This window comes from Oncorhynchus clarkii, chromosome 18 (genome assembly GCF_045791955.1).
Source record: "Oncorhynchus clarkii lewisi isolate Uvic-CL-2024 chromosome 18, UVic_Ocla_1.0, whole genome shotgun sequence".
In the NCBI taxonomy this organism is placed as follows: Eukaryota; Metazoa; Chordata; class Actinopteri; order Salmoniformes; family Salmonidae; genus Oncorhynchus; species Oncorhynchus clarkii.
Window position 1 is genome coordinate 56,209,129 of NC_092164.1, and position 121,806 is coordinate 56,330,934.

The window sequence follows — 121,806 nt, forward strand, 5'->3', positions numbered from 1 at the left end:
ACATTTCCTAAGCTATTTGTAAGTTTATGACAATAAACATTGGTGAACATCTTCACCAGCTATACTATGCTTCACTAATTGAAAAGATCACACTTACATTCACATAAAATAGGCCTAGATCCAGAGACTGGCAAAAAAGGGTATTGAACAACAATTTGAATGGATAGAATCCAAAGCAAAAATGTCTTCAACATAAAACGTTTGATAAAGAACTATATAAAGGGCACAAACAGTGTTCTGAACTTAAATGTTCATTTATTTCATTTTGTCATTCACTTAGAACCTTTCGTTATCAATAATATATATTGTTTTTAGAATGATCATTGAAGTAGACCTAGGCAGAACACCGCCATTTTCTGTGCAGAAGACATTAGTGAAAGTCTATAGGGTGACCTCACAGGGGAAAAGACCAAATCTATTTCGAAAAAACGTTAAAATGTAAGGCACATTTAATGCAATTTAAGTGTAATCTATGAATGCTGGTCGCAATAAGTTATTTATCCGTACCATATCGATTACATAAATCTTCGGAGAAAAGTTCTCACACACGTTTTTTCAATATTCAGTACAACATGGCGTTCACGACAAGAATGCACCATACATTCTAGCTTAAACAGTCAGCCAATGGAATGCATTGAGACTTACAAGAGATGATTCGAGATATTCGACTGAAGTATAAATAAATAGAAACGGTTCCCCTTTTTCACTAAAAGACGGGAACGAATGAGACATTTATTCTCCATATCACGACACAGAAATACATAGCCTATTGTTTAAACTTAAACATTGCGTAATTATGGAATTAAATATAATCGTATTTGGTCTTAAAATCTCACCGATGGTCCCCGTGTGCTTTCCATTCTTAAAAATCTAAAATCATTCCATGCAAGACGCAGTCTTTGGTATATGAATCTTTCTTTATTTAAGCCTGTTTAGCCCTAAGGAATAAAGTTTTCCTCAAAGAATGTGGGCGGGGTTTTTTTCTGTACATTCTTCACGGATATATTCACCACTTTGCAGTTTCTGAGCTCATTGTACAAGCCTGGAATGGTAGCGAAGAGAAGGAATGCGTACATTGGTTGGATGTAAACAAAGTATAGAATCTAAGTCACACTGATAGTCCAATATTTTATCTATATATATATGAACACATAGTATATTTCACATTTCCAGAAAAGTGTCTTAAATAAACATTGTGTTATTTCACAACAAACATAATTAGAGTTGGGCTCATTGAACAAATCGACTAAATTGTGCGGGTTTACTGAACGAATAGGCTAGACTATTGAACTAAACGAATTAATTACACGGTTGTTTATTGTTTGTTGAAAGGCAAGTATACTTTTATGGTGAGGAAAATATGACATCCTTATTTTTACCATGTAATACATTACACGTGAATTTGCGAAGCAGACGAACATGTAGGCCTAATAGAGGTGTTTGAAACCATCTAATTTACCTCTTTTACCTTTTTCTTTTATATAAAATAATTTCCATCTCCAACTTTCTCATTGACCAACACAAATAATGGAACTGTTCTTGTGGAGTAGCCTAACATGTATCTAGTCGCATCGTTAGATTAGGAACGTGCTATTACCTTTTTCCATAAACAGTGAAAAAAACGTTTTTTTCGCGCGCTGATTCATATAGAACAGCCGTACAGAAGAGCCAATGAATGAACACGCTGAGCTCGATCCAGCGAGAGTAGTAGAGAGCGAGAATGAGCTCTCTGATTGGTCAGTCTTTCCAACCAATAGGAGCGCACTCTATGTTTGGCCAGCATAGAGTATGTAAATTTAAGGTGCTGCCAGTGCCAAAGCAGAGGGCCTACCGTTTTAGGCTTTGGCAATTCCAGTTCGCTTCTTTTTGCCTGTCCATGAAACTCAATTGTTCTTATGTTGTCTAGAAACGAGTAAGTAACTTTTCCTGCAGTTATACATTTGAAGAAGGTATTTTAGCAGTATGCCATGACGTGTTGGCAATGCCTACACACGATTTAAAAGTTGAATAAACTATATGCATGCACAAATGGTATAGATATGGGATAAATGATGGGCTATCCTGCACTGGTATGTGTAAGACACTAACAGTGGCCATCCATGTGTTTCAAATGAAATTTAATGGATTACACTTTCATTCTATTATTATTCCATTCAAATTTCTTCATACCTTTTTTTATTTTCACCATAAAATGAAAGTCCATGCTTTTTATGAATGTTAACACTAATTGAATCTAGAACACAAATGGAGAATAAACTTGTTTCAGAACGTTTTTAGGAAGGAATGGAAGTCTATCCATTGTAGCACCATTCAGAGCACTGCATAGGCAGTGGTCGCACATTGTAGGCTTGTGTGTAACATGGATCACTTCGATTCAATTAACTTAACTAAATAACGTTGTATTGCTACTTTTGTTGGCGCCTTTGAACTTGCACGCCTTTGAACTCTCCGGGGACCAATGAAGTAACAAATTAACGAAGTATGGCTATCAGAATGGATAAGAGGCTGAGATCATCCCTAGGCTATGCTAAATGTAGCATTCTAATTTAGTAAAACCGCTTGGGAATGAGTCCATGTTTGAACTGTTGTGAATTTCATCTACCCGAAACTACAATAATTTTACACAATACATATTGACAAGTTTAATTGTCTGAAGACATGTGCTAGGCCCAGCCAGGCTGCACTTGAATGAAACTTGCTTGCTTGTTACATTTGTCGCCAGTTCGGTAGGGTCACTTCTCTATGAAGATACCCCTCCCTCGCTGCACGTTGCCTATATCAGAGAGGAAGAGGCGAAGCGAGAGGATTTACTCCTCCTAAAATCTGTCCACATGAGATAAGTCCCTTTTTGTTTGGAGGTCTATGAGAGTGAGTGTCGAATTACGTAAAGCTTATTTGATCAAATTGAAGTTTCGTAATGTTTAGGCTGTTACAAATGTACTGATATAAGTGGACGCACGTGGCATTCTGTCAACTTTAAGAAAAACAACTTAGTTGTGCCGTTTGTTCACACCTGTGTTTGCCCTCTCATTGGCTAGAATGGTCACACCTGATCTCGCCTGCTTTCAATCATTGAGCACGTGTTTCCATTGTTAGAGCGGTCACTCTACTATCTTGTCAATATATTGATTTTATTTTACCTTTATTTAACTAGGCAAGTCAGTTAAGAACAAATTCTTATTTTCAATGACGGCCTAGGAACATATAATGGTCATCGTTGCCTATATACCCACGCCAAAAATGTAATAACAGGTTCACCATATGCAGTAATAGCAGAGACGGAAGAGGAAGCGAGACACCCACTCGCTGTTTTTTTTCTGGTTCAATGAATGTCAATTAATTAACTAAGTAGACCAGACCCAGCTGCCATTGCATTGGTGTCTATGGGAGACACACCCGGTCAAGTAAACTGGAACGGACGGTTTCTTTTCTATGGTAAAAAGCTTGAGTGAACTATCTTCATTTATTCACCATCTTGGTAGTAGCAAGATTAATATTTCTAGTTCTTCTATAGGTTTCTTCTCCAGAGAAGTGTTTTCGAAAACAAGCAATCTTGCCCCAGACACCTTATTCCCCTCTCTGCCATTTCGTGTGGACATGGACAGATCAGGCATGTCACTGTATTATAGAGCAGTGAACCACTTCAATCTTCGTAGAGAAGATGGATGCCGTCATGTGGATGGTAGGAAACGTGTCATTCCCATGTTGACCGGGCCATGGGCCTAGTAGGGGTGGACGCATTCTAGACTTTCATTGATTCAATCCAATGTGTTTCACATGCATACATTGTAACAACATCGTACGATATAATTTATGAATGGCACCTCCCCCAAGATACTTGTTCCATACAGTAGGCCGACACCCACCACAGGCTCACATGCGTGCGCGCAAGCCCCCGCAACACTGCTGTTCGCCTGCTATGGGCGTGCGTGAGCCCACTGCCGTTTTACTATTTCGACCAGCGACCAATGGGAAGCGAGCGTTTACAGAGAAAGGCACACAAATGTGATTCTAGTAAAAGATACACTGGGTTCTCACGGAATCCCTTAACGCACGTAGCTCGCCAGGTTTTCCCCCAACACCAATCCACTCTTACCCTCTCCATGGTCCCCACCCCGGATTCCCGTGACATTTTTCCAATACAACACTTAATTGAGCAACTGAGATTCTTCACGTGCGTGGTTGATTTGTAGTTTGAACACGTGGCTCATTCAAATTAGCCGGAATATCCGTTTTTGTCTTACCTCTTCTCTTTCTTGGTTTTATTCAGAGGCGGGTGCGAACCTTAACGTGTGACATTCTCTAGGCCAAGGGGTTTTGATGAAGACAAAAAAGTAGTTTCTTCCTTTTCACCCAGCCATCGTTTTGGAGAGAAGGGATAAATAATTAAGAATTATTTTTTGTACGCAATAGAGGGGCGAGGAAGCGCAAACACCGACGAGGTAGCCCGTCAAATATATCTGTGGCTAGAACGACCGGGGGAAGCACGCCACCGCCACTCCGTTCAGTAGTAAGGCGATTTTGGCGACTCCAAACCCTGCACACCCGATATATTAAATAACGGTTAACCTTCTGCGTAAAGGTTGTCAATTTCAGCGCAGAACATGAACAAGCTGTACATTGGAAACGTGAGTGAAGAGGCGAGTGCGGAGGACTTGGAAACTATATTTGAGCAGTGGAAGATTCCGCACAGTGGTCCGTTTCTCGTCAAAACTGGTTATGCGTTCGTGGATTGCCCCGATGAAAAGATTGCAATGAAGGCCATCGACATTCTTTCAGGTGAGACATTTTAAAAAGCCGTTCGAGCGGTGCGTAAAGGGTGCTCTAATTGTGGAAATTGCTACGGGTTTGCTTTAACCTCTTTAGATGGATACACCTCCGTCCAATTGGGCTCCATGCATCCAGGCTGGTCTTGCCTCTCACTTGGCACCTGACACCGTATAAGGAAAGTCCATGTCTTTGATTAATTCAGAGTGTTACCACTAATTTAATCTAGTACAAAAACGGTGAAGAAACTTGTTTCTGAACGAAGGAAGAGAACGCCTATCCATTGTAGCGCCATTCAGAAATGGGGCGCACAGGCATTGGCCGCTCAATGTAGGCTTGTGTGTAACATGGATCACTTGGGTTAAATTAACTAAATATAACTGTTGTATTGCTACTTCTGTCGCCGCCTTTGAACTTGCACGTTCTCCGATGACGAACCAAGTAACAAAGTTGCAATGGAAGTATGGCCTAACTTGTTAAATTGTAGCACACAACACAGTGGATTTGCGTATACTGACACACCAGGTGGTTTCATTGTGTATTGGTAAAATGTAGGCCAACGAAATGTAAGACCATTGCCAAACTACGTTATATGTAACATTTTAGAAACTACAACTGTACGAAATGTGAGAGGAAACATTGGTATTCTGCAGGCCACATTCTAGAAATAAATTAACATTTTACGAAATGTAATCGTGTTTAGCTCAGGTGTCGTGGACTTGGTCACAGTTACCATATTTAACCTTTTTAAAATTGGCATTCACGTTGGCTGATATTAAGTTAGTGAACATTTGTCATTTTTATGGTCATACAATTGTGCCACCGATTTCATTTTAAAGAAATTACGTGCAAGGACTTTTTGGACATTAACTAGGCTAGTTGAGGCCTACTTTTGGCTGCCTGTGAGAACAGTTGAAGAGCAATAAAATAATTGTGAACTAAAATTGCTTTTATTCTCCTCACTATAGGTAAAGTTGACCTACATGGAAAACTCCTAGAGGTGGAGCACTCTGTCCCTAAACGTCAAAGGTAAATTCTGATTATAATCTCCTAATGTCCAAATTGTTAATTTATGCTGCTGCTGTCCTCAATTGTATTTATTTCCATGACCCTTTTATGGAAACTTGTTAACGTTATTTGATTGAGGTCGTCTGATTGTGTCTTGTGATTGTGTAGTCAGTGGGGTTTGGAGCGTCAGCAGGAAGTGAAGGGGCGGAATGTCTGTTCTTTTGTGGAAAAAGCAGAAATTAATAGGCTGAGTGTGTAGGGGTTGAGTTATAAGGGCATGAGGGATGTCACCTCGTCACGCCTATGGCAACCTAAAATGATGCCACTTAAAAAATATATATTTTACACATCATACCCATCTGTGGAAGAGGTTAGGTTGTTTAGTGCACATCTCCAGTGTTGTAGGGCTATTTATGCAGCAATGGCCTACTGGGCCTCCTTAGATGTGGATGTGTGTGCTGAGGGGTAGGCACTCAGGAGTCGTCCATTTGAGAAGGATCTGCCCGTCATTCTCTGCCTGCCCCACGCTTCCGCCCTCCTTCGCTCGAATATTGAGGTTGTGCACGAGATGGACTCCCAAACGCAATAAGAATGGGCGCTGGGTCCCAGTCACGGAAAAAAAACGGTCTGATAAAAAAAACACGTAGCTCCATGTACACAGTCGAACGGATTATACTGTGCTGAATTACGTGGAAGCAGGACACGAAATGCACCAATTCGGCGTGGCGTGTAGGATTTCCGCCACTTTACACATTTTGGCCATTTATTAAACTTCTTAGATTTTAATTGCTATCATTTGAAATTAGTAATTAAATTAGTGTAATTTGGAGGAAGAGGATTTGGCGCCAAATTGCACTTTGATGAGTTATAAATGAATATGCATTTTAATTAGTTAGTGGGCTATATGCAGTCCATAATGGCTACTGCTAGGTTGGTATGGAATTAGAATGAAGCATGTGATAACCACGTTTCAAAAATGAACAATGGAAGTGAGGTTTGAGTGAATTGATTTTTATAATTGCCGATGTGACCATTTAAGCCTGCTAAAATCAAAGAATAGGTTTTATTGACGTTCTGCACAAAATGGCTGAACATATTTGACATTCTATAATTTATTATAGTGGACATATTTATTTGCGTGGTTTGAAATCACCATGCATTGAATTGTCGAGGTTAGGCCTATTGATGTTGGACAAGGGCCTTCACCTGAATGCATTGAATGCCTTTAGCATGCTCGTTATTGGCATGGAATCATCATGGCGGTATTAAAAATAAAATTAAAATAAAATCACTCTAGTCAATTTGCTGACCTTTCTCTTCCCAAAGTGGTGCTAGTTATTTTTTGCTAAATTATTAGTCTTTGACATGTGTAGGTTTACACACACTGGCGATTTTATTTTTTTAGTAGTAGGTCTTACGTTTCACCATAAGCCTCCACCTACAAAAACGGTGAGTGGGGGGGGCATAAAGGTGATGTCCCCCTTTTGCCACAGGAAAGGTTATAGGCACAACTGGGAACAGTATCCTGTCCATTACACACACTGGGGTGTCCACTGGGGCCCGTCTTTACATTCCAGCCTGCTGAGTATCAGCTGGAGGCTCGGCCATCACCACGACTTAACCTTTGAACTGGCGGGGGAAGTGTGAGCAGGGAGGCAGAGGCTCCCAGAGTCCTCCACAGGGTTCCAGGGTGGGGTGCAGATGGTGGGAGAGGGCTAGGCTTTGGTGCAGGTGTGCCATTTGTATTATAGTACTACTTCTGCATTCATCTTTGGCCTACATATTGTAAAAACGGTAGCTTGATCATGACGAGTTGAAAAGGGAGTAATTATTGTCAGGCCTGCAACATGTAGGCTATAGGTATATTTTGGCTATTTATAATTGGCGCACTAATTGCTTATATTTACTGAGTCTTCATGTTTAACTCTTAGCTGCACTAGTGAGTGCCCCCCCCCCCCCAAATCTGTATAAAATATGGTTTGAGAGGGGGTCCAAGTGTGCCAATCGGTGTCATTTTGTATGTACGCACTCTAAAGGAGTGTGTGTGTGTGTGTAGCGGTCAAAGTTTGTGCTTGAACTCTGGTGTGTGGGGGATGGGGGGGAAATCAGGCAGGTCGAGGGCCGAGGAGGAAGCTGCTGGAAGTTTGCTTGATGCATCAGGGTTATTACATTTAAACTCAGTCTGGCTTTTGAGGATGATTCAACTTGAACCTAGTTTACTATTAGTCTTGGGACCTTTTTTATATATATTTTTTTATACCAGACAAAAAAATCTAAAGTTATTTGGCACAATCTTTTTTTACACGTTCTAAAATTGCAATATTCTCCTCACCAAATGGGGAGGGGGTAGGTCAAGAAATCCTAAACATTGTCATTTAAACTAAAGATACACCCAATGCTCTCTTCCTTTAACAGCCCCAAAAAACTTGTAGTTGTAAAAGCAAAGCTTGCTTCCGTGGCCATTCTAACCCATAACTGTGGCTTTGTGAAGAGTACCTCCCAGCTCTTATTAAATAATTTGGGGCCAGGGGGTCATTGTGGGGCCTAACCTGTAAAGAAGGGATTTTGGATGGAAGCACGGGGTTGCCTGAAATTCTCAATGTGGCCCCTTGTCCCATCTAGCTTGCGGTAATAGATGTCTCAACTCGCTCACTGGTAGTGTGGACTTATTTTGCTAGAGAACCGTTGGATAGCATGCTGTAGGGAGATTAAGCTGTTAGCTTTTTTTACGTGTGGAAGATTTCACAGATTAACATTTTTACGTGTCTTGAGTGAACCAATTTTGTGTGTTTTTTAAGCTATCAATTTATACATTAGAGCAATATTTGCTGCAAAATGGACTCTGCTATGTGAGGCTCTATATAAGAGTGCAGCGGAAAGTGAGTAGCTTTGAGTTCAGTCATTCAGAACCCCTGCATACTGAAGTCAATGTGTGTGGATGGATGGGTGTTGAACACAGCCCTGGGAGTGTGTGTGCTGACATGGATGGGTTTTTAGTCTGGATGTCAGTGTTTCTGTTGAGTATGGGTTCTGGGGGGGAGGGGGGTGTAGTGACGTGAATGAGCATGAATGTGGTGCAGTGTCATGTTGCTCGACATGGGATTACTCCTATGGGCTTTACACACACTACGGTGGTGCAGAGGCCCATAGATCTCAACTGGGATGTGATCATTCGGAGGGGGATGGAGCCGTTGAATGTGTAGAATGTTAGTTGAATTTAAAAGTAAATAAGGAACCTTGGCCGCCTCTGTCACATGACAAGCCAACCCAGCCCTCATGGTTCCCCTCCCCCCTACATATTTCTGTCAGTGGACTTTGTGTCCATGGCAACGGGAGCCCCACCCCCACAGGGCAGAGAAGGGCCCTTGTTACCCTTCCCTGTAACAGGGCTACTTCCCCTACAACCCCCCCCCTTCCTAAATCTAAGGCGGGACCGGGGAATGCACCCCACCCCCTCTCCTCCCTCTTCTCCATACCCTGGCCGACTTCCTCCATGTGTGGAGCTATAGGTTAATCCGTCTGGAAGTGCTTGGTGCATTTGCACATTTAGCACGGTGTTCCCGCTGCATTGCAGAGCGAAACACACAGGGAGAAAGGGGGCCGGATCAGCCAGGAATGGCACAGTAGACCGGAAAGGGCTGGAATTCCTCTCGGAAGCTCTTTGGGATTGTTTTTATTTTATTCACCATTTTAGAATGTATTCATATCATTATGGTCCAAATAAATGAATACAATTGATTTGAGGCCGGGATGTCGTGACCATGTCGAGAGGTCCTCCAGATCGAGTGTAGGTGTTAAAGAATGTGTAAATGTCATTGAACTTTCCCCTACTATGTGTTTTCACTGCAGCCTAGTGCTGAATGCATGGAAGCTCACACCTAACCTGCAGATGTGTGTTTGAGGTATTAGACATAAAAAAATAAAAAAAATATGCTCTAATGTTAAGCGTGCTTTCTCTCTGGGTCATGTGTATTGCTGGCCTTGGTGTGAGCTGGACCATGTCCGCGTGTGGGTGGTGGGCTGAGAAAAAATATATATTTAAGGATGCTCTTTGGCACCTGAGACCAACCAGCCTGTTCAAAATGCAGACACTTGTCTCACTGATTGGCCTTTCCTAATTTGGGAGAAAGTCTGTCCTCCTCCATGACCCGGAAACAAATAAGTGGTCAAGGAGAGTGTCAATTCGTTAGTAAGCAAACAAAAGACGGTCCTCCCCTCTCTAGCCTCCTTTTGGCTAGAAAGCAGAGTGTATCTTACCCGAGTCCTTCATGGAAGTTTTTTATCTACTACACCCTCTTTTTAATCAGATGTTTACTCAAAGGAGAAAAGCTATGAAACTTTAAAAACTATATGCTACTATCCTTTTATCTATCAAATGTCTTGCACAACTAGCAAATAATTTTTTATCACTTTCTACATTTATTTTGGGATTCCACCCTGTAAACGTCCTTTGCCTGACGAGGTGTGATTTGAAGGAGTACTTTTGCACAATTTATGCATTTTTGTCCACTTTCCTTCTCCTCAACAGGCCAGAGAGGACGCAGAAGTTGAGCGAATCTAATGGCGAAAAAGGCCATTGACTTGCACAGCATAAATGGCTGCCAGTTAATTTTCAGCTCTTGAAGTTGAAGAGCTTGTGCTCAATTTGAATGTAAAATCATTGTATTTCAAATGTATAGTCTATTTAACAGGAAGGTTGATGTGCCGCAATGCTTTAGTCCTGACCCCAAAAACACAATGTTTCCACTTCAACCGAAGTCTTCGTCAGGTCAAAAGGTTTCTAACGTCTCCTGTTAAATCATCCCACATCTTCATTTCCCGGTCAACATTATGCTTTAACCCACTGACTGCTCCTAGTGGAAGGGGTTAGTTGTGTTTTGTGGTGTAGATGTTTGTTGGGGAAGTTTCCAGAAAGGGTTAGGTTTATGTTCGGAGTGCGTTCGGTAGACGCTGTGTGTGTGTGTAGGGGTCATAGTTTGCACTGGATCTCCCAGCTGCATGTACATTGTGTGTGTAAATAGGCAGTGGACTTTGGAGCAGCCTGGCCACTTTTCCCACATTGATATAATCTCCCAGGTCTAAACCAACACCTTAATGGAACATGTCACAAGTACACCAAATTAGTCTTGAAGTGTGTATGTCCACAGACTAGTTAGTGTGTTACGATTCACAAGTCCAACCAAGCATCTGATTGAGTTCTTAAAATATTTGGGTCCTTGGTATTAATGTTTCATTGTGGATCCGAAAGTCTTCAAAATGTGAAAACAATTGGCTCTATGGAGTTTGAAACGCAGGGCATTCTGGATGCCAAGGCTTTGGCCAGACTGATCCCTGGAGAAGGGACACCAAATTAGAACGGATTAATTTTGGTCCGTGAGTGTGCTCCTCTTTTCCATCGGCCCATCAAAAGTTAAACTCGTCTGATCTTTTTGTGCGTGGATGGAAATTGTATGGATAGGGACCGTCAGCGTACGACTCCCATTCAGAAGGCATAGGAAATACGGATACATTCAACAGACCAGTTTGGCTGTGCCTTTAACCAGAGTTTTACAGTGCAGTAATTGGTAGCAGTGAGTCTGTGCTGCTGTTGCCTGATGTCAGCGCTCCTTCCACTCTGAATCCCCGTCATCTGTTCGCTCTGCTAAGGTACCACAAGTGGAGGTTCCCTCTTCCCTGGGCATGGCATCCCTCCCTTTTCTGCGCTCACTCTTTCTTTAGGCTCTCCTCTGCCTTTCACCTTTTCTCTCTTCTCGCTCTCGGTCCTTCTATCTCCTTTCCTTTCTGTTCCTCGCTCTTCCCCCCACTTCTCACATCTTTCCTGTCTCTTCCTTTACCTTCCTCCTCTTCCTCCCTACCTCTCCTTGCCATGCGCTCCCTCTGTCCCAATCCGTCTCATATTTTTTAATTTTCAAACAAGATCATACCATTTTCTCCACATTGAGCTACCCGTCCAACAATGGAACTGCATCCCTCCCTCTGGTGCACACCCGCTGGTTTTGGGAGTGGTATTAAACATTAGTCATGCCCATAGCTTGTACACCTCTCATCTCAGAGCACAGGGTGATGGAAGGAGGCACCTACTAGCCTGCTGGCTTTTTTCAATGGGACACCTTGTCCTTTAGCCCAACCAACTGATGCTAACCGTCTCGCTTTATCTCCCTCTTTCTCTCCCATCATGCAGGAGCTGTAAGCTGCAGATCAGGAACATCCCGCCTCATATGCAGTGGGAGGTAAGTGTTAATTGGTCCGTTGGTAAAGCTTTGGCTCTCTCACTATACTGGGTCCTGTTCAATAGGAACAAACATTTTTTTAAATGCCTTGAAACAGGAAGTGCAAGTAAGCCCTTTTACTAAGTCCACTGAACAGGTTCTTTGCCACCTTTGGGTCCTTTTTTAGTTTTGTATCCGCTAGTTAGTTCTTAAGAACAGAGGCTGAAATTACAGGTCTCCGTTTTCTCCTGGCCGTCTCATTGTGGTCGTTAGTTAGGCTGCGCCCCAAATGGCCCTTTTATAGTGCACTACTTTTGAAGAGTTCCATAGGGTGCCATTTAGGACACATATTTATACTGAACAAAAATATAATCGTAACACGTAAAAGTGTTGGTTTCATGAGTTGAAATAAAAGATCCCAGAAATGTTCCATATGCACAAAGCTTATTTCTCTGAAATTGTGAGAAATCCCTGTTAGGGAGCATATATTTTTTGCCAAGATGATATGCCACACCTGTCAGGTGAATAAATTAAGAAGCTATTTAAACAGCATGATCATTACAGAGATGCACCTTGTGCTGGGGACAATAGAAGGCCACTCTAAAATGTGCAGTTTTGTCACAACACAATGCCACAGATGTCTGAAGTTTTGAGGGAGCGTGCAATTGACATGCTGACTGCAGGAATGTCCAACAGAGCTGTTAACGGATTTTAATGTTCATCGCTCTACCATAAGTTGCCGCCAACATCGTTTTAGGGGATTTGGCAGTACGTCCAGCTGGCCTCACAACCGCAGACCACGCCAGCCCAGGACCTACACATCCGTCTTCACCTGCGGGATCGTCTGCTTGGCTGGGCCTGGTTTCACAGTGGGTGGGCCTATGCCCAGTCATGTGAAATACATAGATTAGAGCCTAATGAGTTTATTTCAATTGACTGATTTTCTTACATTAACTAACTCAGTAAAATCTTTGAAGTTGTTGCATTTTATATTTTTGTTCAATATAGTCTACCGTTAGTCATTTAGCAGTCGATTTTTAAGGGGACTATTTCGGTCAGAACAACTCATTAAGGGAGTGAGCGAGTACCTTCATTAAGCAAGCATAGGACAGGCTTTAAAGCTCAAATCTGTTTCATTGCTAGAGACATGTTGGTTGTCATGGTATGTATGTAATCAATGGAGCTGTGATAGTCAGTGTTACTCCAGAGGATTGCCTTTTAGGCCAGTGACCTACTAGTGAACTGCAGCCCATGACATACCTGATAATGTCAGGAGAAAGGTCCCTACAGATGCTGTGCTGCCCTTTATATGCCATCTTCTTCTGGAAGAGACATGAATAGCCATGCAAGCATGTACAGTATTCACAAATCAACAGATCGAATGTTGATAAATTACAAATGCATGAATATCCCAAACGTATTGGTGGGATACTATTATAAAAGCACTGTCAGTGAACATGAACTCATTGTTTTAACATATAGGATTGATTATGATTTTCATGGACAATTTTACAGTACCTCTGTCACATAGGTACACTAGACAGGGTAGAGGTACAGGGGATTTTTGAGGGGAATGCAAAGCAGATGGAAGGCTGCGACATTAAAGGGCACTTACAACAACAAAAGGAATGTACTCTGCCGGACATGGGAACAATACAGATTTGGGGTAATTGTATTACATGGCCACCACTTGCACCCCATTCATTTTCAATGTGTCGATTGGATAATATAAGATGACCTGCACTAGTGCCTTCAGAAGGGGATTTAAACTAGCCTTCAATTGTCTTGTTTGGAGAGCACACAAAAAAAACATCTGACAATTCATAGTGAGTCATATCAGTTATTGACCTCTGAATCCTTGATCCTTTCTGCTTGCAATCTAAATAAGAGCAAGGGAAAGGGCATACCTAGTCAGTTGAACAACTGAAATGTCTTTGGCATTTAACCTAACCCCTCTATGGAGTGGGCCTGTGTCACGGGCAAAATCTACTTTAGCGAAGGGCTGTTGATGTACGAAGGCTATTCTAACTTTCAAAACTCAGTGTATAGGCTAAAGTATGACTGATTTCAACAACAACAACAAAAAGACAACCTTTTGTGGTTGGTATATAGTGGCATGTATATAGCATGCTGGCTAGCTGATGGCTTTTGGACCAGAGGGGGTTAGGGTGCAGGTTAGATTTTTCTGTCACGAATCTTGTTCTGGAGGCAGCTCTGTATATAGTAGTCACTGGCTGAGACAGCCACAAACTCAATCCGATTTCCCAAATGCTATTCTAACCTTTAAATTAAGCCCAAAAAGCTAATTGTAGTTCACATATTTTTACAATCTAGCCAATTTTGACTTGGCAGCTCTGTTCTGCCTCCAGGACCAGAATCATGACAATGAACGTCAACCTACGGTTGTGGTAGGGTTGGAATGGAGGGGGGGACACCGAACAAAGTCTTTGATGGAAAGGAGACCTTGTATCTTATTAGGGAGATAACGTGTGCCTCAGCACGAAGCCATGCAGGCAGAGAACAATGGTAGCATGTTCGCTAGGCTAGCTCTAGCTTGCTTTGGGTGGGTGGGACTGCTCTGTTTCACCTACATGTGCCACGGACAGACACTCACAGAATGTGTAGCATTACTCCTGTTCCGCCCCTCCCCCAATCCAACCACCGCTTCCTGCAGGAATGCACTCCACCCTTTCCTGAATGGCCTGGATTCTCATTGGCTAGACCCTGGAGACAGACAGACGTGGCAGCCAGTGAGCATAGAGCTGCTACTCCCCACTGGGAATGTTGTATCAGTGCTGGGAACAGCCAATGGAAGGACTTTGAGATGGCTCAGGGGCGGGTGGGAAGGGGATATGTGGGTTGGGAGAAAAAGAGGACCAGGAGGGAAGCTGATTGGTCAGAAAGGGGGGTTGAGCTCTTGTGGGTGTGACTTCCAGTAAGCCTGGGCATTATTGGATGTCCTCAGTCTGTATGCTGCGTTTGGATGCCTCGCCCTCTCGTTCCCTCCCTCATGACTGCACTTGGAAGAGGAACATTTTATCTCGTTGTAAAATTAAAATCCTGTGCTTGACAGATTTGGGCAGGTTGCCAGATTTGGTTTGGCTCTGACATTGATTTTGGCCGTTTAATAAAAAGCAAATCAATCCCCCCCATCTTTCTCTATGTACTCACAAGTGAATAAAGATCAGTTGTTCAGCTTGATAATGTGGGGAAATCAAATATCATGAACACAATTTAAGATGTTCTTTCTCCTGTTTGAGAATGTAATTGAATGGCCTTGCATCTGAGGAAGTAGTGCTGATCTAGGATCAGGTACCTCTTGTCCATGTAATCGTATTCATTGTGATCTAAAGGTTACACTGATCCTAAATCAGCGCTCCTATTGAGATGCTTGATGCGTACAGCCCCAGGTCTCTGGTTGAGTGGTATTGATGGGCCAGTTAGTTGAATCACAGGACCAATGACACCAGGCGTTGAACAGTTTAGTTGCAAAGTTGACACCTACTGCCATTCTGTTAACTAACTTTGCATCTGCACTCTAAGTAAATGTTTTTGTAAAATGCTCTGTGGAATTTGTTAAAGGTAGTCCTTGGTTGTATGGTTTGTTTACCTTTGCAATTGTTTTTGTTTGACACTTTTTATTCTCTGCATCAATCTGTTACTGTGGAATTGCCCTTTGTGAGTTGCTTTAGGTAAAACCCTCTGGTAAATGATCATGGTGGACCCATGGGCTGTCCATTGGGATGTGGTGTGTTGGAGTGAGATTGTCCCTAGACACGGATATTGGGTCACTTTATTTCCCCCCACTAATGGTTAAGATTAGGATTGGGGAATCTGACCCTAGATCTGTACCTATGGAAAAGTTCACCCCAGGGTGTGTGTTGGTCAACACCCAGCAGGTGATCACTAACGGTGGTGATTCAACATGTAGTTAACTGAAATTGATGGCCGATGTTCTGGTCAGAGATGATAGGACGGCTGTCCGTTGCGTTGCTGTTTCTTGGCCACTTGTACATCAAGTTGCCTCACGCTACAGAAAACGGAGAGAGGCTCCTACCCTATTGGCTGTTCTGGCTCGGACAAGAGTGACAGATAGCCTGGCGTTTACAGCGTTGTCAGTAAGTGAAAGGTCGCTGGATCAAATACCCCTAGCCAACAAGGTGAAAAATCTGTGCCCTTGAGCAAGGCACTTACCCTAATTTGCTCCTTTGGCGCCGTACCATTGGCTGACACTATAAAACAACACACTTCACTGCACCTATCTGGTGTATGTAACCATCTCTTATTTACTTTCTGAACTGTACTCACCAGAAAGCCAGTTTGGGCCTCTGTGATGGTGTAAAAAAGACACTAACAAAACTCTGCTCTGGTTCTAATCACTCTTTCCTGTGGTTCTGGGTCAGGTTCTGGATGGCATGTTGGCCCAATATGGCACAGTGGAGAACTGTGAGCAAGGTACATGTAAACGCACACACAACACGTACGTGCGTACGCACACACACACTCCTTAGCATGTCTGTTTGTCTTCTGTCTCTGCAGTGTGTGTGAGCGCATGTGACTAGTCGGATTGTTTAGTGTATAAAGTTGTATCGCCTTGTGTGTTTTTGGGTGTTGAGTCTATGCTTTCTCTCCTTACAGTAAATACAGACACAGACACTGCAGTGGTCAACGTCAGATATGGTGCTAAGGACCAGGCTAGACAGTAAGCACACCTTTTCTTTGTCATTCTGCAAGTGCAGTCAAACTAAATGTGTATGAGTGGTTTACACTATTTCCCCACACTGCATTTGTATTGATTCCCTTTTTGTTAGTTCACCTGATTCCTCACCCTCTAAAGCAGTCACGCCTAATTAGTTGCTGGTATAGGAGTAACGTGCTGGCAGAGAGATGCTAGCTCACTGCTGCCCTCTGGTGTGTGTGGAACGCCGGCCTTTCCTGATAAAGTGGGCGTGGCCGGTGTATGAAAATGAATATGACCCTTCAGAGCAGTTCACAGAACAGTCAGTCCTGGCCTTGTAGAGCAAGTTTTGTTCCAGCCCTGCAATAATACACCTGATTCTTGTAATGCCTTAATCAAGATCTTGTTTCAGTAGTGGTATAGAGAGAAAATAAAATCTCAAACTTGCGTCAGTATCTACAGGGGTCAAGCAAGTTTCTCCTTTTCTGTGACGGAAAGCTTTCTATTAACAATGCTGTGACAGTGACTGACTGCTGTTTCTTTGTTTGATTGCCAGGGCGATGGAGAAGCTGAATGGCTTCCTGATGGAGAACTTTGCCCTGAAGGTGTCGTACATCCCCGACGAGATGGCCACCGCTGACGCCCCACCTCTGGGAGGGGGTAGGAGGGGCTTTGTCCCCCGTGGCCCTCCCCGCTCAGGTTCTCCGGGCATGGGGGCGCGCCCCAAACTGCAGTCGGAAGTTCCCTTGCGGATACTCGTCCCAACGCAGTTTGTAGGAGCCATCATCGGCAAGGAGGGAGCCACCATTCGCAACATCACCAAACAGACACACTCAAAGTAGGACTACGTCCCTGATCATGTACACAGTATACACCCAACAGTATGCTGGGGTGCGTTCCGCAGGACACAATGTTGTGCAATGTTCACATAGAAATACAGCATGTAGGTCAAACACCCTTCTTTTACATGTAGAATTAGGAATTACGTTGGCACTATTCAATACGTTTCTATCTGCAACTTTCCACAATATTTGGCTACTGAACTTGGCCCTGATTTATGACCATATGTAAATACATTTTATGATTCCCTTGGCTTGGCAATATAAAGCTCACTCTCACAGAAATAATCATACTCTATAAGATTTACCAATTGATGTGACCCTCTTAAGGCATCTCAAGTTGAAAAAGATGGACTTTAACAGTTCCACCCATCTTCAGTGATTCTGTGAGATTAAGCCAGTAGGAAGGGTGGACGCTGGGATTGAACCCCAATCTCAGGTAGGGAATAGTATGAGACCGGCTGCTATCGAGACGGGCTGTGCACACTAGCTGTTTAGAAGGTGACAAAAACAATGCGTTTCTTCCCTTCTAAACTTGGGCTCCCGAGTGACGCAGCAGTCTAAGGCACTGCATGTCAGTGCAACAGGCGTCACTGCAGTCCCTGGTTCGAATCCAGGCTGTATCACATCCGGCCGTGATTGGGAGTCCCATAGGGCGGTGTACATTTGGCCCAGCGTCATCTGGGTTTGGCTGAGGTAGGCCGTCATTGTAAATAAGAATCTGTTAACTGACTTGCCTAGTTCCTCATCTTTCTCTTGCACCTCACCAGGATCGACATCCACAGGAAGGAGAATGCGGGAGCGGCAGAGAAGCCCATCACGGTCCACTCCACCCCAGAGGGCTGCTCCAACGCCTGCAGAACCATCATGGAGATCATGCAAAAGGAGGCCCTCGACACCAAGTTGTGAGTTCACACATGCATAGACACGTGACAGCCTTTTAATTACTTTGGCAATATGAAACAATCACAATTCAGTGCATTCGGAAACTCCTTAACTTTATCCACATTTTGTTTCTTTAGTCTTATTCTAAAACAGATGTTTGTTTTTTTTTTTACAAAAAATTACTTATTATTCTACACGCACTACCCCATATTGACAAAGCGAAAATGGGTATTCAGACCCTTTTCTATGTGACTCAACATTTTTGCTATTTTATTAGGATCCCCATTAGCTGTAAAGGCAGCAGCTACTCCTGGGGTTCACACAAAACATGAAACATGCCATTATACAGAACATTAATAGACAAGAACAGCTGGAGGACAGAAGTGCATATGTGTTTTTAAAGGCACATGTAGCCTACATATCAATACGTACAAACTATCTAGGTCAAATAGGGGAGAGGTGGTGCTTTATCTGGGGTTAAAACATTTGTTTTGTTTATTTGAGCTATGAAATAGAACAGAGTTCCATGCAAAAATGGCTCTATATAATACTGTACTCTGTTGAAATAGTTCTGAAAAGACCCCTGGTGGCATATCTGGATGGGGTAAGTGTGTGTCAGAGCAAGATGACAATGCAAACAATTTGGGATTTCTAAAAAGAAGTGATTCAGTCAGGCTCTCCTCAACTCTTAGCCAAGAGAGACTGACATGCATTGTGTTTATCAGCCTTATTACAATGACGAGCAAGACGTGTCGCTCTGTTCTGGGCCAGCTGTAGTGTAACTAGATCTTTCCTTGCAGCACTCTACCACACGACTGGACAAGTATCAAGATGATACAAAACCAGAGCCTTCTGAGCTTTGTGGAGTGTGGTGTCAAAAAAGCAGAGCATGTCTTTATTACAGACAGACCTCTCTCCATCTTTACAACCATTGAATCTGGGTGTTTTGACAATGACCGTTTACAATCTAAGGTAACGGCAAGTAATTTAGTCTCCTCAACTTGTTCAACAGCCACACCATTCATTACCAGATTCAGCTGAGGTCTAGAACTTAAAGTATGATTTGTACCAAATCGAATGTCTTAGTTTTAGAGATGTTTAGGACCAGTTTATTACTGGCCACCCATTCCAAAACTGACCAACTCTTGTGGTTGCTGATGCGTATATGGTTGAAGCACACATGGACATGCAGGCTTTGTTTATTGCCAGTGGCAGGTCAATGGTGAAAAGAGTTGAGGGCCGAGAGAGCTGCCCGGCGGTACTGTTGCGGAATATTCTAATCAATATTATAAAATCTAACAGTACAGCTCCCACAATCTTCATATTATCAATTTCTTTCAACCAATCAGTCATTTGTCAGTGCAGTACATGTTGAGTTCCCTTCTTTATAAGCATGCTGAAAGTCTGTTCATTTGTTTCCAGAGAAATAGCATTGCGAACTCATAAGATTCAACATCTGAGACATGAACTGAACAAGTTCCACAGACGTTTGACTAGCAGAAATGGAACAATGTGTCCCTGAACAAAGGGAGGGTCAAAATCAAAAGTCAGTCAGTATCTGGTTTGGCCACCAGCTGCATTAAGTACTGCAATGCATCTCCTCCTCATGGACTGCACCAGATTTACCAGTTCTTGCTGTAGATGTTACCCCACTCTACCACCAAGGAACCTGCAAGTTCCTGGACATTTCTGGGGAGAATGGCCCTAGCCCTCACCCTCTGATCCAACAGGTCCCAAATGTGCTCAATGGGATTGAGATCCGGGCTCTTCGCTGGTCATGGCAGAACACTGACATTCCTGTCTTGCCGGAAATCACACACAGAACTAGCAGTATGGCTGGTGGCATTGTCATGCTGGCGGGTCATGTCAGGATGAGCCTGCAGGAAGGGTACCACATGAGGGAGGAGGATGTCTTCCCTGTAACGCACAGCGTTGAGATTGCCTGCAATGACGACAAGCTCAGTGCGATGATGCTGTGACACACCTCTCCAGACCATGATGACCATCCACCTCCAAATCGATCCTGCTCCAGAGTTCAGGCCTCAGTGTAACTCTCATTCCTTTGATAATAAACTCAAATCTGACCATCACCCCTGGTGAGACAAAACCGCAACTTGTCGGTGAAGAGCACTTTTTGCCAGTCCTGTCTGGTCCAACGACGGTGGGTTTGTGCCCATAGGTGATGTTGTTGCCAGTGATGTCTGGTGAGGACCTGCCTTACAACAGGCCTACAAGCCCTCAGTCCAGCCTCTCAGCCTATTGCGGACAGTCTGAGCACTGATGGAGGTATTGTACGTTTCTGGTGTAACTTGGGCAGTTGTTGCCATCCTGTACCTGTCCCGCAGGTGTGATGTTTGGATGTACCAATCCTGTGCAGTTGTTACACGTGGTCTGCCACTGCGAGGACGATCAGCTGTCCGTCCTGTCTCCCTGTAGTGCTGTTTTAGATGTCTCACAGGACGGACATTGCAATTTATTTCCCTGGCCATATCTGCAGTCCTCATGCCTCCTTGCAGCATGCCTAAGGCACATTCACGCAGATGAGCAGAGACCCTGGGCATCTTTCTTTTGTTGTTTTTCAGAGTCAGTAGAAAGGCCTCTTAGTGTAGTAAGTTTTCATAACTGTGACCTTAATTGTCTACCGTAAGCTATCTGTAAGCTGTTAGTGTCTTAATGACTGTTCCACAGGTGCATGTTCATTGTTTATGGTTAATTGAACAAGCATGGGAAACAGTGTTTAAACCTTACAACAAAGCTCTGTGAAGTTATTTTGATTTTCACTAATTCTTTGGAAGATGGGGTCCTGAAAAGGGGGCGTTTCTTTTTTTGCTGAGTTTATTTGGTCCAAAAACATTTTTTTCTAACAGTTTGCTAAGAGCTGGCAGGAGCTGGCAGCTTTATAGGTCTGCTGTTAGAACAAGTAAAGGCCGCTTTACCACTCTAGGATAACTGGATTTACTTTGGCTTCCCTCCAGGCCTGAGGACAAAGACTTTCCTATAGGCTCAGATTAAAGATATGACCGGAGTGGCTATAGTCAGTTACCATTTTCAGTAGCTTTCTGTCTCTGTCAATGCCAGGAGGTTTGTTATTATTGATAATTTTTCCAACTCTCCCACGCTAACTTTACAAAATTCAAACTTTCAATGATTTTCTTTCATTCTTTTTTTAATGCATGAATACGATGGCTCACTGTTCGTTGGCATTTCCTGCCTACATTTGCCCACTTTGCCAATGAAGTAATCATTAAAATAATAGGCAACATCAAATGGTGTTGTAATGAATAAGCCATCTGTTTTGATGAAAGAATGAGTTGAATTTGTCTTTTTGCACATTTAATTTAAAGTAGGCAAGTTTTTTTCCGTTATCATTGATCTTGGCTTCAAAATATTTTCTTATTTTTGTTTTGTTAGTTACATATCTCGATATGCAGCCAGACTTATTAGCCACTCCTTTTGCCCCTTCTCTTTCAACCATAGTTTTTCAATTCCTAGTCAATCCATGGAGCCTTATTGAGCTCTGGTGCATCCTGTTTCCATTGATCATCCCTGATGTTTCTACAACTTGGACTCCACCTGTGGTAAATTCAATTGATTGGACATGATTTGGAAAGACGCACACCTGTCTATATAAGGTCCCACTGTGTACATCAGAGCAAAAACCAAGCCATGATGTCGAAGGAATTGTTCGTAGATCTCCGATACAGGATTGTCGAAGCACAGATCTGAGAAAGGGTACCAAAAAATGTCTGCAGCTTTGAATGTCCCCAAGAGCATAGTGGCCTTCATCATTCTTAAATGGATTGTCCACCAATCAGGCCCTTATGGTAGTGTGGCCAGACGGAAGCCTCTCTTCAGTAAAAGGCACACGACAGCCTTCTAGGAGTTTGCCAAAAGGAACCTTTAGAGTCTCGCTGGTCTGATGAAACCAAGATTGAAGTCGTTGCCCTGAATGCCAAGCGTCACATCTGGAGGAAACCTGGCACCATCCCTACGGTGAAACGTGGTGGCAGCATCATGCTGTGGGGATGTTTTTCCAGTGGCAGGGACTGTGAGGCTTGTCAGGGGGAAAGATGAACAGTGCAAAGTTTAGAGAGCCTTGATGAAAATCTGCTCCAGAGCTCTCAGGACCTCAGACTGGGGGATAAGTTCACCTTCCAACAGGAAAGGACCCTAAGCACACAGCCAAGACAATGCAGGAGTGGCTTCGGGACAAGTCTCAATGTTCTTGAGTGGCCCAGCCAGAGCCCGGACTTGAACCCAATCGAACATCTCTGGAGAGACCTGAAAATAGCTGTGCAGCAACGCTCACATCCAACCCTACAGAGCATGAGGCTCTGCAGAGACGAATGGGAGAAACTCCCCAAATACAGGTGTGCCAAGAAAACTAATCGCTGCCAAAGGTGCTTCAATAATGTACTGAGTAAAGGGTCTGAATACTTATGTAAATGCAACCAGAGGGAAAATAACTCCCTTGGCCTCCATTTGGCAAATCTGACCATAATTCTATCCTCATTCCTGCTTACAAGCAAAAATTAAAGCAGGAAGCACCACTGACTGACTAGATCAATAAAAAAAAAGTGGTCAGATGAAGCAGATTCTAAGCTAAAGGCCTTTTTTTTTTTTTTTTTTTTTTTTTTTGCTAGCTCAGACATATGTTCCGGGGTTCCTCCAATGGCATTGAGGAGTACACCACATCAGTCATTGGCTTCATCAATAAGTGCATCGATGACGTCGTCCCCACAGTGACCGTACATACATACCCCAACAAGAAACCATGGATCACAGGCAGCGTCCGTGCTGAGCTAAAGGCTAGAGCTGCCGCTTTCAAGGTGTGGAACTTTAACCTTGGAATTTATAAGAAATGCTGCTATGCCCGCCGAACCATCAAACAGGCAAAGCGTGAATACTGGACTAAGATTGAGTCGTACTACACCGGCTCTGACGCTCGTTGGATGTGGCAGGGCCTGCAGACCATTAGACAACAAAGGGAAGCACAGCTGAGAGCTCCTCAGTGACATGAGCCTACTGGACGAGCTAAACTACTTATACTCGCTTCAAGGCAAATAACACAAACATGCATGTGAGCACAAGCCGTACCGGAAGACTGGGATCACGCTCTCCGCAGCCGATGGAAGACCTTTAAACAAGTCAACATTCGCAGGGCCCAGAGGGACGTGTACTGCGAGCATGTGCTGACCAACTAGCAAGTGTTCACTGACATGTTCAACCTCTCCCTGTCCGAGTCTGTAATACCAACCTATTTTAAGTAGACCACCGTAGTGCCCAAGAACACCAAGGTAACCTGCCTAAATGACTACCGACCCGTAGCACTCACGTCTGTAGCCATTAAGTGCTTTGAAAGTCTGGTCATGGCTCACATCAACACCATCATCCCAAAAACCCTAGACCCACCCCAATTTGCATACGGCCCCAACAGATCCACAGATGCGGTCCACACTGCCCTTTCCCACCTGGACAGAAGGAACACCTATGTGAGAATGCTATTCATTGACTACAGCGCAGCATTCAACACCATAGTGCCCTCAAAGCTCATCAATAAGCTAAGGGTCCTGGGACTACACACCTCCCTCTGCAACTGGATCCTGGACTTCCTGATGGGCCGCCCCCAGGTGGTAAGAGTAGGTAACACATCCGCCACGCTGATCCTCAACAGTCCATAACTAGGATAGCTGGAGTCTAGCAATTTTCAGGGCCTTCCTGATACCGCCTGGTATAGAGGTCCTGGATGGCAGGACCTCCTGTACTTACTCGTCACTCATGGCTGCACGACTCCAACACCATTAAATTGGCAGTTGAGACAGCAGTGGTAGGCCTGCTCACCGACAACAACCCCTCCCTCAACATGATCAAGACTAAGGAGATGATTGGGGACTACAGGAAAAAGAGGACCGAGCACGCCCCCATTCTCATCGACTGGGAGTGGAGTAGGTTGAGAGCTTCAAGTTCCTTGGTGTTCACATCACCAACAAACGTGGTCCAAACACACCAAGACAGTGGTGAAGCGGGCATGACAAAACATATTCCCCCTCAGGAGACTGAGAAGATTTGGCATGGGTCCTGAGATCCTTAAGTTCTACAGCTGCAACATCGAGAGCATACTGATTGGTTGCATCACTGCCTGGTATGGCAACTGCTCGGCCTCTGACCACAAGGCAATACAGAGGGTAGGGCGTACGGCCCAGTACATCACTGGGGCCAAGCTTCCTGCCATCCAGGACCTCTATACCAGGCGGTATCAGGAAGGCCCTGAAAATTGCTAGACTCCAGCTATCCTAGTTATGGACTGTTTTCTCTGCTACCACACGGCAAGCGGTCCCGAAGTGCCAAGTCTAGGTCCCAAGAGGCTTCTAAACAGCTTCTACCCCCAAGCCAGAAGACTCTAGAACATCTAGTAAAATTGCTACCCAAAACTATTCACACTGCCACTCTCTGCTGTCATCTATGCATAGTCACTTTAATTAACTCTACATACATGTACATACTACCTCGACTAACTGGTGCCCCCGCCCATTGGCTCTTTACCAGCACGAATCTACAATGTAGAATGTTTTTACTGCTTCTCTTTAATTGTTACTTATCTTATTCTTATCTGTATTTTTTGAAACTGCACTGTCGGTTAGGGGCTCATAAGTAAGCATTTAACTGTTGTATTTGGTGCATGTGACTAATAAAATTTGATTTGAATGTGATTGCTTTTTTAAATGTATCAACACCTGTTTTTAGCTATTTCATTGTGTGTGTAGATTGAGGGGATTTAAAATAATAAATACATACATTAGATTAAAGCTATAATCTAACAAAATGTGGAGAAAGTCAAAGGTTCTGACTACTTTCCCCACTATGTCAAAAATATCAAATTCCAGTTGATGCTTCAACTTACTTCATAAGTTTTTTTTTTTTTTATCAGGCATTCTTGGTAGAATAGATGGATGCAGTTCAATGCATGATTTAATATACAATACCAGTGACACGTTTAAACAACTACTCATTCAGGGCTTTTTCTTTCTTTCTTTTTACAAATTTCTACATTGTAGAATAATAGTGAAGACATCAAAACTATGAAATGGCAAACATTGATTCACGTAGTACCCAAAAAAGTGTTAAATGAAAATATTTTATATTTGAGATTCTTCAAAGAAGCCACCTCTTGCCCCAATGACAGCTGTGCACACTTGACATTCTCTTAACCAGCTTCACCTGGAATGCTTTTCCAACATTCTTGAAAGAGTTCACACATATGCTGAGCACTTGTTGGCTGATTTTCCTTCACTGCAGTCCAAACCATCTCAATTGGGTTGAGATCGGGTGAACTGATGCAGCACTCACTCTCCTCCTTGGTCAAATAGCCCTTACAGCCTGGAGGTCTGCTGGGTCATTGTCCTGTTTAAAAACAAATGATGGTCCCAGTAAGCACAAACCAGATAGGATGGCGTATCGCTTCAGAATGCTGTGGTAGCCATGCTGGTTAAGTGTGCCTTGAATATTTTTTTAGATCGGACTGTGTTACCAGCAAAGCACCATCACACACCACCACCTTCATGTTTCACCGAGGGAACCACACATGCAGAGATTATCCTTTCACCTACGCTGCATCTCACAAAGACACGGTGGTTGGAAAATCTAATTTGGACTCAGACCAAAGGACGGATTTCCACCGGTCTAATGTCCATTGCGTGTTACTTGGCCCAAGCAAGTCTCTTCTTATTGGTGTCCTTTAGTAGTGGTTTCATTGCAGCAATTTGACCATGTAGACCTGATTCATAGAGTTGAACTCATTTTCTGGGGCTTGTAACTAATGAACTTATCCTCTGCAGCAGAGGTAACTCTGGGTCTTCCTTTCCTGTGGCAGTCCTCCGGAGAACCAGTTTCATAGTGCGTGATGGTTTTTGCGACTTGAAACAACTTTAAAAGATCTTGAAGTTTTCCGCATTGACTGACCATGTCTTAAAGTAATCAAATCAATGTTTGTCACGTGCGCCGAATACAACAGTGAAGTGCTTACTTACAGGCTCTAACCAATAGTGCAAAAAAGGTATTAGGTGAACAATAGGTAAGTAAAGAAATAAAACAACAGTAAAAAGACAGTGAATAACAATAGCGAGGCTACAGACACCGGTTAGTCAGTCTGGCTGAGGTAGTATAACCATATCTACATGTACAAAGTGACTGCATATATTATGAACAGAGAGGAGGGGGTGGTGGGTGGCCGGACACAATGCAGATAGCCTGGTTAAACAATGTGTGGGGACACTGGTTGGTAGGGCCAATTAAGGTGCAAATAGTCCGGGTAGCCATTGAATGACCTGTTTAGGAGTCTTATGGCTTGGGGGTAAAAACTGTTGAAGCCTTTTTGTCCTAGACTTGGTACTCCGGTACAGCTTGCAATGCTGTAGTATAGTGAACAGTCTGGCTGGGGTGGCTGGGGTCTTTGACCATTTTTAGGGGCTTCTTCTGACACTGCCTGGGGTAGAGGTTCTGGATGGCAGGCAGCTTGGCCCCAGTGGGGCCTTATGCAATACCCTCTGTAGTGCCTTGCGGTCAGCGGCCGAGCAATTGCTGTACCAGGCAGTGCTGGAACCAATCAGGATGCTCTCGATGTTGCAGCTGTAGAGCCTTTTGAGGATCTCAGGATCCATGCCAAATCCTTTTAGTTTCCTGAGGGGGAATAGGCTTTGTCGTGCCCTCTTCACGACTGTCTTGGTGTGTTTGGTTCATTCTAGTTTGATGTGGACACCAAGGAACTTGAAGCTCTCAAACTGCTCTACTACAGCCCCGTCGATGAGAATGGGGGTGTGCTCGGCCCTTTTCCTGTAGTCCACAATCATCTCCTTAGTCTTGGTTACGTTGAGGGAGATGTTTTTCTGGCACAACCCAGCCAAGGCTCTGACCACCTCCCTATAGGCTGTCTCGTCGTTGTCAGGTGATCGGGCCTACCACTGTTGTGTCGTCTGCAAACTTGATGGTGTTGGAGTTGTGCCTGGCCATGCAGTCGTGGGTGAACGTAGAGTGGAGGGGACTGAGCACGCACCCCTGGTGGGCTCCAGTGTTGAGGATCAGTGTGGCAGATGTGTTGCTACCTACCCTCACCACCTGGGGGTGGCCCGTCAGGAAGTCCAGGATCCAGTTGCAGAGGGAGGTGTTTCGTCCCAGGGTCCTTAGCTTAGTGATTAGCTTTGAGGGTACTATGGTGTTGAATGCTGAGCTGTAGTCAATGAATAGCATTCTCACATAGGTGTTCCTTTTGTCCAGGTGGGAAAGGGCAGTGTGGAGTGCAATAGCGATTGCATGATCTGTTTTGGCGGTATGCAAATTGGAAATGGGTCTAGGGTTTCTGTGATAATGGTGTTGATGTGAGCCATTACCAGCCTTTCAAAGCACTTCATGGCTACTGACGTGAGTGCTACCGGTCTGTAGTCATTTAGGCAGGTTGCCTTTGTGTTCTTGGGCACAGGGGCTATGGTGGTCTGCTTGAAACATGTTGGTATTACAGACTTAATCAGGGATCTGTTGAAAATGTCTGTAGACACCTGCCAGTTGGTCAGCACATGCCCGGAGCACACGTCCTAGTAATCCGTCTGGCTCCGCAGCCTTGTGTGTGTTGACCTGTTAAAAGGTCTTACGTCGGCTACGGAGAGCGTGATCACAGTTGTCCGCAACAGCTGATGCTCTTATGCATGCCTCAGTTTTGCTTACCTCAAAGCAAGCAGAGAAGTGATTTAGCTCGTCCGGTAGGCTCGTGTCACTGGGCAGCTCGCGGCTGTGCTTCCCTTTGTAGTCTGTAATTGTTTGCAAGCCCTGCCACATAAGACGAGCGTCGCAGACGGTGTAGTATGATTCAATCTTAGCCCTGTATTGACACTTTACCTGTTTGATGGTTCGTCGCATGGCATAGCGGGATTTCTTGTAAGCTGTGGGGATGACGTCCTCGATGCACTTATTGATAAAGCCAATGACTGATGTGGTGTATTCCTCAATGCCATCGGAAGAATCCCGGAAAATGTTTGTCTGTGATAGCAAAACAGTCCTGTAGCTTAGCATCTACTTCATCTGACCACTTTTTTATAGACTCGAGTCACTCGGTGGAATGCTGTTACTCTTTGCTTATTTGAGCTGTTCTTGCCATAATATGGATTTAGCCCTATCTGGTAAAGGACCATTTTCTGTATTCCACCCCTACCTTGTCACAACACCGCTGATTGCCTCAAGCACATTAAAATGGAAAGAAATTCCTTAAATGAACATTTAACAAGGCACACCTGTTCATTTAAATGCATTCCAGGTGACTACCTCATGAAGCTGGTTGAGAGAATGCCAAGAGTGTTCAATCTTGTCATCAAGGCAAAGAGTGGCTACTTTGAAGATTCACAAATATAAAATATATTTTGGTTTACACGTTTTAGTTACTACATGATTCCATATGTTATTTCATAGTTTTGACTTCACTATTCTAATACAATGAAAATCAACTGTGGAATAAGTGTAAACTTTTGACTGGTACTGTTATTCACCAATAAAGGTTTGGTAGTCCAAAATTTTTAGCTATCAGGTTGTAAATCAAAGCTGGCCTGGTACATTGTTTGCTTCCCCCATTCGGGATGCACTGTTTCAATGACTCAATATTTTGGACAAAATCTGACGTTGGTAACTAACACGGAACCCAAACCGGCTGCACGAGTGCACCATCGTGCATACATTTATTTTGTCCCCCTACACCAAAAGCGATCACGACACACAGGTTAAAATATCTAAACTAACTCTGAACCAATGACATTAATTTGGGGACAGGTCGAAAAGCATGTATGGAAATTTAGTTAGCTAGCAAGTGCAAACTAACTAACGTTAATTTGTCCTATTTAGATAGCTAATTTGTCCTGGGGTATAAACAGAGTTATTTTACCTGAGATGCACAAGGACCTCTACTCTTACAATTAATCCACACATAAAATGGCCAACCTAATCGTTTCTAGTCATCTCTCCTCCTTCCAGGCTTTTTCATCGTTTAATTTATATGGTGATCGCATCTAAACCACGACTACTGGCAAAACAGTTTCTTTCAATCACCCACGTGGGTATAACCAATGAGGAGATGGCACGTGGGTACCTGCTTCTATAAACCAATGAGTAGATGGGAGAGGCAGGACTTGTAGCGCGATCTGCATTCTATTTTATCCCTTAGCGTCAGACGCTCGCGAACAGTGTGGGTGCAATAATTGAATAACATGGATTTCTAAATGTATTTTGCGACTCTCGCTAACGCGATGTGTCCGGTCTGGTCAGCATGTAAGGCTGGGAATGTCAATACAATCAAACTAGCAAGGGCAACGATCACAAGTCAGTCATTACATGGGTAATAGGCTGGTGCACGTGTCAACCAAGGCGTGACACATTTCTATCCTGCCCGGTGTTGTCCAGAATCTCCCCCGTGACAGATTTGTCCCCCCTCTTTCACGTGAACGCGCACGCACTCAATTCTTTATTGCTGCGACTTGCTTGCTGGTTGAGATTTCAGATCACGTTAGGCTGCGTTTAATTACATTTTATGCCGGTTTGATCATGGTGTAAGGTCTGCAGTTTTCGGTTTGGCTATTTGTTTCAAGTGTCAGTCTAGAAAAATCTCTTTGCCAAAATTAATCTCATGTCTTATTCGACTAGTTCTGAGATGTTTGTTTGCCTACATTTTACTCCCTCTGTTTAATGGTACACACACATTGATTTTGGTTGCCTGCCCTGGCGTGAAGTTTGTTCTATAGAAAGTATTTCACTCTTTGTGCTACAAAGTATTTGACTCTAGCTAGGAAATTAGAGGGAGATATTTCGGCCAGGCCATTTTCTGCCTGACGAAATCCCCCCTCCCCCCCTTCTATGTTGGGACTGCAGGGCCTGGCACACTTCATAATAATTTTGGTAACTCATGTTGACCAGTACTGTGTGTGCCACAAAGTATTTGACTCTAGCCACAAAATGAAGGATATTAGAAGGTGGTGGAGGATTTCGGCGGGGGGGGGGGGGGGGGGGGGGTCGGGGGGTCTTCGGCACAACACCGGCAATGATTTTGGTTAGTTCATTTTGGCCCGCTACCATTGCGCTGCACTGCACTACAAGTCACAGCAAGCACTGCCAACCTGTTGCACACCAATGGGCATTGCGTTGCCACACACAACCCTCTTCCCAGACACACACGAGCCTGCCAGAGCACTAACTGACTCTTCTACCGGACCAAATGTTTACACGTGTTGTAGGCTAAATGTCCATGACGAGGTTCTGTGCCAAAGGGTCACTACTGTAGCATGCAGAAAATGCAGCCAGAACAATTTCATATTGGTTGCCGACACTTTGAAAGATTTAGGATTCACATGCGAGTTTAAATTACTACTAAAGGACAATGGGACACATAAGCGAGTATAAATTAGTCAACAGTTGAGTCATATACTTTATGAAATTACAGCCTGATTCGCTCGCATCGGCAACTTCAATTGCGCTGCTTTTGTGTGTCCGGTTTCTAGCATGCAGCGGAGGTAAGGTGTACAGATACATGCCACAGTCCTTGCTAGGCTATTAAAATGTTGCTGCCTGGCTTCAGTTTTTACAGCTTGAAGATGAATAAGTAAAGAACTAGACCTGCAACAAAACACCGCAAAGGAGAAACATGTTACATATTATAGCCTGGCTACTACAGTAGGCTGGCTACTACAGTAGGCTGGCTACTACAGTAGGCTGGCTACCCAACTACAAGATATTGATTGCACCATACAGCAATTTTGCATTCATTATTTATTTAGCAAGCTAAAAATACGTAGTCGGGGTGTGACCAACTTTTCCCCCCTCATTGTTTTTCGGTGGCTACAGGAAGGGATGCAGGTGTCAATTGGGTTGCTAGTAAGACATCTGAATCACTTTGCTATCTACAGTAGCTATGCTGACCCTGAACGACTTATCCAGAGTTAGCAGTGGTCGATCAAGTGGGAGAGCTGGCAAGTTCCCATTCAGTTGTCAAACCGTGGGACAATTTGCATGCATTGCCAGGGAAGCTGCAGTAGGACGGGGATGGTTAATGCCAGGACTACGTTTTTGGCTACAAGGTCCAAGCTGCTTGATAAGGACTCCATGAGAGTGCTAGCTACTGCCTTCATTCTATGCCCCTTTTGACTACGCAAGTACTTCCTGGTTTGGGGGTTTATCTAAGCTGAAGCTCCAGATACAGCTGCGTTCAGGAACTCAACTGGCTGCCTGAGGCCAGGGTGTCCCAGATTAGACTGGGTTTGGTTTACAGAATTATTTATGGTTCCGCGCCCAGATATCTGATTACTTCCCCATGTTAGGGATGCACACAATCACAGCACCAGATCAGGTGTTGCTGATATGTGCTTATACAGGTTCAGGAGTAATGCTGGGAAAGGTACTTTCTTGTATACTGGAACCTCAGAGTGGAATGAGTTGCCTCTGCCCATAAATGTCCTCTTTAGGCAGCTTTAAAAATAAAAACACCTGTTCTGAGGGAGAGAGACTACCTTTTCATTGTTTGATCAATAGGACTGTGAAGTTCCCAAATGTAAGAGGACTTGTGATATTGTGGTTTTTGGCGAATGTGTTCTAATCTAAAGTCAAAGTTGCTACTGCCTGTAAACACACAGTCCAGTTTAAAGTGAAGGATGGCAGGCCTGTGTGGCAAAAGCTTATTTGCTTATAGGCCTACTGGATTGGCTGTGGCCTACCAGTCTACATAGACTCCGGTCCTGGACAAGACGGATGGTTTTATTTACTGCAGTGTCTATTCATTGTCTAACCGCAGGGCTACTTTCCCTCTATATTGCTATGGAATTTTCACAAATGCCTTGCTCTGTCATTCCCAAACATTCGATGAATTTATGAAAATGTGAAAATGATTTGCTCACTTGTCAGAATGTTAACCAAGTATATGATCAGATTTGAATAAGATTTCATGTTGCTAAAACGTCAGTTCCACTTTTAATTATTCTTCGACTTGAACAATTGACTCCTGTTGTCTTTCTCTCGCTCTCCCTCTCCTCTCTATCAACAGTACTGAGGAGATTCCACTGAAGATTCTGGCTCACAACAACTTTGTGGGCCGACTGATCGGGAAGGAAGGACGTAACCTAAAAAAAATTGAAGTGGACACAGAGACCAAGATCACCATCTCCCCGTAAGAAGACCACACGTCCCAGAATCCGAATTTCTAATTTCTCGCACTACTGAAATAATAATGGCGGGTTTAGCATGTACTATAACATGACAAACGGTGCCCACAAACTGTTAGGGCCTACATAAAGCTGTCCCAACAGCAGAGCTTTCTTTTCAGCACCATGGAGGGAATCCTTACCACCGCTACACCTGGCTATCAGCGGAGCCTTGTCTGGCAGCGAAACAGTTCATTCAGCCTCATTTACTGCCATATATATATATATATATATATATATAAAACCATAGCTGATATGGCAGACTTGCTTAAATTATTATGGTGTCTGCTGACTCCTTGGAGATATGTAACGCCATAAAACTGCATTGTCCTTTAATAACGAATGCTGACATGAGTTGACTTTTGAACCATACACAAGCATTACATTTGTGTTCAGTAAATTATGATTATCATTAACACTTAGCTTTTAAGTAGGCTATAAGCAAGTGCAAGCAAACGAGCTGCGATGAGGGAGATCTTCCTTCGGCACTTTCAAAATGGACACAGACAGAAATTCAGGTGTCCGTTCAGATAAGGCCTCCATCTTGCTGAATTTAACTTTACCTAGCTTACTGTTAAGTATTTTATTAGGCCTATGTGGTCAGAAGGACAATACAATCACAAGGATCCACTTTTATAGACAGCGCATTGTACAAAACAAATAACCCTCGCAATATCAACTGGAATTACATGGGTCTATTACTGAACTCACTGGCAAACATGGTTACAGACCCAACAACATTATAGTATTCCCCCCTCGTTTAGAAAAGCACATGAGCTTTTTATAATACACAAAGAAATATATAATTCCAACATTGACAAATAAATGAGATATACTAATGAGACCTATAACAATTGTGATGGACAAAGTATGGCATTAGGGAACAATGAGTGGATGAGGCAAGTTGTAATTTTGATGACACTGAGCAAGCTAAGGACTACAATAAGCCTATGCCTATTTGTTCAGCACCTTTGAAATGGACAGCGACAATTAAGAACATGGTGTTCTTACAATATTCTCCCTGTACACAGTCAGAAAATAATAAATAATGGGGGTATGTAAGTAGACAAAGCTTTTACAATTGTAAACTAAGACATTTCTGTAAAACTGGCCAAGGCTACTTGCACCACCAAGTCAAAACCGTGTTGGCTAAGTTCTGAGGTGGAGAGGGTGAGACACATGGACTACTAACAGCTTACTACACACCATTCTTAGCGTTACTTTCTTAGCTACAGTATACGTATCTCCCTGGCATTACGTAATTTATGCGGCAACATACAAGAGCACTTTCTGGACTCAGCGTTGTGCAGTGCGCAGCAGTCCGTGTGTGTGGGGGGGGTTGAATCATGATTTCGGTGTTCTTCAGGTTGGAAAGTCGGACCTCTAGAACGAGACCCGAGTTCCCACTTTGAATTCTGTGTTCAATGACCGTTCAAAATGTATTTTCCCAGTCGGAGCTACCCCCCCCCCCCCCCCCAGGTTCCCAGTTTTGAACACGGCAGAAGTCATATATATATATATATATATATATATATATATATATATATATATATATATATATATATTCAAGCTTTTCTGGCCCATGGTGTTGCATGTGAACGTTTATCCTTTTAACCTTGGAGAAGAGACCATTTCGGACAGTTAAAATCCTTAGACATAGCAGGCAAGGGAAGCAAAATAGTGATTGCTTTGTTGGCAGTTAGCTGCTGATTCCTTCCAAACCATTCATTGTTGAATTTGTGATTTCTGACTTGCTGTGTAATGTTTATGGCCAATGAGCACCGATTTTTATAATTTCTCTTCATATGACAAGGATTCATGATGATGACTGCTTGGCTAGCTAAGGTTTTGAAAGTATGATGTTGACCTGATCAGTCTAATCAAAGCTATGGTAGATGACATGATTTGATGTAATTTTATCTGTGACCAATGCCTGGATATCTTGGATAGCCACTTCTAATGTAAGTCTAGGGCTGCACCCAAGGGGGCTTGAACTCCCGAGATTCTGTAGATTCTGCGGCGACGTAGTATCCCCATGAGTGACACAACACTGAGCCAATTACAGAGCAACGAGGGAACATTACCAAATCCAATGCACTGTATTTTCGGCAGCTGGCCCTCCACCACAGAAAGCATTAAGCTAGGCATTTTGGAGCTGCCTTAAGAGACCATGATTATATGCAGATTTATTAACTCAAGGATCTTTCTTTTTTAATTGTTTTTTTTACATAGTTTGCAAACAATGACACTGACCTACCTGCCCTGAATGACAGGTCGCCATTGTACACCCTTAACTGAAGCACACAAGCCATTGTCATCACGTTATCAAAATGACTGGATGCCACACGCGTACATTTTAGTCTTGTCAAATTCACCTCTAAAATAATCCCACTAACACACCAATTACAAAATCCTCATGTCTCTAAGGTATAACGAACACAAGGTCAGTCTCCCATCACAATACACACATCCACTAGAGATCAAGGTGGTAATGGCTGTCCTTCTCCTTCAGTCTCCAGGACCTGACCCTGTACAACCCTGAGAGGACCATCACAGTGAAGGGTTCTATTGAGGCCTGCTCCCGTGCCGAGGAGGAAGTCATGAAGAAGGTCAGGGAGTCGTATGAGAACGACGTGGCCGCTATGAATGTAGGTCCTTGTTCTCACGCTGGGCACGGCACGCTGTATTGGTGGAACCAAAGAATCCATAGTGTCCCTACAGTGGGTGCCGTTAGTGTCCCATATAGGGCGCCGTTTGGAACGCAACCTGGGAGATTTGTTTCTTATCACTGAAATGACAGTGAAGGTATAGAAACGTGATGTTTAGCTACGGACCTGCGTGTGCCGTCCCTCAGCCTTTAAATGTATTCGAGCGGTTTCCCTGAGATCGGTTTTTGTTCTAGTTCCTTTTGTCTGGTAGTAAATCTCTCTTCCTCTGTCCATCTCTCTCTGTCTATCCCCAGCTCCAGTCTAACCTGATTCCAGGACTCAACCTGAATGCCTTGGGTTTGTTCCCTGGTGGTGCTCCAGGTATGGGCCCCTCCATGGGACACAACGCCCCACCTCCCGGTGCCCAGGGTGGCTATTCATTCGGGGTGAGTGTCTGGACCTTTCCCCACCCTGCCTACCTCCCTGGGTCTACTCCACAGGGCCTCTTGGTGACGCTTAAAGATGGCCCCCTCCTTACTGGAACTTTCTGCAAGAAGAAACCTACAACAGACCAACCTCTGACTGAAGCCATTCCGGATCTTTCAGTGACCCTGTGTGTTCCTCTCTCCTTAGTGAAGCCATTTGGGGGCACGACAGTGACTTGGTTTCGTGTTATTCTCTCCTATAGAGCAGCTCCTTCGGGGGTGAAGGGCCATTTTGGGCGTCTGTGCTGTCGGGGAGCAGCCAGCCCGTCTCTGTAAGTCTCCCTTCCCACAGTGCTTTGCACGGCTTCTGGCTGCTCGCTGCCGGATAGGGTAACGAGGTAGGGCTCGCAGTAACATTTGACCTCTAGGGAGGGCACAACACGTTTAAGTTCATTACTCTGAAACCTGCTGGGAAGGGGGGCCCCAGTGTCTGCTGGGTTTAGTTGGGCCCTCAAGTCTTCAGCTGACAAAAGAGCAGTTATTGAACACCTTTGCGTGTTTAGAAGGTTACAAATGGGCGCAAATGTTTTCAAGCGGACACCTGTCTATTGAACAGTTTAATCTGGAACTGCCTCTTGAAAACGTTTGTTCCCATCTGGAGGCTTCTGAATGTGACCCATGATTTGGATGACTGAAGTGTAATGATTTGATGACATCCTCTAGATTAAAACCAGCAGCTCTGTCCCACATGTCACCTTATTCCCTATATAGTGCACTACTTTCAACCAGAGCCATGTGTGCACTAAATGTATAATATTAATACCTCCTGCCCCCTCATCTGAAAGATCTCACCCACTTTTCTCTAACACCAGCCATGTGAAGTGAGCGGACAGTTTGCTACAGCTTCTCTTCAATACAGTCTGTTCTACAGTGTCTTTTCGGAAGCGCTGAGGAGTGACTGAGCAGAGCCAAGCATTCACTCACTTCCATCTGAAAGGGATTATCAGTGGTACATCCATATACTGTGTGGATTAGTTAGATGTGCTCAGTTGCTGCAGAGAAATGGAGAACCCTCTGGGAATGCTGTGTTTACCTGAACTAGGCACTGGATGCTACAGATTTGTGCATCTTTCTAGAGTTGGGGTGGTTCTCTTATGCCCGGGGTGCGTCCCAATAATCTGTCATTCCTCCTGAAATGTGCACTCGATCACTACTTCCCACAAATTTAAAGGCATTGAATTGGTATTGTCATGGGCAGGATGGAATTTCCATATCAGTCTTTCTTTCGAATTCATAACAGGAAGTGAACAAGTTCTCACTTGGTGAGAAAGGAGAGATAATTGGGACACACTCCATTGGAAGTTGTGATTTGTTTAGTTGTGTTCAACTTCTTCATTACTGTATGTTCAGTTCTTTCATGGTTATGCAGTGCTATTGTGATTCTCTATGCTACTGAGGGGATTTGAATTGGCCTAGATTTGACTGGTAAATATGAGGTACAACTTTGTTAATAAAGCACTTAGGAAACTTCCCATCAGCTCTGCTTCTAGTCTTCATGACTGTGTCCCAAATGGCACCCCAATCCCTGTATAGTGCACTACTTTTGACCAGAGCTTATAGGGCTATAGTCAGAAGTAGTGCACTAAATAAGGAATAGGGTTCCATTTGGGATGCGAGCCACTGTGATCCTTCTTCCTGTGCCGCTGCATCTGTTGCTTGGTCACTATCTGGGCTGCTATCGCGGTTTGCCAGGCCTGATTGTGGTATCCCTGCGGTCAGAATTGCTCTGTTGTGGTCTGACTGGGATCTCATTACTGTCCTGTGGCCTCTACTGTTCCACAGGGCCAGGGGCAGCCGGAGTCGGAGACGGTCCATCTGTTCATCCCGGCGCTGGCAGTCGGAGCGATCATCGGAAAACAGGGTCAACACATCAAGCAGCTGTCGCGCTACGCCGGAGCCTCCATCAAGGTGAGGGACTTAACTCACAGGAGGGTTTGAGCTGCGTCTCAATAACTTAAAGTAGCTTCTTGTCTTATTTGTTCTCCTTCACCCATACCCACCCCCTCCATTTCAGATCAGTGCAGATGAAGTCAGTGTCGTAGATGCAAACCAGGTATCTTATTTTTGTTTCAAACATTCAGATGAGTTTGTCTTGTTGCTTATACCATCAATCATCTCAGAAGTGCAAATTGGGTTCAGAATTGTGATTGGGTGGCGCCTCCTTCAGGCTGTTGTGATGCGTCCCTGATGGGGTGAAGTGACGCAGTGGGCAGTAATTAGAGCAAGTAAAATGTGTGTGCAGATGTGTTAACACTTGTCATTTTCCTCCTGTCAGGTAGCCCCTCCAGAAGGTATGGACACCAAGCAGAGGATGGTGATCATTGCTGGACCACCAGAGGCCCAGTTCAAGGTAGGAGCCCTCAGGACTGTGCTCTCCAGCCATGCTATTTCTGTCCAATGCCCACCGCACCAGAGAAAAGTGTGGTCCTTTTTCCCAAAAACACAGTAGTCTATACAATTGAAAATTAGCTAGCTGGCTAATTCTGGTACAGTTACAGAAATGTTGATTGATGTCAAGTAAATAACCTCAAATAAAGCATATATTTACAGTTCGATAAAGATGCTTCTGCAGCTTCAATTAAGGGTTGTGTAATTTCCTCTGACTCCAGTGTGTGATGTTTGCCCTGTTCCAGGCTCAGGGTCGTATCTTTGGGAAGCTAAAGGAGGAGAACTTCTTTGGGCCGAAGGAGGAGGTGAAGCTAGAGGCTCACATCAAGGTGCCTTCTTTCGCCGCTGGACGTGTCATCGGCAAGGGAGGCAAAACGGTAGGCAGAGGCCGGTCTGTGTGTGTGATCAATTTGCTATTGCAAAATGTCTAAGTTCTGCTGCAGAATAATTGAAAACACCACTTATTACTTTGGCCATAATATAAAATACTTATTAATTTGTTAATTTCTCGCTCGCTCTCTCGCTTACTGTTTCTCGCTTTCCTTCCGTCTCTCCCCCCCCCCCCCCCCCCCCTCAGGTGAATGAGTTGCAGAACTTGACCAGTGCTGAGGTGGTGGTCCCCAGAGACCAGACACCTGACGAGAACGACCAGGTCATTGTCAAAATCACTGGACACTTCTATGCAAGCCAGGTATGTTACACTAATCAAACTTTAAAGTGCAATTCAATTGCAACTCACTTTACAGTAAAACAATAACAAATGAAGTAGATCAAAAACAAACATGAGGAAATTAAATAACGCAGCGTAAAACTAATTAAAATATCTGTGTGGAATAATTTCACTACAGTACTAATACTGTTGCCCAATTCCATATCTACCCCTCTGCACTTCATGTGGTTCTGAAGGGATCAGATGGGAGGAGCTATGATTACGGGATGTTCCTCCCCCTCTGCCACTGGGCAAGGCGGTGTCTTCTATCTGACGGGGAGAGAGAATGAGTTCATATCCATCCCAGTCAGCTCTGATTAGTGAGCCAAAAGGCTAGTTCATGCTATAGGCACAGTATGAATGAAGCTGAGTGTAAGGTTGTGGACTGTAGGGTAAATGGGGGGTGTAAAATGTATACAATGGCTGCTTGCTATGTAAGGATTGTCCACCATACTGCTTCACTTCTTTGTAGCATTAATCAATGGCTGCATCTGAAGGGGCACCCTATTCCTTATATAGGGCACTACTTTTGACCAGGACCCTGTGTATTTATAAGTAATAGGGTGCCATTCTGTAATAAAGGGAATGGGGTGCTATTTCAGTTGCAGCCGTTGTTAACCTTGCTGCTTGATGAATTCTTAATTCTACTCATCACCTTAGACGCAATGGATGTGTGCATGTCATTGTCAGATGACATGTCCTGACCTCTGCCCTCTTACCCCTCCCCAGCTGGCCCAGAGGAAGATCCAGGAGATCTTGTCCCAGGTGAGACGGCAACAGCAGCCCAAACCCTCACCCCGCGGGGAGGGACCACCTCTCCCCCGCCCCTCCCGGAAGTAGAGGGGGGCGTCCAGGTGACCCAGGGGGGGCCAGTGACAGAACCGCCCCCGAAGACAGACAGACCAGAGCAGAGACCGGAGGGGAAACACAGGCAGGGACAAGGCGCTCATCTCAGGGGATAAGGGTCATGGGTACCCAACTGTACACCTCCACTCTCGACGACCTCCTCAACCTTACACACCCACCCCCACTCTCAACGACCTCCTCGACCTTACACACCCACCCCCACTCTCGACGACCTTACACCCCCACCCCCCCTCTCGACAATCTCCTCGACCAACACTACCCCCCCCCCCCCCCCCCCCGGGCCGACACCACAGCGTGGATAAGAGACCTTACACCCCCCCAACTCATCGCCACACCTGTCTGCATCTCTGTGAGAATGTACTTGAGGGTTCCAACGTTGTCACTCACCCTCACCTCGGTCCTGATTGGTTCCTTATTTGTTTTAATGTTGTTTTTTTGGTACACTAGAAAACACAAAGAAGAAATAATAATGAACTCCCTCCTGTCACCTCCCTGGTGTGGTAACACACTCAACCACCTCACATGTTGATGACGGCTGTTAATTTAGACTTTTGTTTTTACCTTTTTATTTTAACTTTTTTTTTGTTGCCCTGGATGAAGTGTTTGTTTAGTTGGTTGAAACTTTCTCTCCTGAGTTTTCTTTGGAAAGAAAAAGGCATTGCTCTGAGTCCTTGTAGGATGGAGAAAGGTTAGGGGGAGGGGTTTAGATGGAGGGGCGGGGCTCGGGGTAATACTCTGGTGTTTGATTGGACAGGGGCCCCGGTGGTGGTCTAACAGGGCACCCCTGTCCTGCTATTGATAGTGGCATTTTATAAATTCGGATGCATTTTATAGATATATAAAATATATTTAGAGGCGAGGATAACACTGTCATTAACACTTAAGGGACGTGTTGAATGGTGTTGGCCAGGAAAACCAATTTAATATGCATTGTACTGAACTACCTCAGGATCTCTAGTACCTCAAGAAGATGAAGAGAAAAAGAAAATAATTATATATATGAAAAAAATGTTCCTTTCTTTTTTATTTTGCTTTGTGGTATTTTGTATACTTTATAAAGCTAATAGTTATTGAACATTTTTATTTTTTTAAGAAAATTTAAAATTTGGTCAGCTGCCAACTGACCTTGCCTTCAACTCTAGCGCTCTCCGGCGGCGGCGGCGGCAACGTGTACAAGGTGTCTGTCGACGGTGGCCCTGTTCATAAAGTCTCTGTACATAGAGCCCAGGGCAGAGTTGGCACCAAACTGTTGGCTGCTGACGGGAGTATCGAGAAGAAATTGCCTCAGTTTTCCTGAGGTGTATCCACCATCTAATGAGAACTACAAACAACGAATATATTAGAGTAATGCTGAATAATGCCAACCTTACATATTGCAGCAATGCCGTTTAGTTTTGGGATTCTGACATTCTTATTGTTGACGGTACGTTACATTTTTCACACAATGATTTTTCCTTTTGCCTTCCTGGAAGTGCAATGGGTAGCACACAAATGGAGGGGCCTGAACACTGAGTTCTCTCTCTCTCTGTAGCCGCCATAGAAATGGACATGTTAGAGCAGCACTGTCTGTTCTGTTCTGTTTCTTTTACCTGCTTAGGCCTTACCTGCTTTATTACATCATCCTAGTCTCAAATGGTACCCCATTTCCCTTATAGTGCTCCAAGTTGTATACTACATGGGGAAATAGGGTGCCATTTGGAAGTCATCCCAGGTTTGTGACAGGCTGAAGTGCAGTCCACAGCCTGACTAGGGTTTTTTCATAGAGGAAGCGTGGCCATGTGCGGTGGCCCCAGTAGCCACAGTTGGTCTACGTTAGTGTCATTCACTGCATGGTGAAAGTAAGGGGAGTCACACTGATGGATGCTTATTTTGCTATAGAAGCTATGTTAACTAAAGGTTGAGTTTTGTTTAACCAGCAGCTGTAATCTTGATTGAAGTGAGTTTCAATTGTTATTCATCACAAAAATCCAAGATGCACACAAGAAAATGTACTAAATTTACCTTGATTGGGATGGGAAAGATAAGTAAAAAAAAAAAAAAAAAATAGTTACAAAAAACCGATAACAAAATACCCAAGTTTTTCCTTTTTTTTGATTTCATGCAGAATGTAAATATGTTTTGATTGTGGTAAAAGTGCTTGTGTGTATCCATGCTTCCACAGTAGAACGCTGTCTACCTCAGCTGAGGGGGGTTTGTGGTGGCACGCGCCCTCACCCCGCCTAGCGCCCACGCGCTCGCTGCGATACCTCAGTCCCCCCAGGAACACTTCTCTGCATGGACTCGTGCGTGCTCACGCGGTTCAACCTCGCGCTGATGTCCACGAGGGGCATAAGTGACGATTATTATTCCTCCTCCCTTTCTCCACCTGTTTTATTTTTTATCTACCTCTTTAGATACATTTGAATTAGAGGCAAACTTCTATTTGTTAGATTTAGGGTTATTCTCCCACTGTCCCCTTTCTGATTTCCAAGATATTAATGAAAATAAATAAATCATGTACTCTTTAGAATTTGAACGAATAATGGAAAAGTTATCAGATATTTCCTTTGCCTGTGTGTGTGTGTATATATATATATTACACACACACACACACACTCTTCTAGCTTAATTGATTGTAAATCCTCAATATTTTGCTCTTCTTTTCTTTTCGATGGTGTGGCTTCCATGTGTTGAACTTTCTTGCCTGGGTTTTTCGTGGAAAAAAAGGTCATTCACCGGTTTGAAGTTTTTGGATTCAATGACTGGACAATAAGTAACAAACAAATGTTTAAAAAAAGGACCTGCCTTTGTTTCTGGTTTGAGACTAAAAATAAATACTAAGCCAGTCTTCTTTCTTACCTTTTTATGTCTTTACGGATGCTACGTTGGCCTACTGATTTGATAACGATTTGTTCGGTTAGCATTTCCTGGATGTGTAATGTGGAAAATCATTTTTGTGTGGGAAAGAGGGACTGGGTTTGGGAGTCAGTTTTTGGAAAAGTGTTCTGGTTTAAGCATGATGCCCCACTCCCTGCGACCATGCTTCTGCCCCTTCACCCCCCTCACAGCTCAACTTGTCAAATGCCTCTGAATAAATCAAAAAAATGAAATTGGCTTCCACGTCTTTCACTCGTCTTTTTTTCCCTCATGGTTTTTCAATCTGTAAGGTGCCATAAAATGTAACTTAACATTTGTTAAAGGGGAAGTTCAGGATTCTACAACTTGATGCTAGTTGGTTCCTCAGCCTGAAAGAACACTATATACAAAAGTTAAATTAGTGGATTCGGCTATTTCTGCCACACCAAACTTGGCAGAATAGCCCATACTGAAGAGCATAGTGACTTCCAACATGGCACCTTCATAGGATGCCACCTTTTCAACAAGTCAGTTCTTCACACTTTTGCCCTGCTCGAGCTGACCCGGTCAGCTGTTATTGTAAAGTGGAAACCTCTAGGAGCAACAACGGCTCAGCTGCGACGTGGTAGTCCACACAAGCTCCCGTAATTCTGTCTTCTGTTGCAACACTCACTACAGCGTTCCAAACTGGCTCTGGAAGCAACATCAGCACAATAACTGTTCTTCGGGAGCTTCATGAAATGGGTTTTCATGGCCTAGCAGCCGCACACAAGTCTAAGATCCCCATGCGCAATGCAAAGCGTAGACTGAAGGGGTGTAAAGCTTGCCGCCATTGGACTGAAGCAGTAGAAAAGCCTTCTCTGGAGTGATGAATCACATTTCATTGTCTCAGGCTGACGGACGAATCTGGGTTTGGCGGATGCCAGGAGTAAGCAGCATGACAACGCCCCTGTGAACAAAGCGAGGTTCATACAAAAAAATGGTTGAGTTCGGAGTGGAAGAACTTGACTAGTCTGCACAGAGCCCTGACCTCAATCCAATCTAACACCTTTGGGATGAATTGGAATGCTGACTGAGCCAGGCCTAATCGCCCAACATCAGTCATCGACCTCACTAATGCGCTAAAAGTGTAAGTAGCGAAAAGGGTGCCATTAGGGAAGCAATCCGTTTGTCTCTTGTACATCAGCCGGTCCTTCCTCAGAGGGACACAAGAGAATGTAAAGCTTAACGGATGCATCATGTCTGAGTGTTTCTCATTAATCCTTACCAGTGGCTCTGCTCCACCTGTTTAACAAATAAATAGAAGTTAGCCTGTTTTGCGTGTTATTTTGCCATTAATACATATCACATCAGTTTGCAAACAATGTAAAAAAAAAAACTATCATTGAGTTAATAAAGCGGCATACATTTTTATTTTTTTTCTGGAGTAAGGCAGCTCCAAAATGCAAGCGTTTCAGCCTAGCTCAGTGCTTTCTGTGGTGGTGGGGCAGCCAGTGGAAAATACGGAGGGTAGGGGTTAATGTACTCTCCGACCTGAAGATCACTGACATCACGATTAGATCTTGTTTTTTTATGAGTTCCCAGTTGTCTTGAAAGCACCATAAATCCAGAGAATGCCAGACTTTGATAAAGTTTGATGACAACATTTGCCCATGAAGGATGGCCACACCACCTTCCTGTTCAAGTGAGCACAACAAAACAAGGTGAGTCCAAAAATGTCTTGTATTCTGCTGCATAAATTACGTAATATAACAGGAAGATATGTTTACTGTAGCTAAGAAAGTAATACTAAGTGTATGTTTTGTAGTAAGTTGTTAGTAGCCCATGTGCCTCACCCTAATAATTTGGTCCCATAACTAAGCCTATTGTTCTGACTTGGTGGTGCACATTTAGCCTATAAAGCCTGTTTTAGAGAAATGTCATTGAATATTGTAAGAGCTTTCAGTGTCTGCTTATATGCCCCCTTAATTTATCCTACGGTTCTGACTTGGTGTACAGGGAGAATACTGTAAGAACGACCCATGTTCTGAATTCTCTCACTGTACATTTCAGAAGTGCTGAAGAAATAGTTATATTTACTACGTCCATCCGAGCTCGCTCATTAATGTCTTAATCGAAATCACGGATTGCCTCTTACCCGCTCGTCGTCCCCTTTGCCATTAGTTTCTACATCTCAATTGTCAGTAGAAACCATATTTGTTTACGCTAGTCAGCCATATCAGCTGTTTTTTTTAAAGGCAGTAAATGAGGCTGAATGAACTGTTTCCCTGCCAGACAATGCTCCGCTGATAGCTAGCTGTAGCAGTGGTAAGGTGTTGGAACTGCAATTGGGACAGCTTTATGTAGGCCCTAACAGTTTGTGGGCACCGTTTGTCACCGTTACGGTGCAATGAATATACAGTGGGGCAAAAAAGTATTTAGTCAGCCACCAATTGTGCAAGTTCTCCCACTTAAAAAGATGAGAGGCCTGTAATTTTCATCATAGGTACACTTCAACTAATGACAGACAAAATTAGAGAAAAAAATCCAGAAAATCACATTGTAGGATTTTTAATGAATTTATTTGCAAATTATGGTGGAAAATAAGTATTTGGTCACCTACAAACAAGCAAGATTTCTGGCTCTCACAGACCTGTAACTTCTTCTTTAAGAAGCTCATTTGTCCTCCACTCGTTACCTGTATTAATGGCACCTGTTTGAACTTGTTATCAGTATAAAAGACACCTGTCCACAACCTCAAACAGTCACACTCCAAACTCCACTATGGCCAAGACCAAAGAGCTGTCAAAGGACACCAGAAACAAAATTGTAGACCTGCACCAGGCTGGGAAGACTGAATCTGCAATAGGTAGCAGCTTGGTTTGAAGAAATCAACTGTGGGAGCAATTATTAGGAAATGGAAGACATACAAGACCACTGATAATTTCCCTCGATCTGCGGCTCCACGCAAGATCTCACTCCGTGTAAAGGAAAGAATGAATGGGGCCATGTATCGTGAGATTTTGAGTAAAAACCTCCTTCCATCAGCAAGGGCATTGAAGATGAAACGTGGCTGGGTCTTTCAGCATGACAGTGATCCCAAACACACCTCCCGGGCAACGAAGGAGTGGCTTCGTAAGAAGCATTTCAAGGTCCTGGAGTGGCCTAGCCAGTCTCCAAATCTCAACCCCATAGAAAATCTTTGGAGGGAGTTGAAAGTCCGTGTTGCCAACAACAGCCCCAAAACATCACTGCTCTTGAGGAGATCTGCATGGAGGAATGGGCCAAAATACCAGCAACAGTGTGTGAAAACCTTGTGAAGACTTACAGAAAACGTTTGACCTCTGTCATTGCCAACAAAGGGTATATAACAAAGTATTGAGAAACTTTTGTTATTGACCAAATACTTATTTTCCACCATAATTTGCAAAAAAAATCATAAAAAATCCTACAATGTGATTTTCTGGATTTTTTTTTCTCATTGTGTCTGTCATAGTTGAAGTGTACCTATGATTACAATTACAGGCCTCTCTCATATTTTTAAGTGGGAGAACTTGCACAATTGGTGACTGACTAAATACTGTTTTGCCCCACTGTATTGTTTAGTGTAGTGGCTTTGCTGGCATGCATAAAAAATATTTTGGGAGTATGCCCCACCAAGAGTTCACATGCTAAAATCACCACGGACCCTTACCTCTTCACAGACAAGATCCCTTTGGCAGTGACTATTTCCCAGAAGGAAGCAGCCAACCTGTTGGAAAGTGTGTTTGTGCGTGGCGAGGACATGGTGTTCAGTGTCTGTTCACGACCCCAGTAAATACCTGGAGACTGCCAATGCTGTCGACTACATCTGGCACTCCAAGGAAGGCAACCAGCTGGTCACCCATAGCAACGTGGCCACGCATGCCTACAGCGCGGTCGGCAAAGTTAACGTGAAGCTGACGGTGGAGGTGGCGATCAAGATCCCGTGCCCCCCGCCAACACCGATGAGTGTTACTTCGCCACAAACTACAGGTGCACTCGAGTCACACACCTCACTTCAGAGGATACTACAGGCACACAAATCTAGAAGAAGGTATGTACATAGTACACACAATAATGAGCTTCACCTGCACCGTACTACTGCCACACATGCCTGGAATAAGGTATGCACCGTTGGGGGATGGAGCATGTTTATTTTGGACTGATTGAGCAGCAGCCTCATGTCCATCTTTGGAGTGTTGTATCATATTTGGTGTCCACATACTTTTGGTCATGTGTCTATGGAACATGATGAACTGTAATCTGTAGTTCGGTTCTCTAAAGCCAGTACAAACTTCAGCTAACTTTAGCCCCAGTGCAACTGTGTTCGGTGGTCAGTTACTGCAACAGTGTAGTAGTGTCAAAAATCCAACTTTAAATTATATTTAAATCCGGTTACTCGTTTCATCACTTGTTACCCCCCCCTACTCCCAAGACACATGCAGATCGGTAGGCTACAGATATTACCAGTATACTCACAAACAGTGGTTAGTTCACAATCTTCATTTGAATCTTTCCAGAACAAAATTACATTTTTAGATTGGTTTGAAATGATGGCTTTTATAGTAACTAAATGACTACAATTCAGTACATTCGTGCAACAAATGTAAATGATATGCACATTAGAGAATGGGCAGTGGGATGTACAGTTAAAGACTGATAAATCTAATATTTGAACATTTTCTAAAAGTAACACATTGTTAGGCTTGTAAAAGTCTGCAAAGATATTTACTAAATTTCATTTCCAAAACCATTAGACCCGTTTAACTTCAAAGCAGTTCCATTTGGCCCAGTTCCATTTGAGTTCCTAGCCCCATTTCTCTTTGGAGTTCACAGATCTGAAAAGACTAGGGGAAGAAGCTAGGGATTGAAATGGGAAAGGGCCTTACTATCACGCTCACACCAGGGGTGTATTCATTACAGAAACTGTTTACAGTTTAAGAACCAAATGGAAGCAAACAGAGCAAAACGAGTGTCTATTGGACAAATTCAGGTAGGTCCAGCCCCAGTTTAAGAAACGTTTTGCAACAGAATCGGTGGAATGAATACACTCCAGCACTGCCTTAAACACTGCCCCGCCCCAACTTCAAAACACTGAGCTTTATTGCAAACTTTTCTTAATTCTTGCTATTTGCCACATGCTTCAACTTCTCTTAATTCTTGCCATTTGCCACATACTTGTGCTTTTCTACTACAAAGTGAACTAAACAGAAAATATATTCATATTTTCATATTTTTCAGCACATCTTACCTATTAACAGTGTTACTTTGACAAAATTAAATGTAAAGAAGTTCTCTTGGTTATTGGTATATGTATAATCTTTGTGATGTATTTATAAATGTGCTAAATGTATAATTTGTTACTAAAGAACCTCTAAGTAAAAACGCTTGCGCCTGTTCAGGATTATATAATGTTACAGAACATTCAGATAGAAATGTATGGTGTAGAACAGATACTCAATATCCTAACTGACAGACGAGTGTAAGTTCTATTTGTTTTATTTCGTTCTGCTTCCCTTCTGTAGTACCGACGGTGGGTCTACACGGGGCGTCTGTCCGTCAGCAGGCGGCGACTCTCCTCGTTGGTGGGGAATATGATCTCCCTCAGGTCTGTAGACCTTATAGGTCTGTAGACCTTATAGCGCCTAGGGGAGAGAGGGAGGGAAAGAGGAGGACAGAGAAATGGCATAGAGAGGGAGGAGAGAGATCATGAGTAAGGGAAGCTTGGTGATAGACGTGTGTGTGGAACACTGTGGCTTGACTTACTTGTAGACTATGAAGGCGATGAAGGCAAAGATGGCTACCAGGATAGCACTGGAGGAGAGGACAACCTCTGCAGCATGAGGAGCTTTAGACACTACAAAAGGGAGGGTGGTAAGAAAAACAAAGGGAAATGGACAGTGATAGAGAGTTGGATCGAGGAGAGGAAGGGAAAGAAGTAGAAAGGAGTGCAAAGAAGAGATGTAGGTATGAGACCAGGAGAGAAGGAAAGTACTTTAGTATCAGGTGCAAACTTAGCACAAGCACTATTAAACAAAACCTAGACAGACTCCTTTGGGTCGAAATGCCCCAAAGGAGACTGTTTTACCTATTTTATCATGGAGAGGGAAATCCTGACAAAGGAGGAGGATATAGCCAACCCCATAAGGAGGAGGAGCTATACCACACTCTCATACAGGAAATTCATCCAAACCACTTGAGGTCAGTACAGGGAGTATGTGCACTCTGGCGTATATACAGTGGGGAGAACACGTATTTGATACACTGCCGATTTTGCAGGTTTTCCTACTTACAAAGCATGTAGAGGTCTGTCATTTTTATCATAGGTACACTTCAACTGTGAGAGACGGAATCTAAAAATCAAAAATCAAAAATCCAGAAAATCACATTGTATGATTTTTAAGTAATTCATTTGCATGACATAAGTATTTGATACATCAGAAAAGCAGAACTTAATATTCGGTACAGAAACCTTTGTTTGCAATTACAGAGATTAAACGTTTCCTGTAGTCCTTCACCAGGTTTGCACACACTGCAGCAGGGATTTTGGCCCACTCCTCCATACAGACCTTCTCCAGATCCTTCAGGTTTCGGGGCTGTCGCTGGGCAATACAGACTTTCAGCTCCCTCCAAAGATGTTCTATTGGGTTCAGGACTGGAGACTGGCTAGGCCACTCCAGGACCTTGAGATGCTTCTTACGGAGCCACTCCTTAGTAGGCCTGGCTGTGTGTTTCGGGTCGTTGTCATGCTGGAAGACCTAGCCATGACCCATCTTCAATGCTCTTACTGAGGGAAGGAGGTTGTTGGCCAAGATCTCGCGATACATGGCCCCATCCATCCTCCCCTCAATACGGTGCAGTCGTCCTGTCCCCTTTGCAGAAAAGCATCCCCAAAGAATGATGTTTCCACCTCCATGCTTCACGGTTGGGATTGTGTTCTTGGGGTTGTACTCATCCTTCTTCTTCCTCCAAACACTGGCGAGTGGAGTTTAGACCAAAAAGCTCTATTTTTGTCTCATCAGACCACATGACCTTCTCACATTCCTCCTCTGGATCATCCAGATGGTCATTGGCAAACTTCAGACGGGCCTGGACATGCGCTGGCTTGAGCAGGGGGACCTTGCGTGCGCTGCAGGATTTTAATCCATGGCGGCGTAGTGTGTTACTAAAGGTTTTCTTTGAGACTGTGGTCCCAGCTCTCTCCAGGTCATTGACCAGGTCCTGCCGTGTAGTTCTGGGCTGATCCCTCACCTTCCTCATGATCATTGATGCCCCACGAGGTGATATCTTGCATGGAGCCCCAGACCGAGGGTGATTGACCGTCATCTTGAACTTCTTCCATTTTCTAATAATTGCGCCAACAGTTGTTGCCTTCTCACCAAGCTGCTTGCCTATTGTCCTGTAGCCCATCCCAGCCTTGTGCAGGTCTATAATTTAACCCTGATGTCCTTACACAGCTCTTTGGTCTTGGCCATTGTGGAGAGGTTGGAGTCTGTTTGATTGAGTGTGTGGACAGGTGTCTTTTATACCGGTAACGTGTTCACAGGTGCATTTAATACAGGTAATGAGTGGAGAACAGGAGGAATTCTTAAAGAAAAACCAACAGGTCTGTGAGAGCCGGAATTTTTACTGGTTGGTCGGTGATCAAATACTTATGTCATGCAATAAAGTGCAAATGAATTACTTAAAAATCATACAATGTGATTTTCTGGATTTTTGTTTTAGGGTCCATCTCTCACAGTTGAAGTGTACGTATGATAAAAATTACAGACCTCGACATGCTTTGAAAGTAGGAAAACCTGCAAAATCGGCAGTGTATCAAATACTTGTTCTCCCCACTGTATATTCTCAGTAAGGAAGCAAGAGCAATGTTTTTGTTCAGAGGAATAACAGTCAAAGGAAAACATGTTGTGTTCAAAGAGAATAATCTGTTCAGTTTGAAGTCACACATGGCTGACCAGAACTCCATTCAAGTCAACATTAAAGAACTACCTGAATCAGCCGATGATCGTGTTATGACTGAGTTTCTGGCTAAAGCTGGATATAAGGTGATGTGGAGAGTGATGAGGCGCATGATAAGATACAAGGGTCAATTTACAAACTGCTCCAATGGAGATCGTTTTGTATATGTTGAAGCAGCACCCATCATTCCTATAACACAGTCTGTAAGGGTGGGCCCTCACTAAATATTTTATGATGAACAAGGTCCTGTGTGTAGACAGGACTGGCTGACACAATCCCACACTAGAGGGGGTCAGGAGATGGTAGAGTACAGTCCTACTACACTAGACAACATAAGGTGCATAGAGAACGTTTTCACACTATGTGCAGGAGAACAATCCTGTCCCCATGAGTAGGGCAGACATATCACATATCTCAGCTGAAATGACTGAACGTGAGACTGAGGTTGAAGACGGTAATTCTTCGGCTCCCAAGAACAAAGTGAAACATTGGAGTTGGTACCTGGTGAGCCAGAGTCTGCAACAGTGACCTCTCATTCCAAGAAAAAGAATAAGAGGAAAAATGCTCAAAATGAAGCTGGGAAGGCCTCCCGGGTGGCGCAGTGGTTAAGGGCGCTGTACTGCAGCGCCAGCTGTGCCATTAGAGACTCTGGGTTCGCGCCCAGGCTCTGTCGTAACCGGCCGCGACCGGGAGGTCCGTGGGGCGACGCACAATTGGCCTAGCGTCGTCCGGGTTAGGGAGGGTTTGGGCGGCAGGAATATCCTTGTCTCATTGCGCACTAGCGACTCCTGTGGCGGGCCGGGCAGGTCACTAGGTGTACGGTGTTTCCTCATTGGGGCGGCTGGCTTCCGGGTTGGATGTGCGTTGTGTCAAGAGGCAGGGCGGCTAAGTTGGGTTGTGTTTCGGAGGAAGCATGGCTCTCGACCTTCGCATCTCCCGAGTCCATACAGGAGTTGCAGCAATGAGATAAGACTCTACGTCTGGCCTTGCCTTCCTCCTGGCTACCCCAACCAACAGCTCTGCACCCCCCGCAGCTACTTGCCCAAGCCTCCTCAGCTTCCTCTTCACCCAAATCCAGATCGCAGATGTTCTGAAAGAGCTGCAAAACCTGGACCCGTACATATCAGTTGGGCTAGACAATCTGGACCCTCTCTTTTTAAAATTATTCGCCGGCATTTTTGCAACCCCTCTGTTCAACCTCTCTTTCGTATCGTCAGATCCCTAAAGATTGGAAAGCTGCCGCGGTCATCCCCCTCTTCAAAGGGGGTGACACTCTAGACCCAAACTGTTATATACCTATTTCCATCCTGCCCTACCTTTCTAAAGTCTTCGAAAGCCAAGTTAATAAACAGATCACTGACCATTTCGAATCCCACCGTACCATCTCCGCTGTGCAATCCGGTTTCCGAGCTGGTCACGGGTGCACCTCAGCCACGCTCAAGGTACTAAATGATGTCATAACCGCCATCGATAAAAGACAGTACTGTGCAGCTGTCTTCATCGACCTGGCCAAGGCTTTCGACTCTGTCAATCACCGTATTCTTATCGGCAGACTCAACAGCCTTGGATGCCTGCCTCGCCTGGTTCACCAACTACTTCTCAGGCAGAGTTCAGTGTGTCAAATCAGAGGGCCTGTTATTCGGACCTCTGGCAGGCTCTATGGGGGTACCATAGGGTTCAATTCTCGGGCCGACTCTTTTCTCTGTATATATCAACGATGTCGCTCTTGCTGTGGGTGATTCCCTGATCCACCTCTATACTCTACTTCCGGCGCCGACAGAGATGGCCGCCTCGCTTCGCGTTCCTAGGAAACTATGCAGTTTTTTGTTTTTTTACGTGTTATTTCTTACATTAGTACCCCAGGTCATCTTAGGTTTCATCACATACAGTCGAGAAGAACTACTGAATATAAGATCAGCGTCAACTCACCATCAGTACGACCAAGAATACGCTTTTCGCGACGCGGATCCTGTGCTCTGCCTTACAAACAGGACAACGGAGTGGATCCCATGCAGCGACCCAAAAAAACGACTCCGAAAAAGAGGGAAACGAGGCGGTCTTCTGGTCAGACTCCGGAGACGGGCACATCGTGCACCATTCCCTAGCATTCTTCTTGCCAATGTCCAGTCTCTTGACAACAAGGTTGATGAAATCCGAGCAAGGGTAGCATTCCAGAGGGACATCAGAGACTGTAACGTTCTTTGCTTCACGGAAACGTGGCTTACTGGAGAGACGCTATCCGAAGCGGTGCAGCCAACAGGTTTCTCCACGCATCGCGCAGACAGGAAAAAACATCTTTCTGGTAAAAAGAGGGGCGGGGGCGTATGCCTTATGACTAACGTGACATGGTGTGATGAAAGAAACATACAGGAACTCATATCCTTCTGTTCACCTGATTTAGAATTCCTCACAATCAAATGTAGACCGCATTATCTACCAAGAGAATTCTCTTCGATTATAATCACAGCCGTATATATCCCCCCCCAAGCAGACACATCGTTGGCTCTGAATGAACTTTATTTGACTCTTTGCAAACTGGAAACAATTTATCCGGAGGCTGCATTCATTGTAGCTGGGGATTTTAACAAGGCTAATCTGAAAACAAGATTCCCTAAATTTTATCAGCATATCGATTGCGCAACCAGGGGTGGAAAGACCTTGGATCATTGTTACTCTAACTTCCGCGACGCATATAAGGCCCTGCCCCGCCCCCCTTTCGGAAAAGCTGACCACGACTCCATTTTGTTGATCCCTGCCTACAGACAGAAACTAAAACAAGAGGCTCCCACGCTGAGGTCTGTCCAACGCTGGTCCGACCAAGCTGACTCCACACTCCAAGACTGCTTCCATCACGTGGACTGGGACATGTTTCGTATTGCGTCAGACAACAACATTGACGAATACGCTGATTCGGTGTGCGAGTTCATTAGAACGTGCGTTGAAGATGTCGTTCCCATAGCAACGATTAAAACATTCCCTAACCAGAAACCGTGGATTGATGGCAGCATTCGTGTGAAACTGAAAGCGCGAACCACTGCTTTTAATCAGGGCAAGGTGTCTGGTAACATGACCGAATACAAACAGTGCAGCTATTCCCTCCGCAAAGCTATCAAACAAGCTAAGCGTCAGTACAGAGACAAAGTAGAATCTCAATTCAACGGCTCAGACACAAGAGGCATGTGGCAGGGTCTACAGTCAATCACGGACTACAGGAAGAAATCCAGCCCAGTCACGGACCAGGATGTCCTGCTCCCAGGCAGACTAAATAACTTTTTTGCCCGCTTTGAGGACAATACAGTGCCACTGACACGGCCTGCAACGAAAACTTGCGGTCTCTCCTTCACTGAAGCCGAGGTGAGTAAGACATTTAAACGTGTTAACCCTCGCAAGGCTGCAGGCCCAGACGGCATCCCCAGCCGCGCCCTCAGAGCATGCGCAGACCAGCTGGCCGGTGTGTTTACGGACATATTCAATCAATCCCTACACCAGTCTGCTGTTCCCACATGCTTCAAGAGGGCCACCATTGTTCCTGTTCCCAAGAAAGCTAAGGTAACTGAGCTAAACGACTACCGTCATCATGAAGTGCTTTGAGAGACTAGTCAAGGACCATATCACCTCCACCCTACCTGACACCCTAGACCCACTCCAATTTGCTTACCGCCCAAATAGGTCCACAGACGATGCAATCTCAACCACACTGCACACTGCCCTAACTCATCTGGACAAGAGGAATACCTATGTGAGAATGCTGTTCATTGACTACAGCTCGGCATTCAACACCATAGTACCCTCCAAGCTCGTCATCAAGCTCGAGACCCTGGGTCTCGACCCCGCCCTGTGCAACTGGGTACTGGACTTCCTGACGGGCCGCCCCCAGGTGGTGAGGGTAGGCAACAACATCTCCTCCCCGCTGATCCTCAACACTGGGGCCCCACAAGGGTGCGTTCTGAGCCCTCTCCTGTACTCCCTGTTCACCCACGACTGCGTGGCCACGCACGCCTCCAACTCAATCATCAAGTTTGCGGACGACACAACAGTGGTAGGCTTGATTACCAACAACGACGAGACGGCCTACAGGGAGGAGGTGAGGGCCCTCGGAGTGTGGTGTCAGGAAAATAACCTCACACTCAACGTCAACAAAACTAAGGAGATGATTGTGGACTTCAGGAAACAGCAGAGGGAACACCCCCCTATCCACATCGATGGAACAGTAGTGGAGAGGGTAGCAAGTTTTAAGTTCCTCGGCATACACATCACAGACAAACTGAATTGGTCCACTCACACAGACAGCATTGTGAAGAAGGCGCAGCAGCGCCTCTTCAACCTCAGGAGGCTGAAGAAATTCGGCTTGTCACCAAAAGCACTCACAAACTTCTACAGATGCACAATCGAGAGCATCCTGGCGGGCTGTATCACCGCCTGGTACGGCAACTGCTCCGCCCTCAACCGTAAGGCTCTCCAGAGGGTAGTGAGGTCTGCACAACGCATCACCGGGGGCAAACTACCTGCCCTCCAGGACACCTACACCACCCGATGTCACAGGAAGGCCATAAAGATCATCAAGGACATCAACCACCCGAGCCACTGCCTGTTCACCCCGCTATCATCCAGAAGGCGAGGTCAGTACAGGTGCATCAAAGCTGGGACCGAGAGACTGAAAAACAGCTTCTATCTCAAGGCTATCAGACTGTTAAACAGCCACCACTAACATTGAGTGGCTGCTGCCAACACACTGACACTGACTCAACTCCAGCCACTTTAATAATGGGAATTGATGGGAAATGATGTAAATATATCACTAGCCACTTTAAACAATGCTACCTTATACAATGTTACTTACCCTACATTATTCATCTCATAGGCATACGTATATACTGTACTCTATATCATCGACTGTATCCTTATGTAATACATGTATCACTAGCCACTTTAACTATGCCACTTTGTTTACATACTCATCTCATATGTATATACTGTACTCGATACAATCTACTGTATCTGCCTATGCTGCTCTGTACCATCACTCATTCATATATCCTTATGTACATATTCTTTATCCCCTCACACTGTGTACAAGACAGTAGTTTTGGAATTGTTAGTTAGATTACTTGTTGGTTATTACTGCATTGTCGGAACTAGAAGCACAAGCATTTCGCTACACTCGCATTAACATCTGCTAACCATGTGTATGTGACAAATAAAATTTGATTTGATTTGATTTGATTTGCAGACGACACCATTCTGTATACATCTGGCCCTTCTTTGGACACTGTTAACTAACCTCCAAACGAGCTTCAATGCCATACAACACTCCAACGCTCATCTATCACTCCAGTGTTAATTTGCTAAACTGTAATTACTTCGCTACAATGGCCTATTTATTGCCTTCTCACGCCATTTGCACACACTGTATATAGACTCTTTTTCCCTCCTATTGTGTTATTGACTGTACGCTTGTTTGTTCCATGTGTAACTTTGTGTTGTTGTTTGTGTCGCACTGCTTTGCTTTATCTTGGCCAGGTCGCAGTTGTAAATGAGAACTTGTTCTCAACTGTATTACCTGGTTAAATAAAAGGTGAAATAAGAAATACATTTAAAAAATATTAACGTGCAACAGTAAGAGAACAAAAAAATCCAGAAAAGTGAGCAGAGTAACTACGATGCAGCTATAAATCAAATTGACTGGTCTGATCTGTTAAGCAATGAATGCCCAGAGTTTGGATACAGAACATTTCTGTCAGCTATTGACAAAGTGGATAACTCTTTTACTAGGAAATTTCAAAGTAAGCCAAGACGGAAAACCTCTCTACCATGGCTCAATGAGGACCTCTGGAGGCAGATGAGAGAATGGGATTGTTCCTTGAAAAAAGCCTTGACGTCTGGTAAGAATGATGACACATACATTTGCATCACTGAGAAATAAGGTGGTTAGGAATATAAAAAATGCAAAAGCAGAGTTCTTTCTTAGAGCGATCAATGAAGCAAAAGGTAATGGCAAAGTGATTTGGGAAAATCTCAACAAACTAACCGGGAGAGGAGCTGCAAAGTCCAAAAATCATCCTGAATTAAAGGTTAATGGGATTCAAATTCAAGACTCCAATTTCATATCCACCATCTTCAACAATTTTTTTTGTTAACTGTCAGGGAACTGGCTCAAAGATTCTCAACCAAGACCACAGTTCTCACTCCCATAGAAGATAATAAACCAATATTCAGAATTCCTGAAATCTCAGCATCAGCAGTGGACAGTATTATTAGCTTCTTCATGAGCTCTAGAACAAAATATGTATTTGGTCTAGACACTGTATTACTAAAGAGAACAAATATTCTCTGATTGCCCCTATTGTACACCTAGTTAATCTGTCCATCAAATGTGGGTTCTTCCCCAATGCTTGGAAGTCTGCTGCAGTGATACCTGTGTCATGACGTTGCTCTGTTGGTGAGGTTTATGACCTCCATAAATACCTTTCCCCCTTTTCTCTCTACAGATTGGACTATTGGAAAGCCCTTGGTTAACATAGAGAGAGTCTGGTAACATCAAACGGTTGGGGAATGGAACCATATTGCGGTAATCCAACCAGTTGACAATATATGTTGGTACTTAAAGAATATGATGTCAGATCAGTTGTAGTCTGAGACATTATTACTGATGATAGGATGACAAACTGTATCTTGGAAAGTCTACACATCCTCGTCATCAGATTCACCTGGAATTGTTGTGCAATTTAAATGTTTAAATATGAAACTATTTGTGAAAAGATTAAATGTAATTTTACCTTCTAAATGAGAGAATTGTTTTCATAAGTGAACTATGCTCACTCAGTGATGGGTGGGGCATCCAAGTGAACAGACATTGGTTGTGAACTATGAAACACGCCCTTCTGTCCACCACTACAAAAGCCCATTGGCGAAAGTCAACCTTGTGTTCCCGATGACGTCAGGACGGCTGTCCATACGCTTAAAAGGGCTGATTTCAACTACAGAACTAAGCCAACCTCAGCCTGAGCTCTGGTTGCGAATGGTTGACCGACTACATCCTAACAAAATTAACATTGTATTCCCGGTGACGTGAGGACTGATGTCTATATGTTTAGAAGGGATAAAGTCAACGTGGAGGTGACGATCGACACGCCGGAAGGATGGATTTCGACTATACCAGCCAGAATATAGCATGAGCTCATAGTATGGCAGCTTGGTATGAACTTTGAACTCTTATTCACTAAAGAAGTGATACATCCTAGATGTCGAGTAAACAGCAGCAGCTGTAAACGTGGGCTAGGAAAGGACGGACAATCTCTTGAGAAAGACCGGGTACTACAACGTATACATTCTACCACATGACGACGGTACTACAACGTAACCGTTCTACCACAACATATTCCTCAAAGGACAAAAGAGATCTCTGCTGGGCAACCCAGCCTTCCATCTACAACCAATCTATCGAAGCGCAGCTCAGAGTAAATATTTATTGTATTTTCCTTTTACAAATGGGTGGTTATTTGGAATGCATAAGATTCTGTATTTAAGGTCCGATAAAGACCCAATCCTTTTGTTACTCAGTCTTCCCGCGCTTTCATTCAAACCCAACCCCCTTTCTTTGCGTAACCAGCCGTCATATCGGTTCCGTCCACTGGGGACGTTTTCTTGTATGACATAATTAGTAATCAATGTATAATCCATCCTGTGTATATGTAATTCTGTGATTATTTAGGTATTTAGTCATGAAAAATAAACCAAGTTTTGTATTGCTGATTCCACTTGTTAGCCAGGGTTTGTGAAGATAATCAAGAATTTTACGATGTTCAGATGAGACTGAATAAGGTGACGATTAATAATTGACTGCTATTGATATAAAAGATTACCAGGTCCTTAAGAGTTTTTTCGGAAGACAACACCTCTATAAACATTCTTCCGTGGTGCCCCGACTTCCTAATTAATTACATTTACATGATTAGTTTAATCAGGTAATATTAATTACAGAGAAATTATTTTATAAAATAGCATGTCATATCACTTAATCCGGCATAGCAAAGACAAGACACCTGTTTTAAAATCTGGTGACCCAACACTGGTGGAAAATTACCGACCTATAAGCATGCTTCCAGTGCTATCAAAAGTAGCTGAAAGATGGATGGCTGATCATCTGACTGATCACCTCATTCAGGGCAACTCCATACATCAAATGCAATTTGGATTCAGAACTAACGCTTCTACCGAAACAGCCAATTGCTATTTTCTGGAGTGAATCAAATCTAAACTGGACATAGGTGGTGATGTCAGTCTTTTTGGATCTTAAAAAGGCCTTTGATACTGTGAATCATGAGGTCCTCCTATCCAAACTATCCTTCCTTAATGTGTCCACTGAAGTCATTAGTTGGATGTATTCCTATCTGGCAAACAGAAGTCAAAGGGTTCGTCTGGGGGACACTCAGTCGGACTCTCTTTACTATAACACTGGGGCCCCACAAGGGTCAATATTAGGCCTCCTTCTGTTTACCATCTATATAAAGGATCTCCCACCTGTTTGCCTACAAGTTAACACGCAGGTGTTCACCTTAGCAATCTCACTAGGATAAAGACCTCCATTCCTGTCATTATTGAAAGAGATCGTGATACCGCACATCTCAAAATAGGGCTACTTAATGTTAGATCTCTTACTTCAAAGGCAATTATAGTCAATGAACTAATCACTGATCATAATCTTGATGTGATTGGCCTGACTGAAACATGGCTTAAGCCTGATGAATTTACTGTGTTAAATGAGGCCTCACCTCCTGGCTACAATAGTGACCATATCCCCCGTGCATCCTGCAAAGGCGGAGGTGTTGCTAACATTTACGATAGCAAATTTACAACAAAAAAATGAAGTTTTCGTCTTTTGAGCTTCTAGTCATAAAATCTATGCAGCCTACTCAATCACTTTATTTAGCTACTGTTTACAGGCCTCCTGGCTCCTCACTGAGTTCCCTGAATTCCTATCGGACCCTGTAGTCATAGCAGAAAATATTCAAATTTTTGGTGACTTTAATATTCACATGGAAAAGTCCACAGACCCACTCCAAAAGGCTTTGGGAGCCATCATCGACTCAGTGGGTTTTGTCCAACATGTTTCTGGACCTACTCACTGTCACAGTCATACTCTGGACCTAGTTTTGTCCCATGGAATAAATGTTGTGGATCTTAATGTTTTTCCTCATAATCCTGGACTATCGGACCACCATTTTATTACGTTTGCAATTGCAATAAATAATCTGCTCAGACCCCAACCAAAGAACCTCAAAAGTCGTGCTATAAATTCATAGACAACACAAAGATTCCTTGATGTCCTTCCAGACTCCCTCTGTCTACCCTAGGACGTCAGAGGACAAAAATCAGTTAACCACCCAACTGAGGAACTCAATTTAACCTTGCGCAATACCCTAGATGCAGTTGCACCCCTAAAAACTAAAAACATTTCTCATAAGAAACTAGCTCCCTGGTATACAGAAAATACCCGAGCTCTGAAGCAAGCTTCCAGAAAATTGGAAAGGAAATGGCGCCACACCAAACTGGAAGCCTTCCGACTAGCTTGGAAAGACAGTACCGTGCAGTATTGAAGAGCCCTTACTGCTGCTCGATCATCGTATTTTTCCAATTTAATTGAGGAAAATAAGGAACAATCCGAAATTCCTTTTTGATACTGTCGCAAAGCTAACTAAAAAGCAGCATTCCCCAAGAGAGGATGGCTTTCACTTCAGCAGTAATAAATTCATGAACTTTTTTGAGGAAAAGATCATGATTATTAGAAAGCAAATTACGGACTTGTCTTTAAATCTGCGTATTCCTTCAAAGCTCAGTTGTCCTGAGTCTGCACAACTCTGCCAGGACCTAGGATCAAGAGAGACACTTAGAGTACTAAAACACTTATCTCTTGACACAATGATGAAAATAATCATGGCCTCTAAACCTTCAAGCTGCATACTGGACCCTATTCCAACTAAACTACTGAAAGAGCTGCTTCCTGTGCTTGGCCCTCCTATGTTGAACATAATAAACGCCTCACATCCACCAGATGTGTACCAAACTCACTAAAAGTGGCAGTAATAAAGCCTCTCTTGAAAAAGCCAAACCTTGACCCAGAAAATATTTTTAAAAACTATCGGCCTATATTGAATCTTCCATTCTTCTCAATTTTTTTTAGAAAAGGCTGTTGCGCAGCAACTCACTGCCTTCCTGAAGACATACGAAATGCTTCATTCTGGTTTTAGACCCCATCATAGCAGAGACTGCACTTGTGAAGGTGGTAAATTACCTTTTAATGGCATCAGACCGAGGCTCTGCATCTGTCCTCGTGCTCCTAGACCTTAGTGCTGCTTTTGATACCATCGATCACCACATTATTTTGGAGAGATTGGAAACCCAAATTGGTCTACAAGGACATTTTAGATCTTAACTGTCGGAAAGATATCAGTTTGTCTCTGTGAATGGTTTGTCCTCTGACAAATCAACTGTACATTTCGGTGTTCCTCAAGGTTCCGTTTTAGGACCACTATCGTTTTCACTATATATTTTACCTCTTGGGGATGTCATTTGAAAACATAATGTTTACTTCCACTGCTATGCAGATGACACACAGCTGTACATTTCAATGAAACATGGTGAAGCCCCCAAATTGCCCTCGCTAGAAGCCTGTGTTTCAGACATAAGGAAGTGGATGGCTGCAAACGTTCTACTTTTAAACTCGGACAAAACAGAGATGCTTGTTCTAGGTCCCAAGAAACAAAGAGATCTTCTGTTGAATCTGACAATTCAGGGCCTCCCGGGCGCAGTGGTTAAGGGCGATCAGAGTCCCTGGGTTCGCGCCCAGGCTCTGTCGTAACCGGCCGCGACCGGGAGGTCCGTGGGGCGACGCACAATTGGCCTAGCGTCGTCCGGGTTAGGGAGGGATTGGTCGGTAGGGATCTCCTTGTCTCATCGCGCAGCAGCGATTCCTGTGGCGGGCCGGGCGCAGTGCGCGCTAGCCAAGGTTGCCAGGTGCACGGTGTAGCCTCCGACACATTGGTGCGGCTGGCTTCCGGGTTGGATGCGTGCTGTGTTAAGAAGCAGTACGGCTGGTTGGGTTGTGTATCGGAGGACGCATGACATTCAGCCTTTGTCTCTCCCGAGCCCGTACGGGAGTTGTAGCAATGAGACAAGATAGTAGCTACTACAACAATTGGATACCACGAAATTGGGGAGAAAAAGGGGTAATAAATTCAACAAATAAAAAATATAAAAAATTAATAAATCGGACAATTCATCTTAATGGTTGTACAGTCGTCTCAAATAAAACTGTGAAGGGCCTCGACGTTACTCTGGACCCTGATCTCACTTTTGACAAACATATCAAGACTGTCTCAAGGACAGCTTTTTTCCCATCTACGTAACATTGCAAAAATCAGAAACTTCCTGTCCAAAAATGATGCAGAAAAATTAATCCATGCTTTTGTCACTTCTAGGTTAGACAATGCTCTACTTTCCGACTACCCGAATAAAGCACTAAATAAACTTCAGTTAGTGCTAAATACGGATGCTAGAATCCTGACTAGAACCAAAAAATGGATCATATTACTCCAGTAATAGTAGCCTCCCTACACTGGCTTCCTGTCAAGGCAAGGGCTGATTTCAAGGTTTTACTGCTAACCTACAAAGCATTACATGGGCTTGCTCCTACCTCTCTCTCTGATTTGGTCCTGCTGTACATACCTACACATACGCTACGGTCACAAGACGCAGGCCTCCTAATTGTCCCTAGAATTTCTAAGCAAACAGCAGGAGTTACGGCTTTCTCCTATAGAGCTATGGAATGGTTATGGAATGGTCTGCCTACCCATGTGAGACACGCAAACTCGGTCTCAACCTGTAAGTCTTTACTGAAGACTCATGTCTTAGAAAAGACTCATGTCTTCAGTGGGTCATATGATTGATTGTAGTCTGGCCCAGGAGTGTGAAGGTGAAGGGAAAGGCTCTGGAGCAAAGAACCGCCCTTGCTGTCTCTGAGGTTCCCCTCTTTCCATTGGGATTCTCTGCCTCTAACCCTATTACAGGGGCTGAGTCACTGACTTACTGGGGCTCTTTCATGCCGTCCCTAGGAGGAGGGGTGCATCACTTGAGTGGGTTAATTAAGTCACTGATGTGATCTTTCAGTCTGGGTTGGCGCCCCCCCTTGGGTTGTGCCGTGGCGGAGATCTTTGTGGGCTATACTAGGCCTTGTCTCAGGATGGTAAGTTGGTGGTTGAAGACATCCCTCTAGTGGTGTGGGGGCTGTGCTTTGGCAAAGTGGGTGGGGTTATATCCTTCCTGTTTGGCCCTGTCCGGGGGTATCATCGGATGGGGCCCACAGTGTCTCCTGACCCCTCCTGTGTCAGCCTCCAGTATTTATGCTGCAGTAGTTTGTGTCGGGGGTTTAGGGTCAGTTTGTTATATCTGGAGTACTTCTCCTGTCTTATCCGGTGTCCTGTGTGAATTTAAGTATGCTCTCTCTAATTCTCTCTTTCTCTCTTTCTTTCTCTCTCTCTCGGAGGACCTGAGCCCTAGGACCATGCCTCAGGACTACCTGGCATGATGACTCCTTGCTGTCCCCAGTCCACCTGGCCGTGCTGCTGCTCCAGTTTCAACTGTTCTGCCTGTGATTATTATTATTTGACCATACTGGTCATTTATGAACATTTGAACATCTTGGCCATGTTCTGTTATAATCTCTACCTGGCACCACCAGAAGAGGACTGGCCACCACTCATAGCCTGGTTCCTCTCTAGGATTCTTCCTAGGTTTTGGCCTTTCTAGGGAGTTTCCTAGCCACCGTGCTTCTACACCTGCATTGCTTGCTGTTTGGGGTTTTAGGCTGGGTTTCTGTAGAGAACTTTGAGATATCAGCTGATGTACGAAGGGTTTTATAAATACATTTGATTTTGATTAGATGTATGCAGACGATACAGTTCTGTATGTACACTCAAAACAATTGACAACTGGTTGTTAACAAGTTAACTTTAGCTATGGTACATGTTTCTAAATGGATGACTAATTCTTGCCTGCATTTAAATATTAAGACTGTTTGTATGTACTTCTCTAAGAAATCCATAGATTTTTCCCAACGAGCTGTTCTTGCTAATGGGAAGAATCTGAAAGTTGTGTCTAACTTCAGGTATCTTGGTGTCATTTTGGACATTTAAGAAACATGTGAAGAAGGTCAACACGGTCAAGTTTGGATTATCCAACTTTAGGTTTATAAGACCTTTCCTTCCTCTGGAGAATGCCAAACTATAAATGCATGCTGTGATCTTCTCACATCTGAGATATTGCCTCACATGCTGGTCACAAGCAGGAGCTACTAGTCTGAAACCAATTGAATCACTCTACAAACAAACACTTACGATTTTTTATAACAAACCAAACAGTTCCCACCATTGTCATTTACAAACATAATTTATTTAGTCTGAATAGCTTTAAGCAGCACTTAGATGCAAGCCTTGTCTTCAAGATGCTCCATGGTCTTGCCCCTCCACCCCTATGCTGGCATATCCTGCTCAAGGAAAGCACCTCCAGGATAACAAGGGTAGTAACTAGAGGGAATTTCCACACAGTAACATCTCTGTTAGAGCTACAATATGGACTTGAGAAGCTGCACTGATTATTGTACTTTTAAATTTGAATTGAAAACATGGCTAAAATCTATCCAAACCTGTGCGCATAAGTTATCTGTGCTACCTCATATGTGAGATGACAGTTGATAATAATGTTGTTGTTGTCGTTAGAATGATATATTATTGGATGTAATATACTTGTATTTTGTATTGTTTTAGTGAGTATTTGTATTGTGGCTGTATAATTGTCCTTAGCTGCCCTGAGACTACAGGTGCAAATGATCTTTTGGCTAACCCCAGCACATTGACATGGATGTTGCATTATTGTAATATTGATGTTGATTACTGTGCATTGTCCCCTATAAATGTATTTATTTATTTAAACCTCCAACTACGACTTGGACTTATCCACATGTTCACAACATTGCAGCAGACATTGTACAGTCTGGCATCAGAATGCTGTATCAGATGTGGTTAGCTAATTATGCTAAATACCTATCCAGACATTGTGAGATCTGACAGACGTGTGTAAAGTAGTCCGCCTGCAACACTGCCAATAGTACCTCAGGGTTTTTCCCTGTGACCTACCGGGTGTGTCAGGGTCAGTGTTGCTGATGGTGATGGTGGCGAGGGCCATACTGCTGGCATCCTCCAGGGTGATGTTGACACAGTAGATCCCCGGCTCCAGGAAGGTCCTCCGCAGGCGCACCTCGCACCCCAGAGACGGAGGCACGTCGTCACACACGATGTTCCTGACCTGTTGGCAGGAGGGGTCCGACACGATGGTGCAGGCTGAGGTGGGAGTGCTACGGGGGGAGAGGAGAAGTAGAGAGGTGGTTATGGTAGATGGATGGGGAAACTATGGAGTGGTTTGTGTGCTAATATTCACAAATTACATTTTTCACTAGTCCCCAAAACATTTCTGAGGGTTGCATAAGCAATGTGTAATTGTATTCCACTCACCTGCCCAGGCACTTGACCAGGAAGCTGATGTCAGTGTTGGTCACCTTGGCAGCAGACACGTCCACGATTCGATTGGCTGGCTGGCTGTTGATTAGGTGCTCTGTGATAGGGTAAAGCCCAAGTGATGTCATTTTCGAGTGCGCATGAACTCATCAGCCAAATCTGTAATGTACAAGCTTTATATATTTGTATAGACTGATAAGTGATTAACTGAGGGGCTAACTGACTGACTGACTATCTAACTTCACTGATTGTCATCAGTTTGACATCCCATTGTTATGCACCCACCGATGATGGTGATGTTGGTCTGGAAAGTTCCGTAGAGGTAGCGGAAGCAGTCGGTGGCCGCCAGGTGTCTGTGATGGAGCTGGGCCATTGGGGTGGGGACAGCTGGCAGCAGCGAGGTCGGGTTGAACCCCTGGGTCAAATCAGCCACCGTCGAGGGGAGGGGCTCTGTCGTCTGGAAGCCTGTTGTCCCGGGAACAGGTGTGTTGGGGCCCTTGGAAGTGGGTCTGGCAGTGGTGACTGGCACTGGAAACGAGACAGTTGAATTTGGACAGTTTATGTCAACTGAATAGAACTACACTCACGAGAAAACATTTCCTCATACACTCTGGCAGACACTTCTATTCAATACACATTGAACTCTTACCATAACCATGGGTTGTTTCCATTTTGCTAGTGATGGAGTGAGTGCCAGTGGGAGGTGTAGGAGCCGCTGAAGGAGAGAAAAAGAGATATGATACAACACTCCAAAGATGGACATGAGGCTGCTGCTCAATCAGTCCAAAATAAACATGCTCCATCCCCCAATACCTTATTCCAGGCATGTGTGGCAGTAGTACGGTGCAGGTGAAGCTCATTATTGTGTGTACTATGTACATACCTTCTTCTAGATTTGTGTGCCTGTAGTATCCTCTGAAGTGAGGTGTGTGACTCGAGTGTACCTGTAGTTTGTGGCGAAGTAACACTCATCGGTGTTGGCGGGGGGCACGGGATCTTGATCGCCACCTCCACCATCAGCTTCACGTTAACTTCGCCGACCGCGCTGTAGGCATGCGTGGCCACGTTGCTATGGGTGACCAGCTGGTTGCCGTTCTTGAAGTCCCAGATGTAGTCGACGGCATCGGCAGTCTTCAGGTAGTTACTGGGGTCGTGAACAGTCACACTGAACACCACGTCCTCGCCACGCACAAACACGCTCGCCGACAGGTTGGATGCTGCCTTCTGGGAAATATTCACCGCCACTGGGATCTTGTCTGTGAAGGGATAAGGGTTAATGAGAAACGCTCAGACATGACGCATCCGTTCAGCTATACATTCTCTTCTGTACTTCTGCGTCCCTCTGAGGAAGGACCATCTCATGTGTAAGAGACAGGCTATGGTTGCTTCCAAAATGGCACCCTTTTCGCTACGTACACTTTTAGGGGGAAAAAAAGGAGCTACACTACATGTATGTGGACACCTGCTCATCAAACATCTCATTCCAAAATCATGGGCCTTATTAGAGTTGGTCCCTCCTTTGCTGCTATAACAGCCTCCACTCTTCTGGGAAGGCTTTCCACTAGATGTTGGAACATTGCTGCAGGAATTTGCTTCCATCCAGCCACAAGAGTATTAGTGAGGTTGGGTACTGATGTTCGACGATTAGGCCTGGCTCGCAGTCAGCGGTATAATTAATCCCAAAGGTGTTCGATTGGGTTGAGATCAGGGCTCTGTGCAGGCCAGTCAAGTTCTTCCACACTAATCTCAACAAACCATTTCTGTATGTACCTCGCTTTGTGCATTGTCAGCATTGTCATGCTGAAACGGGAAAGGGCTTTCCCCAAACTGTTGCCACAAATTTGGAAGAACAGAATTGCCTAGAAAGTAATTGCATGCTGTAGAAGTGTTAAGATTTCCCTTCATTGGAAGTAAGGGGCCTAGCCCGAACCATGAAAAACATCCCCAAACCATTATTCCTCCTCCACCAAAATTTACAGTTGGCACTTTGCATTGGAGCAGGTAGCGTTCTCCTGGCATCTGCCAAACCCAGATTTGTTTGTTGGACTGCCATATGGTGAAGCGTGATTCATCACTCAAGAGAACGTGTTTCCACTGCTAGGGCTGTGGTGGTCGCAAAATTTTGTCAGCTGGTGATTGTCAAGCAAATAACTCTCGGTATCACTGTAATTGACCGTTAATTAACATAAACACATTTAGCATCTCCACTCATAGCTTGCAAGTCACTGATGCAGAACTTTGGAACATCTTCATTAAAAAGTCTAATAAAAGGGCCTCCCGGGTGGCCACTAGAGCCTGGGTTCTGGTTCGCGCCCAGGCTCTGTCGTAACCGGCCGCGACGCACAATTGGCCTAGCGTCGTCCGGGTTAGGGAGGGTTTGGCCGGTAGGGATATCCTTGTCTCATCGCGCACCAGCGACTCCTGTGGCGGGCTGGGCGCAGTGCGCGCTAACCAAGGTTGCCAGGTGCACAATGTTTCCTCCGACACACTGGTGCGGCTGGCTTCCGGGTTGGATGCGCGCTGTGTTAAGAAGCAGTGCGGCGTGGTTGGGTTGTGTATCGGAGGACGCATGACTTTCAACCTTCGTCTCTCCCGAGCCCGTACGGGAGTTGTAGCGATGAGACAAGATAGAAGCTACCAAAAACAATTGGATACAACGAAATTGGGGAGAAAAAAGGGGTAAAATACAAAAAAATAAAAAAAATAATAATAAATCCATGTAAATATAGCCTACAACTTTACAATAAATCCATGATTTATTTTTGACAGGTCTAAAGAATCATGATATGAAGAAAATGTTGTCTTTCAGAGTTGTCCTTATGTTGGAGAGTTGGACTAGTAACCGGAAGGTTGCAAGTTCAAACCCCCGAGCTTACAAGGTACAAATCTGTCATTCTGCCCCTGAACAGGAAGTTAACTCACTGTTCCTAGGCCATCATTGAAAATAAGAATTTGTTCTTAACTGACTTGCCTAGTTAAATAAAGGTAAAAAAAATACTAATAATTAAATGTTAGGCCCTGATCTGGCTATGCCATATGGCTGTGGGATACACTAGTTAATTTAGTAGACAAGAATAATGGCATTATTTTATAGTATGAATACAATTGAACAAAGCTGAATAAAATAGAAAGGACATTTTCTCCAAACGATTTGAGGGAGTGTGCACATTCTGTGTTGAGCGGTTAATTTATAGTTATTAATGTAACTTTAGGTGTTCTACAAACATTGGGCTATATATTTAGATTTTTAATACATTGTAAGGCTGCACGATGATTTGAAAAAAGTTGCTTGAAAGGCATGAGCTCCGCTTTGTTTTTTGTACACACTACATCAGTCACTCATTCACAACTTGACAAGGATTTGATAATGCCTCGAATTTCATGGCGTTATCACCTTTGTGTGGCCGTAATGCACCCTAAAAAAATCCTTGCCTTTTGCAGCCAGTTGACATTGTGCCCTTCTCCCTGAGTGCTGAGCGCTCTGAATCACCTCCCACTCATATGGCTCTCCATCACATGATCGGGTCTTTCTCACAGGCTACAAGTGAAGACAGACACATCGGGGATACAACTGTGCGCTTCCTTATCCAATTCCGAGGTGCAAATTGAAGATATTGGAAGAACTGTCAGCATTTACTTTTCTTCAGCCAACAAGATTAGTTGGCCTAACAAAAAGCAATAAACACTAGCCTATGTCAATCTACTATTCCCCCATAGTACAAAAGTCAACCTATTCTACTCTGTGCGAGAAATAAATATTCCAAACATAGTCTGGGACAGTTGAGGGATGCGATAGATCCCAAATTAATACAACTATTAGCTTCAAAATCATTTTTATGCAATGTGGCTGACGCAACAGATCAGAACGTTTTAGTTTAAAATGTTGATTAACTATTAGGCTATTCTTCACATTATAACGCAGCAATGCGCACATGGTAGTAGGCTATAAGGGCAGATGTACCATTAGCAGAAAACACCATTATCAAAGGTGACCACAAATGCAATTATGCATGTAATGCTTTCATTATAAAGGTGCATTTTTATGGTGAAAATGATCTTCCTCAAACTTGAAACTCACACGATGCTTATGCATGCCAGTTAGGCTCTACACCCCTTGTAAAGCGGATGAATGTGCTTCATTTTAAGAAGTTATTTGGCCACTTTAGTTGTGATACAAACCTTATCAAAACATGTAGGCTTATGGGCTAGGCTACACGAGGTGTGCCACTATGATTCGAAAAAGTTGCCCAAAAAAAGGCATTGTTTCTTAAACTGGGCATTGTTCACAAGTGATAATATTTAATTCCCAAGTGATAGGCTAATATTGTCACCCATCAGACTATTCTTGATTTAATCTAGTCTTTACATATATTAAATTATATATGTGTGAAATATATTTTGATTTACAATGGACCATTATCATGCACCTGTCTCGAAAAAAAAATACATGTAATCTATACACTTAAATAGCGAATGGAGGACGCTTTTCATATGGTTCATTTTTATGCCAGCCAGGTAGGCTATACTCCGGTTGTAAATATAAGCAATGTGCTTACTATTAGGAAAGTTGAGAAATAAATATAGTAGGTCTAGCGTGTAGAAAGCTGATGGGATCCTCCTATTTTTAGTCAAGGCCATCACTCATGCTCAACATGAGCTCATGGGCTCTCAGGAAGTGTTTGATTAGATTTTTGATTAGATTTGCTTTGATATCAGGGTAATTAGAGGGACAATAGAGTGCTGAGTACCAGGCAGTTATTAAGTTTGTTACTAACGACTAGCAGCAGCATCAGAGCTTGGAGAAGCCTAATTAATTACCATGACTAAACAGTCACTCGGAATTTGATTGCCTTCATGACACGTGACCGCCGGTGTGGTGGTAAAACGGTCACTGCAACAGCCCTATCCACTGCTGCAAAGTCCAATGGCGGCAGGCTTTACAGCACTCCAACCGACACTTGGTATTGCGCATGATGATCTTAGGTTTGTGTGCGGCTTCTCGGCCATGGAAACCCATTTCATGAGACAAAACAGTTATTGTGCTGATGTTGCTTGCAGACACAGTTTGGAACTCAAAATGAGTGTTGCTATGAGTGTTGCTAGTATAGAACCCTTCTCACAGAAGGATCCTACCTAGAACCGAAAAGGGTTTTAATTAGAAACAAAAAGGGTTCTCCTATGGGGACAGCCAAATAACCTTTTTAAGTTCTTTATACGCTTTATTCTTTTTAAAAATGTATTATTTTACCCCTCTGAAACCCTTTTTTCTAAGAGTGTAGTGCACTACATAGTACATTACAGCCATAGGGTTCTGGTCAAAATTAGTGCACTATATAGGGAATATGGTGCCTTTTGGGACACACATCGGCCTTTGTTCTTGACTGTCAATTTTTTTTTGAATAAGTGAAAGCAAAAAAACACTAAAGCTCCACCTGACTAAGGGCTTGGTGTCCTATAAGATGTACAAGGGGAAGAAACGATAGTAGATGGGAGGAAGAAAGGTTGTGGATTGAGACCTGTCCCATTGATGCTTTGGGAGTAGACATGAAGTGTATACAGGGGACTCACCTGTGACGAAGAAGACGGTCTTGTCTGTGGCCAGGGGGCTGTACTTCCTGCGCTCACGTTTCCTGTACACCATGACTTCTATCAGCTCTGGCCCCAGAGTGATGTCACTGGTGTTCACTGTCAGGGTGGAAGAGGAGCCATCGCACGTCTCAGAGTACTGACCTGAGAGAGAGAGGGAGTGAGGGAGAGAGAGAGATGGAGGGAGGGAGGTGGAGAGGGAGGGCAGAGAGAGTTACAGCAATAGCAGATCTCCATCTCTCAGCACCTGCCGCCTCACCTTTCCCCACCTTTAAAGCTGCAATATGAAACTTTTTACAACTGTGAGTTACAGATCTGTCATTCTTATTGAAAGCAAGTCTAAGAAGCAGATTTGTTCAACGTGCACTATTTATATGCTTTGTTTTTGCGTCTTTTACTTTTGGTTTTGTACACCAGCTTCAAACAGCTGAAATATACTATATTTTGGTTATGGAAAATATATTTCACCACGGTTTAGATGGTATAATGATTCTCTATGTTTGGTTATGGGAAATATATTTCACCGCGGTTTAGATGGTAGAATGATTCTCTATGTTTGGTTATGGAAAATATATTTCACCACGGTTTAGATGGTAGAATGATTCTCTATGTTTGGTTATGGGAAATATATTTCACCACGGTTTAGATGGTAGAATGATTCTCTATGTTTGGTTATGGGAAATATATTTCACCACGGTTTAGATGGTAGAATGATTCTCTGTTTGGTTATGGAAAATATATTTCACCACGGTTTAGATGGTAGAATGATTCTCTGTTTGGTTATGGAAAATATATTTCACCACGGTTTAGATGGTATAATGATTCTCTATGTTTGGTTATGGAAAATATATTTCACCACGGTTTAGATGGTATAATGATTCTCTATGTTTGGTTATGGAAAATATATTTCACCACGGTTTAGATGGTAGAATGATTCTCCACACTGTTGTTTTGTCACATGAATTGAAATAATTAATTTGTCACATTAATTGAAAGGGGGATACCTAGTCAGTTGTACAACTGAATGCCTTCAACTGAAACGTGTCTTCCGCATTTAACCCAACAGCTCTGAATCAGAGAGGTGCAGGGGGCTGCCTTAATCGACATCCACGTTTTCGGCGCCCAGGGAACAGTGGGTTAACTGCCTTGCATGAGGGGCAGAACGACAGATTTTTACCTTGTCAGCTCAGGGATTCGATCCAGCAATCTTTTGGATACTGGCCCAATGCTCTAACTTAGGCAGATTTCTGCATAGTGCATCTTTGATAGAGCACATATAATTGAAGACATTGTGCGTGCATGTGTGTGTTACTTTATGACTGTGTGCATGAGTATGTCCGTGACTGATTGTGTTTGAGTGAGACTTACCCATGGAGTGCCATACGTAGACGTAGCCCTTGTGTCTCCAGTCGTTGCTCTGAGGGAAGGGTTTCCCGTCTGGGAAGACGTTACATCTCTTCAGGTCAGTACACTTTCCAAAGCCGTAGTCATCCAGCCAGGAGGTCCAGTTAAACACATAGCCATGCTTCAGCTGACCGTTAGCTGACCAGGAGACGGGAGAGTTAGTCAATACAGAAGTTATCAGATATTGTCATTTTTGTGGCACGCAAATGTGTGTGCGTGCACGCAGAGTGGTTTGTGGGAAGCACCTGAGGCCTCCAGCTCCACACCATCCGGACAATGCTCATCCCACACCAGCTCCCCATTGGCATCCTCCTTCTGACAAGGTGGGTACTCTAGCTTGGCCGTAAATGACACCATAGAGCCAATGATCGCAGGACTGTCACTGGTCAGGCGAACTTTGATGGGCTGACCTGGATAGGTGTGTGAAAATAGTGGATAGCTAAATGTTTTAAAGGAGGAACGTTATAAACTTTCCCTGCATAATTTGACAAGGTCAGTGGTGGTGCTCACCTTTCCTCCGCGTTAGTTCCTTGGGACTGAAGGGTGGGTAAAGATAGTCATCCCATGGGTTACTGTCTGGGTTCCAACCAGGGATTGGTGGAAACTTCATCGATACTGAATGCTTATGAGGGAACATGTCTCGGTAAGCTGAGAGAGAAAGTAAATGTTTGTTTTGACATTTATAGACTCAAATTGTACTTTTAAAAACGTATATTGGAAAATGCTGCCTAATGTGAGCGCTCTAATGTAAGCTTATTGTATGAATTCGTTGAAACCAGCCTATTTCCATAACCATTAAAAACGGTCATATTCTAGACACAGACTACAATAGATAGTGTTCAAAAATGTTTTGTATACTGTTGGAAAACCTATCGAGGAAACCATATTCACAAGACGCATCTACTAGTGCACGCGCGTAAATGGCATAATTGGGCTCATGGGACTGAGACTGACAAGACAAGCGCGTGGATACTGGCAACGCAATAACAGCTCGCGCACCTCTCTGACATTCTTAGAGGATGACCAAGGTCAGATGAAAACAATTAGTCCGAAGCGTTCATTTTTACTTGAAAAACGTCATTTGTAAACGGAGAAAAATTACAATACATTTCAATTCCATGCATAGCCCATGTGAAATTATTTCGACCTATAGCCTAGTCATTTGAAAGAGTTGACTGATTGCATTATTAAACCTTTATAGGCTAAATGGAAAAAATATACAACGATCCGCATAACAATTATCAACAAGATTGTAGGCTTACAATCATCCCTATATTATTTAAATTCTTCATTTGACAACAAATTATGCTTAATCTGCATCCAAGCATCCTATACCACAAACCTGATTGATAGGTACAGCTGAGACCCCAAAAGCAAATAAAACTTTACTTACTTTTGAGTCCATTGGCTTGAGAAACGAAAAAAGTACAAGCCAGAACACAGACATAATGTAAACGTCCCATTTCTACCTGGAGAAAAAGCTGCAACTACACAACCCCAAAGATATTGCTGCTCACGCGGACCCTCCCAAACACATAACTGCTCCCACGCGCACCTATTCTCCCTTCCTTCCCCCGCGTGCCCGGAGTTCCATAATTTAATAGAGGGATGCATGCACGCGCAAACATATGACGTTAATAACAAGATGCATCTCATCCTTCATTAGGTCGCGCGCTTCATGTGAACCGTCTCAGTCCCCACCCCTCTGCTATGTCCTGTCCCGTTCAGTGGCGATTTTAGCATGTAAATCTTAGTAGTGCGAAAAAATTAACAACGTTGTAGATGCATGCCAAATGTATATATTTTTTGCACCACACCTGGCTATCAGCAGAGCCTTGTCTGGCAGGGAAACAATTAATTCAGCCTCATTTACTGCCTTTAAAAAAAACATAGCTGATATGGCTTACTTGCTTAAACAAATGTATTTTCTACTGACAATTGGGATGTACAAACTATGGCATAAGGGGACGACGAGCGGGTAAGAGGTAATTTCGATTAAGACATTAATGAGCAAGCTAGGACCGATGTAATCAGTATAACTATTTGTTCAGCACTTTTGAACTATACAGCGACAGAATTCAGAATATGGACCATTCTTACAGTATTCTCCCTGTACAACATGTCAGAACAGTATGGTAAATAAAGGGGGCATATAAGCAGGCAATGAAAGCTCTTACAATATTCAATCATTACATTTCTCTAAAACAGGCTATAGGCTACATGTGAACCACCAAGTCAGAACAGTAGGCTAAGTTATGAGGGAGAAAGGGACCAAATTATTTGGGTGAGGCACATAGGGTACTAACAACTTATTACACAACATACATTTAGTATTACTTTCTTAGCTACAGTATACATACAGTTGAAGTCACAAGTTTACATACGCCTTAGCCAAAAACATTTAAACTCAGTTTTTCACAATCCCTGACATTTAATCCTGTTTTAGGTCAGTTAGGATCACCACTTTATTTTAAGAATGTGAAATGTTAGAATAATAGTAGAGAGAATGATTTATTTCAGCTTTTATTTCTTTCATCACATTCCCAGTGGGTCAGAAGTTTACATGCCTTTAAATTGTTTTACTTGGGTCAAATGTTTCGGGTAGCCTTCCACAAGCTTCCCACAATAAGTTGGGTGAATTTTGGCCCATTCCTCCTGACAGAGCTGGTGTAACTGAGTCAGGTTTGTAGGCTTCCTTGCTCGCACATGCTTTTTCAGTTCTGCCTACACATTTTCTATAGGATTGAGGTCAGGGCTTTGTGATGGCCACTCCAATACCTTGCCTTTGTTGTCCTTAAGCCATTTTGCCACAGCTTTGGAAGTATGCTTGGGGTCATTGTCCATTTGGAAGACTCATTTGCGACCAAGCTTTAACTTCCTGACTGATGTCTTGAGATGTTGCTTCAATATATCCACATCATTTTCCACCCTCATGATGCCATCTATTTTGTGAAGTGCACCAGTGCAACAAAGCACCCCCACAACATGATGCTGCCACCTCTGTGCTTCACGGATGGGATTGTGTTTTTCGGCTTGCAAGCATCCCCCTTTTTCCTCCAAACATAACGATGGTCATTATGGCCAAACAGTTCTATTTTAGTTTCATCAGACCAGAGGACATTTCTCCAAAAGTACCATATTTGTCCCCATGTGCAGTTGCATACCGTAGTCTGGCTTTTTTTTATGGCGGTTTTGGAGCAGTGGCTTCTTCCTTGCTGAGCGGCCTTTCAGATTATGTCGATATAGGACTCGTTTTACTGTGGCTATAGATACTTTTGTACCTGTTTCCTCCAGCATCTTCACAAGGTCCTTTTGCTGTTGTTCTGGGATTGATTTGCACTTTTCGCACCAAAGTACGTTCATCTCTAGGAGACAGAGCGCATCTTCTTCTTGAGCGGTATGACGACTGCGTGGTCCCATGGTGTTTATACTTGCGTACTATTGTTTGTACAGATGAACGTGGTACCTTCAGGCATTTGGAAATTGCTCCCAAGGATGAACCAGACCTGTGGAGGTATAAAAAAAAAGGTCTTTGCTGATTTATTTTGATTTTCCCATGATGTCAAGCAAAGAGGCACTGAGTTTGAAGGTAGACCTTGAAAAACATCCACAGGTACACCTCCAATTGACTCAAATGATGTCAATTAGCCTATCAGAAGCTTCTAAAGCCATGACATAATTTTCTGGAATTTTCCAAGCTGTTTAAAGGCACAGTCAACTTAGTGTATGTAAACTTCTGACCCACTGCAATTGTGATACAGTGAATTATAAGTGAAATAATCTGTCTGTGAACATTTGTTGGAAAAATTACTTGTGTCATGCACAAAGTAAATGTCCTAACCGACTTGCCAAAACTATAGTTTGTTAACAAGAAATGTGTGGTGGTTGAAAAACTAGTTTTAATGACTCCAACCTAAGTGTATGTAAACTTCCGACTTCAACTGTATCTCCCTGGCATATTACATACTTTATGCAACAGCATTCAATACATGTTTGTACTTACCTTGTGCTGTGCTCACTATAACAGGAAGGTCTCGTGGCTATTCTTCTTGAGGACATATTTTGTCATCAAACTTTGACATCAACGTCTGGCATTCTCTTGATTTATGGTGCTTTCAATACAACTGGGAACTTTGAAAAAAACAAGGTTGAATCATGATGTCCGTGATCTTCAGGTCAGAGCTCTAGAAAGAGTCCTGAATTCCTGACAGTTTTGGAATAGAAATTGTCTATGATTGATTAATGATGATGGTGACGATGATTTGGTAGGCCAGTGAAGTTGAGTAGGCTACTTACTATGCGTGTTCTCGTCAATATAGTCAATTATTTGGGCAACAGTCCAGCCATCACGTGGTGGTGTCTGATGAACCTTTAAATTATACTTTACTAACATAGTTTTTGACAAGATAAGCCTCCAATCTAATCACCCTTCCTCTCAGTCAGACTCAATGTGTCATCCTTCATCAATCAAAATATGACCTGGGATCGTATAGGACCAAAAACAAATATTATTTGTATTATTCTCTGAGATTTAATGTAGGGGATCATTAAATAAATGTACCTACACTCTACACTCAATAGAAATAGTCAGGAGGTGTGCCTGAGAGAGCTAGAAGGAGAGAGAATGACAGAGATGGGTAGAGATGGGGGGGAGAGAGCACACTTAATGGTCTAAGGCCAAACCACATGACTAGCAAAATTGTACACTTTATGGAACTCAAAGCCTTCACTATGTCATCTGCGTTTGGTCGAAAAAGCAGGAACCTGGACTTCACCAAAAAATCAGGAATACAGACGTTGTCATCCTGGAAGAAACATGGTATAGAGGAGATGGACCCACTGGTTGCCCTCTAGGTTACATCGAGCTGGTAGTCCCATCCACCAAATGACCAGGTGTGAAACAGGGAAGGGACTCAGGGGGTGTGCTAATTTGGTATAGAGTAGATTTAACTCACTCTATTGAAAATCAAAACAGGAACATTGTACATTTGGCTAGAAATTCTAAAGGAAATTATCTCAACAGAGAACAATGTCCTCCTGTAGTGCTACCTATATCCCCTCACTAGAATCCCAATGCTTTAATGAAGACAGCTTCTCCATCCTGGAGGGGGAAATCAATCATTTCCAGGCCCAGGGACATGTACTAGTCTGTGCCAACCTAAATTCCAGAACTGGACAAGAACCTGACACCCTCAGCACACAGGAGGACAAACACCTACCTGGAGGTGACAGCATTCCCTCCCCCATATGCCCCCCTAGGCACAACTACGACAACATAATCAACAAAAACTGGTCACAATTCCTGCAGATCTGTCACACGCTGGGTATGTACATAGTCGGCTTCGAGGTGACTCCTATGGTAGGTACACCTATAGCTCGTCTCTTGGCAGTAGTAGTGTAGAATATTTCATCACTGACCTCAACCCAGGTTCTCTGAGCATTCAGTCAGCCCACTGACACCCTTATCAAATCACAGCAAAATCACAGTCTACTTGAACAGAGCAATATCAAATCAAATGTATTTATATAGTCCATCTTACATCAGCTGATATCTCAAAGTGCTGTACAGAAACCCAACCTAAAACCCCAAACAGCAAGCAATGCAGGTGTAGAAGCACGGTGGCTAGGAAAAATTCCCTAGAAAGGCCAAAACCTAGGAAGAAACCTAGAGGAACCAGGTTATGAGGGGTGGCCAGTCCTCTTCTGGCTTCAATACTCAATCATGAGGCATCAAAGCCAAGGGAACAGAATTATATTAAGACATTCTATTGTTGGAAGGAAAGTAGTGTGGAAACCTACCAAAAAACAATTAGGCAACAAAAAATTCAATCATTTTAGACAACTTCCTGGACAAAATGTTTCACTGTAATAGTGAAGGTGTAAACTTGGCAGTAGAAAATCTAAACAGTATATTTGACCTCTCAGCTTCCCTATCAAATCTAAACATTTCAAGCAGACAACCGAAGAAAATTAACAACAATGACAAATGGTGTGATGAAGAATGCAAAAACCTAAGAAAGAAATTGAGAAACCTATCCAAACAAAAACATAGAGACCCAGAAAACATGAGCCTACGCCTTCACTATGGTGAATCACTAAAACAATACAGAAATACACTACGGGAAAAGAAGGAACAGCATGTCAGAAATCAGCTCAATGTAATTGATGAATCCATAGAATCTAACCACTTCTGGGAAAATTGGAAAACACTAAACAAACAAAAACACAAAGAGTTATCTATCCAAAACGGAGATGTATTGATAAACCACTTCTCCAATATTTTTGTCTCTTTAACAAAGAACAAACAGCAAACACATATACATGATCAAATACAAACCTTAGAATCAACTATTAAAGACTACCAGAACCCACTGGATTATCCAATTAAATTGAATGAACTACCAGGACAAAATACAAACCCTCATACTCAAAAAGGCCTGTGGGTTTGATGGTATCCTAAATTAAATTATAAAATATACAGACAAATTCCAATTGGCTATACTTAAACTCTTTAACATCATCCTTAGCTCTGGCAGCTTCCCCAATATTTGGAACCAAGGACTGATCACCCCAATCCACAAAAGTGGAGACAAATTTTACCCCAATAACTACCGTGAGATATGTGTCAACAGCAGCAAAATCATCTGTATTATCAATAACAGCAGACGTGTACATTTCCTCAGTGAAAACAATGTACTTACCAAATTACGACAGACCACGTATTCACCCTGCACACCCTAATTGACAAACAAACAAGCCAAAACAAAGGCAAAGTCTTGTCATGCTTTGTTGATTTAAAAAAAGCTTCGGCATGAGGGTCTGCTATACAAATTGATAGAAAGTGGTGTTGGGGAAAAAACACGACATTATAAAATCAATGTACACAAACAACAAGTGTGTGGTTAAAATTGGCAAAAAAAACATTTATTTCCACAGGACTGTGGGCTGAGACAGGGACGCAGCTTAAGCCACACCCTCTTCAACATACAGTGCATTCAGAAAGTATTCCGACCCCTTCAGCCTTATTCTAAAATTGATTAAATGTTTTTTTCCCCTCATCAATCTACACCCTCTACCCCATAATGACAATGCAAAAACAGATTTTTAGACATTTTAGCAAATGAATTCAAACAAAAAAACTGAAATATCACATTTACATAAGTATTCAGACCCTTTACTCAATACTTTGTTGATGCACTTTTGGCAGTGATTATAGCCTCGAGTCTTCTTGGGTATGACGCTACAAGCTTGCCACACCTGTATTTGGGGAATTTCTCCCATTTTTCTCTGCAGATCCTCTCAAGCTCTGTCAGGTTGGATGGGGAGCATCGCTGCACAGCTATTTTCAGGTCTCTCCAGAGATGTTTGATCGGGTTCAAGTCCGGGCTCTGGCTGGGCCACTGTTACTGTAATTTAATTATACCAATGTGTTTTCATTAATTTAATTCCCTTAATCTATTTTATGAGAATTTGTAAGATTCTTGTTTGCATAAAATAGACGGAGACCAGTCTTATCAATTATAGGTAACAGAATTTATTCTCGGAGCGCGCTGCCACGTTACCACGAGCAACAGTTTATATACAATAACATGACGTCATTTCATTGCTTAACAGAATCCCCTTCTCTCGACCGGGACAAAGGGAACTTTAAAAGTTCATTCTGACCCCCCCTAGCACATACACAGGACACACAACACAACTGAATTAACTTTTGACCCCTCAACATTATCGATCACCACTTAGCTGACAGTTCTAATTAACAGAACCTAGGAATGCACTCACTGTCTTATCTAAAACACCCCAGAGCTAAGTTTTGTCGGTTCAACCATAGGTTAACTACCTTATCTGCTTACTTAATCCACAACCCATTCGTTTCTGCCTAGTTGGAATGGTGTTCATTAACTTTAATTATTCCTTGTCCGTGTCACACAATCCCTTCTTATGAACTCATATTGTTAATCAGATATGATAAAACAGAGTATAAGTTTACTTAGCTACAGTTCCATTTAAAATGATTTGTTCAGTCATTTAATCATAATTTTCCTAACAATCCACCCTAAAAATGACTTAACAACTCATACCATCATTAAACACTACATGGAAATATCAATGATATACTAGAAGAAGACAACCCCATACATGTATGTACACATAATCAACTTCAATGACGGTTCTAACCTACATCAGAATCTTAACTCTACTTATCAGGATTTTCCGTTACAATCTTCATGAAAAAACAGTCTATACATTGAAACAAGAACACATCTAAGTTCCCTAAACATCAAATATGGTCTCCTCGCGAGTGAAAGGATCCGGATTCTTCTATGACGTCCGGAGCCATGTATTTTGTATTCCACTGGTCAGAGTTTAGGATTGGTCCATATATCACCATCTGAAGTGTCATCGATTTCTCCAGAGTCCTGGAAATGACAACTTTCATACACGCAATCAAAACACATCCGCACAAAACTAACACAGTCACACAGGTGAAGGTAGCGCATAACACAGTAATCATAACATGTTTCCATCTTCCAAACACACTGTCAACTCAATTAGTCAGAGAAGTATCCACCCCTGAGCTCACTGCCAACTCGTGAGCTAGGGTGTGTAAACCAGCCAAGGCCTTGGTCACTGATCCATCCGGAGCTGTGTCATCGGAGTCCAAACTACCTCCATACACTCCCACCCTTTTCAGCCAGCAAACATATCCCAAGACTATTCTATTCTGCCAAGCCATTCATTAGATCTCTGATATAATTGGTGAAGCGCTGTGGATTTTTAATAGATATAATTGATCCAATCCACATTCTCATTGAGAGTGGACCACCAAAAAATACTTGACTCTAATCCTGCAAGGATCTAATTTATAGCTTTGATCTCATCTGCCCCCCCCCCTGGAACCACCATGTTATTAATACAAACCCTATCATCAAAAGACCCAGACGGAGTACTTCTTTTCTCCCGTTTAGTCAACATCCTGTCATGGTGTTGAATGAGTGTGAAAGGCATTCTCAAATGTACCAGTGCACATACCCCTGTCCAATTAGCCAGTAATACTCGGCCATAAAGTCATTCCCCCACACAACCAACCACCAGATGTGATCCCTGGGCCTCCTTATCTTACTGAAATGCCCAGATCTCAACCAGCCTGCCAAATCACTAATTTGTCTGTCCTATTGCAGGTACTGATTTCCCCAACATATTTCCCAGAAGTACTATACTGAATCAAACAGTAAACAGTCTCCCCTTGCCTCTGTGAAAGGAGGAAGCTTAGATTTCAGAGGAACATGTGGATATAAATAGTTGAAATCCATACAACTGTTATTATCTGGCTTTCCTGCTTCCATGAAAAGCTTTACCATACAGGCCATCCCCTTAGGTGAATTAATTCAATTTAATGGAAAAGGGATGGTTGTCAACTGAGGTTTGCTGTGGCACAAGCATAGCATTCTTCTTTAGCTATTGATCTGGCCGAATGGGGAATCCACTCTAACCAGAGGTTAGAATCCAACCAAGCAGGACCTAGATCTTCTGCACAGATTCTGTCAGACCTGGGCCCTGACAGTAAATCTCAGTAAGACAAAAATAATGGTGTTCCCAAAAAGGTCCAGTTGCCAGGACCACAAATACAAATTCCATCTAGACCCCGTTACCCTAGAGCACATAAAAAACTATACATACCTTGGCCTAAACAGCGCCACAGGTACCTTCCACAAAGCTGTGAACGATCTGAGAGACAAGAAGGGCCTTCTACACCATCAAAAGGAACATAAAATTCGACATACGAATTAGGATCTGGCTAAAAATACTTGAATCAGTCTTAGAGCCCATTGCCCTTTATGGTTGTGAGGTCTGGGGTCTGTTCACCAACCAAGAATTCACAAAATGGGACAAACCCCAAATTGAGACTCTGCATGCATAATTCTGCAAAAATCTCCTCCGTGTACAACGTAAAACACCAAATAATGCATGCAGAGCAGAATTAGGCCGATACCCGCTAATTATCAAAATCCAGAAAAGAGCCGTTAAATTCTACAACCACTTAAAAGGAAGCGATTCCCAAACTTTCCATAACAGAACCATCACCTACAGAGAGATGAACCTGGAGAAGTGTCACCTAAGCAAGCTGGTCCTGGTGCTCTGTTCACAAACACAGCCCCAGGACAGCAACACAATTAGACCCAACCAAATCACGAGAAAACAAAAAGATAATTACTTGACATATTGTGACTGACCCACTGTGACTGACCCAAATTTAAGGAAAGCTTTGACTATGTACAGACTCAGTGAGAATAGTCTTGCTATTGAGAAAGGCCACAGTAGGCAGAGCTGGCTCTCAAGAGAAGACAGGCTATGTGCATACTGCCCACAAAATGAGGTGGAAATTGAGCTGCACTTCCCAACCTCCGGCCAAATGTATGACCATATTAGAGACACATATTGACCTGAGATTACACAGACCCACAAAGAGTTCGAAAACAAATCCAATTTTGATAAACTCCCATGTCTGTTGGGTGAAATACCATATTTTTCCATCACAGCTGCAAAACACCACTGTAAATACAATCCACATTTATATTTATTTTCCCTTTTGTACTTTAACTATTTGCTCATCGTTACAACACTGTATATAGACGTAATGACATTTGAAATGTCTTTATTCTTTTGGAAATTTGTGAGTGTATTGTTTACCGTTCACTTTTGTTTATTATCTATTTCACTTGCCGTGGCAACGTAAACATATGTTTCCCATGCCAATAAAGCCCCTTGGAGAGCTAGACTGAAGTGCAGTACTTCTAAACCTCCAGCAGAGTGCATCACTATTCCGTCTCAGTGAGCCCCAGTCAATCCAGACATAACAAGAGTCCAGACTCTACACGTCACTGACTGCAAAAATAAAAGGAATGTTTTCAGACCAGCAATCCAGGCATGGTACCCTGAATATCCCCCAAAACCAACACCATGAATCACATCTGTACAAACAGAGGATACTAACATTGATTACTGTGAAGAGTACACAGAGTTGAGAAGAACAGGTCACACCCTTGTTGGGTGTAGTGGGGAAGGGAGTGTGTCTAGCCATGTCATGACCCTGGACCGTGAGTGTGTTTTCGGTGTGTGTGTGTGTGTGTGTGTGTGTACATGTTTAAGTGTGTATGGTGTAAAAACTTCTACAGCTGCACCATTGAGATCATCCTGACTGGTTGCATCACCACCTGGTATGGCAACTGCTTGGCATCCGACCATAAGGCACTACAGAGGGTAGTGTGTACAGCCCAGTACATCACTCGGGCCAAGCTTCCTGCAATCCAGGACCTATATAATAGGCGGTGTCAGAGAAAAGCCCATACAATTGTCAGAGACTCTGGTCACCCAGGTCATACACTGTTTCCTCTGCTACCGCACGGCAAGCGGTACCGGAGCGCCAAGTCTAGGACCAAAAGGCTCCTTAACAGCTTCTACCCCCAAGCCATAAGACTGCTGAACAATTAATCAAATGGCCACGGGACTGTTATAATGACCCCGCCACGACCCCCCACTCATTTGTATTGTACAATGCTGCTACTCGCTGTTTATTATCTATGCATAGTCACTTCACCCCTACCTACATGTACAAATTACCTCAACTAACCTGTACCCCTGCACACTGACTCGGTAACGGTACCCCCTATATATTATCTTGTTACTGTTATGTTATTGTGTTACTTTTTATTTTTTACTTTAGTTTTATTGGTCAATATTTTCTTAACTCTTCTTGAACTGCACTGTTGGTTAAGGGCTTGTAAGTAAGCATTTCACAGTAAGGTCTACACTGTTGGTTAAGGGCTTGTAAGTAAGCATTTCATGGTTAGGTCTACACTTGTTGTATTCTGGCGCATGTGACAAATAAAGTTAGATTTATATTAGATTTTTATTTGTACATGAGTTCACGTATGTGTGTTAGGGGCTGTTGGTTACAAGCACTTGCCCTCTTCCTACTTACAGCACTGCATGGCTTCTAGAGGGGGAAGGAATGCAGGAACATTCCTGAGGAGGATGCGTGGGTCGAGCTCTCTGTGTGTGTGCGCTAGCACGCGTTTGAGTGTGCAGAGTCTACATCCTTGTATGTCTGTTTGTGTGGTGGTCTGGGAATTTAGATGTTTCTCTTTTGGCAGGAGGGTGGATCATACGGAAATGTTCTTCTGTGTGCAGATGGAAATGTATGGTTTTTTAATTGGGTGAATGACTTGTGAGTTCCATTTAGATCCTATTAGATCAACTAAAGGTCAAGGGGTCAACAACCTGTTCTGTGCCATGTCAATTGGCAGTAGGGGGAGGGACTAAATACATGCTGTACATTCTGTACAACTTCTGTCCTGATTTTTAACAGTTGACTGAAAGGTCTCTCTTTCTCACATTCTCCTCTTTCATTTTCCTGGTAGATCCTCTTACCTCTCGCCCCCTCTTTGTCACTTAGTCTGTCTTTCTCTCTCCCTTACTCTACGCTCTCTTCACCTCTCCCCCCTTCCCTCTCTTTCCTTTTCATCCTCTCCTTCACTCTATCTCTTTCTCTGCTTCTCTCTCTCCAGGTATGTCCTCCTGTGTAATCAGGTGTAGGGTGACGTTTCTCTTAGGATTTGGGGAGGGAAAGCTGATCCTAGGGAAGACTTCACCCTTGAGCCACCAGAGCCCTGTGGACTCCATCATTACCCAGGGGCCTCGGGGAGACTGATGTCTCTGCCCTGTCATCCTGACCAGGGGGAGCCTTTAGAGGTGGACACGGTGCTTTCATCCTGAGGGGGACACACAGATCCTACCACCCAATGTAATTACAGAGAAAAATAATGCTAAAGACTGAACTAACTGCCAACAGTACCCAACCCAATGTCAACACTGCCCAACAGTAACAGACAGGCATGCCAAGACAGAACTAACTCTGTCAATACTACCCAACACCTACAGACACATGCAAAGACCGAACTAACTGCCAACAGTACCCAACACCTACAGACACATGCAAAGACCGAACTAACTGCCAACAGTACCCAACACCTACAGACACATGCAAAGACCGAACTAACTGCCAACAGTACCCAACACCTACAGACACATGCAAAGACCGAACTAATTATGTCAACAGTACCCAACACCTACAGACACATGCAAAGACCGAACTAATTATGTCAACAGTACCCAACACCTACAGACACATGCAAAGACCGAACTAATTATGTCAACAGTACCCAACACCTACAGACACATGCAAAGACCGAACTAATTATGTCAACAGTACCCAACACCTACAGACACATGCAAAGACTGAACTAACTGCCAACAGTACCCAACACCTACAGACACATGCAAAGACCGAACTAACTGCCAACAGTACCCAACACCTACAGACACATGCAAAGACCGAACTAACTGTCAACAGTACCCAACACCTACAGACACATGCAAAGACCGAACTAATTATGTCAACAGTACCCAACACCTACAGACACATGCAAAGACCGAACTAACTGCCAACAGTACCCAACACCTACAGACACATGCAAAGACCGAACTAATTATGTCAACAGTACCCAACACCTACAGACACATGCAAAGACCGAACTAACTGTCAACAGTACCCAACACCTACAGACACATGCAAAGACCGAACTAATTATGTCAACAGTACCCAACACCTACAGACACATGCAAAGACCGAACTAATTATGTCAACAGTACCCAACACCTACAGACACATGCAAAGACCGAACTAACTGTCAACAGTACCCAACACCTACAGACACATGCAAAGACCGAACTAATTATGTCAACAGTACCCAACACCTACAGACACATGCAAAGACCGAACTAACTGTCAACAGTACCCAACACCTACAGACACATGCAAAGACCGAACTAATTATGTCAACACTGCCCAACAGTAACAGACAGGCATGCCAAGACAGAACTAACTCTGTCAATACTACCCAACACTAACAGACAGGCATTCCAAGACAGAGAGATGACATAAGTAGTGACACACACAGAGAGTCAAGATAGAGGCAGACATGACTATGTAGACCCTTTTCTATTGTTGTCCTGTTATCAGCACACTGTGGCCCATTTCAACACTTCTCCAAATGCACCTTCACACTGTAGCATTACAGTAGGCTGCATGGTTCTTATATAAAATATGATGAAACTAAAAGTCTACAAAGGGAGGGAAGAGGAGACTTTGGGCGGTGTGGAGCCAGGCACCCTGTTTCCAACAGCGGGGAAGAAAACAGCCACAGTGGCTGCCAAGAATCAATGTGAAAACTGGAGAGATCGAGTCTGCAGCCGCTGGCATCACAGTCAAACAGCCAGTCATGGGACCGCGAGGCCGTTGGCCAGCTGGCCCGGGGAATAAATCTGATGTCTGACCGGGGAGTGATGCTGCCTCGAGCTCGCAGCGAGGAGGGGCGCAGTACTCGCATACACAAATAAACTATGGGCTCGATTCAATCCGTAGCGCTGGAAATCAGCTCCGTAGCGCTGGAAAACAGCTCCGTAGCGCGATATAGCAGACATATACAGCGTTATACTATGAATGTCGTCTCCGAACGCGGGAATACTTGACATTTCTATCACGCTGTAGCTCAGGTCATCAGAACTAAGGTTTGAATCGAGGCCTATGTTGATGACAGTCTGTTCTCCGTTTATATTGCCCCTTCTTTTAGAAGTTGACATCAGATATAATGATGGCAAAATATTTTCTTATGACAGATATATTGAATTTTAGCCATATTTGAATGATTTAATGTGTTTTTGTTCTTTGCCTATATTTTCTATTCACTTATAGGGCTATAGGCCTGGATATTGATTTCCTAAACTGTTATTGTCAGTTAGTCATTACGGTGATAGAGCAAGCAAGGAGTTTGAACAGGTGTGGCCTTCAAATCCGCTATTCTTGCAGGGGTTAAATCTCGCATTAGGACCACAGGGGCGCGGTGGAAGGACATATTTTACGCGCTTCACTCCAACAGCAATGAGTATCACGGAACAAGGGACATAACTGGAAACCACATTTGTCGGAGGTGAAACGAAGCGCTAACGTGTTCAGAGCTGCAGTTCTTTGGAAGGACACCGTGGAAAAATTATGGACAAAAACTAAAGAACAACATCTATGCGTAATTCCATTTGGTCATGATTACGGACTATCCATTGCAAGCCTAAAACGTTATGGTTAAAAAGTTGTAGCCAAAAGGTGCAGCATCTGACCATGTTGTCCCCAGTCAAATTTGATGAGGGAAATAAGATTCAGCGCTGACTTCTCTATGTGAACCCGTCCCTCTCCTCTCTCTCTCTCTCCCGCTCACAATGCGGCTTTGGAGCAGACCCAGACCATGCCGGCGGGTGATGCTCTGTCTCTGGTTACTTATCCTCGCTCTATCCGTGGCCACGCTGGCCCTCATGGACCTGGTCTTTCGGGATCAGACCCAGACACCGCCCAACTCGCCCCGCCGTCCCTTCCAGCGGCTCTCTGGTCCACCGGACCTGGAGGTGATCGTGGATTCCTGGGACCGTCTCAAACAGGAGCATAATCTCGGTCTCGCGCCGCTGAGCTCCCTGCAGGAGGACCAGCTTCTCTTCGTGCCCTCAACCCAGGTGAGGAACCCAGCTCCGCCGCCGAGGAAGGGGAGTTACCGGATGGTTATATCGAGCGCCAAGAAGGAATCAGCGGTCCCGGTGCTACCGACGCACGGGGATATGGGGAGACCGGTGCGGCTGAAGCTGGAGGGGCTAGAAAGGGACATGGAGAAGTCTGCTCTGCAGAAATACGGCTTCAACGAGCTGGTGAGCGAACGGATCTCACTGCATCGCAGATTGCCCGAGGCTCGCCATCCTTCGTAAGTGTCCTGCATGTTCCCAAGGAGCGCACCACGCCAAAAAAGGGCTCTTCAACAACGTATCCAAAATAACTAGATAGACTCGACAAGAGCTATCACTGACAATATGTAGTCTAATTTCAAGATCTCACTAACTACGAAATATGGTATATTGTTTAGTAAAGCTAATGGGTTCGTGCGTAATTACTCGTGCGTCTATACCCCTGTCAATCAATGGGAATGCTTTGACAGGTGCCTCGTTGAGCGTTACAGTGAGTCGCTGCCGTCCGCGAGCGTGGTGATATGTTTCCATGACGAGGCTTGGTCCACGCTCCTCCGCACCGTGCACAGCGTGCTCGACACAGCGCCCAAGGAGTACCTGCGCGAGGTCCTGCTCGTGGACGACCTCAGTCAGCATGGTGCGTGTAGAAGACAGTACTCAAACAATTGGCACGAGTTGTATCTAATTAGTCTAAAGTACCACCACAACATCACTGCATATCAGACGAAACTTGTTCACTCTATTCCCCCCATATTCAACTATTTTATAGTGCAGATTCTGAATAGACCCCTAGCCCCCAAGTGTCCCAAACCCGTTTGCACTTGTCTGGAAGGATAGGTCTTAGTAATATGACCAAACTTCCACCTATAACCCGAGTTGTGCTATGCCCATGTTATTACTGTACACATCCATCCCTGGGGTTCATTTGGAATCGGACATACAGTACCAGTCAAAAGTTTGGAAGCCACTACTCATTCAAGGGTTTTTCTTTATATTTACTATTTTCTACATTGTAGAATAATAGTGAAGACATCAAAACTATGAAACAACACATATGGAATCATGTAGTAACCAAAAAAGTGTTAAACAAATCCAAATATATTTTATATTTGAGATTCTTCAAAGTAGCCACCCTTTTCCTTGATGACAGCTTTGCACACTCTTGGCATTCTCTCAACCAGCTTCAGTCACCTGGAATGCATTTCAATTAACACGTGCCTTGTTAAATGTTAATTTGTGGAATTTCTTTCCTTAATGTATTTGAGCCAATCAGTTGTGTTGTGACAAGTTAGGGGTAGTATACAGAAGATAGCCCTATTTGGTAAAAGACCAAGTCCATATTATGGCAAGAACAGCTCAAATAAGCAAAGAGAAACAACAGTCTATCATTACTTTAAGACATGAAGGTCATTCAATCTGGAAAATGTCAAGAAAAAAAATGTCAAGAAGTGCAGTCACAAAAAACATCAAGCTCTATGATGAAACTGGTTCTCATGAGGACCGTCACAGGAAAGGAAGATCCAGAATGACCTCTGCTGCAGAGGATAAGTTCATTAGAGTTACCAACCTCAGAAATTGCAGCCCAAATAAATGCTTCACAGAGTTCAACAGACACATCTCAAAATCAACTGTTCAGAGGAGACTGCGTGAATCAGGCCTTCATGGTCGAATTGTTGCAAAGAAACCACTACTAAAGGACACCAATAATAAGAAGAGACTTGCTTGGGCCAAGAAACACGAGCAATAGACATTAGACCGGTGGAAATCTGTCCTTTGGTTTGATGAGTCCAAATTTGAGATTTTTGGTTCCAACTGCCGTGTCTTTGTGAGACGCAGAGTAGGTGAGCGGATGATTTCTGCATGTGTGGTTCCCACCATGAAGCATGGAGGAGGAGGTGTGATGGTGTGGGGGTGCTTTGCTGGTGACACTGTCAGTGATTTATTTAGAATTCAAGGCACACTTAATTAACCAGCATGGCTACCACAGCATTTTGCAGCAATACACCATCCCATCTGGTTTGCGTTAGTGGGACTATCATTTGTTTTTCAACAGGAAAATGGCTACTTTGAAGTATAAAGAAGGTTACAGAAATATTGTTTTGATTTGTTTAACACCTTTTTGGTTACTACATGATTCTATATGTGTTATTTCATAGTTTTGATGTCTTCGCTATTATTCTACAATGTAGATAATAGTAAGAATAAAGAAAAACCCTGGAATGAGTAGGTGTGTCCACACTTTTGACTGGTACTGTGTGTGTCTGACCCTGACCCTGTCTCACCTATCTGTAGGTCACCTGACCCTACCTCACCTATCTGTAGGTCACCTGACCGTGCCTCCCCTATCTGTAGGTCACCTGACTGTGCCTCCCCTATATGTAGGTCACCTGACCCTGCCTCCCCTATTTGTAGGTCACCTGAAGAGTGTGCTGAGTGAGTATGTGTTGCTGCTGGAAGGGGTGCGTCTAGTCCGCAGCACGTGGCGTCTGGGCGTGGCAGGGTGTCGCTCTCTGGGTGCAGCCAGAGCTGTGGGGGAGGTACTGGTCTTCATGGACTCACACTGCGAGTGCCACAGGGGCTGGTTGGAACCACTTTTGGAGCGAGTGGCACAGGACAGGTACACACATAAACACACACACACACACACAAAATGGCACAATGTATGTCTGTGTTTGTGTGAATCTGTCTCTGTGTATTATATCTAATTCTTAATTGCCTCCGGACCATGGTAGCTTACTTGCTGAGCTGTATCCAGCAGGGTAGCAGCCATTTAGACTAGTTGATTAAACAGGGTCCTTATATTGCTGCCTGGCACTACTCCATCTCTCTCTCCCTCAAACCTCTTAATTCCCTTCCTGAATCCCTGCTCTTCTTCTGTGATGTTTTATGAAATTATAGGTTATCATCAACCAATAATCTGTCTGCAGATTTACACCCATGTAATAAAATCTTAGGTTTTTAATCTTCATTGTGAGAAAATGTTTCTGATCTAGTTCTAGAAGTTATATGAGTTTCCTCTGTGCCCAGTGTCTATCTCCTCCCATCTCCAGGACCAGAGTGGTGTCCCCCATCATAGACGTGATAGACTGGCAGACGTTCCAGTACAACGCCACCCAGTGGCCACACAGGGGAGTGTTTGACTGGAGACTGGACTTCAACTGGGAAACTCTGTCCCAACAGGAAAACCAGGATTCACCAGTGGAGCCTGTCCAGTAAATATAGCCTGACCTCTGGAATACTACAGTCAAATACAGAGATTACAGACATGTCCAGCTCAAAATCGACCCCTAGTAGTACCTATCCCTGTCTAATCTTTTGATATTTCCTCTCCTTTCATTGTCCTATAGGAGTCCAGCGTTGGTGGGCGTGGTCTTAGCAATTGACAGACACTTCTTCCAGAGCGTGGGAGGTTATGATCCAGGCATGCTGTTCTGGGGGGCGGAGCAGATGGAGTTGTCCATCAGGGTAAAGATGGGAGGTTATTTATTTAATTTCACCTTTATTTAACCAGGTAGGCTAGTTGAGAACAAGTTCTCATTTACAACTGCGACCTGGCCAAGATAAAGCAAAGCAGTGCGACACAAACAACAACACAGAGTTACACATGAAATAAACAAACATACAGTCAATAACACAATAGAAAAAGGACCTCTACACCAGGTGGTGTCAGAGGAAGGCCCTAAAAATTGTCAAAGACCCCAGCCACCCCAGTCATAGACTGTTCTCTCTACTACTGCATGACAAGCGTTACCGGAGTGCCAAGTCTAGGACAAAAAAGCTTCAACAGTTTTTACCCCCAATCCATAAGACTCCTGAACAGGTAATCAAATGGCTACCTGGACTATTTGCATTGTGTGCCCCCCCAACCACTCTTTTTACTCTGCTGCTACTCTCTGTTTATCATATATGAATAGTCAATTTAACTATACATTCATGTACATACTGTGGGGCAAAAAAGTATTTAGTCAGCCACCAATTGTGTAAGTTCTCCCACTTAAAAAGACGAGAGAGGCCTGTAATTTTCATCATAGGTACACTTCAACTATGACAGACAAAATGAGAAGAAAAAAAATCCATAAAATCACATTGTAGGATTTTTAATGAATTTATTTGCAAATTATGGTGGAAAATAAGTATTTGGTCACCTAAAAAACAAGCAAGATTTCTGGCTCTCACAGACCTGTAACTTCTTCTTTAAGAGGCTCCTCTGTCCTCCACTCGTTACCTGTATTAATGGCACCTGTTTGAACTTGTTATCAGTATAAAAGACACCTGTCCACAACCTCAAACAGTCACACTCCAAACTCCACTATGGCCAAGACCAAAGCGCTGTCAAAGGACACCAGAAACAAAATTGTAGACCTGCACCAGGCTGGGAAGACTGAATCTGCAATAGGTAAGCAGCTTGGTTTGAAGACTGTGGGAGCAATTATTAGGAATTGGAAGACATACAAGACCACTGATCTGGGGCTCCACGCAAGATCTCACCCCGTGGGGTCAAAATGATCACAAGAACGGTGAGCAAAAATCCCAGAACCACACGGGGGGACCTAGTGAATGACCTGCAGAGAGCTGGGGCCAAAGTAACAAAGCCTACCATCAGTAACACACTACGCAGTGAGGGAGATATAAGTCTCCAGCTTCAGTGATTTGTGCAATTCGTTCCAGTCATTGGCAGCAGAGAACTGGAAAGAAAGGCTTTGGGGGTGACCAATGAAATATACCTGCTGGAGCGCGTGCTACAGTTTGGTGCTGCTATGGTGACCAGTGAGCTGAGATAAGGCGGGGCTTTACCTAGCAGAGACTTGTAGATGACCTGGAGCCAGTGGGTTTGGGGAAGAATATGAAGTGAGCGCCAGCCAACGAGAGCATACAGGTTGCAGTGGTGGGTAGTATATGGGGCTTTGGTGACAAAACGGACGGCACTGTCAGTTTTACGAGGGTATGTTTGGCAGCATGAGTGAAGGAGGCTTTGTAGCGAAATTGGAAGCCGATTCTAGATTTAATTTTGGATTGGAGATGCTTAATGTGAGTATGGAAGGAGAGTTTACAGTCTAATCAGACACCTAGGTATTTGTAGTTGTCCACATATTCTAAGTCAGAAGCGTCCAGAGTAGTGATGCTGGACGTGCGGGCAGGTGCGGGCAGCGATCGGTTGAATAGCATGCATTTAGTTTTACTTGCATTTAAGAGCAGTTGGAGGCCACGGAAGGAGAGTTGTATGGCATTGAAGCTCGTTTGGAGGTTAGTTAACACAGTGTACAAAGAAGGTCCAGAAGTATACAGAATGTTGTTGTCTGCGTAGAGGTGGATCAGAGAATCACCAGCAGCAAGAGCGACATCATTGATGTATACAGACACTGCCAGAGGTCAGGACAATAGGCCCTCAGATTTGACACACTGAACTCTGTCAGAGAAGTAGTTGGTGAACCAGGGTAGGCAGTCATTTGAGAAACCAAGGCTGTTGAGTCTGCCGATAAGAATGTGGTGATTGACAGAGTCGAAAGCCTTGGCTAGGTCAATGAATACATCTGCGCACTATTGTCTCTTATCGATGGCGGTTATGATATCGTTTAGGACCTTGAGTGTGGCTGAGATGCACCCATGACCAGCTCGGAAACCAGATTGCATAGTGGAGAAGGTATGGTGGGATTCGAAATGGTTGGTGATCTATTTGTTAACTTGGCTTTCGAAGACCTTAGAGAGGAAGGGTAGGATAGATATAGGTCTGTAGCAGTTTGGCTCTAGAGTGTCTCCCCCTTTGAAGAGGGGGTTGACCGCGGCAGGTTTCCAATCTTTGGGGATCTCAGACTATAGGAAAGAGAGGTTCAACAGGCTAGTAATAGGGGTTGCAACAATTTCGGCTGCTAATTTTAGAAAGAGAGGGTCCAGATTGTCTAGCCCCGCTGATTTGTACAGGTCCAGATTTTGCAGCTCTTTCAGAACATCAGCTATCTGGATTTTGGTGAAGGAGAAATGGGGAGGCTTGGGCAAGTTGCTGTGGTGGGGGGGTGCAGGGCTGTTGACCAGGGTAGGGGTGGCCAGGTGGAAAGCATGGCCAGCCGTAGAAAAATGCTTATTGAAATTCTCAATTATCGTGGATTTATCGGTGGTGACAGTGTTTCCTAGCCTCAGTGCTGTGGGTATCTGGGAGGAGGTGCTCTTATTCTGCATGGACTTTACAGTGTCCCAGAACTTTTTGGAGTTTGTGCTACAGGATGCAAATTTCTGTTAGGAAAGCAAAGGCTAGCTTTTTCAAACTGCCTGTGTATATTGGTTCCTAACTTCCCTGAAAACTTGCATATCGCGGGGGCTATTCGATGCTAATGCAGTACGGCACAGGATGTTTTTGTGCTGGTCAAGGGCAGTCAGGTCTGGAGTGAACCAAGGGCTATATCTGATCCTGATTGTAAATTTTTTGGAATGGGGCATGCTTATTTATGATGGTGAGGAAAGCACTTTTAAAGAATAACCAGGCATCCTCTACTGACGGAATGAGGTCAATATCCTTCCAGGATACCCGGGCCAGGTCGATTAGAAAGGCCTGCTCGCTGAAGTGTTTTAGGGAGCGTATGACAGTGATGAGGGGTGGTCGTTTGACCGCAGACCCATTACGGACGCAGGCAATGAGGCAGTGATCGCTGAGATCCTGGTTGAAGACAGCAGAGTTGTATTTGGAGGGCAGGTTGGTTAGGATGATATCTATGAGTGTGCCCGTGTTTACAGATTTGTGGTTGTACCTGGTAGGTTCATTGATAATTTATGTGAGATTGGAGGTATCGAGTTTAGATTGTAGGATGGCCGGGGTGTTAAGCATGTCCCAGATTAGGTCACCTAATAGCACGAGATCTGAAGATAGATGGGGTGCAATCAATTCAGATATGGTGTACAGGGCACAGCTGGGGGCAGAGGGTGGTCTATAGCAAGCGGCAACGGTGAGAGACATGTTTCTGGAAAGGTGGATTTTTAAAATCCACCTTGGTTATGGTTATGACCATAGAGGTATAAATAGAACTAGAGACTTCGTCCAAGATATTCAACCGTTGTTGTCAACGTAATCCACTAACATTTGCCGATTCACGGACCGTCTATATCCGGGTTGCATACGGACCAACATCATATTCGCACGAGCACTCAGTGCCCATGGAGAACAGCTCTATGCATCATCACGCCATCCAAAAACATGCCAGACATTGGATGAATATAAAATGTTAATATCTTTGGCTGTGAGTGATGGAGAAAAAAAATAGTGCTCAGCGAAAATTCGAATTACAATTCTAAGTATAATAATTCAATGGATGTTTAGTGAAGCATTACAGGTCCCGCGATAGAAATATAAGGTCATTTTCGATTGAGCCGACATATGCAGCATTTACCGAGAATACAGTCTCCACTATTGTGGGAAACATTGCCTTTAAATTTCAATCACGCTGTACAGCTGAACTTCTGCAATGGGGATTGAATAGGGTGGCGCACAATTGGCCCAGCGTCGTCCGGGGTAGGCCGTCATTGTAAATAAGAATTTGTACTTAACTGACTTGCCTAGTTAAAAAAAGGTTAAATAAAAACAATAAAAATAGAGCCCTAAAATGTCTAATTAGGAATTTTAAAATGTGACTTCTCTATGTGGGGGGTGTAAGGAGCTGTCCATCAGGGTAAAGGGGGGAGGTTATATATGGAATGCAAAGGGCTGATTGATGATGGAATGTCTCACTAGCAGGATTATGTAGCATGTTACATATGGGCCCTGGTCAAAAGTAGTGCACTAGTGAATAGGGTGCCGTTATGGAATTTTTCTATCCATCATGGAATGTTTAATTGGTTTGGTTTGGAATGATGAGCAAACGGAGACCTTGGGAAATAAAGAGGAATAGGATCGCAGTGGTTGATAGTGTGTATTTGCAGACAGGTGTCAGTGAATGTGAAGCTTTTGTGATCCTAGCAATTAACGATTCAAACATACATCTTCATTTGAAAGACACTTTGACAATGTAGTGAAAGTAATGGAGTCTGAGTGGAGACACACCTGTCTGTGTCTGTGGAGCTTAGATGTGCGGATGATTCTACAAGGTTTCTGTAGATTGGGCTGCTCATCTTGGTGAAGTCATATTCCAACAAAAAAGGTGATGGCATCTCCCTGTCTCTGTCTGTCTGTTTGTCCAGGTGTGGTTGTGTGGGGGCTCCATGGAGGTGGTCCCCTGCTCCAGAGTGGCTCACCTTGGGCGCCATCACCAGCCCTATACCCTCCCTGACCAGGACATCCTCCAGAGGAACAAGATACGCATCGCTGACACCTGGCTGGATGCCTTCAGGAAGATCTACTATAAGAGAGATACACTAGCTCACTTCATCAGGCAGGTAGGGTGTGTGTATGCGGTGTGTGCACGTGTGTGTGTGTGCGTGCATTTATATCTATAGGCGTGTATGTGTCCTGAGTGTGCAAATCATTAGGATCACCTTCTTAATATTGAGTTGCAACCCCTTTTGCTCTCAGGGCATGGACTACAGGGATGTTGGCTCATATTGACTTCAATACTTCCCATAGTTGTGTCAAGCTGTCTGGATGTCCTTTGGGTGGTGGACCATTCTTGACACACACGGGAAACTGTTGAGCGTGAAAAACCCATCAGCGTTGCAGTTCTTGACCCGATCAGGTGCACCTGGAACCTACTACCATACCCTGTTCAAAGACACTTAAATGTTGTCTTGCCTATTCACTCTCTGAATGACACACACACATCCAAGTCTCAAGGCTTAAAAATCCTTCTTTAACCTATTTCCTCCCCTTTATCTACACTGATTGAAGTGGATTTAACAGGTGACATCAATAAGGGATTATAGCTTTCACCTGGATTTACCTGGTCAGTCTGTCATAGAAAGAGCAGGTGTTCCTAATGTTTTGTACAATCAGTGTGTGTGTGTGTGTGTGTGTGTGTGTGTGTGTGTGTGTGTGTGTGTGTGTGTGTGTGTGTGTGTGTGTGTGTGTGTGTGTGTGTGTGTGTGTGTGTGTGTGTGTGTGTGTGTGTGTGTGTGTGTGTGTGTGTGTGTGTGTGTGTGTGTGTGTGTGTGTGTGCGCATGTCTGCTTCTGGCATTGATCTCAAATGAATGTGTGTGTCCTGTTCCCTGTGCAGTCTGAGAGTCCTAACATTACAGAGCTAGTCAGACTGAAGAAGATACTGGGCTGTCGTAACTTCCACTGGTTCCTGACTAATGTCTACCCAGACCTCTATATACCCCAGGACAGACCTTCACTCTCAGGGGAGGTAGAACTCACCCCCCCACACACACTTGTATAGCTATTATATCATTATCCTTATACTTTGACTAATATATTGTGTTATTCTTGTGCTGTATGTTGAACATGAATGTATCATATAACATATTGTGCCTGTATGTTTGAAGCTGTACAATGTTGGCACTGGCTATTGTGCGGATTACCCTGGAGGAAGGGGTGCACAGGGCGCCACTATGGACATAGCACCCTGCAGTGGCAATGGCTACCAGGTAACCATGACAATGATGATGACAATGGTGATGATGATTTTGGAGACAGTGAGAGCAGATCCTAAATCAGAAGATCATGATGATGCTGATGTAGTGATGAAGACTAAAGCTTTACTCCCCTGTCTGTTCTCTCTTCAGCACTGTGAGCTGAACTCCATGGGAGAGGTGCGCTGGGGGCCAGCGGGACGGCTGTGTTTCCACGCCCAAGGGGAGAGGGTGGTACTAACACCGTGCCCCGCCCATCAGCCACCACGCAACAAACCACAGTGGAGGGTCATCAAGGTCAGTGAAGGGGCAAAGGTCATGCATGACATGACAACTGCAAACTTTTATAAAATAAATAAGCAAAAAATAATAATAGAGCTGTATGAAGTGTTACTTATTTAGGTGTTTGTAATTTGACACAGATATAATAATAATACAGACAATTCATAATTTATAGATTTATTTTTTTCTTCAGCTGAGTGGCCAGGTGGTTCACTTGCAGACCCAGAGATGTCTGGAAGCTGTGAAGGAGGAGGGGGATAAGCAGCAGAGGGACACAGGAGGTCACCAGAGAGGGGGCAACACTACCCAGAAGGGTCTGTTCCTGCGCCCCTGTGCCCATCAGCCCCGGCAACAGTGGCACTTCGAACAGCTAGTTGTCCCTAAAGGGGCCTGAGACTGACTTGAAGTATAGTTACAGTACATTGCCTAAAGGCACATAATAAAAGCACATGTTGTAAGGAGCCAGTATCATAAGTGGGTCTCTATGGGCAAGAGGTCTAAGGCTAAATTCAATAGTAATGCTGATGTGGCTATACTGTATGTCTGTAAATTCTTTGCAATGGCTTGTGGAATCAGCATCTTGCCTGCATTTCGATTTGGTTTCTGTTTTAAGGACATTTAGTGCAAGTTCTATGGTGTGAACAAACCATAAATCACAGAGGAAATAAGCTGTATGATTTTGTACAATGCTGCACATAAAGGAATATTCTGTATTATGAAACTGCCAGATTTAGTTAGCGAATAGCCTATAATGTAGGCTTAAATGGTGACAGAATCCTTTAGAATAATTTAGAAGTGCAAACAATCAAGATTTTTCATCCTGAATAAAATATCTAACAAAAGTATCAATAGTATGGTGTGTGGATGTTTCAATGTATAAACGTCTCCAAGCTCAGAAGTAACCTAGGCCTACACAATTCTGACAATTCAGATGGCGGACTGATAGAACAGGCATTGCCACCTTTATTACCAGGAGAGTCAGCATACAATCATCTTCTGTACATATCAAGATGAGTTTGGCTCCTCATGTGACTGGTCAGAGAACCATAGTGGTTAAACCGGTTGGAGAATTCAAGGAATTCAAATGGCTTTTCCCCAGTGCAGAGGAACTTGTGTTGAGACAGATCCCCAGACTGAGTGAAGCTTTTACCACACTCACTACAGGTGTATGGTTTCTCACCTGTGGAAGTCAGATAATGTTTTTTTCCAAGTATGAGAGGTGAAGTGTCAGGTGAAGTGTGAGATGTGCCCTTCTTGCCTACTGATTGTCTCATTGGGAGCAGGAGAACTTCCTCTCACCAGTGTGAACAGACAGGTGAGTCCAGTGGAGCGACTTCTGTTTGAAAGCCTTTCCGTAGTACCGGTATTTCAACGGCTTTAGTCCCGAGTGTATTAACAAGTGACAACGGTAACTGCTGTTCTCTGAGAAGCACTTGCCACACTCCTTGCATTTATAAGGCTTCTCTCCAGTGTGGATGAATATGTGAATGTCTCATAGGAGTACTGATGATTTCCCCAGACTCCCAGACAGACCACAGGCTTAGTGTCCTTAGGTTTAGAGCCCTCTGGTTCATGACACCGATAAGGCCCCAGTCCCCAGCAATTCTCAAAGCTTTTCCCACAGTCGGAGAAACCGATGTGTCCATTGGTGCAAAAACTGCCATTTTGTGCAAATTCTTGCAGTGCTTCAGCAGGGTGCCCAGGTACAAAAATCTGCAGGTATAGGTGGACTTTCCCCGGAACGCTGGGGGGACGGGCAGGTTTCTGAGGAAGGGCAGAGGGGTGGGCCTGGCATGTGTGGATGTCTAGCTGTCATGGGGTGTGGAATATACAGCAACAGTGGGAACATCTGTTTGTGAGGGCGTGTACTGTTTTACTCTTTGAGACATGGCTTTTCAACATGGCCAGGTACTGCTTCTGGTGTTTGGTCTTGATGTGGTTGTCCAGGAAGTAACAGTCAGTGAAGGAGATGGTGCAGTGTGGACAAGGTAAGAACTTCAGAGAAGAGACTGAGGTAGAGGGATAGAGGTGGAAGGAGGGACAGAGAAAGAGAACATAATAAATAAATAATCCCTGTTGATATCAAATTAAAATCTTCAGTAATTCATCAACCATTTAGACTGCAATGTTGCGACTAGACTATGTATGAACAGTATGTCCTACCTAGATTGTTGTCTTCATCCCTTCTGGCAAGCGTCTCATCCTTCACCAAACATACTTTTCTCTCAGTCTGAGAAGAATCTTAACCACCACTTTATATATTAGAAAAATGAAGAAACCACAGTCAGCATAAACCAACAATCTAATTGCCCTTGTCTAGTTACGAACTGTCACATGTTGGGAACGATTACTAACTCCTCTTACATTAGATAATCTTGTTAGTATCACCACAGGACTCCTCTATATCTTGCTACACCTGGTCGGTTGGGTGGAATATGTTTGATGTTATTTCATGTACTTTTTCTTCTCCAGCCAGGAACGTTTGGAATGGTCGGTCACCCATTTCCTTCCTTTCAAGGTATGTTGGTTCTTTATTTATTTGGGTGGAGTTGAAAGTGTTACGGTTGTGTAAATTCAAATCTGGTATCAGGATAAATATAACAATGAGTTAATGTAAAACACAGAATCCAACAAAAGTAACCCAATTAATGTAGGACTGTTTAGTCCTCTTGGTTCTGTTACATTGCTTTTTCCCAGATGTGTTATTAATCTTGTAGACTTGAGTCCACACCTTCCTTTTCCTTTGAATTATGTGGAAAGACCAGTTGGGATAAGGAGACAATACAATTTCTCATCCCTGGATTGAGGTACAATTTCCAAACCATATCTTGCGCTGGCTCGTTAATATCTGAATCTAAACAGGAAGCCTGTCCGACCACAGTGCAGCTGTACGGAATCGTATGGTCGGAATCTATTCTCGCTAAGAACAAAGTTGAACGTGGCCTGCGCAGTCTGCGCAAATATGAACCCGCGAAAGAGCAGTCCGTCAATCCCTTCCGGGGTCAAGAAAGCTTTTACAGGAAGGTTATCTAACTAACTTGTACAATGAAGAAGATCACATGAAACATTCTCATCACATTGGTAAGACTGTTTTCAGAGAGACTAGCTAGCTATATTCCGTAGGGAATGCAGCCAGGACTAAGCAATGTTACTATAGCTGTTTGCTGTCATGTGAAAGGGCATAGGGTTGTGTAACAGGACTGACTGAGCTGCCATGCTATGGTTTTCTCTGTTTTAAAAACGCTGTGGTTGCACAGTTGGTTATCATGCTAGTTACATCAGACATACATGTTGAGATACCGGGTGACAAGAAAGAGACCGAGGGTGTTGTAATCGGTTTTTGTATCAATGAACTAGATTACGTGACTGTCAATCTGGTTTAGACCACCTACAACTGGCCATCACAACAGCACCAACCAACACCACATTTTTCTCTTCCTCTCTTGCAATAGGTTCCCTCTATAAAGTTAAGGTGAAGTGACATCCTATCGCAATGAGCGTCCCATGTCTACTGTCCAGGGCTGCTCGAAGCTTCACATTGCTGGGGGCGTCCGGTGTGCTGCTACACCGGTTCCGTGTATTGTGCCCTTGTTCGATCACAAGGTGAGTTGAGTTCCATCTCGAATATGTCGAGTATTGTTGCGGTCAGGTGGCCGTTCACCACAGTCATTGTTGTGGGTTAGGAGAGAGCAGTGACTGATTGTGCAGTTACTACACTTTTGCCACTTCTTTTCCAACACCAGAGCCTCCATACACCCAGAACTACTCGCCTGTTTTTAGATTATGATTTACTTAAAGTTTGTTGGACCCAGCTGACAATTGGTAAAAGTCAATTTGCCATTTGTGTTTTGACATCTGCACACAGGTAACACTGCAGTGTCTTTATAGGGTCCATTGATGTTATAGCCTTATGTAACCTTTGAGGTGATCAGCTTGGCTACATTATTTTCTACTAGATGGACATGTTTAAAGTAAAGTAGGCATTTTTGTTGCCTTTTCAGGAAAATGTCGTCCAGAAGACAAATGGACCATCTAGAGAGGACAGCCAGCAACTACAGACAAGATGTGAGTGACCGCCCAGCTGTGTTCGTACTATAGCAGCAAAACTGTGGCTTATGCAATTCAAAGCTAAAACAGTTTTGGGCTAGATTCTGTGTTTTATTATGAGACTGTCAATTGCTGAGACAGTTTTCCTTGTCTTTATGCTACAGGTTAGTAGTGTACAGAGTCTTAACTATTGCCACAGTTTACAATTGTTCAAATTCATGATCGACAGGTTATTACATTTGTAAAGTTTGTGTGTCTGTCTGTGTCAAGGGTGTATATCCGGCGCAGGTATGTGGCATCATGGACGAGTCTGAGACAGTGAAACGCCTCCGGCTAGCTGTCCATCCAGACTTCACTTTCAGAGCTGGCCAGTGGTGAGTAGGACAGTACTGTCGTTTTGTTTGGCTACATTCATAGCTCATTGTAAGGATTCTGAATACAGCATAATACCAATGGCTTTGGGGAGAGGCTGCTTCACCTATCCAATCCTTTCTGATCTGCACAAGCGCAAAGTTGTAGATATGGGTAGATACTAGGGTTGTAAAGGTATTCGTACTGAACTGTTCGGTCATGGAGACCTCGGTTCGACCGCACTGTGAACCCGCATGAATAAATATAAACATTAGGGCTTGGCTATGCCGACCCTGCGTTGTATGCCATTTCCTCGTGAATAAATCAGAGCTGAAAAAAGATTGTAGGCTATTCCGTTAATTCAAACAACTACAGCCTATGGGCACATTGTAATGAATGTATATTCTTAACTGGCGGATTTCAAACTATCCTTTTGTGAGGCACAGCCGGGAACTCTGTAGATGGTGAGATCAATAAACCAGAATGGGAGGATCTTCCATCGTTTAAATCTCCAGGTTCGGGAACATTTTGGCTTCACAGTTGATTACAACGGCGATTTGACAGAGTTGTGGATAAAACGTTTATAGTATGTTCTCCACTGCTCAATGAGAAACGACTATGTGGCCAATCACAAGTCATCAAAGTGCCACTACAGTCATAAGAGCCTCTGTGTGTGGCAAAGCAAGTTGGGAGATTATCTAATCAATGGAATTAAAATGATGGAGTTAAAAGAGAAGTATATGCTACAACGAACGAGAGCCAACTGGTAGGCTGCTATTTAATCATTTGAATGGAGGTGTTGTTATTTGTAACTGTAGGACAGGAAGAAAGCAAATGCAGACCCAACTAGCTTCTCTCCGTTTGATACAGTCAAGAGGGGTACTACGTAATCATATTGGATGATACAGTTGAAGTCGGAAGTTTACATACACCTTTGCCAAATACATTTAAGCTCAGTCTTTCACAATTCCTGACATTTAATCCTATTAAAAATTCCCTGTCTTAGGTCAGTTAGGATCACCACTTTATTTTAAGAATGTGAAATGTCAAAATGATAGTAGAGAGTGATTTATTTCAGCTTTTATTTCTTTCATTACATTCCCAGTGGGTCAGAAGTTAACATACACTCAATTAGTATTCGGTATAATTGCCTTTAAATTGTTTAACTTGAGTCAAATGTTTCGGGTAGCGTACCACAAGCTCCCCACAATAGGTTGAGTGAATTTTGGCCCATTCCACCTGACAGAGCTGGTGTAACTGAGTCAGGTTTGTAGGCTTCCTTGCTCACACACACTTTTTCAGTTCTACCCACACATTTTCTATAGGATTGAGGTCAGGGCTTTGTGATGGCCACTCCAATACCTTGACTTTGTCTTTAAGCCATTGCCACAACTTTGGAAGTATGCTTGGGGTCATTGTCCATTTGGAAGAACCATTTGCGACCAAGATTTAACTGATGTCTTGATGTTGCTTCAATATATCCACATAATTTCCAGCCTCATGATGCCATCTATTTTGTGAAGTGCACCAGTCCCTTCTGCAGCTAATCACCCCCACAACATGATGCTGCCACCCCGGTGCTTCACGGTTGGGATGGTGTTCTTCAGCTTGCAAGCCTCCCCCTTTTTCTTCCAAACATAATGATGGTCATTATGGCCAAACAGTTCTATTTTTGTTTCATCAGACCAAGGATATTTCTAAAAAAAAGTATGATTGTTGTCCCCATGTGCAGTTGTAAACCGTAGTCTGGCTTTTTTATGGCGGTTTTGGAGCAGTGGCTTCTTCCTTGCTGAGCGGCCTTTCAGGTTATGTCGATAATGTGGATATAGATACTTTTGTACCTGTTTCCTCCTCCAGCATCTTCACACGGTCCTTTGATGTTGTTCTGGGATTGATTTGCACTTTTCACACCAAAGTACATTAATCTCTAGGAGACAGAACGCATCTCTTTCCTGAGCGGTATTACAGCTGCGTGGTCCCATGGTGTTTATACTTGCGTACTATTGTTTGTACAGATGAACGTGGTACCTTCAGGCGTTTGGAAATTGTTCCCAAGGATGAACCAGACTTGTGGAGATCTATAAAAAAAAATTCTGAGGTCTTTGCTGATTTCTTTTGATTTTCCCATGATGTCAAGCAAAGAGGCACTGAAGGTAGGCCTTGTAATACATCCACAGGTACCTCTAATAATGTCAATTAGCCTATCAGAAGCGTCTAAAGCCATGACACAATTTTCTGGAATTTTCCAAGCTGTTCTGATCCACAGGAATTGTGATACAGTGAAATAATCTGTCTGTAAATAATTGTTGGAAAAAAATGACTTGTGTCAAGCAAAAGTAGATGTCCTAACTGACTTGCCAAAACTATAGTTTGTTAACAAGAAATGTGTGGACTGGTTGAAAAACGAGTTTTAATGACTCCAACCTAAGTGTATGTAAACTTCCGACATCAACTGTAAATAACCTAGCTATGACAAGCTAGAAGTTAGTCTACTAGCGCAAATCGGCTTGTTTGGTTACTGCCTGGCTTACAGTACACAAGGCGCCTCCTCCGCCTGCTCTCAGTGGCGCTGTGTCAGCTCTGGTTAATAAAATAGCTGTGGACTTGTCTGCTGCTTTCTTCACTCAAAATTGACCACGTCTATATGGAAGTGGTTGTCTTCGGGTCCGTATGGAACAGGTCTCTACATTAAAACATTTATTTATGCGTATTTGTCTTGCTGGGAAAGCCCCAGGTCCATTTCAAAACGCTGCCAACTTTTTAGACCTCTACTTTTGGACCAACAGAACAGTCCCTGTCACAACACAATTCCAGGAACATTATGAATGTCACAGAAACTGGACTTGGCCACAAATAGGGTGGTTTTTAATTTAGCGTATTTTGCCAAATAAACAAACATTAACTACAGTAACGGTTAGAATTTCATTTTTCCACTGTACTGTAACTGAACCGTGACCCCAAAACATGCATGAAATTAGTTGCAAAATGAATAGGAAATATAGTCAAGATGTTGACAAGGTTATAAATAATGAATTTTAATTGAAATAATAATAATAACTGTGCTTTCGTCAATGAATCTTCCATTTGCAGCAATTACAGCCTTGCAGACCTTTGGCATTCTAGTTGTCAATTTGTTGAGGTAATCTGAAGAGATTTCACCCCATGCTTCCTGAAGCACCTCTCACAAGTTGGATTGGCTTGATGGGCACTTCTTTTACGGTAAAGCTGCTCCCACAACAGCTCAATAGAGTTGAGATCCGGTGACTGTGCTGGCCACTCCATTATAGACAGAATACCAGCTGACTTCTTTTTCCCTAAATAGCTATTGCATAGTTTGGAGCTGTGCTTTGGTTCATTGTCCTGTTGTAGGAGGAAATTGGCTCTAATTAAGCGCCGTCCACAGGGTATGGCATGGCGTTGCAAAATGGAGTGATAGCCTTCCTTCAAGATCCCTTTTACCCTGTACAAATCTCCCACTTTACCACCACCAAAGCACTCCCAGACCATCACATTGCCTCCACCATACTTGACAGATGGCGTCAAGCACTCCTCCAGCATCTTTTACTTTTTTCTGCATCTCACAAATGTTCTTTGTGATCCGAACACCTCAATCTTAGATTTGTCTGTCCATAACACTTTTTTCCAATCTTCCTCTGTCCAGTGTCTTCTTTTGCTCATCTTAATCTTTTTTATTTTTCTTGGCCAGTCTGACATATGGCTTTTTCTTTGCAACTCTGCATAGAAGGCCAACATTTTTTTCATTTTTTGTCCATTTAAAATAACATCAAATTGATATGTATGTATTATACACACACTAGGTGACTAATGGGGGGCGCTTTGTTGAAGCCACCTTGCCTCCATCTTGGCACTCCCCCACCGTTGTAAAAAATGTTTTGGAAAATCCAGAAATCTATTTATTAATGTCTACCTTAGTTTTTTGCCACGTGTATTACAGAGACCTTTAATGCATACTTTTACATTATGCTACCTGAACATAAAAATGAAAAAAGATATACACTGAACAAAATATAAATGCAATATGCAACAATTTGAAAGATTTGACTGAGTTACTGTATAATCAGTAAGAGGAACAGTAAATCAAATCAAAGAGTATTTGTCACGTGCGCCGAATACAACAGTGAAATGCTTACTTACAGGCTCTAACCAATAGTGCAACAAAGGGTATTAGGTGAACAATAGGTAGGTAAAGAAATAAAACGACAGTAAAAAAACTAAACAGTAGCGAGGCTACAGACACCGGTTAGTCAGGCTGATTGAGGTAGTATGTACATGTAGATATGGTTAAAGGGACTATGTATATATGATGAACAGAGAGTAGCAGTAGCGTAAAAGAGGGGTTGGTGGGTGGGACACAATGCAGACCGTCCGGGTAGCCATTTGATTACCTGTTCAGGAGTCTTATGGCTTGGTGGTAAAAACTGTTGAGAAGCCTTTTTGTCCTTGACTTGGCACTCCGGTACCGCTTGCCATGCGGTAGTAGAGAGAACAGTCTATGACTGGGGTGGCTTGGGTCTTTGACAATTTTTAGGCCCTTCCTCTGACACCGCCTGGTGTAGAGATCCTGGATGGCCGGCAGCTTAGCCCCAGTGATGTACTGGGCCGTACCCACTACCCTCTGTAGTGCCTTGCGGTCGGAGGCCGAGCAATTGCCGTTCCAGGCAGTGATGCAACCAGTCAGGCAGGATGCTCTCGATGTTGCAGCTGTATAACCTTTTGAGAATCTGAGGACCCATGCCAAATCATTTTAGTTCCTTGAGGGGGAATAGGCTTTGTCGTACCCTCTTTACGACTGTCTTGGTGTGTTTGGACCATTCTAGTTTGTTGGTGATGTAGACACCAAGGAACTTGAAGCTCTCAGCCTGCTCCATTACAGCCCCGTCGATGAGAATGGTGGCATGCTCGGTCCTCCTTTTCCTGTAGTCCACAATCATCTCCTTAGTCTTGGTTACTTTGAGGGATAGGTTTTTATTCTGGCACCACCCGGCCAGGTCTCTGACCTCCTCCCTATAGGCTGTCTCGTTGTTGTCGGTGATCAGGCCTATCACTGTTGTGTCGTCTGTGAACTTAATGATGGTGTTGGAGTTGTGCCTGGCCATGCATTTGTGGGTGAACAGGGAGTACAGGAGGGGACTGAGCACGAACCCATGGGGAGCTCCAGTGTTGAGGATCAGTGTGGCAGATGTGTTGCTACCCACCCTCACCAACTGGGGGCGGCTTGTCGAAGTCCAGGATCCAGTTGCAGAGGGAGGTGTTTAGTCCCAGCGTCATTAGCTTAATGATGAGCACTATGGTGTTGGACGCTGAGCTGTAGTCAGTGAATAGCATTCTCACATAGGTGTTCCTTTTGTCCAGGTGGGAAAGGGCAGTGTAGAGTGCAATAGAGATTGCATCATCTGTGGATCTGTTTGGGCGGTATGCAAATTAGAGTGGGTCTAGGGTTTCTGGGATAATGGTGTTGATGTGAGCCATGACCAGCCTTTCAAAGCACTTCATGGCTACGGACGTGAGTGCTACGGGTCTGTAGTCATTTAGGCAGGTTGCCTTTGTTCTTGGGCACAGGGACTATGGTGGTCTGCTTGAAGCATGTTGGTATTACAGACTCAATCAGGGACATGTTGAAAATGTCAGTTAAGACACATGCCAACAGAACACTAAAAGGAAATCCATCAATTGAAATAAATTCATTAGGCTCTAGTCTATGGATTTCACATGACTGGTAATCCAGATATGCATCTGTTGGTTACAGAGACCAAAAAAGGAAGGAGCGTGGATCAGAAAACCAGTCAGTATCTGGTGTGACCACCATTGTCCTCATGCAGTGCGACACATCTCCTTCACATGGAGTTGATCAGGCTGTTGATTTTGGCCTCTTCAATGACTGTGCAAAGTTTCTGGATATTGGCAGGAACTGGAACACGCTGTCGTACACATCGATCCAGAGTATTCCAAACATGCTCAATGGGTGACATGTCTGGTATGCAGACAGTGGAAGAACTGCAACATTTTTAGCTTCCAGGAATTGTGTACAGATCCTTGAGACATGGGGCCGTGCATTATCATGCTGAAACGTGAGGTGATGGCGGCAGTGAATTGCGTGACAATGGACCTCAGGATCTCGTCATGGTATCTCTGTGCATTCAAATTGCTGTTGATGAAATGCAATTGTGTTCGTTGTCCGTAGCTTATACCAGCACATACCATAACCCCACCGCCACCATGGATCCCTCTGTCCCACAATAATGACATCAGCAAACCGCTCACCCACACAGCAGTTGAAACTGCAGTCAGCTCAAGATCCTGGTGAGGACGACGAGCAAACAGATGAGCTTCCCTTAGACACTTTCTGACAGTTTTGCAGAATTTCTTCAGTTGTGCAAACATAGGTTCATCAGCTGTCCAGGTGGCTGGTCTCAGACGATCTTACAGGTGAAGAAGCTGAATGTGGAGGTCCTGGGCTGGTGTTGTTTGGCCGGTTGGACGTACTGACAAATAATCTGAAATTACATTGGAGGCGGCTCATGGTAGAGAAATGAACATTCAATTCTCTGTCAACAGATCTGGTGGACATTCTAGAGCTGCCTTTTATTGTCTCCAGCACAAAGTGCACCTGTGTAATGATCATGCTGTTTCATCAGCTTCTTGATATGCCACACCTGTCAGGAGGCTGAGTTATTTTGGCAGAGGAGGAATGCTCACTAACAGGGATGTAAACAACATTTGAGAGAAGCTTTTTGTGCATGTGGAACATTTCTGGGATCTTTTATTTCAGCTCATGGAACATGGGACTAACACTTTACATGTTGCGTTTTATATTTCTGTTCAGTGTAAAAACATTTTCCGTACAGTATAATTTGTAGAGATTACTAATGTTACTGTCCCCACTACAACAACCAAAAATACTTAAATGAATGTAATTTTGTCCTTGAAACATTTAATTGAAATACTGTAGAATTCCATTCATTCCTATGGACGACTGCTTCTACTGGGGAGTACTAATATGGCTGACCGGTGGCTTCAAAGCCTCTCAATCGCCCGTACATAGCATCTGCAATCTAGGGTTTATATACATCATTGGTAGATACAGTATTGGGGGAGGGGATTGTCACATTTCACCACAAACCACAACAGAGGTACATTTTGTATTTTTTTTTTTGCATAAAAGGACCACGGGCATAGAGCTTATGAAGTTTATTATTTGACATAGGCTGCTGTCAGCCATCACGCACGGTGAGCTCTTCTGTCCAGCTCTTGAACAATTATTTTATAAGGACTGTAAATCCCTTTACCAGGCACAAGAGGGAAGTGTTGCACTGAAGCTCTGGTTATGTTTATGCTGTACATATACATGTAGTGTGTACATTTACTCTCCCCTGCCACTCTTTCCCAGGTCATTGTGGTAAATAAAGTGTTTTCTCAATCCCCCCCCCCCGGTTAAAATGCAGGTACATTCAGAAGTTGATCATTTTAGACCCACTAACAAGCATTAGTATTGTAGCTAAAAGCAAAGCACACATACATAAACATGTTTAATTTATGTTATGGAAAAGTACATTCAGTTCTCTAACTGTAAATATCAATTAATCATGTTTATTTTTAAAGCTATCTTTACATCAGCAGATGTCAGTTCTTATACAGAACCCAGCCTAAACCCCCAAACATCTCCTTCAACTGAGGTCCATACTGCAGGTGGGCGTTTGTGTTGTGTATAAACAGTAGGGGTCCGTGAGTTGGACGTCGGCGTTCTGTAATGAATGTAAAAAGATGTAAATGCATTTGTTACACCACCTCCAGTCCATATGGATGATGTTCCTATTCTGACAGCTGGGTAGGAGGAGTGGGAGAAACGTGTGTGTGTCTCAGTTCAGGTGTCGGAGGGAGAGGGAGATGATGGGGGGGGGGTAGATGGCGAGAGAGCAGTAGATGGTTACTAGTTAGTATTTCCTGCTTCTTGACGTTCTTCTTTTTTTTTTTTACTTGTGGGATTTTTTTCCTACAGCCATTTCCTTTTCTGTGGTGTGTGTGTGTGTGTGTATACAGTGGGGCAAAAAAGTATTTAGTCAGCCACCAATTGTGCAAGTTCTCCCACTTAAAAAGATGAGGCCTGTAATTTTCATCATAGGTACACTTCAACTATGACAGACAAAAGGAGAAAAAAAAATCCAGAAAATCACATTGTAGGATTTTTAATGAAGTTATTTGCATATTATGGTGGAAAATAAGTATTTGGTCACCTACAAACAAGCAAGATTTCTGGCTCTCTCAGACCTGTAACTTCTTCTTTAAGAGGCTCCTCTTTCCTCCACTCGTTACCTGTATTAATGGCACCTGTTTGAACTTGTTATCAGTATAAAAGACACCTGTCCACAACCTCAAACAGTCACACTCCAAACTCCACTATGGCCAAGACCAAAGCGCTGTCAAAGGACACCAGAAACAAAATTGTAGACCTGCACCAGGCTGGGAAGACTGAATCTGCAATAGGTAAGCAGCTTGGTTTGAAGAAATCAACTGTGGGAGCAATTATTAGGAAATGGAAGACATACAAGACCACTGATAATCTCCCTCGATATGGGGCTACACGCAAGATCTCACCCCATGGGGTCAAAATGATCACAAGAACGGTGAGCAAAAATCCCAGAACCACACGGGGGGACCTAGTGAATGACCTGCAGAGAGCTGGGACCAAAGTAATAAAGCCTACCATCAGTAACACACTACACCGCCAGGGACTCAAATCCTGCAGTGCCAGACGTGTCCCCCTGCTTAAGCCAGTACATGTCCAGGCCCGTCTGAAGTTTGCTAGAGAGCATTTGGATGATCCAGAAGAAGATTGGGAGAATGTCATATGGTCAGATGAAACCAAAATATAACTTTTTGGTAAAAACTCAACTCGTCGTGTTTGGAGGACAAAGAATGCTGAGTTGCATCCAAAGAACACCTACCTACTGTGAAGCATGGGAGTGGAAACATCATGCTTTGGGGCTGTTTTTCTGCAAAGGGACCAGGACGACTGATCCGTGTAAAGGAAAGAATGAATGGGGCCATGTATCGTGAGATTTTGAGTGAAAACCTCCTTCCATCAGCAAGGGCATTGAAGATGAAACGTGGCTGGGTCTTTCAGCATGACAATGATCCCAAACACACCGCCCGGGCAACGAAGGAGTAGCTTCGTAAGAAGCATTTCAAGGTCCTGGAGTGGCCTAGCCAGTCTCCAGATCTCAACCCCATAGAAAATCTTTGGAGGGAGTTGAAGGTCCGTGTTGCCCAGCAACAGCCCCAAAACATCACTGCTCTAGAGAAGCTCTGCATGGAGGAATGGGCCAAAATACCAGCAACAGTGTGTGAAAACCTTGTGAAGACTTACAGAAAATGTTTGACCTCTGTCATTGCCAACAAAAGGTATATAACAAAGTATTGAGAAACTTTTGTTATTGACCAAATACTTATTTTCCACCATAATTTACAAATTCATAAAAAAATCCTACAATGTGATTTTCTGGAATTTCTTTTCTCATTTTGTCTGTCATAGTTGAAGTGTACCTATGGCCTCATCTTTTTAAGTGGGAGAACGTGCACAATTGGTGGCTGACTAGATACTTTCTTGCCCCATTGTTTTATTTATATATATATATATATATATATATATATATATATATATATATATATATATATATATATATATATAAAAAACAATAACAAACGGATGTCATCGACACGTTCTGTACATTTAAGATTTAATTTGGATCAGTGCTAGACTATTGGACACTTGTTTTATTGATTACTGTCCGTTTGCGTGTGGGCTTTTTTTCCCTGCTGTGTGTCTGTGTAGGGTGGACTTCTTCATCCCTGGTATGGAGAAGGTAGGAGGATTCTCTGTGTGTTCCAGTCCAGGTCTGCTGCAGAAAGAGGGTGTCATCGAGCTGGCTGTCAAATACACACAACATCCCCCTGCACACTGGATACACACCAAGGTGTGTGTGCATTGAAATTAAAATGTTCACTTGTTGGTAGTGCCTCAAAATCAATCAATAGCTTTGTCAGTATTTCTGCTGGTCACTATATCTGTTAATTGCTCTCTCTCTCCCATTGTGTGTAAAAGCGTCTGTTCAGACGTAGCTAAACCGACGTTTTTTTTTTTAATCTCTGAAAAATACATTTTCTCCACTATAGGGAGCAGAAAGCAGATCATTCTAGAATGTGGACACATCTCATACCTGAGCTATTTATCAGTACAAAATAATCACTCTCTGCTCTCTCCCCCTCCCTCTGCTCTCTTTCCCCCCACCCCCTCTGCTCTCTCCCCCTCCCCCTCCCTCTGCTCTCTCCCTCCCCCTCCCTCTGCTCTCTCCCTCCCCCTCCCTCTGCTCTCTCCCTCCCCCTCCCTCTGCTCTCGCCCTCCCTCCCTCTGCTCCTTCTCTGCTCCCTCTCCCTCCCTCCCTCTGCTCCTTCTCTGCTCTCTCCCCCTCTCCCTCCCCTCTGCTCTTCCCCCCTCCCTCTGCTCTTGCTCCCACTCCTGAGCTCTCCCTCCCCTCCTTGCTCCTTCTTTCTCCTCCCTCTGCTCACTGCTCTCTTCCTTCCCTATCTCTTTCCTCTCTCTATCTGCCCCCCTCTCTTCCTCTTCTTCCTACAGTGCACCATGGACTCGCATGTAGCGATGCGTGTGGGTGGTAACTTTTTCTTTGACCCCCTGCCCTCTGACCCCTCTGTCGACCTGTTGTTGGTGGCTGGGGGCGTGGGCATTAACCCTCTATACTCCATCCTGCTCCATGCCGCTGACCTGCTACGACAGAACCCCACTAACGCAGGGAGGGGCTACCACATAGGCTCCACCCACCTCTGCTACAGTGCCAAGAACACACAGGAGCTGCTCTTCAAGGTGTGTGTGTGTGTAATACCGATAGCGAGACAATATACAAGACAATATGCGAGACAATATACAGGGGTACCATTACACCCTTTCTCCTCCGTGATCCGGAAACCGATAAGTGGTTGAGGAGATTTCAATTCATTAGTAGGTCAAGCAGAAGTGTCCTCCCTTCCTCTATAGCCTCCTTTCATTGAGGATAGCAGAGTTCTCTGCGGAATAGTTTTAAAATCTGCCACACCCCCTTTGAATTAGCTTTTTTGTCGGAGGAGAAAAGCACGTTTAAAAACAATGTTCTACTTTCTGTTTTATCTATAATGTCTTGCACATTTTAACTTTTTGTTTGAATCACTTCACACGTTTTAATTTGGGATCCACCCCTGTAAATGTCATTTTCCTGATGTCGCGTGAGTGGAGAAGGAATCTCATTTCATACAGCGTATTTTCGTCCACATTCCCTCGATTAACTTTCACCGTTTTTTTGGGGTGAGGGAGGACGGAGAAGAAGACGCAGAAGTTGAACAAATCTAATTGAGAAATGGCCTGTGTGTGTAGGAATGAGACCAATAATTGTTCTTCCCATCCCTGCTCTCAGAAAAGCATCATAAATGTGTGTAAGGAATTCCCAGAGAAATTCTCCTGTGACTTCCACATCACCGCACAGACCGCAGACATCGACCAGGAACTCCAACCGTACATGAACCGTAAGTACCACAGAATGACCTTAACACAACCACAAATGTTTACTGATATAGTCTACAATGGGTCGGTGTACTTTGGCTTTCAAAATATCTATATTTTAACTGGATATGCTTCCATTGGTTGCAAAACGGATACATTCTCAATGAATTTAAATGGATGTTAGTCCCAGAGTGGTAGTACGGATATGAAAGTGTTTTTAGCTACTTTTTCATGTATGTTTTTCATGTTGTCTTTTTTTTTTTTTTAACAGCACTTCTAATAAATGTTGCTTTGATCTTCCCCAGGTGGGAGGCTGTCAGAGGGGGGGTTGCGTTGCCACGTCGACCCTAACACCACTCTGTGTTACCTGTGTGGCCCTCCACCCATGATAGAGAGCGTGGTCCAGACCCTACTCGGCCTAGGCCTACCCCAGGAAAGGATACTGTTTGAGAAGTGGTGGTAGTGTGTACTAGAGACAGACCTCTCAATCATCATCATCTCACCCCGGCCTAACTATCCCTGCTCTCTCCTCCAGTGCCTAGGAGATCAGACCGAGCACCTGCCCACGTTACCATGGCAACCTCTCAAGGAGTATTGGACCATATGTCTGGAGCTGCACACATCATTTTATTTATTTTACTTCACCTGAACATACTAGGGCTGTGAAGGTCAGCCTGTGATTGTCATGTATAACTGACCGTTAATTAACAAACACATTTAGCATCTCCTGGCTTCCATTCATAGCCTACAAGCCCCTGATGCAGACCGTTGGAACATCTACACTACCGTTCAAAAGTTTGGGGTCACTTAGAAATTTCCTTGTTTTTGAAAGAAAAACACTTTTTTTTTGTCTATTAAAATAGCATCAAATTGATCATAAATGCAGTGTAGACATTAATGTTGTAAATGACTGCAGATTTTTAATGGAATATCTACATGGGCGTATAGAGGCCCATTATCAGCAACCATCACTCCTGTGATCCAATGGCACGTTGTGTTAGCTAATCCAAGTTTATCAATTTAAAAGGCTAATTGATCATTAGAAAACCCTTTTGCAATTATGTTAGCACAGCTGAAACAGCAAACTGGCTCTAAAAAGAATAGAAAGAGTAGTGGGAGGCCCCGGTGCACAACTGAGCAAGAGGACAAGTGCATTAGTGTCTAGTTTGAGAAACAGACTCCTCAACTGGCAGCTTCATTAAATAGTACCTGCAAAACACCAGTCTCAACGTCAACAGTGAAGAGGCGATGCTGGCCTTCGATGCAGAGTTAATCTGTCCAGGGTCTGTGTTCTTTTGCCCATCTTAATATTTTATTTTTATTGGCCAGTCTGAGATATGGCTTTTTCTTTGCAACTCTTTGCAACTCTCTTAGAAGGCCAGCATCCTGGAGTCAACTCTTCACTGTTGATGTTGAGACTGGTGTGTTGCGGGTACTATTTAATGAAGCTGTCAGTTGAGGACTTGGGAGGAGTCTGTTTCACAAACTTGACACTAATGTACATGTCCTCTTGCTCAGTTGTGCACCGGGGCCTCCCACTCCTTCTATTCTGGTTAGAGACAGTTTGCACTGTGCTGTGAAGGGGGAGGCATGCGCTGTTTCTTGTCTTACTGCACACAAGCTTGGAATCATTCACAAGTGATAGGCTAAAATTGTCACCCATCAGACTATTCTTGATTTAATCTTGTCTTTACATAAACTAAATGTCATCCATGCACTTAAATAGCAAATGGAGGACACTTTTCCTGTGGTTCATTTTCATGCCAGCCAGGTAGGATATACTCCTGTTGTAAAGAGAAGCAATGTGCTTAATAGTATAAGTAAATATAGTAGGCCTATCCCATAGAAAGCTGATTGGATCCTCTTTTTAAGAAGCCATCAAAAAAAAAAAAAACTCAGCAATTGCATAGCCTATAGAAATGTTGGGCAACATGAGCTCATGGGCTCTCATGAAGTGTTTGATTACATTTTCCAATACATTTGCATTGATGTCAGTGATTAGAGGGAGAATAGAGCGCTAACCAAGTCGTTAGCAAGTTTGGTAGGCTACTAATGAGTATGAGCTTGGAGAAGCCTTGTTACCGTGACTAAACAGTCACGTGGAATTTGACTGCGGTCATGACTCTTGACCACTGGGGTGGCGGTAATATGGTCACCATAACAGCCCAAGTCTCTACCAGGTACTAACTTGAACATCTGGCTTGACTCGGGTACAACTTGAATAAATTAACGCATCTTTACCATGAATATTCACTTGACTCAGGTGTTCATCAAATGCAATGAACATAAGTTGAACAAGGCTCATTGCACTGAGCCTGACTGATTTTGACCTCTGACCTGTGTGAAGTGCAGTATAAAATGTATATAAAAGTTTCTTGATGGTGCACATTGCCCAGTGGAGAAACGTTCAACTGTTTTCTGATTATGAAAATAAGTCATTTTATTCAGTGGATATAGTTTGAGGAAATAATGTGTACGTGCAATTCTGTACAGTATAATTATCTGATAAATCTTTTTTCTTGCAGTAGAAAAAATTTATAAGGGAATGTTTTTCAAACAAGACCGAGCCTAGTCTGGCTAACACCAGCTCTCAAAGTCTTTCTGACTGTAGTCACGTGGGTCGCGTCAGCCAGGCTAGACCGAACCACACAGCAGAACCCCTGTTTATACCTGGTGCTAACATGATCCCTGTGTCCTGATCTTTTCCACATTCTGATTGTACCCACATTTTTTGAAGTTTAAATCATTCTAATAACTGATTGTGATTAGATAGTTGGATGATTTGATGGGTTAGGTGACCGCTCTGTGGATGGAGTCAAATAAAAGACACCCTTTCAGAGAGGTGGATGGAGGGCTGTAAACACAGGCTGTGAACAGCAAGGTTGTCAATTTGAATCCCAATGAGACTTGTTTTCCAACCCTACACAACGTAACCAATCACATTTTAGTGTCTCACTGAAGAACTTCAAATATGTGAAAAACAAGTGTGGTGCTCTCCCCATACTGGCGCAATGGACTAGGCACTGGGGATAGGGACCAGAAGGTCCCAGGTTCTGATCTTTGATGACCCTTTTCAAAAAGGTATATTTATAGCCCTGGTTACACCTTGCATTAAAATGTGGTTTCGTTATCTGATCAAGGTGGTTCAATGAGAATGTAGACACGCTCAGCACACATTGTTAGCACCAGATATAAAGGGGCTAGAGAGAAAATCACACCATCGAGTGTATTTATAGAAAGTTTTAAAAAAAACTATGCAGACCTTAACACATCTATCACACACATCCTGGCAAGTGTCCCCTCATCCCATCTCTCTCTTCCTCTCACTTACACATACCACGACTTCTTCCAATCATCACACACCCATCCAGGCCTGAAATCGCACACACACCTCTCACAAATGAGTTTGCATATACAGAGGCAGAGGGGGATCTGTCATGGTGCACTGTAATATAACCCCCTGGTGGTCCACTGAAATAGTTTTGTTTTGCTCCTCAGATGTGAGAAGACTGAGGGGTGTATACATAATTAAGAGTTGAAATAAAAGAAAACGAAGTCAGTATATTGTTTTGAGAACTGTTTATTCCTTCTGTTTGTCTGTAATAAAGAATATGTCTCAAATGGCACCCTATTCCCTATATAGTGCACTACATAGGGTATAGGGTGCCAGACTTGTTTACCACATCACTCAAACAACAGGAAGGGGACTATAGTGCTGTACAAGTATTCCATAAATGCCTTCTGTAAAGTATAATCACTGACCTAACATAACATGATTAGGGAAAGCTATACAGTGACACCTATCCAATTGTTACATTTACATTTGAATCTTTTAGCATACGCTCTTATCCAGAGCGACTTACAGGAGCAGTTAGGGTTAAGTGTGCAATCATGATAAATGGAGGATACATTTTCAGTATTCACACAGGGCCATTGTCCTTGACTTTAAATGGGTTAAATAAAGGTGGAGAAAATCTCCTTAAATGTACAGTATTCTATGATACATGTCAAATAGATCTATAAACAGTGGTATGATTGTTGTTACCTTGGAAATTAAGGCTCTGACCTACATTATCGGCGTATTCTCATTGGCCCAAAGCAGATGCACAACTGTACAAAAGCATCTCCACATATTTAGGCAATAAGGCCCGAGGTGGTGTGGTGTATGGCCAATATACCACGTCTAAGGGCTGTGGTATATAGGCCATATATCACAAACCCCGGAAGAACCTTATTGCTATTATAAACGTAATTAGAGCAGTAAAACTAAATGTTTTGTTGTACCCGTGGTATACGGTCTGATATACCCTGCCTTTCAGCCATTTAGAATTCAGGGTTCAAACCACCCAGTTTAAAATTGCAAATAATGCCTACTACATGACAACACTCCAGGGTGAAGTTTCCCTTAGGTACAGATCTAGGACCCTCCCTCAATCCTAACCTTGACCATTTGTGGGGGAAATGCAAAAACTGACCCAAGATCAGCGCCTAGGGGCCACTTCACCCTACTCCAAACGACAACATCTGAGGCCAGAAGGTGAAATGTGTGCCTTGAAGGATGATTGAAGCCGTTACACGTTGGCAGCAGTCCATATGAATATACACAAATCCATATATATACACTACCGTTCAAACATTTGGGGTCACTTAGAAATGTCCTTGTTTTTGAATGAAAAGCACATTTTTGGTCCATTAAAATAACATCAAATTGATCAGAAATACAGTGTAGACATTGTCAATGTTGTAAATGACTATTGGAGCTGGAAAGGGCTGATTTTTTTATGGAATATCTACACAGGCGTACAGATTTCCATTATCAGCAACCATCACTCCTGTGTTCCAATGGCACGTTGTGTTAGCTAATCCAATTTTATCATTTTAAAAGGCTAATTGATCATTAGAAAACACTTTTACAATTATGTTAGCACAGCTGAAAACTGTTATTTTGATTAAAGAAGCAATAAAACTGGCCTTTTTTTAGACTAGTTGAGTATCTGGAGCATCAGCATTTGTGAGTTTGATTGCAGGCTCAAAATGGCCAAAAACACAACTTTCTTCTGAAACTCGTCAGTCTATTCTTGTTCTGAGAAATTAAGGCTATTCCATGCAAGAAATTGCCAAGAAACTGAAGATCTTGAACAACCCTTCACAGAACAGCGGAAACTGTCTCTAAAAAGAATAGAAAGAGGAGTGGGAGGCCTTGGTGCACAACTGAGCAAGAGGACAAGTACATTAGAGTGTCTAGTTTGAGAAACAGAGGCCTCACAAGTCCTCAACAGGCAGCTTTATTAAATAGTACCCGTAAAACACCAGTCTCAACATGAAGAGTGAAGAGGCGACTCCGGGATGCTGACCTTCTAGACAGAGTTCCTCTGTCCAGTGTCTGTGTTCTTTTGCCCGTCTTAAACTTTTCTTTTTATTGGCCAGTCTGAGATATGTATTTTTCTTTGCAACTCTGCCTAGAAGGCCAGCATCCTGGAGTTACCTCTTCACTGTTGATGTTGAGACTGGTAGTTCCACTAAGCGCAAACCAGATGGGATGGCGAATCCATTTTTTCCACAGGACAATGACCCAACACACCTTCGGGCTGTGTAAGGGCTATTTTACCAACAAGGAGAGTGATGGAGTGCTGCATCAGATGACCTGGCCTCCACAATCCCCCAACCTCAACCAAATTGAGATGGTTTGGGATGAGTTGGATCGCAGAGTGAAGGAAAAGCAGCCAACAAGTGCTTAGCATATGTGGGAACTCCTTCAAGACTGTTGGAAAAGCATTCCAGGCGAAGCTGGTTGAGAGAATGCCAAGAGTGTGCAAAGCTGTCAAGTCAAAGGGTGGCTATTTGAATCTCAAATATAAAATATATTTTGATTTGTTTAACACTTTTTGGGTTACTACCTGATTCCATGTGTTATTTCATAGTTTCACTATTATTCTACAGTCGTGGCCAAAAGTTTTGAGAATGACACTTAATCATTTCAAACAAACAATTGGAAAGGGGATTCATCAGAGAAAATGACTTTACCCCAGTCCTCAGCAGTCCAATTCCTGTACCTTTTGCAGAATATCAGTCTGTCCCTGATGTTTTTTCTGGTGATAAGTTGCTTCTTTGCTGCCCTTCTTGACACCGGGCCATCCTCTAAAAGTCTTCACCTCACTGTGAGTGCAGATGCACTCTCACCTGCCTGCTGCCATTCCTGAGCAAGCTCTGTACTGGTGGTGCCCCGATCCCACAGTTGAATCAACTTTAGGAGACAGTCCTGGCGCTTGCTGGACTTTCTTGGGCACCCTGAAGCCTTCTTCACAACAATTGCACCGCTCTCTTTGAAGTTCTTGACGATACGATAAATGGTTGACTTAGGTGCAATCTTACTGGCAGCAATATTCTTGCCTGTGAAGCCCTTTTTGTGCAAAGCAATGATGACGGCACGTGTTTCCTTGCAGGTAACCATGATTGACAGAGGAAGAACAATGATTCCAAGCACCACCCTCCTTCTGAAGATTCCAGTCTGTTATTCGTACTCAATCAGCATGACAGAGTGATCTCCACACTTGTCCTCGTCAACACTCACACCTGTGTTAACGAGAGAATCACTGACATGATGTCAGCTGGTCCTTTTGTGGCAGGGCTGAAATGCAGTGGAAATGTTTTTGGGGGATTCAGTTCATTTGCATGGCAAAAAAAGGACTTTGCAATTAATTGCAATTCATCTGATCACTCTTCATAACATTCTGGAGTATATGCAAATTGCCATCATGCAAACTGATGCAGCAGACTTTGTGAAAATTAATATTTGTGTCATTCTCAAAACTTTTGGCCATGACTGTACAATGTAGAAAATAGTAAAAATAAAGAAAAACCCTTGAATGAGTAGGCATTCTAAAACTTTTGACCGGTAGTATATATCTATACATATGTGCACATATATATACAGTTGAAGTCGGAAGTTTCATACACCTTAGCCAAATACATTTCAACATTTCAGTTTTTCACAATTCCTGACATTTAATCCGAGTAAAAATTCCCTGTTTTAGGTCAGTTAGGATCACCACTTTATTTTAAGAATGTGAAATGTCAGCATAATAATAGTAGAGAGAATGATTTATTTCAGATTTTATTTCTTTCATCACATTCCCAGTGGGTCAGAAGTTAACATACACTCAATTAGTATTTGGTAGCATTGCCTATAAATTGTTTAACTTGGGTCAAACATTTCGGATAGCCTTCCACAAGCTTCCCACAATAAGTTGGGTGAATTTTGGCCCATTCCTCCTGACAGAGCTGGTGTAATTGAGTCAGGTTTGTAGGCCTCTTTGCTCGCACATGCTTTTTCAGTTCTGCCAACACATTTTCTATAGGATTGAGGTCAGGGCTTTGTGATGGCTACTCCAATACCTTAACTATGTTGTCCTTAAGTCGTTTTGCCACAACTTTGGAAGTATGCTTGGGGTCATTGTCCATTTGGAAGACCCATTTGCGACCAAACTTTAACTTCCTGACCGATGTCTTGAGATGTTGCTTCAATATATCCACATAATATTCCTTCTCATGATGCCATCTATTTTCTGAAGTGCACCAGTCCCTCCTGCAGCAAAGCACCCCCACAACATGATGCTGCCAACCCTGTGCTTCACGGTTGGGATGATGTTCTTCGGCGTGCAAGCACCCCCCTTTCTCCTCCAAACATAACGATGGTCATTATGGCCAAACAGTTATATTTTTGTTTCATCAGACCAGAGGACATTTCTCCAAAAGTACAATATTTGCCCTCATGTGCAGTTGCAAACCGTAGTCTGGCTTTTTTATGGCGGTTTTGGAGCAGTGGCTTCTTCCTTGCTGAGCGGCCTTTCAGGTTATGTCAGTATAGAACTAGTTAAACTGTGAATATAGATACTTTTGTACCCGTTTCCTCCAGCATCTTCACACTGTTGCTGTTGTTCTGCGATTGATTTGCACTTTTCGCACCAAAGTACGTTCCTCTCTAGGAGACAGAAGGCGTCTCCTTCCTCAGTGGTATGATGGGTGTGTGGTCCCATGTTGTTTATACTTGCGTACTATTGTTTGTACAGATGAACGTGGTACCTTCAGGAGTTTGGAAATTTCTCCCAAGGATGAACCAGACTTGTGGAGGTCTTGGCTGATTTCTTTTGATTTTCCCATGATGTCAAGCAAAGAGGCACTGAGTTTGAAGTTAGGCCTTGAAATACATCCACAGGTACACCTCCGATTGACTAAAATTATGTCAATTAGTCTATCAGAAGCTTCTAAAGCCATTACATAATTTTCTGGAATTGTCCAAGCTGTTTAAAGGCACATTCAACTTAGTGTAACAGTATAACTTTAGACCGTCCCCTCGCCCATACCCGGGCACGAACCAGGGACCCTCTGCACAC

At 43.6% G+C, this 121,806-nt stretch overlaps 4 protein-coding genes and 1 pseudogene across 11 annotated transcripts; 3 read left to right on the forward strand and 2 right to left on the reverse strand.

Moving 5' to 3' along the window:
• The first annotated feature begins 1,831 nt into the window (after positions 1-1,831).
• Positions 1,832-40,687, forward strand: LOC139373734 (insulin-like growth factor 2 mRNA binding protein 3). Of its 3 annotated transcripts, none has more exons than XM_071114654.1 (17): positions 1,832-1,912; positions 5,736-5,796; positions 11,957-12,005; positions 16,388-16,439; positions 16,623-16,686; positions 17,219-17,500; positions 18,272-18,406; positions 32,446-32,568; positions 35,115-35,250; positions 35,565-35,696; positions 35,939-36,007; positions 37,518-37,643; positions 37,750-37,788; positions 38,011-38,085; positions 38,369-38,500; positions 38,701-38,814; positions 39,562-40,687. In XM_071114654.1, exons 3-17 carry the CDS (start codon positions 11,994-11,996, stop codon positions 39,670-39,672), a joined length of 1,602 nt encoding a protein of 533 aa, XP_070970755.1. In that variant the 5' UTR covers positions 1,832-1,912; positions 5,736-5,796; positions 11,957-11,993; the 3' UTR covers positions 39,673-40,687. The 3 variants fall into 3 exon arrangements, with proteins under 3 accessions (XP_070970755.1, XP_070970753.1, XP_070970754.1); XM_071114652.1 differs by lacking the exon at positions 1,832-1,912 and adding an exon at positions 4,029-4,779; XM_071114653.1 differs by lacking the exons at positions 1,832-1,912; positions 35,939-36,007 and adding an exon at positions 4,030-4,779.
• A 6,388-nt stretch (positions 40,688-47,075) lies between these two features.
• Positions 47,076-73,624, reverse strand: LOC139373735 (glycoprotein (transmembrane) nmb). Its single transcript, XM_071114655.1, has 12 exons — positions 73,447-73,624; positions 72,564-72,701; positions 72,299-72,463; positions 72,018-72,191; positions 70,632-70,793; positions 66,008-66,319; positions 65,713-65,778; positions 65,349-65,591; positions 65,061-65,160; positions 64,686-64,903; positions 48,301-48,391; positions 47,076-48,179 (listed from the first exon to the last, which is right to left on the reverse strand). The coding sequence occupies exons 1-12, from the start codon at positions 73,514-73,516 to the stop codon at positions 48,074-48,076; spliced, it is 1,845 nt and encodes a 614-aa protein (XP_070970756.1). The 5' UTR covers positions 73,517-73,624; the 3' UTR covers positions 47,076-48,073.
• Positions 73,625-86,325: 12,701 nt separating this feature from the next.
• On the forward strand, positions 86,326-98,291 carry LOC139373736 (polypeptide N-acetylgalactosaminyltransferase 15-like). Its single transcript, XM_071114656.1, has 10 exons — positions 86,326-87,916; positions 88,148-88,314; positions 90,090-90,294; positions 90,728-90,889; positions 91,025-91,142; positions 95,841-96,035; positions 96,810-96,941; positions 97,081-97,182; positions 97,321-97,464; positions 97,643-98,291. The coding sequence occupies exons 1-10, from the start codon at positions 87,387-87,389 to the stop codon at positions 97,841-97,843; spliced, it is 1,956 nt and encodes a 651-aa protein (XP_070970757.1). The 5' UTR covers positions 86,326-87,386; the 3' UTR covers positions 97,844-98,291.
• Positions 98,292-98,638: 347 nt separating this feature from the next.
• On the reverse strand, positions 98,639-99,740 carry LOC139372378 (zinc finger protein 320-like; annotated as a pseudogene).
• A 697-nt stretch (positions 99,741-100,437) lies between these two features.
• Positions 100,438-116,972, forward strand: LOC139373737 (oxidoreductase NAD-binding domain containing 1). Of its 6 annotated transcripts, none has more exons than XM_071114659.1 (9): positions 100,438-100,530; positions 100,902-101,052; positions 101,451-101,514; positions 101,767-101,870; positions 111,698-111,839; positions 112,499-112,744; positions 113,328-113,436; positions 113,719-114,635; positions 114,932-116,972. In XM_071114659.1, exons 2-8 carry the CDS (start codon positions 100,943-100,945, stop codon positions 113,874-113,876), a joined length of 933 nt encoding a protein of 310 aa, XP_070970760.1. In that variant the 5' UTR covers positions 100,438-100,530; positions 100,902-100,942; the 3' UTR covers positions 113,877-114,635; positions 114,932-116,972. The 6 variants fall into 6 exon arrangements, with proteins under 6 accessions (XP_070970760.1, XP_070970759.1, XP_070970763.1 ...); XM_071114658.1 differs by having other exon boundaries at positions 113,719-114,618; positions 114,884-116,972; XM_071114662.1 differs by having other exon boundaries at positions 100,448-100,530; positions 101,430-101,514; positions 113,719-114,650.
• The last annotated feature ends 4,834 nt before the right edge of the window (positions 116,973-121,806 follow it).

Excerpts from the sequence above, each read along its gene's own strand:
- LOC139373734 (XM_071114652.1), top strand. The coding sequence starts at position 4,605 with ATGAACAAGCTGTACATTGGAAACGTGAGTGAAGAGGCGAGTGCGGAG. Across the intron at positions 4,780-5,735 it reads GGCCATCGACATTCTTTCAG|GTAAAGTTGACCTACATGGA; the intron begins GTGAGACATTTT and ends TCCTCACTATAG. Across the intron at positions 37,789-38,010 it reads GTGTCGTAGATGCAAACCAG|GTAGCCCCTCCAGAAGGTAT; the intron begins GTATCTTATTTT and ends TCCTCCTGTCAG.
- LOC139373736 (XM_071114656.1), top strand. The coding sequence starts at position 87,387 with ATGCGGCTTTGGAGCAGACCCAGACCATGCCGGCGGGTGATGCTCTGT. Across the intron at positions 97,183-97,320 it reads GCAGTGGCAATGGCTACCAG|CACTGTGAGCTGAACTCCAT; the intron begins GTAACCATGACA and ends TTCTCTCTTCAG. Across the intron at positions 97,465-97,642 it reads CACAGTGGAGGGTCATCAAG|CTGAGTGGCCAGGTGGTTCA; the intron begins GTCAGTGAAGGG and ends TTTTTTCTTCAG.
- LOC139373737 (XM_071114662.1), top strand. The coding sequence starts at position 100,943 with ATGAGCGTCCCATGTCTACTGTCCAGGGCTGCTCGAAGCTTCACATTG. Across the intron at positions 101,053-101,429 it reads TGCCCTTGTTCGATCACAAG|GCATTTTTGTTGCCTTTTCA; the intron begins GTGAGTTGAGTT and ends AAAGTAAAGTAG. Across the intron at positions 101,871-111,697 it reads ACTTTCAGAGCTGGCCAGTG|GGTGGACTTCTTCATCCCTG; the intron begins GTGAGTAGGACA and ends GTGTCTGTGTAG.
- LOC139373735 (XM_071114655.1), bottom strand. The coding sequence starts at position 73,516 with ATGGGACGTTTACATTATGTCTGTGTTCTGGCTTGTACTTTTTTCGTT. Across the intron at positions 72,702-73,446 it reads TCAAGCCAATGGACTCAAAA|CTTACCGAGACATGTTCCCT; the intron begins GTAAGTAAAGTT and ends TTTCTCTCTCAG. Across the intron at positions 65,592-65,712 it reads GGAAACAACCCATGGTTATG|TGCCAGTCACCACTGCCAGA; the intron begins GTAAGAGTTCAA and ends TCTCGTTTCCAG.